Here is a 144,179-nt window from a genome sequence, read left to right as displayed (position 1 = left end):
ATGGAGAGCTCCGATGCATAGAGCACGCTCACATTTGGGGGGGTAGGTGCACTGCCAACGTGTGAAGAGGGGGAGGGGGTGCTCCTAAATAGCCAGCCAGAGAAGGGGGCGCTAGGAAGAGAGAGAGGGTGAGTGAGAGTGAGAGATCTAGTTTGCATTGGTAAGTGTGCCACTTGGCACACTTACTTAATAACTTAAAAACCTTTCAACTTTCAGATTTAAAAGTTCATTAACTATTAATGAAATGTGCAAATTGGACCAGAATTGCACACATGGATGCAACCAATGAAATGTTAGCTGCTTCCCAGCACAATGCCGTACCGACACCGCTTTGACATTACCTGTTTGCACCCTTCTGGCCATTTGGTCCAGCATAAACAATTCAAAAATATTTTAAATGACTTATCCTAAGGTCTTGAAATAATTCAAGCCTTAGGGTTTTTGTTCTAAAGACCCCATCTCATTCCTGTGCTTCATTGGTACGCGTCATTTTTTGAGCCTAAAATTTGAGGCTACTATCTACCCCTTCATTGAAGACCCGATTTCCCAATCATTAGGGCTTCAGGGTATTTTCTGCTATGGTCTCCTTGAGGTGCTCTGGCCAAACTTGGATGCACCTGAGGCCCCAAAACTATGATGTGCACACAACTAATTAGATAATTATTTTCTCATAAATAAATTAATTATTTACAAAGTTTGACATTGTTATAGTACTAGGCACTGGTATGGTCATAGTCTGGAAATTGCGAAAATGGCAGCAATTGCGGTCAGTGCCAAAGTGATCAATTTGATATGTAGTCACTTTCCTCTGACTCCTTATGTCTTGATGAGTCTCATCTATGCATGAAGCATTTGGAATCTTTTGGGTAGTTGTTGGGTCAAGTTACTGTTTCAGACTCTGAATTGTTCTTTGGGCTGTTTGGAGCTCTTCCACTTGTCGAAACTTGATGGGGAAAGTTGATCTGGACTCCTTGTGATGTCACGAACCTGCTGGTATGCTCAAATTTCCAAAATGAGGTAATGGAAATAATCACGGTTGGTGCCAAAATGACCTTTTGAAAATTTTGTTGATACATGTGGATAGCTTACACTCTGTGCAGTCTTTTGACCCTACGTATGTCCAATTTGGACAAGATTTGGGTTGCCAAATGCCAAAATGTCATCCAAAAGTGCAACCTTGTGAAAAATTTCTCTCTTGGCCAAGATTTTGGGTATTTTGACCTAGGGAAAGTGGATTTGGGGTCTCTAAGACCTGGGGTGCCTGTGGGTATGACCTGTTCTTGCAATATGTACAAGTGGTAGCAACTGCATGCGGTTGGTGCCAACTAAGGCTTTTTCAACTCTGGTCAATCCCTGTTGGTTCCTCTCTTCAAGAGATCTCCAATGATACCCTGAACTTGTAAAATGGACACTCCTAGCATACAAAACTCCAAATTTTTCTCTTTCAAGACCACTTCACAAAAAATGGTCTAACTTGCACAAATCAACTTCAAAAGTAAGCAAAATCTTTTAGATTAGATTTACTAGTACATATGCAAGTGTGCATACAAGAATTTCTCAATTCGGCATTCAAAATCTCAAAATACGCACACTTAGCGTTTTTGGTCACTTTATGTTATCAAAGAGTCGCGATATGGTATCCAAGGCAATCTTTGCACTCTTGTGTCACACCAAAATGATACCTAAAGTAATGCTACTCCTAATGCTAAGCTACTAGTGGGTGGGGGTGTGGTATGAACAAGCAATATGATGAAATGACAAAAACATAAAAAACGCTATCTACCAAAAACAACCGTTACTCGCAAGTGATCTCCTAACTCAAGGTGCAGACTCAATGCACCAAGCACTAAAACCACACTAGAGTCTCCTAACCTATAAGGTAACCAAAGAAGAACACCGGTCTGCTCGGTCCACTTGAGAGCGCGGTAAGCCTCACCCTCTCTCCTACCTAAGGATGTAAGCAAAAATAACTGTAACATGTGGGAACAGATAGAGAAGAACCTCACCATGACTCCCTCCGTGTAGTGTAAGTCCTACATCCCAACAACGCGCCAATGTTGGTGGAACGCCGCGATCGGACAACGTAGCAAATTGAGAACTTAAACCAACATAAAATGTCAATCTGAGGGCGTAGGTGACCCGCCGACTAGTGCATGGAAACATCGAATCAAATGTCCTAAACAACAATTCATTGAGGAGGAAGAGTCAGGAATGTCTAACATGCAAAAATCAATGTAGAAGCTACAAAGTCTCCTATGCGGATATCTGGCTCTCTGATTGGTCAAAACAGCATCAAATGAAGCCAAATCATCATGAAACTTAACAACTAAGGCTTTAAGAATATAGGGAATGTTATGGAATTGATATTCTACTATGTATTGCAGGTGACAAGTAGAAAAGGATTGACCAATCTAGGCCTATAATACGAACAAATATAAATTTTGTGCATTTTATTATTCAAGTGCTCTTTTATGAGCTTTGGCCATTTATGACCGATCGGCCAGTTTGTACTCAATTTGATCATTCAAGAAATCTATAAATCAAATACGCGTAAGAGGGAAATGGTCACTCTTGCATGGGGGGAGATTGTTCCCAGTGTTCGTGTATTTCATTAGGAAAAAATTGGACCCCCTTGGGGCCATGTAAGGATTCCTAATTTTAAGGGATTAAAGCTAATTTTGTAGGGGATGGAGGGAACAAAGACAATAAATAGGGCTACTTTTGTAGCTCTCTCTCTAAGTTCTCTATAGATAGGAGAGGGGGGGAAAGTAGGGAATGAGGGTGGTAAAGTAGGAGGAAGAGGGGGGATAAAGTAGTAGAGAGAGGGGGGTAAAAAGAGAGAGAGGAGTAAAAGTAGAGAGAAGAACCATTCTCTCTCTACCTATCACCAAACAAAGAGAGTAAGTAGTTATGACAAAATCCACTTTTCAGTTCATGCATCAATTCACCCCCAAAAAATGAATTTTTTATAAAATCTTCAAAATGGATCTTTTAAGCTTTCAAAAGGTCCCTATATATATATAAAACAGTCTTTTTTTTGAAGAATCTAGCTTTTATAAGCTCCAAATCTAAAATTCATTGGGTCCCTCTCTACATTAATTCCACAAAGAGAGTAAGTAGTTATGACATCTTCCACTTTTCAGCTCGTGCATCAATTCACCCCAAAAATTGATTTTTTAATCAAAATGGATCTTTTAAGCTTTCAAAAGGTCCCTATATATATATATATATAAAAAAAACAATCTTTTTTTAGAAGAATCTAGCTTTTATAAGCTCCAAATATAAAATTCATTGGGTCCCTCTCTACATTAATTCCACAAAGAGAGTAAGTAGTTATGACATCTTCCACTTTTTAGCTCGTGCATCAATTCACCCCAAAAAATGATTTTTTAATAAAATCTTCAAAATGGATCTTTTAAGCTTTAAGAAGGTCCCTATATATATATATATATATATATATATATATATATATATATATATATATTTTTAAAGAATCTAGCTTTTATAAGCTCCAAATCTAAAATTCATTGGGTCTCTCTCTACATTAATTCCAAGAATAAATAGATAATGCCACATCATCAAAACGTCCATCTAATAAAGCCTAAAAATTGAAATTTCTAAAATTTAAAAATTTCCCTCCTTTGAGCTCAAAAATTGAACCTATATATGAAAAAATATATTGTTAAGTCTTTTTATCCCAAAAATATATTGTTAAGTCTTTTTATCCCAAAAATTGTCTGTTTATCCCAAAAAGTATATCCTATCAAATTTTTTTCCCCATCATAACTTTCCACCATGTCTCTTTGCGACATAACCAATGAATCACCTGCGCCGTCATCTACTAGGTCAACTAATGTCAGTCTGCGTCTACCGATCGAATTTGCTCCCAAAAAAAAATGACGAGAAAGCATCTCAACCGGCATCCGTACGACGGTTTCGAGGAGAAACCAATATTGACTTGTGGCTTGATGGAGGGTTGTATCCAAAAGATCCGCTCGTGGGCTATCATCCGATATTCCGTACACTCCCAAGTTTAATCAAATATGTGGGAGAAGGAGAACGTGGTCTTCTTGGGTATTGTAAGAGATTGGACTCCAATCACGCAGGTGCGTCGACATATTTCCGACAACAATGTCAAGTGTTACACATTCATTCCACAAATCTCCAACAACAACTACATTCCATAGAGAAACAACTCAAAGATCTTAAAGAGGAGATGAAAGCTACAGAAACAGAGGTAACTAAGCTACAGATTTCAATGATGCACCTACGTAAGAAGCGGATCACGGCAACCAGGTATTTTTTTTAAATTCACAGTGTTCATAACTCTCAAATAATTTCCATCAATTTGTAACTCGGTTCACCTTTTGAAATAGGACATATATACAAGATGTGTGTGAAAGTTTTAGACAAGAGGACCGTTGCAATCTTCTCCTAGGATGCATCTCAAAGGAAGATACACTTTACATCATAGGTTGTGAAAAGGCCAAACACATGAAAGATGCCATCAAAAAGGAGATCCTAAAAAAGATCTCTAACCTTATGTCTGAGGATGATGTCCAGAGAGCTTGTGATGAGGTTGGGATTAGCACAAATGTATACCATGCACTTCATGGATTGATGAAAGATGAATTACGAGAGCAAGGCATCACCGAGAATTTATTTCCTATTCCACATAGGTCCGACTTGCAAAAAAAAGAAAACAATGATCTGGTTTGGGAATCCCTTGGCGAATACAAACACATTGAAGGCTCCATGATGTACACTTCCACGAGTGCCAAGTCACGTGGTAATATAAAGGGAGGCAATACTATTCCTAATGGGGCAAAGTCTTTTGGTTATCATCAATTCAACAATATTTTTGTTGACTTGAAATGACTACAACGAGCTATGGTTAAATTTTATGCTTTGTTTCCACAAGGTAATACAAATTGTAATGTCATTTTTTATTTGTATTGAATATCATTTAGTATAACAATTCAATTCCTGTGTTGTTTCAGTACTTGGAGAGAAGCTCATATTTATTCTTAAGCTAGATGAATGTCAAATTGTCAAATGACGGAGATTGGAACGTATGAGTGTGACACTCATGAATGAGGCAATGTTTTTTGCAAAAGTCGATGCTAACGGTGATCATTCTCATAAACCATCATTTAGTGTACAATCGGAAAAAGAAATATTGTGGTTAGGAGCTTTTGAAGTTTCGAAAGAGACTCATGAGGTGTTGGCATGGGTCTTCTCTATGATCCCGTGGATCATAGAGGTTATTAAGGCACAACTAGAGGGAGAAAAGCTAGAAGTAGATGGAGTAGGTACATTTGATGTTGAGTGGCACCTAGGAGGTGATCTAAAAACAATCAAATGTATACTTGGGTGTAAACAAGGTGCTTCATCACTTCTTCCTTGTCCATATTGTGTACGAGGATACAAGGAGAGTACTCGTGGCTCCATGTCTTCAAAGAAAAGTGTCAAGGGAAGTCAGGCAACAGGGTCAATGGATGATGATGCAAGGGATTGGGTGTGCTCGGTGTTGAAGTGTCCTATCATGGAGGTCCCCAATGGGTCGACAAAAGATAAAACATGGCATCCCATTATCAATTTTTCACTTACAAATGTACACTTTTGCACTTTGCATGCCTTTATGCGTATATTTGATCGCTTGTTTAAGCTTCACATAGAGTACGCTTTCACAATGAAACCACTTTCCAGATTCGTGGAAGCCATTGGAATAGTTGAAGCAATTCTAAATTCGATTGGATGTCATGGTGGCAATGTTTCTATCATCGGTGAGGTGGAAAATATGCATGAAGTGCCACAAAAAGTATCTATGAATGGTGTGAAAGCACGTAGGTTTTCAAGAAACCAGAGATGCGAAAGGAGAGGGGTGAGGAGGATGCTCCATGGGAGCTATGGAAAGCGCTTTGCAAGTGTACGACCGATCAAGATTCAAATCCCGTGCTTGTAAATCTGCGTAGGCAAGTGTGGCACCACTTGGAGTTAGTGATTCAAATCATGTGGAAACCCCAAACCACGAGCGAGCAACAAAATTTGTTCAAAGATCACATTTCGAATTTCACTAAAGCATTTGTGCAAGCGTGGGGAGAGAGCAATATCACACACTACATGGTAAGTTACTTTGTTCAGTTCAAATTTTGATGCTATACATAAACATTCATTTGATCTAAGCATTTTTTCTTGATGCAGCATATTTTGTATGCGCATGGAGAATTCTTTATGTCAAAATATGGTTCATTAGATATGTGGAGCACTCAAGAAATGGAAAAATCACATTATCGATCCAAAGGTGTTTACTTTAAAAATACACGTCACGGTGTTGGAACTACAAGATCCAACTACATGAAGGAGATGTTTGATTGGTTCTTTCGTTGTTCTTTGGGGAGATGTTATGCCATAGAGCGAGCGCAAAATTCAAGTCTTGCCAAGGAGGTTAGGAGACAATCTTGACTTATTGCTAAAGAGAAATGGAGAAACTCCACCGGACCCCTTAATCATGCTAGGTGGCGTGAAAATCACCATAGAGTGGGCAAACGTTGGTTACCCAACATGTAAAACAAATGATGCTATGCAATGTAATGTTTATGTTTGTAGATGTCTTTGTTGAGCTACATATAATACTTCTCCATTTATCCAATTTTTGTTTTTTATATTTTGATGATATTAAGAGTTTTTTTAAGTGGCCTGGTCAAGTGTGAAGAGACCTATTTTCTTTTAAATAGAGAGATTTTAGAGAAGAGGGAGTCTCATTTTCAATCTTGCCCCTTCTTACACAATGGCACGCACAAAGAAAACAGCAACAAAATATCAACTTTTTTTTGCTCACCCTCACTCATCCGTCCAAGGTGCTCAAAAACCACCTTGGATACACGAACAAGAGCTCTTAGAAGAGATGGAGAGGGAATGGTCAGGTGAAGAGCAACAAGATTGACAACCTTCACGCAAGAAGAAACGGGTAGTGACATTAGACACAGAAACCGAGATGGACAACGAAGCACAAAGCCCACCATGGAGCGGACAGGAGATCCCAAGCAATCATCGAGTCCCGGCTGGGAAGACATTGCCACGTGGCTTCGGCGCTCTGCCGTCAGATCAGCCTAGAGGTGATCATGGGTTACTAAATGAAGAGGATTTTGAGGATGTAGAAGACGAGCCAGTTGGAGCACAGGATGGAGTTGAAGAGCCAGTCGGAGCACATGGTGGCCTTGAAGATGCGCAAGCTCCTCCTCGCAAGCCCTCTCGTAGAAAGAAAAAGTTTTTCAAGGTTCGCCCTCGCAAGGCCCATGTCCCAAATCCTACCATCCCTCAACAATGGGCTCCTGCTGTGAAGCGATGCATTCCAAAGGCATTGCAAGAGATTCGTCACTATCAAAAAACTTCAGACCTTCTCATCCGCAAGGCACCATTCGCACGTTTGGTGAAAGAGATCATGCAAAGTTATCGAATGGCGTTTTGAGTTCCAGGTATCACCATAGAAGCTCTACAAGAAGCGGTAGAATATCATCTAATTTCTCTTTTTGAAGACACCAACTTGTGTGCTATTCATGCAAAACGAGTGACAATAATGCCCAAGGATATAGCTCTTGCGCATCGAATCAGAGGAGAGAGAGATTGAATTTGACTTTTATGCAATTTTGGCAATGTAAAGATATCTTATTCAAATATAACGAGTCATGGATTTTTCAAATATAACGAGTCGTGTACATTTTTGTTTTAAGTGATATGAGTAAAACTAAGTAGAGAGAGAGAGAGAGAGAGAGAGAGAGAGAGAGAGAGATGTCAATAGAAGAGCTGTCAACCAAGTGTGGTTGATTGAATAAACAAAAAAGCATAATATCATTGTATTCTTGTAAACCTAGCCTAAAGAAGGTTAAAAAAAGCTGTCTGGGGCCCTACCGCCGCAGAGACGCGCGAGAAGGAAAAAGTAAACTATTACTTTTTCCTTCTCGCGCGTCTCTGCGGCGGTAGGGCCCCAGACAGCTTTTTTTAACCTTCTTTAGGCTAGGTTTACAAGAATACAATGATATTATGATTTTTTGGTGTTATTTATATGAAAAAAACTCTTGATTTTGCTTCAGAGAATTGCACAATCATATCACAAGATAGAACCAATCACCTATTGTCTATCGTACCATAAACTCAATACAGAAGATGTAAAGTACCAGTTAAAATCAAGTCCCATTCGAAATTTGAAATAGCAAAGTACAAAGATGTGATATATCTCATTACAAATTTGAAGGAGTTAATTACAAGATATATGCAGCTATTGAGGGCTTGAGCCATCTAAGATATGGCGAGCAATGTTTTCTCGGCGCTCTTGGGCGCAGGGAAGCGGTTTGTGCAGCACATCCCAAGCAATTTGTTCCACATTGCTTAGACCTACAGCTTGGCTTAAGGCCATGTTACAAAGTACACGACCACGAATGTGTGTCGCAAATGCAGCACTGGCCAGAGATTTATTTACAAGATATATAACTTGGGAGGCTTGAGATATGGTTGACAGGCATAGGATGCGGCTCATTGCTTTCATCATTGACACCCAAAATTGACCACAAGGAGTGTACTCCTTGTGGATTATCGCAAAGCCTTCCTGGGGGAGCTTGCCAAGGTAATGCGCAAGAGATGACTTCCATCCAAAAGCTTGGCGCCTACCATCTCCTCCCCGACCTGCATGCTCATCCAGCTCCACAACATTCTACAAAGAAATCAATAGGTAAATAAGATTTCAGAATGCAACAATGAAAATTAACGTAATCACAAAACAAAAATTAATTAATACCTCTTGTTTTTCATCGTCCTCATCGTTTATGCCTTTGCTGTCAAGAGAAATAGATGAATTGGGAGCCATAGCAACACTCTCAAGTTCATCTATATGAACAGGCATAGGAGTGCGTTGGGCTTCAAGCAATGCACGTGTAGCTACAAGCTCATCCTCCGACACAGATGAGTGCGGTGCATCTGTCACCGCCACCATTGCCAACTCCATTGTATCTACCACACTCTCTCCAAGGGGTAGGAGGCTTCGATCCTGTGGATCGGAGGAGGGGTCAATGGCAGAGGACTCTACAGTGGCACAGTGAATGGACAGGCACTCATCCATGCGGATGTCAAAAGCCTTTTCAAGATCATGTAAAAAAAACAAATATTCCTCCCCATTTATGACAATTGGGGAGAGGTGTTCAAAAAAAACCTCCGGAGTCAATGTCTCCTCCGGCATATCTGCAGCGGGCTTAAAGGATGCTTCTGCACCCTCATCACTCATGGATTTGGCGGCATCCATGACACATCCTGGGTAGGTTAGGGCAAGAATATTGCCCTCTTTTCTTGCATCCTAGGGTGTTGTAATGGGCTCCTTTGTGTCCTTGACGACACCCCCAAGGCGCAAATGAGGCAAACTCACCTCAGATATTTCAGGCTCCTCCGCAAGAAGAAACTCAAAAGTCGCCAAGCGACTTAGAAACTGGGTGCCGACCTTCTTCTTTTTCAAACATGAATCTTCAATGTACTGACCTGCCTCACCCACAATTACACAAAATCGTTGAAGCTGCTGGGTGAAAGGCCGATCGCCTTTGTGTATGTAGTGAAGCAAATCGCATGGAATCCACAATTCCCCTTGTCTGGCAATTGGTACAGCATACTTTTCAATGTAGATTTCAAAAAATTCCAAGATTGGCTGTTTAGGTGAATAGTTGCATTCACATCAGGGAATTGGGTGAAGAAATTGTGGACATCATCACGATCTTGCCACTTGGTTGTTTGTAAAAACGCTTGGAAGCGTTGTAACGCCGTGGCTTTGGGAGGGGTGGAGGAGGATGCCATGATGCTAGCTCCTAAGGTAGGAATGCAAATAGTGCTAGAGCTCAAATGAGAGTGTGAACAGGCTATGTAGGTGAATTGTGAAAATGGTAGGGTTTAGGAGGCTTTATATAGCGCGCCCCCCTCCCCCCCCCCCAAAAAAATAAATAAATTTAATAACAATAATTAAAATATTAAGCAATTTTCATAAAGTAACACAAATAACAAGAAGTTATAAAAAACTTTCAAATTAAATTACAATCATTTAACTCTAAAAACACGTAACTACAACTTTAAGATAATGTGCATTGCCAAAATTTGATACAACCATCTTCTCGAACTTACAATTGTGATATTATAAGAAATTTAAGTACAAAACATAACTACTCTAATGATAAAATCAGATTCTCTTCCGTCATCCACGCCTTTTCAATTTGAATCGTGCTCTCCATGCGGCTACCAATCTAGCAAAAAAAAAAAAAAAAGCATACCCACCTTAGAGTAGGGAATAATCCAAAGAACATAAAGATAACATAATTAAGAGAGAAAAATCATTCACCTTACGTCGTCCGATGCAAGATTTTGTATCTTCTCCATGCTCTAAACCCATTATCACTAAGTGCTCCCGCACATTGGCCAATGTCCATTGCTTGTTCACTTGGACGGTCTCAACAACACCACTCGACAATTTGATTGCAATATCAAATACCTCAATTGTAGCATCGGTGGATTGCAATGGAATTTATTCACCAAGCTTGCACATCCATCTTTCATAGAAATACCGCACGTAAAGGGTGGAGCGCACCTTGATGAAACGGATAGCAATGCCGAAACTTCCAACCTGACACCGAAAGCGATCTTCGTTGTGAAGTCCTTCAAGATACCCCCACTTCTCACCATGGATGGCTTCCAATGTATCGTAATGTAGATCTTTGCAAACATACATAGTATTTGTATGATGGAAAGGCAAAGATTCAAATATGCTAGCGAAGACATGAGTAGGACAACACCATCCAAGCCCAACGGAACGCGAGGCTTTTCCAAATTTTAAGGATGCTCTCACATCAGCTACAATCTTGGATTTCAAAGAAATTACAGTGAATGCATCTGGCTTTGGCCACTCCATGCTACGCAAGGTTGTAGCCTCCAAAGGTTGTAGCTCTCCATAGCCTTGCTCATCTATAGGTACAATGTACTTGTGGGTGTAGAAGAACACTCTTTGTCGTGCAAGGTTTGATGAAGTTGTGTTGGAGAAGAGCATATCCCCAAGAATTGCATGCATGGCCGTAAATGTGCCTGAAAGGCACAAGAGCGGTTGCTCCTCCACAAGGCTAGAAGGGAAAACATCTACATAGAAACAAAACAGTCCATGAGATGTAAAAAGTCCATTTTTTTGTTACCACCAAAACCATTGAAGTGCAAGGGACATACAATTACAAGGAAAATACCTTGGGTTGGTGATCCCTCGTAGACACATGTGTCCAAACATGAAGACATGTTGAACGATTGTCACCGTACCCTTGTCTCTTACTTGCTTGAAGCCTATTAGTCTTCCCTTCCAATGGAGATCAACGTTTGTTCTTTCACGAACATGATGGGGACCGATTGCGGAAGGTTGCATGTAGACCCACGCACCTTCTTGAAAAACCTGAGGTTCCCATTGCTGCTCCTCATTCTTCGAGTTTTGGAGAACCATACTTTGAATGATGGGTTTGGGGCGTCTATTTTGACCATTGTTTGCCATGGATGCTTAAGTGGGAGCTTGAAACTGCAATGGAGAGCTTGGGGAAGGAGGAGGGAGATAGAGTTTAGAGAGAGAGTGGGAGCTTAAAGTTGCAATGGAGAGCTTGAGGAAGGAGAAGGGAGACATATTTTAGAGAGAGAGTGGGAGCTTAAAGTTGCAATGGAGAGCTTGAGGAAGGAGGAGAGAGACAGAGTTTAGAGACAGTGGGAGCTTAAAGTTGCAATGGAGAGCTTGAAGAAGGAGGAAGGTGTAAGAGTTTAGAGAGAGAGTGGGAGCTTTGTGTTATGGAAAAGGGCTATGGAGGAAGGGAGTCTTGGGAAAAAGGTTCTAGAGTGAGAAAATGACTTTTTGATCATAGAGTAGGTTTGGGGGGAGTTTTGGATGGAATATTTTATTTTTATTTTTTTGAAAATTTTAAAATTTTAGGGTTTTTTCAAAAACGTATCTGTGGACCCACCACTCCTCCCCCGCCCCCTTTTTCCCCTCCCTCTTTTACCCATCTACCTCCCTCTATGATACAAAGCAATAAATGAGTGGACAACCCTATTATTCTCTCTACTTTCTTAGGTTCTAGACTTATATACATTGCTCTCCTCCTATTGGTTGGAGCCTAATTAACCTTAATCCTATATGGCCCAAGGAGAGTCCACATTTTTCCTAATGTCTTCTCTCTTCTCCTCTCTTCTCTCGTTGTGCCAGTGTAGCACTCTATCTCAGAGGTGCATTCGAACGCGCTCTTGTGTTGTATCTCGCTCTCTATCTCTCTCTGTTCAAGTATGATTTGATTATATGCTCACAGGATTCATCAAGTATGCAGATTTGCTCGTTTATGGCTTGCAGTATGTTGTTTTTGCTAGTTTGCAGGGCCTTCTACTCCTACGTTTGTAGCAGTGGTATCAGAGCCCAGGCTACGCTCCAAAGATTAAGGATCTTGATAATCCAAAGCTAAGTAAATTAATTTTTTTTAATTGCCTCTTTATTTTACTTGAATATGCATTTAATTGATTGAACTGTGACTATACATGCTCACTATTACCTTTATTTTTGATTGATTAGAGCCAGTATCAAAATTGGATTATTAATGTTAATCAAACATATGAAGTATCCGATGTTTAAAGTAGTTCATGTTTTGATTTCTAGGAATTCAAACTCGACCAACAACTCTACGGCACCGAGGCTTTGAAGGTTCTGTTGGTATTGTTGGCTGCGCATGTAGGAAGGCCCTCTCAACCCTGGCATGAAGGAGGGTTGAACCCACCCCATGAGGGTAAGAGACCAACACTCTACCATAAAGAGATTGAGCCTTGTTTTGTAAAACAAGAAAAGATAGCATATTTGTGCTGGCATGAAGGAGGGTTGAACCCACCCCATGAGGGTAAGAGACCAACACTCTACCATAAAGAGATTGAGCCTTGTTTTGTAAAACAAGAAAAGATAGCATATTTGTGCTGACAAGAAAGCTAGAAGGAAAAGCAAAGCTTCAAACGTCAAGGAAGTAGTTTCACCCTTCCTTTTCACTTCTTGGAGGAAGACAAGTTTTCCTTTAAACCTCAAGGAAGAATCTTCACACGTGAAAAAAAGCCTTCATAAAAACGACATATTTTTGTGAAGAATCAACAAAGGTGTTCTTCCGACAAGTGACACATGAAGCGGTGCAATTTTTGCAAGGCAAGGTTTGCATGCACGCAATGCAAATTACCGAGCATAAAAAGCACAAAGACTTCAAGCTTTACAAGATACAAGTTGACGTTTTTTTCCCTCTCTTTAGTGTGTGTTTACCATGGCTAGTGAGGATATCCCACCTACACTAAATCACTTTTGATTTTGAGCACGTAGATCAAAATCAGGGCACCTTCGATGCTACTGACACTATATGACGATGATGATCTAGGAGATCATGGCCTTGTAGATATGACTGCTTTAAAGACTTTGGAAAATCACCAAAGTGTACTTGAACACAACCTTCTGCACTCAATGCAAATGTTATAAATCTTATTGAACTACTTGTGAAATTTATGAATTCATAGACGGCTCAAGGAGCCACAAGTGGCACAGTTCAAGGAAATCAAGCTCTCATGACTCAAGAAATCCAAGATACAAGTGATTTAGAAGATGTAGAAGGTAGCAATGCACTGCTTAAGAATATCACCATTCCTGAATTTCACGGGAAAGAGCGTGATTGCAACAAGGACACGGTCAATACCTTCTTACACAAATGGAGTGATATTCATAGATTGAGGTATGCCCCGGATATAAAAACGGCTGTGGAAACAAATCTATCTCTTAAAGTCAAGGCCTATAAGTGGTGCATGACATTTCCAATAGATGCTCGTCCTCCATCTTGGGTTTCGTTTCAAGCTTCTTTCTCCAACGAGCTTTTGGACTCCAATGAAGAAGATAAGAATTGGTTAGCATGGAATGCATGCCGCATGTCTGGCCTATCTCTCACAAAGTACCTTTTGAAGTATGTGAAAATCATATTAAAACTAGAAGGTCTAGATGAATTCCGAAAGATACGGGGTTTTAATAGGGTTATTGACAAAGACTATCGTCTTCATATCAAGACCCAACATCCAAAAACTTTGGAAGAGGCCATCAGTCATGCCGAAAGATATGATGATGACCAAGAGAGGAAGGGGAATGTTACCTACTCTAAGAATAATTTGGCTAAAAGCAATGTGGCTAAGATCCATTGGCGAGGTAGATCTCCCACACATTCCAAGAGGAATAAGAGACAATTTACCTCTCAACATCCACAAGAGGCTAAGAAGCCTAAGCAATCACGAGATACTCCCCGTGGGTCTCTCAACACTGCTGATTTCAAGCATGCAAAGAAATACAATTTGTTTTTTAGATGTCTTTCGTACCAACATAACAAGAAATATTGTCCTCTTTTGCAAGGCAAAGAAAAGTCCATGCACACGGTGCAATGCCTCACATTAGATTTATCTCCTAAATATTGTGTTGTAGAGGTTCTTCATATGGAAGAAAAGCACAAGTGTTGTGTTCCTGCTTCATTGTGACAGCCCACCTTTGGCCCCCATGATTTGAGTCACATGCATGGCACTATTAACAGACAACATGTTCGTACTTTAGTGGATGATGGTGCAACAGCGTGCAACTCTTAGTGACCAAACGACGTCGTTTCGGAGCGGCACCAACCAAACTTGCCGAAATTTCTCTCGCATGGCCATAAGACGTCAAGTGAGCAAAATTTTGGCAAGTTTGGTTGGCGTCGCTCTGAGACGACGTCGTTTGGATACCAAAATTTGTATGCGTGGAAGGCGTGCCACGCATGAAAATTTTGGTGGCCAAATGACGTCGTTTTGGAGCGACGCCACCCAAACTTGCCTGAATTTCTCTCGCATGGCCATAAGACGTCAAGTGACGGAAGTTCTGGCAAGTTTGGTTGGTGTAGCTCTAAAACGACATCGTTTGGGCACAAAAAAATTGCACACGTAGAAGGCATGCACTGTCCCACGCGTGAAAATTTTGGTGGCCAAACGACGTCGTTTTGGAGTGCCGCCAACCAAACGTACCGAAATTTCTCTGGTATGGCCATAAGGCGTCAAGTGAGGGAAATTTTGGCAAGTAATAGGTGGGCCAGATCTTTTGTAGCCAATCTGCACCCCAAGCATCGATCTGACCCAATCCCTCTCTCCTAAATCTTCACCGCCGTCGATAGAGCACCCCAAATTACCTTCCATAGAAAGAGCTTCATGTGTTGCGGAACCTTTGGATTCCATATGTACTCCAATACTTGCTCCCACCTTTCCTCCGGACATTGCTTTTTCCGTAGCTTGTTTAGGGGGCTAGACTAATTATTCTTATGCATCATTGTTTGATAAATGGTTTTAGGATGGGGTTTCCCTAAGAGACTGCTTCCGGGCCATTTCCAGGCATTCCAGTCAAACCCCGAATCACAGATTGGCATCACTAAATTGTCAAGCTGCTTCATCACTTTGTGGACAAGCAAGACCTCCAAGCTATTGAGTTGGTACTGGGTAACCAGAAGGTCAATGGTTTTCCAACTCTTGTTGCCACTGTCTCAGAAGTGCCCAAGTCGCTTCAGACCCTTATTATTCAGTTTCCTGGCTGTCTCAATCCAATAGGGAGTTTGTGGTAGATCTACAACTTTGGACAGCCAGGGGGACCAATGCAAAATCCTCAGCTGCCTCCCAGTCTTAAGGTAGACCACTCCAGAGCTAACAGTTTGTCCTGAACTTCCACCCCTCTCCACTTTCCACCATCCGAGCCAAGTTTAACTGTTTATATCATATCTCTGACCGTGACAACCCAAACTTGATCCTATTTAGCCAAGGAAACAACAAACTTGGTGCAACAAGCTTTTGCATGGGCCACAGGGTTGAGAATTCCAAGGCCTCCTTGATTCACTGGTCGAGCAACTGATTCCCATCGGGCCCATTGCCATGGCCTGGAGGACTTCATGTTGTTTTTCCATAAAAACCTTTTTACTCGTTTTAAGAACTCTTTCTAGTGACACTTAGCCATCTTGAGAAGCGGGCTAGTGAAGGCAATGTAAGGAATCATCAAAGCATTCATCACTTTTATCCGACTTGGGAATGGGAGAAGAGCATACTCCCACCTACTCATTTTTGTTTTTATTTTCTCAAGCACCCACTCAAGTCTTTGCTTGTGGGTCATGTCCACCCCCAAGGGGGCTCCCAGATGTCTGAATATATTCCCTTTTGTGACAATCTCCCCTGACTAGACAGAGGGGTCAAATGAGTCATTTTTCGATAGGGAGATCAACCTTGACTTCTCTATATTACATTGGGACCTTGAAGCTTTTGAGAATATTTGAACAATCTCCAGAGCTTTTCTGATGACCTTGGGGCATGCCTTCAAGAAGAGGAGAGAATCATCTGCAAAGAGTTTTCTAGGAGTTGGCTATTTCTTGGCAAAGCGAGGCCTTGCAACTCCCCTCGTTCCGCACTAGCTTCGAGCATCGTGATTAAAGGATGTGATCCTCTGGCGAAGAGAAGGGGGGCTAGAGGGCATCCCTGCTTAATAGACCTTTTGACTTCAAAATAGCCCACAATTCTATCATTGAATAGGAGCTCTGACTGGCTTCCAGCCCCCAGTACGCGTACCAACCGACATACGCGAGGCCCTAAGCCCAGAGCTTCCATGACGACTTCTATATATGTCCATGTTATTCTGTCATAAGCCTTGTACAGGTCCAGCTGGAGCAAATGCACTCCTCCTTTGTGATAGTTGCGTATTCGATGCCCACCATTGTTGCCAATATGTTATTGTAAATGGACCTTCCTTTCCATGTTCATGGGGAGGAATGATCTTGGTTAGTAAGGGGGCTAGTTTGAAGGCTACTGCTTTAGCTATAATTTTGTAGGCTACCGACATCATCGTTATAGGGTGCCAATGTTTCAGTTGAGAACAACAGATCTGTTTTGGTATGGGTTTGATAAGCCCTCTCTTTACACTTACCTCCAACGACCCTTCGACCATGGCTTTATTGGCCAATCTTGTGATTGGGGCCTTGAGATCATCCCAAAATTCTCTAAAGAATTCCACCGTCATCCCATCCCAGTCAGGGGACTTTTCCTTGCCAAGGGCTTGCAATGCTGGTGAACATTCGTCTTTGGATAATGCCCATTCCAAGCAATTAGCTTCTGAGTGGGGAATTTCTTCCACTTCTTGGGATTGGATCTTTGGCCGTCCAATGATTTGACTAAGATAGCTCAACATCAGTTGACATCATGATCTTTAAGCTTACATGCCTGCATCCATAGCTTAATAAATTTTGAGGTCGCTTTGAGCCCTCTTGCTAATATAGCCTTCACATGTCCCATTGGCCAATGAAGCAAGTTGGCAAGCATCCAACAAAAAATATTTACTTTTTTGAGCACTTTTCACAACCCGTCTCAATAAAGTTTCTTGTAGCTTGCAACATCTTGTAGATCTCATCCATATATGTAAAGCCTTGTAGATTAGAGATTGCATTGCAACACAATATTTACCTACGTAACATGCACGAATACTATAAGTCCTACCTGGACAATATATGTACCTAGGGAAGTCATGTATAGTCCACATGACTCTAAATCTCTTTGGTTCAATCTTTGTAGATGTATCAATCACATCTACTCCTCCAACTAATTCTTGGTGATCATTGATGAGAGGGGCCAAATACACGTTCATGTCTTTATCTTGATACCTTTTTTGGGATTATGAGGAAAAAAATAAAGTGTTCCTTCTTGAAACATAGAAACAATGGTAGACTATAGTTTACGAGGACAACTAGTCAGGTGAATCATTTGTTTGATCGCATAGAGAATGAATTCACACCATCCATGGAGACAAGGATCTAGTTTAAAATATGACCATCTAGAATCCATATTACTTGATCCATACTAGGGTTGATTGATCGCCAATCCATAATTTTGGCTAGGCCTGGGGTTCAAAACATGTGTTGTGTGGGGAGCCAAAGGGAAAAGATAAAGCACTTTCCAAGGGATCTTGCTATTCGCATCTTTCTACTCTACTGTGCTACATGTAGGACACTCATCCTTGTCTCCATACTCACGGAAATTGTTTGGACATGTGTATATAGCAATCTTGCTCAACATGTTCTACACATTGTCCCTTGACATCGGAAGGACATTGGTTGAGGGTAAAACCTTCTGCACGAGTGACCTACAATCAAGAAAAAACATGGTACTCTTAGTTCAAACTGTTTTCTAGTTTGCACTTGATAACAAAGCAATACTCTTTGAAGAACATTATCAATTCACTTTCTTTAGTAGTGTTGAAATGAATGTGTTACTCCATACATAACAATCCTCGAGACTTGGTCGCTTTTACGCCCATATCAACTGAGCAAAATGGTTCTCTCAAGGGCATTGGTCATGGCTCTAAGAGTGTAGATGATTCTGCCCTCTTGTAGTCCAGAGGAAACTAGTGACAAAAGCGTCTGCTCTAGGATTCTCGGTGCATAGTCTTGATCGTTCTTCCTATGCACTTTTTCGGTGTATGAGGAGAGCGGCCGGGAGTGCCCTACCCGACTCCTAAAACAAAAACAAAATTAAAAATAAGAAAATTTTTTCCTAGTTGCAACATCAAGAAAACTAAGGTGGTTATTGTCTTTCACATCGCTATGTTCATACCACTAATGAAGGTATTTTTATGGAAGGTAATTTCGGGTGCTCTACCGACGGGGGTGAAGATTCAGGAGAGAGGGATAGGGTCAGATCGATGCTTGGGGTGCAGGTTGGCTAGTGAAGATCTAGCCCACCTCTTCATGGATTGCCCAACTATCAAAGGCCTCGCAGGGAAAATATGCAAGTGGGTCCAAGGAGCATGGTAAATTGGTTTTTCCAAGACTGGTCTATTCCTTGCATGGAAGAATTCAGGTAGTCCTGCCCTCCTCAACAGCACTCAAATTGTTTGGTACTTCTTCTTACATAATGTATGGCAGACAAGGAACCGCCGTGTGTTTGAAGGAGGTTTTGAGGTGACAAGCTTCGCAAAAATTATACAAGAAAGCAAAGTGCTAATATGGACACTCAGGCACAAGCAACACTCGAAGGATTTTTCTAGGACTATTTGTGCCTTGTTGTCAGCAGATGGCATGCCTAGGACGGGGGGAAATCCTCGCCATCGGTAATTAAAAGATATCAAAAGAACATGATAATGGACTTTGTGTATCAAGGATAAGGGGGCGGGTTGGTAGGGGTGGCTGCTCTGGTAGCCGATGTAATTTTGATCCATGGATGATGCCATGGCTCAACACGAGCATGACAAGACCTTGTAATTTTTTGGGTTGATAAATATAATTTACTCACAATTGTGAGTTTTGCAAAAAATAAATAAATATGGGTATCTCAAGACCGACCTTATCGTTCATGTATGCTACTACTACTACTAGTCGGTCTAAAATTGGACAACGCATTAATTAATTAGTGAGATTCCCTTGGGATCTCCAATTCAAAGGCAAAAAGGTAAATTCCTCTCCTCTCCCTGTCTCTCGCCATTCTGTGCCGTGCACTCCATATCTTGCTCCGTTCGAAGGAAAAGCCCCATGAGCTGTCACCATCGTGCACCTATGCAGACTCCCCCCACCCGCGCTTTCACTTCCCTGATCAAAATACGTCTCTTGCTTTGTCCAACTTGAAACCTCTGTGCTAATTCGCCATATAATATTATTGCAACCCTTCACCAACAGGTCCGCAATGCCTTGCAGCTCTCTCTGTCCACCTTCAACCTTTGTTCCTAGACGAGCCATCTTCCCTTCACCATATGTTGCAAGCCTCCTGCACTACGTTCACAATGCAGCATGAACGACTTGATGGCGGTCACTCTCGAAGCAGAACGCCCTGCATGCAATTTTCTTCAGACAGACTGCACCATGTGCCCTCGTGAGGTCAGACTGTCACCCTCCTCTGCAACTCCAGCTGTAATAGCGAAGAACACATCCTCGCACCCCTCCCCCAATCGGACACAGATCCTTCTACCCCCTAGTCTGCTTCTCACCATGACATGCATTGGCCCTGCACACAAACGCTGATCATTAGCATCTCAGAGCGATTCTGCACACAAACCAAATAGAGGAGAGAGCGGCTACAACAAAACGAGAGAGAGAGAGAGAGAGAGAGAGAGAGAGCGCAATTGCGACTCGCGAGCAATCTCCCTATGTCACCACGCATTCGCCTAATGCATCGCAGAGCAAAAAAATGTGCCTCGACGCATGCCGCATGGCATATCTCTCTCTCTCTCTCTCTCTCTCTCTCTATCTGACACTTACTTTCCCTTTGTCCTCCATTCCCCTTTTTTGTCCTTAATCCAACCAAGCATCTTGGTAGAAATTGGCCGGGCCTAGTCGTTCTTATTTCTATCATCAAAACATGCACCATACTATTTTTTTAATCTTTCAAAACTAATGAAATCTCTTTTTTAAAGGAGTCTCATGCATTCAACTAACACCATGTCAAGTTACACTACATTGTTCTCAATATCAAAATTAGGATCCTAGAAGCACGTAAATTTAATCAAGCCAAATTGTTGTAGCATTTTCTACTACTACCTTGGGAGCAAACGGATTGCAAGTCTTTTAAATTATAATCGGTCCAATGATGGAGTGCTACACACTCCAACTGATTCCATGCCATGGAAACCTATTGTAGAGAGTTTGGAAAAGAGCCTAAAAATTTATGGCTCGAGCTAGCAATGGATGGAATGAATCCGTTAAGAATGTTTGAAGACATAAAGAGTGTGCTCCCAGTTTGTAAAATATAGTGTTCCTTCTTTAAACATAGAAACAATGGTAAACTACAGTTTACGAGTACAACTGGCCAATGGGGTTGATCGCATAGAGAATGGATTTAGACAGGCCATGGCCACTCCCATTTTAATGTGACATGGCTCTACTTTAAACTATGGACGGGTTGAGTTAATCTATATGAAAGTGACCGAGTCGGAGGAAATCTACATTATTTGATTTTGTACTAGTGTTACAATCTACTCGGAAGACAAAAAAGAAAATATGTTACATCAGAATATTCCCTGTTCTTTCGCTTTCCCTTTCCTCAGCCTGTTGCCTGTGTTTCCCTCCCCCAAACCCCCGCCCCGGCCCTCCCCTTGCTCCTGTCTCTGCACCCCTTCTTGTCCCGCCCCTACCTTGTGAAGACGGCGACAAAGGCGCCTATAGGGCTGAGCAGAACCTTCCGTCGTTCTGCCCCTACCTTGCACACATCTAGACAATCGGGGACTTGCCTCGTGCACACAGCAATGCCCTGAGACGAATTAAGGAGGCTGAGCCTCTGTTCTCGCGAGCTCTGCTGAAACAGCCTAATCTAAGCTACATCAGTAAGCTCAAGCCCTCACGAGAGAGGATTCTCTCCTCTCAAAGAGGCCACTGTCGGGGGATAATTGTGCGAAAGGTGAGCCGGGAAGGCATCGGGCCCCTGGCTGTGAGAGGTGCGGGAAACAAAGTGTAGCAGATGCAATTACCGACAACAATATTCAAAACAAGAAGTCCGTCTAATTTCCAGTTAATCGACAAAATCCATGAATAATCAATCCTTAATGAAAGCTTAAATGCTTTTACAAGAAAAAATCTAGCAAAATCTGGCTTAAACCAGGTGCTTAAACAAGAAATTGATAAAACTCTGTTTACTTTGCCTTCTGTTCTTCAATTCAAGTGGTTAATAAGCTTCGAGCTTTGGATTATGGATTATGATGGGGTTTAAGCTTACGAGGATTAAGCAAGTTTGAAGATTCGGAGGAGAGGCTTAAGAACTTCTCAACTTTAACTTCCCATGAGGAGGAAGAGAGAGCTTAAGTCGATCTTGGTTATCAAGGGCTTAAGGGTATGGAGCTTAAGAAAAGAACTTAAGGGGATTTCGATTATCAAGAGCTTAAGGCTATGGAGCTTTGGAGATTATTATTAAGAGTATGTATTAAGAGCTTAAGGCTATTCCTTCGGAGGAGAGAAGATCTCAAAAAAAAAAAATTCGAGAGGAGATTGAGAACCCTTAACCACACGTTCCTCTTCCCTTTTATGCATGGGCTCCTCTTGCTAAAAAATATCGAGCACCCGTTAGCGATGTCGCTAATGGGTTCGGCCACTTGCTGACATGGAACCGTTTTGGACCTGCGCGAAATGCGTCGCCACTAGTCTCAAATGGAGCGCCCTCGCGAGTCTCAGAAAATACGCTTCTTCGTCGACGTCATCCGCTACCTTTCCCGGCTTGCGCGAGTAGTTTTTGCCCTGCGCAGCTCATTGCTCGCTGCCTTTGCCATCTCCTCCTTACGTTTCACACTTTTGCCCTTTAAATTTAGGGTTGCCCTTTTCCCTTTAGCAAGTGGGCGGGCAAGGTCAAAGTGGCCGGCCTTGGTTTTGTGGGCGGCCTTCAACGGGCACACCATATGGCATGCATGGCTTCATGTCGCTGCCAAGCTTATCCATTGGGCGGTCGGCCTTCGTAAAGGTCATCACATTTGGCATACAAATAGACCAATCAATTTGGGCGGCCACTTAACCGGCAGGCGGCCACTGTATAACTCATGTGGGCGGCCATTGGCCACGGGTAGACCTTGAGTTTGGGCGGCATCCGGCCTTGTTGCCTTTTCTTTTGGACGGGCTTATGCCTTGTAAGGGCACTACATTCGACATACATATCTTTAAGCTGCAAGTATAGGTGATTTCATTGAAGCAAGGCCTTCCAATCACATCCGATAAAAAGTATCAGAGTTACTTTCTTGTCAGCTGGGTATTACCAATACGACCATTGCCCGTCAAGCACTGCATCAAATGACATCCCAGTCATGAGACTCCTCAAGCTATTTCTGCTCCCGCATCCCAAACCCTAGACAATAGACAAAACTTCCAACTGAGACACCGATCAAGCCGACTGGACTGGTACGGAACCGGCCCCCGGTGAATTTTTATCGGCCAATATCTTGGCAACCGAGACTTTGATCACTGATCTAAAAAGACCGATGCGCTCCACAAAGTGAGCACTTCAGCCCGATGCATTCATTTCATTTTTATTCCGTTAGGCTGTTGCCCAATCTGGCATGGATCTGCAATCGACTTGAACTTTAAACTGCCATAACTTCTTCATCGTAGCTTCAATCGACGAGCCGTAAAGACAAGCCAGTAGAGCACATCGAGCACTACAGTTCTAGGGCACAATACCCCATCCATGTTCAATTCTAGCATAACACTTTTTAGCATCATTAAGGCATGTTTTGGCCCTTTCAGCTGCATTTGATATACATTCAGCATTGAACCCGGTCTGCAACCAGTCCTTAATCATTGTTCATTAAACATATAAGCTTCAAACAAACTTAATGTGCATTTTCCTGGCATCTTTATTTGCATGGGAGCGGAGATGCACGACATTTACCCTCTCTCAACCTGCACAGCCTCCGATCTGTGCCAATTCACTTAATCAGCTTCATTAAAATCATCATCAGACATATCATCTGACGCATACATAACACGATCCTTTGAAGGAGGATCTGAATGGAAATCTTCAAGAACAATCTCGCCTTCTCGCTTCTTGAACAACTTGATCCTTTTTCTTGCAATAGGCACTTTAAGCTCTCGTCTATCTGCAGTTATTCTACCAACACATCCATACCTAGAGATAACATCTTCAAGCAAGAACTTGCATACTGAATTGGTAGCTTTGGTACGCATAGCTCTGCCTTCCACCTGATTAGTAAGATCTTCCCTGGCAAGAACAATATATCTCGTCTGCCACACTCCTGCCGGCATTGTAATAGGGTCCACCACCCACTTGTAGTGCATAGCCAGTGGATAGGTGGGATGCAACCCATCTCTATGTCGCACATTAGAGTACTGTTGACATATTAAGCATGATTCCACAAATTGAACCACATCTTTATACATACCTCTCCACCAATATCGGTCTTTAATTTTGACAAAGGTTGCCCAGGCTCCTCTGTGTCCAGCCCATAGACTTTCATGAAACTCTTTAATCACCTGTTGTTGGGTTGCTTTGTCGCAAATAACTCGTTGTGGTACCCCTCCTGGGTGCTTCGGTTGCTTCCATAAATGTCCGTCTTTCAAAAAATAGCCATAGGCCCTTTTCCTAATCTTCCTGAATTCTTGATCACTCCATCCTTCTTGTCTAGTGAGAGTACTTAGGTAGCGGCCAATCATAAGCCACTCTCCATCATAAAACTCTTCAGAAAAGACTTCAAAAACATGAGCAATACTACCGCAGTTGGCATGTAGATAAGAAGACGTGTAGAACTTCAAGCCAACATCATCACTCGTGGTCAGCATCTCTTCTTCATCTTCAAACCTAGCTCTTGATAACATATCTGCAATAGGGTTATCTCTACCTGCAATATGACAAAATTCAGGGTTAAGAGACTTGATATACGCTATCCATCGTAGCATGGAAATGTCCGGAGTAGAGCAATTTGCAATCATTCCTATCAGTGGCAAGCAATCTGTCTATACCACAACGGAAGCTCCAATAAATTATTCTTTATCGGTCCTTAAAGCAGTAGCAATGCCCCAAAGTTCCCTCTTAACCTGTGGATACCCTCGTTGACGAGCATTGAGCACCTTGGATCCAAATCTCACTGCATACCTGTGTCCTTCAACATCATCTGACCTATAGCCCATCCAATACCTGTCAGGCTAGTGTCAACTGTTAAAATAATTGGCCTGTTGCATTTATAATCAACTTTCCTCAAGGTCGGAGCCTCAAGAAGCATCTTCTTTAATTTCTTAATAGCTTGTATGTGAGCTTCTTCCCCAAAAAACCTCTTACCTTTTCGTAGCAATTGATACAGCACCTCTGCAACATGGGCAAAGTGCGGCAGTCAAATACAATAGAACACACACGCGCCTAAGAATCGACGAACCTCAGTAATAATTGAAGAACATATGTCCTTCATCTTTTGGATTGCTTCAACTTTTGCAGGACTTGGCCTTCTTCCTTCAAAACTGCACATGTGTCCCACAATTAAGACCTCCTTAGCTCCAAAAGTCGATTTTTGACCTGAAAGTGTTAACTTCTTCAAGCCTTGATAATATAGCATCAGAGTCAGCAATATGTTGAGCAAAAAACCGTCTGCACCCCCTCTGGTCTTTTGCTTCATCTTTTGAGCCTTCTTCACAACCCTTAATTGGTAGATCATCAATGAAAGGCATGGTAACATGTGGGATAAAGTCCCTTAATACCTTATTCATGCCGTTCATCATATGAGCTACTGAATTAGTAGCACCCTGGGCAGAGTGCACATCCTTACCAAACCAAGAGGAATACGCATTGTAGTAAGATCCTTGATCTCCAAAGCTAACTGGAATTGATCATATCTTGAATAAAGATTGCCCATGGAGTAAATAGATCTACCTGCAAAGGCCTCAGCAAATTCATCCACAATAGGGCCAATACCCACATTGCGGATTATTACCTTGTTAACTGGCTGCATATCCTGAATGAATCTTAATGTACCATTTTTCTTCGGAACGGTAAACCATCGATTAGAATACGGAGCACATGAAGGCTCCAAAATTCCATTAAGCAAATTGATAAGCTTTGGCAAGTGAGCTTTAGGAACTGGAATAGGATGCAAGCTCCATGGCATGTGTAGAACAGTGAAAATAACCATTGGTGAAACAACACTCGGATCCACACACCCAATCTCACTTGGCTCAAAAGCGAAAGCTTTACCATGTTTTTCGAGCATACCTTGAAAACATTTGATCTCCTCTTCATTGAGGAAACCGTCTTCACCAATCTTCAGCTGCTGCAGTGTCTCCTTAGTAAACTTATGCCCTATGTTCTTCGGATCTCTGAGTATAGGCTGTCGAGAAGCCTCCTTGATCATCCCATCACTTCCTTCTGGCAGCGGTGTAGCCACTGGCCTCACTTTCTTTGCAACAATCTTGTATTTGGTCTCTACCTGTGCTTCATGAATAATTTCACCTGAATCATCTTCAATATGCATAAGTGCTTCATATGAACTTAACTCATCGAATGAACCTTGACTACTTCAGTTCCACTTTGTAACCTGTTTTGCCTGATCTCTTCAAGCACTGACATAATATCTTCATAAGATACCTCTTCAAAGACTCCTGAAATCACATCAAACACATCACAACCCTGCAATTCACTTTGAATACCTGAAACATACTATTTTTTCCACTTTGGCAGATCATTAAATTTTCTGAAAGAGATTGAACCTTTAGATGTTAACCCCAAAAACCCCGAAGAGAAAGCTTCTCTTTGCGAGAACTTCTCCTCACTTGTACCACCATAGTCCTGCTTTATAATGGCACTCCGAGAAAATCCTGTGCAAACCTGTGTTCTCTAAACTCCTTGCGTATCTTCGGCATTGGATGATCTCTTAGACTGTCCTTATTCCTAGCATGGTCAACACCTACAGTCAAGAATTGCATTGCTTTCTTACCATCACGGCTCCGAACCCTGGCACAGGCCGAGCCATCATCTAGCACTTTGGTTTCCATTCACACAGCCGTAATGTATGGTTGCCCCATAATTAAAGGATAAGAGGAATGCTCCTGTATAAAGAAGTTTTGCTCATCACAGACATCCCCTACAGTTACCTTATCATTGGCACATGCACCATAGAGGTCACCTAGAAGCATATTGGAAGCTCGAATTTGCCAACCATGGTCCACATCAATAGGCCATTTCCCCTTTTTGTGCAAGCTTTTAGCCATCAAATTGATCTCCGATCCATGATCTATGAGTGCTAGGACCGGTTCTTGGATGTTGCCAAGCTTTACAACAGTTTCAATTGTTGCTCTTTCCCAATGAGTCCTTGAAAAGTGACTCCTTGGTATGCTTTCACTATCTTCATCTTCATTGAAATGAACATGCCTTACCTCAGGTACGGTTGGATTTGACACCACCACAGACCTCAACTCTTCTTCTTCTTCAAGATTCGCCAAATACTCTTCATAGTTGTCCAGAATTGCTTCAATGTGGTGTACCACCTCGCTCTTCACTGACTCCGGCTCCTGTTCACTTGGTATCTACCACTTCCTTTTGATGATATCTATTATATCCTCATGAAACACACGTTTGGCAATCCCCAATATATCGCCCAATGTGAGCTCCACCTTGTTATTCAGAATTCGCTCTTCAAAGACTTTCTTTAAATCTGTAGCTAATTCAATGTCAGACTTGAGCTTATAAGAGGGTCCCCTGGGTTTGCCTTGCTTTTTGTCCTTAGGTGCATCCTCCATCACCACTTCAGGAGCGGTCTTAGGAGCAAGACTTTCTTCTTTCTTGCTGTTGAACCTCGTTGTCCTCTTCAATGTCCCAGAAGATTCTTCATCTCTTTTCTGCTTCTCCTTCACCATAGCCTCATTAGCTTGAGACTTCGCAATGAATGCATACACTGAGAGGGAATCCACTTGATCAGTCCACCATGTGGTTTCTCGAATTGAATTCCCTACTTGCCGCAGCTTCCCATAAGTTACCTGTCTAGTTTCTACTGTCTTCAAAGCATAAGTCCATAATTGACCCTTGGTACCTGCACAATCTTCATCACCCTTCCCGCAGACTTGCAACCCATAAGTAGCTGCCTCCACTAGAGCAACATTATGCTGAATTTCATCAACTATCTTCTTCATGCCGCCCCTACCAAAGTTCAGGCGGAGCATCTCACCTATTGCCCTAAGGTGTATCTTCTTGTCCTTCCAGAACACCACATTCTTTTTATATGCTTCGTCAAATTCATCACATTCCTTAACATACTTGTGGTCCTTACTGTCACACCACATGCATCGGTCCCAGCCTTTGCGTAGTGGCTGCTGCCTAGGCTCCGATGTAGACCCCTTTGCAGCTAGACCATCAAATTTAACAGCTTTAAAATTCAAATTCAATTCTTGAATACCTTTTACCAGTTCGTCAAGAACTGGCTCCTCCACTCTGGGTATTGCCGAGGTTGTTTTCTCTTTAGGTTCCTCCTCCCCAACATCCATGATGTCAGCCACGATCATCTTGTCGACTGTCATCTGTCGTTTCACGATCATGTTGACTGCTTCGGTGACTACCTTCCAGTCAGATGTTAAGCCCAATTCTCCACATGGATCCTCTAGCAACTGCACTAAACTCTTCTGAAGTTGAGGATCAGCAGCCTGAATGAACAAGTCAACCTTCTGATCCCTCATTGAACGTTGCTTTGTTGAAGACAATTGCTCAAATTTCTTCTCAAATTCCCGCATTAACTCTCATGCAGACAGATTTTTGTTCTTCTTCTGCACCGCACCCACTTCATGAAACTTTGCCTGGTTACTCTTCGAGAGTCTTCCAGGAAGTATTCCTCCTGAAGCGCCTTCTTGAAATCCTGCCAATTCGGGCCTTGAAGCACCTGAATTTCTTTAATTCGACTTCTAAGTTCCGGCTCAGCAATCAAGTGGAACCCTTCTACTGCGTTCTGATCATCAATTCCATTCTCTTCCGTTGCCTATTCATAGATATTGCAGAATTTGCTAATATCCCGGCCTTCAAATTGATGCAATTTCTCGGTAACTGTGTGCCGAGCTTTACGGATCCTCTCATGCAAATTGTACTACTGTTGAGCAGCCTCCTGTTGTTGCATGTAAGCAGCAAATTGCTGCATCATTCGCTGCATGGCAGCCTCTTGCTGCGTCGACATCCTTCTTCACCACACTGCTCACCCCGGCTCGTTTCGCGTCAGGTTCACCAACAATGTCGGGGGAATAATTGTGCGAAAGGTGAGCCGGGAAGGCACTGGGCCTCTGGCTGTGAGACACGTGGAAAACAAGGTGTAGCAGATGCAATTACTAACAACAGTATTCAAAACAAGAAGTCTGTCTAATTTTCAGTTAATCGACAGAATCCATGAATAACCAATCCTTAATGGAAGCTTAAATGCTTTTACAAGGAAAAATCTGGCAAAATCTCGCTTAAACCAGGTGCTTAAACAAGAAATTGATAAAATTCTGCTTACTTTGCCTTCTGTTCTTCAATTCGAGTGGTTAATAAGCTTCGAGATTTGGATTATGGGTTATGAAGGGGTTTAAGCTTACGAGGATTAAGCAAGTTTGAAAATTCGGAGGAGAAGCTTAAGAACTTCTCAACTTTAACTTCCCATGAGGAGGAAGAGAGAGCTTAAGTGGATCTTGGTTATCAAGGGCTTAAGGGTATGGAGCTTAAGAAAATAACTTAAGGGGATTTCGATTATTAAGAGATTAAGGCTATGGAGCTTTGGAGATTATGCTTAAGAGTATGTATCAAGAGCTTAAGGCTATGGAGCTTTGGAGATTATGCTTTAGAGTATGTATTAAGAGCTTAAGGCTATTCCTTGGGGGGAGAGAACATCTCAAAAAAAAATTTGGGGAGGAGATTGAGAACCCTTAACCACACGTTCCTCTTCCCTTTTATGCATGGGCCTCCTCTTGCTAAAAATATCGAGGCACCCATTAGCCTAAAAATATCGAGGCACCCATTAGCGATGTCGCTAATGGGTTTGGCCTCTGGCCGACGTGGCACCGTTTTGGACCTGCACGAAATGCGTCGCCACTGGTCTCAAATGGAGTGCCCTCGCGAGGCCCCGAAAATACACTTCTTCGTCGGCGTCATCTGTTGCCTTCCCCGGCTTGCGCGAGTAGTTCTTGCCTTGCGCAGCTCAGTGCTCGTTGCCTTCGCCATCTCCTCCTTATTTCACACTTTTTCCCTTTAAATTTAGGGTTGCCCCTTTCCATTTAGCAAGTGGGCGGGCAAGGTCAAAGTGTCCAGCCTTTAAAGGGCACACCATATGGCATGCATGGCTTCATGTCGCTGCCAAGCTTATCCATTGGGCGGTCGGCCTTCGTAAAGGGCATCACATTTGGCATACAAATCGACCAATCAATTTGGGCGGCGGCCACTTAACCGGCAGGAGCCAACTTAATAACTTATGTGGGCGGCCATTGGCCACGGGTAGGCCTTGAGTATGGGCGGCATCCGGCCTTGTTGCCTTTTTTTTTGGACGGGCTTATGCCTTGTAAGCGCACTACATTCGACATACATATCTTTAAGCTGCAAGTATAGATGATTTCATTGAAGCAAGGCCTTCCCATCACATCCGATAAAAAGTATCAGAGTTACTTTCCTGTCAGCCGGGTATTACCAATACGACCACTGCCCGTCAAGCACTGCATCAAATGACATCCCAGTCATGAGACTCCTCATGCTATTTCTGGTCCCGCATCCCAAACCTTGGACAATAGACAAAACTTCCAACTGAGACACCGATCGAGCCGACTGGACTGGTACGGAATCGGCCCCCGGTGAATTTTTATCGGCCAATATCTTGGCGACCGGGACTCCCATCACTGATCTGAAAAGACCGACGCGCTCCACAAAGTGAGCACTTCAGCCCGATGCATTCATTTCATTTTTATTCCGTCAGCTACTGTTGCCCAATCTGGCACGGATCTGCAATTGACTTGAACTTTAAACTGCCATAATTTCTTCATGGTATAATCGACGAGCCGTAAAGACAGGCCGGTAGAGCACATCGAGCACTGTAGTTCTAGGGCACAATACCCCATCCATGTTCACTTCTAGCATAACACCTTTTAGCATCATTAAGGCATGTTTTGGCCCTTTCAGCCGCATTTGACATACATTCAGCATTGAACTCGGCCTGCAACCAGTCCTTAATCACTGTTCATTAAACATATAAGCTTCAAACAAACTTAATGTGCATTTTCCCGGCATCTTTATTTGCATGGGAGCGGAGCTGCATGACATTCACCCCCTCTCAACCTGCACAGCCTCCGGTCTGTGCCAATTCACTTAATCAGCTTCATTAAAATCATCATCAGACATATCATATGATGCATACATAACACGATCCTCTGGAGGCGGATCTGAATGGGAATCTTCAAGAAAAATCTTGCCTTCTCGCTTCTTGAACAGCTTGATCCTTTTTCCTGCAATAGGCACTTTAAGCATAGTACCATCTAGTTCACACAATTGATATGTCGCATTATCAAAAACATGTTGCACCACATATGGTCCAAACCACCGTTTCACCGTTTTCCACATAGTAGAGTATTGGTTCTCCAAGCTACTGTCATAGACAAGTACCCAGTCACCTTCCTTGATAGCATGCGGTCGTAGTCTATGCTTTCCATCAAATGTTGCCTTGTTCTTCAATCTTGCCTCCTGAAGCTTCTTTTTAGCCTGCTCAATATCCTCTTTACGCCTCTCAAGTTGCCGAATACGTAGAGCAAGCAAGTCTTCAGTAGACATACCTTCTTCCCATGGAATTATGGTCCAAGTTGTAGTTGCTTCCTCCGTAGGCATAATGGGTTTCTTCCCATACATCAATTCGAATGGCATAAATCCTGTAACTGAACTGTGAGTAGTGAGATCAGCTCACAAAGAAAATGGCAAGAGTTTAGGCCAATCACCAATATGTCCTTCACACACCTTTGCTAAAGCTTTAGCAATAGGCGGATGTCCTTTTTCACTCTTCCCGCTACCTTCTGGATTATATGCTGTGGTGAGGGCGAGCTTAATACTAGGTTGGTAATGGGACACTTTTTTGTCCTGGGACACTTTTATGTCCTGTTAAGTGACCATTTTCCTTGAATTATGTCAAGAGTTTCAAAATGGATTTTGAGGTGTTATCTGTCTAGAAAGTTGTCTCATGAGCTGAAAAAAACTCGACATTTTTTTGGAATATCAATTCCATCTTTAACCTTGTCCTTGCATAACATTTCACAACCTAAATTGTGTGAAAAAACGGGTCCTGTTTTTGACTTTTTGCAACTATACCACTCTAGAATTCATGTTTGTGACGTCTATAATGCCAAAGAACTATCTTTAGTAGTTCTCAACATGTCCTGATGCTTCTAGGGAGAAATAAATGTTAAAGTTGTAAGTTATGACCAAATTACAAAAATTGTCAAATCCTGTTTTTTAGCCAATTTTAGCTCTTCTATGATTTTTTTGGTGGCTTTCATGATATCCAAATGCAGTTTTGATTTTCTATGTTGCATATTGTAACATAAAGCTAATCTTCCTTGAGCTTTGGGGCACCTAATACCCTATTTTGCATAGTAGACAACGATGGTTGATTTTTTCAATTATAGAAGAAAACAAAACATTCTAGTATATCAAGTATAGCTTTTTCAATATTGTTAGTTTCTTGTGACAACTACATGCATTTTGTAGGTAGTAATCATATCTAGTCATAAGGATCAAATTTGGCTAGATATTGAATAGTTTCTATGGGATTCTACAACTCATAATGTTGAACCCAGTTTTTTCATGTTTGCTGTATTTAGCACTTCATCTTTGTCGCCAAGATTCCCCTTGGTAAGAGATGTATTATTCTTTTGATATCCTCCATGGCTCCTTATGAACCTAAAGGACAATAGGGAACCAAGAAAACATGCATATATTATTTGTATTGAGCGTGGCTATAGAAACTTTGATGATAGGTTTGCAAAATGGTGAAAATTCAACTTTTTTGTACCTATTTCTTTTGGCAAAACAAAAAATAGTGAGTGAGAAGCAATCATATGTGTTGATCACCAACCCATTGAAGTTAACTAGGGAATTTATCTCAAGTCCTACAAAAATCCCTAATCTTATTTTTATGCAACAAAACGTAAGAAATGACTGTTTTGATGAAAATGTACTCGTCCATCAACTTTGGAGGTTGCCTTGTTCTTCAATCTTGCCTCCTTAAGCTTCTTTTTAGCCTGCTCAATATCCTCTTGACGCCTCTCAAGTTGCCGAATACGTAGAGCAAGCAAGTCTTCAGTAGACATACCTTCTTCCCATGGAATTATGGTCCAAGTTGTAGTTGCTTCCTCCGTAGGCATAATGGGTTTCTACCCATACATCAATTCGAATGGCATAAATCCTGTAACTGAACTGTGAGTAGTGAGATCAGCTCACAAAGAAAATGGCAAGAGTTTAGGCCAATCACCAATATGTCCTTCACACACCTTTGCTAAAGCTTTAGCAATAGGCGGATGTCCTCTTTCACTCTTCCCGCTACCTTCTGGATTATATGCTGTGGTGAGGGCGAGCTTAATGCCCATCCGAGCAAAAAACTACCGAGCTTCATTTGTGTCCAGCTCTCCTCTATCTGCAGTAATTCTACCAACACATCCATACCTAGAGATAACATCTTGAAGCAAGAACTTGCATACTGAACTGGTAGCTTTGGGTGGCCACTTAACCGGCAGGCGGCCACTTTATAACTCATGTGGGCGGCCATTGGCCACGGGTAGACCTTGAGTATGGGCGGCATCCGGCCTTGTTGCCTTTTCTTTTGGACGGGCTTATGCCTTGTAAGGGCACCACATTCGACATACATATCTTTAAGCTACAAGTATAGGAGATTTCATTGAAGCAAGGCCTTCCCATCACATCCGATAAAAAGTATCAGAGTTACTTTCCTGTCAGCCGGGTATTACCAATACGACCACTGCCGGTCAAGCACTGCATCAAATGACATCCCAGTCATGAGACTCCTCATGCTATTTCTGGTCCTGCATCCCAAACCCTGGACAATAGACAAAACTTCCAACTGAGGCACCGATCGAGCCGGCTGGACTGGTACGGAACCGGCCCCCGGTGAATTTTTATCGGCCAATATCTTGGCAACCGGGACTCCCATCACTGATCTGAAAAGACCGACGCGCTCCACAAAGTGAGCACTTCAGCCCGATGCATTCATTTCATTTTTATTCCGTCAGCTGCTGTTGCCCAATCTGGCACGGATCTGTAATCGACTTGAACTTTAAACTGCCATAACTTCTTCATCGTAGCTCCAATCGAGGAGTCGTAAAGATAGGCCCGTAGAGCACATCAAGCACTGGAGTTCTAGGGCACAATACCTCATCCATATTCACTTCCAACATAACACTTTTTAGCATCATCAAGGCATGTTTTGGCCCTTTCAGCCTCATTTGATATACATTCAGCATTGAACTTGGCCTGCAACCAGTCCTTAATCATTGTTCATTAAACATATAAGCTTCAAAACAACTTAATGTGCGTTTTTCTGGCATCTTTCTTTGCATGAGAGCGGAGCTGCACGACACCGCGCATCTCTGTGACAGTAGGTAGAGAGAGAGAGAGAGAGAGAGAGAGAGAGAGAGAGAGAGAGAGACCCCTGCAAACATTGTGTGTGTGTGTGTGTGTGTGTGTGAGAGAGAGAGAGAGAGAGAGAGAGAGAGAGAGAGAGAGAGAGAGAGAGAGACGCCTGCAATGCCCTACATACAGATGAAAAAGGCAAGTAAGATGGCAACCTCTCCCCTTTTCCTTTGGGTTGTAAACCCTTCCTGTTTCCTTCTCAAACTAATACCATCATTTTTCGAATTTTCTCCAGTTGGTACCCCATACTTGCTCCTCAATCCATCGTTTTGAAAACTAGTACAGCCGGCCGCTTTCGGCGGCCTCTCTCTCTACCCCTCTCTCCCTCTTTATCACGTGCAAAGGGGCTTCTTTTAGTTTGGATTTTAGCCTTCAGGTCGCAAATTGCGACACGTGTGAAGGGCTCCCCCTTTCTCCATATTATGTTAGTAGATATATGTTGTGTGTGAGGTGCCAAAGGAAAAAGATGAATCACTTTGCAAGGGACCTATTTTTCGCTCTACACTCTTTTATTAGCAAGATCCTTCTAAGATTCTTTCTCGTCTGCTCCCCAATGCCTTCACTTGGAGGCTGCTCCCATAGCTCACCTTCGGGCTCATCAACCTCCCCCATAGCATCGGGTACATTGTCGCTGCAGACAACCTCTCCCTGCCCAACTTGGAGCCTCCCTATCCAGCTTGCTCGCCTCTCGTCGCGGCTACAGACTAATGCCCACTCTGTTTGCCTCCCATCGGATTTGCAAACGGTTATGCCCTTCACACGCTGCGCTGCGACCTCCCTTGCATTGCCAACTCAGTGCAACCGCTTCAGTTGCACTTTGCTCCCCACAGGGGAGATGAAGACCGGCTGTGAGAGAGAGAGAGAGAGAGAGAGAGAGACTCAGAGAGCCTGTCCTACCAAATGTCCATCTGTTGGCCCTTGCCTTCTCTGCCGTCACCTGGCCCACCCCCTTGTCGTTCCTCTGCCATTAGCGGACAGGGTTGTCCGCCTGTTCAGTATTTTCTTGGCCATTGCACTGACAGATGACAGCTTCACTCTCTCTCCTCTTCCTTCTCAGCTCGTTCTCCACGTGCCACCTTCTCTTTAAGTCCAAGAAAAATGATAAGATGTGATTTTATTTGCTTCTATTCCGAAAACATCCCTCAAATTTCAAGACTTCCCAGAGCAAGTTGCAACCCCCGATATTTTGTCATAAATTCCCAAAACGCCTTCAAATTTTGTGGAATTCCCAAAATAACCCCGGTTCCGAGATGAAAGTTCTTCTAAGATTGTATATCAATACAAGATGATGAGTTGGTTGTGTAGGCTTTGGAGACGGATTGCTTCGTTAATTCTACGCATAATTGGCATTTTTGCGAGGTAATCAAACACTCAAAAATCTCAATTGTCAAAAAGAAATAAAGATCTGAAAATCTTGAACAATGCAACCAATATAGATACAAATGTATTTTGGGACTTTTCACAAACGTATCTTCACGACCGTCAGTAGAGCACCCCACATCACTTTCCACAAAAATATCTTCATATACTGAGGCCACCTTGGCTTCTAGATGTTCTCCATGACTACCTCCCACCGTTTTTCCGTCCAATGCCTCTTCCATAACTTGTTGAGGGGGATACACCAATTAGCCTCGTGCGTTAATGCATGGTAAATGCCTTTAGAATGTGGTTTCCAAAAGAGGCTACTCCCAGGTCATCTCCAAGCGTCCCACTCAAAGTTGGTTTCACAAATTGGCATCACCACCTTATCAAGCTCTTTCATCACCCTACAGACTAGTAAGATCTCAAAGCCATTCAGTTGAAATTGGGTGGCTAAAGAGTCAGCAGTTTTCCAACACTTCCTATTGCCATCCCAGAATTGCTCAAGTCAAACGAGCCCCTTATTATTCACATTCCTGGCCATTTCTATCCAATAGGGGCTTTGCGGCAGCCCCAATATTTTACAGAGCCAAGGGGACCAGTGAAAAATGGAGTTCTTAAAGTATCTAGTTTCTTCCCCCCATTCCAAAACCTCAATTGCACTTTTGCACTTCCTCATCAGCTCCCCTGAGAGTCCACCAGGTCTAAGATAAGACCACTTCGGGGCGAGAAGTTTGTCGTGCATCTCAACCCCCTTCCACTTTCCCCCATTCGATCCCAATTTTACTGCATCAAGCATTTCCTTGGTCATGATAGCCCAAGCTTGGTCCTGTTTAGTCAATGAGACCATAAATTTGGCACAAAGGGCCTCAGCATGGGATACCGGGTTAAGAATGCCGAGCCCTCCTTGGTCTATTGGGCAAGCAAATACCTCCCATCTAGCCCACTGCCATGGCTGGGAGGTTTTCGTGTTGTTCTTCCAAAGAAATATTTTCACTGGTTTTAAGAATTCTTTCCGATTACACTTAGCCATCTTGAGCACGGGGCTGAGGAAAGCAATATACAGGATCATAAAAGCATTACTCACTCTAATCCAACTTTGGAAGGGGAGGAGAAAAAACTCTCATCTTCTCATTTTTGAACTCATTTTTTCAAGGACCCATTGAAATCTTTGCCTGTGGGTTACGTCCACCCCTATGGGGGCTCCCAGTTGTCTAAATACACTCCCTTTTGAGATAATCTCTCTTGTCTAAACTGTAGGGTCAAAAACGTCGTTCTCCGACATGGATATTAGTCTTGACTTCTCTATACTGCACTTGGATTCCGAGGCCATGGCAAATGTTTTCACAATCTCCAGAGCTCTCCTGACAACTTGAGGGCACACCTTCAAGAATAGGAGTGAATCATCTGCGAACATTTTGGCAAGTAGCTAGTTGTTGCCCGGTAATGCCTGAAAGGGCGGTGGTAATGCGTGTGCTAGTCTCCACCCAACTGTGCTATCTTATAGCCTCTCCCTAGTGTACACACTGTCCGACCGTGCCAGTGGCCTTGCCCATAGGACCCATGTCCTTACATTACCCCCCCCTTGGAGAATAAGACCATATTAGGTAAAGTGGGAAAATCCCAATTCCCAGGTTGGACAACTTTCAATATATCATGTACAAAATATAGAGATTTTGTCAAAAATTTGAGTTTTCTTAAGGTCTCATTCCACTTTATGCACATACAATACACAATGAAAACAACTAAAATACCATGGTTTCAATCAATTGGATTATTAGAAGACGAGTATATTGCATCCATTATCGTTGTCTATGTTCTACTGTCCTACCTACAACTTATCTCAACATGGAGAGCTTGGTTTCTAGGTCCACCACTTGTCCAAGTTAATGTAAAAGTGACTCAAGGTTCACAACTTGTGAAAGCAAGGATCCATTGAGGAATACAATCCACTTGGCTATTTTTCCTTAATTTATTGCATGTGACATTCAAGCAAGGTCCACTTCTAATCTATAACTTCTTAATTTGAGGCATGGGGCATACATAAAATATGTAGCATATGCTCTATTGCCTCATAGGAAGGTTGGTTTCAAGGTGCACTTATCCATGCTAGCCTATCTTGGAGAAATGATGGAGCTTGCTTCTCTCCTTGTTTCAATGGAGACTAGCTTGGACAAGTGGTGGACCTTTGCTTCTCTCTATGTTTCAATAGAGTTAGCTTGGACAAGTGGTGATCTTGGAACAAAACCCCCATGTAAAACATATCATGGGTATTCCAAGTGATTAGAAAGATTACCATTTAAGATATAACCTTATAGGTTGGACAAATGGAGCTTGGCTTGGAAAAATGGTGGACCTTTGATTCTCTCCATGTTTCAATGGAGCCTATCTTGGAGAAATGGTGGAGCTTGCTTCTGTCCATGTTTCGATGGAGCCTAGCTTGAACAGTTGGTGGACCTTTGCTTCTCTCTATGTTTCAATAGAGTTAGCTTAGACACGTGGTGGATCTTCAAACTAAGCCAACTACTATCAATGTTTCCTAGCTTGGACAAGTGGTGGAGTGTTTCTCTACTCCATGTTTCAATGGATCTTAGCTTGGACAAGTGTTGGACCTTAAAACAAAAACACCGTGTACAACATAGAATGGATTTTCTAGATTTCAATGGAGTCTAGATTTAACAAATGGTGGAGCTTGTCTTCATCTATGTTTCAATGAAACTAGCTTGGACAAGTGGTGGACCTTGTAACAAACCCCCCCATGTACAACATGTCATTGGTTTTCTAAGTGATGGGAAGGAATACCATTCAAGATATAAACTTATAGCTTGGATAAGTAGTTGACTTTAAAACCAAATTCATCATAATACAATGAAATACAGGTTATCCAATTCCTAAATCTTGAGACCAAACCTCCCATGCTATTAGAGATAATATATTGGATAAGTGGTGGACCTTCTATTATTTTCCCATGCCTAGTTTAGACTACCGGTACACTTTGTAGCTAGAAAGGTTGGACGAGTTGTGGAGCCTTGTTTCTATCCATGTTTTAATGGATCCTAGCTTGGACAAGTGGTGGACCTTGGAAAAAAGCTTCCCTGTACAACATATATGAGGTTTTCCATGTTTTAATGGAACCTATCTTGGACAAATGGTGAAGCTTGCTTCTCTCCATGTTGATTTTGGAACTACCTTAGACAAGTGGTGGAGCTTTGCTTTTCTACTCTTCATAATACAATGAAGTATAGGTTGGTTACATGGTGAATCTTAAGGCCAAACCTCCCATTTTACTAGAGATGATAGGTTGGACAAGTGGATCAACCTTCTATTATTTCTCCATGACTATATTGGACAATTAGTAGACCTAGCATCTCTCTATGTTGTCTAGAGATAAGCTTGGACAAGTGATGGACCTTGCTTCTCTCTTCCCTTGGTTTACTAGTTTGAAGACTCAGTATATATACTTTCTTAGATCTAGCTTGAACAAGTGGTGGACCTTGTATCCACAATCTTAATTCATTACAAAAAAGTATATGAAAAAATAATATAGGAATCTTGGTTTGAAGGTCAAGCAATTAGGTTCCAAATGCACATAATAATATATTTTCCACCCATAATAAAAGAAAGTTAAATATGTTATTACCAAATTGACAAAGGTAACGTCCAAGAATTCTAGCTTTGCATCTTGTCAGATCTAAATCTTCATCAAGGCGACATGCATGTATACATAACCTTTCAAGCCATTCAAGAATACATGCACTTAGATTCCATAGTTTTGTTTTCAAAGTCTTTTAGGTTCTAAAACTCTTTCACGTAAAGTATGTAATGACAAAATTCTTGAAGCAAACATTTGTGCCCAAGAAAAAGATCCCTCTCACATATTTAAAGTCCATGAATTCTCTGATCCATACTTACAAGTTTTATTTTGACATCAAACATCAATTCTCTCATAGTTACAAATAAATGCAACCTCGATATGAATTGACAAAAAATGAATTTCTTTTACTATATGACCCAACATAGGCCCCAATCAAAAAAAAAAAGAGTCTCCAAAAATTTGGGTGCACTCTAGCAATACATCAGAGTCCCCTTACAATAGGATGCACTCCAATAGTACATTGAAGTCCCCTTAGAGTAGGGTGCACTCCATTCAAGTGTTCATAAAATTGACACACCTTTGTTTTTTTATAAAAAAGACTATATCAAATTATACAAATGTTGAAAGATACACACTAGAATAAAAAAAACATCTTATGGCCATATTTATTCAATTCTTTCGTGTTGACAAGTACACACCAAGGACATAATTTGTCTCAGAATCACTATACTGATTTACGATTGTGTTGTATGTATAGACTCTCTTATCTCTTGCATACAACCATCCTACCAACCATGGAATTATGGTTCTCTGCAAGAAGTTTTGAAGTTGCTCGGAAGTTTGCCTCCACATCTTTGGAAATATAAGATATGTCCCTGGCATGTTCCACATCACCCTATATGGAGTGTCATCAAAAATTAAGGTATTGTTTGCATCCAAATCCTCAAATATCTTCCAAATATCACTCAAATTTTTGTGATAAACCCTTGTAAATCCTAACATAATATTTGGATTTTGGCAATTTTTGTTACTCATAAACACCTTGAACTTGGTATACTGCTCAGGAAAACATTTTTGTGTGATGCGTTGCACCCTTGTTAAGTTATAGCAACTCCATATCCATAGCTCAAAGTATTCAGCACAAAAATCCAAAAAACTTTGTGCGTCTGGTCGCACCACATGATAAACTTCATCTTTATCCTCCACAAGTCGCATGTGTTGAGCCCAAGATGGCATAGAATCTCCATGTTTCATTTCAATTGTCTTGAGAAGTAACCCCTCTAGATCCAAGATAAGTACTCTTTTGATGTCCTTGAAAGCAAGTGGTAGGTGATAAGGAGGTGATTCATTCCTTGGACAAGGTCTTGGAGGAGGTTGGATGGGTAATTCAATAGTTTTCTTCAATTTATGCCAGCATATAGCCAATCCATTTTTCTGTAATGGTTCTGAAATTAAAGAACAAGAACACTTAATGCAAACACAACAATAGACATGAGTTTTACATTGTCTACCCTAAGGTTTTATTAGATACCAAAATCCATCTACGATCTACTCATTAATAGAAAGAAAGTCAAATTAAAATCCTGACTCTTTTTTATGCTACACTCTCTCTTAGTCTCAATACCATGGAGGTCAACTAGATTTAAGTCAACTAATAACTACTACTTGTTGTTAAAGTTATGCTTGAAGTGCATAAGGCTTAACCAATGCTCTAGTGTAGAATGGGTATTTAGGTCTCAAGGTCTACCACTTATCCAAGCAAAGATCATTTAGATATGGAAACCCAAATTTTCTTAATATAATGATATAGAGTGGAAAAGTGGTGAATCCTGAGACCAAACCACTCATGATACTAGGGATAATAGGTTGGACAAGTGGTGGACCTTGAATGTAAACCCCCCATGTACAAAGTATCAGGGGTTTTGGGTATTTCAATCGACTCTAGCATCTTCGAGACATGGTGGAGCTTACTTCTCTCCATGTTTCAATGGAGTCTATCTTGGATAAATGGTGGAAGATCATTCTCTCCATGTTTCAATGGAGCCTAGCTTGGACAAGTGGTGGACGTTTGTTTCTCTCTATGTTTGAACAGATTTAGCTTGGACAAGTGGTGGACCTTGGAACAAAATCCCCATGTAAAACATATCATGGACATTACAAGTGGTGAGAAAAAATACCATTCAATATATAACCTTATAGGTTGGACAAGTGGTGGACCTTAACACCCAATTATTATTAATATAATGACATAGAGTGGACAAGTGGTGAATCTTGCGACCAAACCTACTAGGAAAAGTAGGTTGGACAAGTGGTGGACCTTGAATGCAAACCCCCCATGTACAAAATATCACTCATGCTACTAGGAATAATTTGGTATTAAGGTCCATGTTTCAATGGAGCCTAGCTTGGAAAAGTGGTGGACCTTTGTTTCTGTCTATGTTTCAATAGAATTAGCTTGGACAAGTGGTGAACCTTGGAACAAAACCGCCATGTAAAGCATGTCATGGGCATTACAAGTGGTGAGAAAAAATACCATTCAAGGTATAACCTTATAGGCTGGACAAGTGGTGGACCTTAGCACCCAATTCCTCTTATTATAATGACAGAGTGGAAAAGTGGTGAATTGTGAGACCAAACCTACTAGGGATAATAGGGTGGACAAATGGTTGACCTTGAATGTAAATCACCCATGTACAAAATATCATGGGTTTTGCGTATTTCAATGGAGCCTAGCATCTAGGAGACATGGTGGAACTTACTTATGTCCATGTTTTAATGGAGCCTATCTAGGAGAAATGGTGGAGGTTCCTTCTCTCCATGTTTCAATGGAGCCTAGCTTGGACAAGCCGTGGACCTTTCTTTCTCTCTATGTTTAAATATGGTTAGCTTGGACAAGTGGTGGATCTTGGAATGAAACTCCCATGTAAAACATATCATGGGCATTTCAAGTGGCGAGAAAGGATACCATTTAAGATATAACCTTATAGGTTGGACAAGTGGTGGACCTTAACACAATATAATGACATAGAGTGTACAAGTGGTGAATCTTGAAACCAAACCACTCATGCTACTAGGGATAATAGGTTAAACAAGTGGTGGGCCTTGAAATAAAACCCCCTAGAGTGTTTCAATGGAGCCTAGATTGGAAACATGGTAAAGCTTGCTTCTCTCCATGTTTCAATGCAGCCTATCTTGGATAAATGGTGGAGCATCATTCTCTCCATGTTTCAATGGAGCCTAGCTTGGACAAGTGGTGGACCTTTATTTCTCTCTATGTTTGAATAGAGTTATCTTGGAAAAGTGGTGGACTTTGGAACAAAACCCAATGTAAAACATATCCTGGGCATTACAAGTGGTGAGAAAAAATACCATTTAATATATAACTTTATAGGTTGGACAAGTGGTGGACCTTAACACCCAATTATTCTTAATATAATGACATAGAGTGGATAAGTGGTGAACTTGGGACCAAACCTACTAGGGAAATACGTTCGACAAGTGGTGGACCTTGAATGTAAACCCCCCATGTACAAAATATCACTCATGCTACTAGAAATAATTTGGTATTAAGGTCCATGTTTCAATGCATCCTAGCTTGGAAAAGTGGTGGACCTTTGTTTCTCTCTATGTTTCAATAGATTTAGCTTGGACAAGTGGTGGACCTTGGAACAAAACCCCCACGTAAATCATGTCATGGGAATTACAAGTGGTGAGAAAAAATACCATTCAAGCTATAACATTATAGGTTGGACAAGTGGTGGACTTTAATACCCAATTCCTCTTAATATAATGACATAGAGTGGACAAGTGGTGAATCATGAGACCAAACCTACTAGGGATAATAGGTTGGACAAGTGGTGAACCTTGAATGTAAACCCCCCATGTACAAAATATTATGGGTATTGGGTATTTCAATGGAGCCTAGCAACTTGGAGGCATGGTGGAGCTTATTTCTCTCCATGTTTCAATGGAGCCTATCTAGGAGAAACAGTGGAGGTTCCTTCTCTCCATGTTTCAATGAGCCTAGCTTGGACAAGTGGTTGACCTTTCTTTCTCTATATGTTTTAATAGAGTTAGCTTGGACAAGTGGTGGACCTTGGAATGAAACCCCCATGTAAAACATATCATGGGCATTTTAACTGGTGAGAAAGGATACCATTTAAAATATAACCTTATAGGTTGGACAAGTGGTGGACCTTAACACATAGTTCTTCTTAATATAATGACATAGAGTGTAAAGTGGTAAATCTTGAGACCAAACCACTCATGCTACTAGGGATAATAGGTTGGACAAGTGGTGGACCTTGAATGTAAACCCCTCATGTACAAAATTATGGGTTTAGGATATTTCAATGGAGCCTAGCTTGGAGACATGGTGGAGATTGCTTCTGTCAATGTTTCAATGAAACCTATCTTGGAGAAATGGTGGATCATCCTTCTCTCCATGTTTCAATGGAGCCTACCTTGGACAAGTGGTGGACCTTTGCTTCTCTCTATGTTTCAATAGAGTTAGCTTGGACAAGTGGTGGGTGTTGGAACAAAACCCCTTTGTAAAACATAGCATGGAAATTACAAGTGATAAGGAAAAATATCATTCAAGATATAACCTTACAGGTTGGAAAAGTGGTGATGGACCTTGACAAGTGGTGAAGGATACCATTTAAGATATACCCTTATAGGTTGGACAAGTGGTGGACCTTAACACCCAGTTATTCTTAATATAATGACAGAGAGAGGATAAGTGGTGAATCTTAAGACCAAACCACTCATGCTACTAGGTATAATACGTTAGAGAAGTGGTAGACCTTGAATGTAAACACCCTATGTACAAAATATCATGGTTTTAGGGTGTTTCAATGGAGCCTAGAATCTTGGAGACATGGTAGATCTTGATTCTTTCCATGTTTGAATGGCACCTATCTTGGAAAAATGATGGAGGTTACTTCTCTCCATGCTTCAATGGAGCTTAGCTTTGACAAGTGGTGAACCTTTGCTTCTCTCTATGTTTGAATAGAGTGAGCTTGGACAAGTGGTGGACCTTTGCTTCTCTCTATGTTTGAATAGAGTTAGCTTGGACAAGTGGTGGACCTTGGAATGAAACCCCCATGTAAAACATATCATGGGCATTTCAAGTGGTGAGAAAGGATACCATTTAAGATATAACCTTATAGGTTGGACAAGTGGTGGACCTTAATACATAGTTCTTCCTAATATAATGACATAGAGTGTACAAGTGGTGTATCTTGAGACCAAACCACTCGTGCTACTAGGGATAATAGGTTAGACAAGTGGTGGGCCTTGAAATAAAACCCCCCATGTACAAAATAAAATGGGTTTAGGGCATTTAAATGGATCCTAGCTTGGAGACATGGTGGAGCTTTCTTCTCTCCATGTTTCAATGAAGCCTATCTTGGAGAAATGGTGGAGCATCCTTCTCTCCATGTTTCAATATAGCTTAACTTGGACAAGTGGTGGATCTTTGGTTCTCTCTATGTTTCAATAGAGTTAGCTTGGACAAGTGGTGGACATTGAAACAATACTCCCATGTAAAACATATAATGGGTAGTTCAAGTTGTGAGAAAAAAAACCATTTAAAATATAACCTTATAGGTTGGAAAAGTGGTGGACCTTAACACCCAATCCTTTTTAATACAATGACATAGAGTGGACAAGTGGTGAATCTTGAGACCAAAGCTATCAAGCTACTAGAGATACTAGGTTGGACAAGTGGTGGATCTTGAATGTACATCCCCTATGTACAAAATATCATGGGTTTAGGGTGTTTCAATGGAGTCTAGCATATTGGAGACATGGTGGAGTTTGCTTCGCTCCATGTTTCAAGTGGTGGACCTTCAATTATTTTCCCATGTCTAGTTTAGACAACCCATACACTTTGCAACTCTAAAGGTTGGACGAGTGGTGGAGCTTTGTTTATTTCCATGTTTTAATGGATCCTAGCTTGGACAAGTGGTGGACCTTGGAAAAAAGTCCCCCCTGTACAACATAGCTGAGTTTTTTCATGTTTTAATGGAAGAGAGATTTGACAAATGGTGGAGCTTGCTTATCTCCATGTGGATTTTAGAACTAGCTTGGACAAGTGGTGGAGCTTTGCTTTTCTACTCTTCATAATACAATGATGTATAGGTTGGTTACATGGTGAATCTTAAGGCCAAACCTCCCATCTTACTAGAGATGATAGGTTGGACAAGTGTTCAACCTTCTATCATTTCTCCATGCCTATAATTAGACAATTAGTAGAACTAGCATCTTTCTATGTTGTCTAGAGTTGAGCTTGGACAAGTAGTGGACCTTGCTACTCTCTTCCCTTGGTTTATTAGTTTGAAGACTCATTATATATACTTGCTTAGATCTATATAATTACTCATTAGTTAGGTTACAAGTAGGTATGTAATTTGTTAGCCTCAAGGGACTTTTGAATATTGAATAGTAAGAAAGTCAAGTGCTGGTTTGAAGATCTTTTGCTTATCTAAACTAAACTCTAACTCAATAATAAGTCTCTTAAGTTCCACAAATTGTCCTATCTAGGCTCCAAAAGAGTCTTAATTGGTTTGTGCTAGATTCTAACTTCCTTGATGGGGTAGAATCCTAGAAAAATGAGGCACTATAAGTTTTACCTTAGCTCAAATGGATTTTCACTTAAACTAGACTGCAATTTGGCACTCTAGTATCTTTTTCTTAATGGAGTTTAACACTAGATACATAGTAGTGATATTTAAGCTTCATGTCTCTTCACTTGATCGAGATATGAGACCATACTTTCAAGGTCACCACTTGTCTTACATAAAGACCAATGTGAGACATGGGAGCAAGAAAGCCATCCGATATTGTTTTAAGGACTATTACATAGACAATCAATAAATTAAGTAAAGCAAAAAGACTTGGATCTTTCAAAATTAATAACTTAAGTAAAGCCAAAAAGACTTGGATCTTTGACAGTTTTTTTCAAACTAAAAAAGCACAATCTCATGCTAACAAAACTATAAATCACAATTGAAACTTTTGAACGAGAAAAAGATCAGCAATCTTATAAGAAGGATACTTTTCATTTCATTTGATGATTACAAACTAAAAGAAAGTCTCTCAAGAAATTGATAAACAAAAAATGTAGGTGACTGCTTCATTATTTTGAGCAAACATATCAAAATCTCTATTGATTGAGCTCCATCTAGTAGTATCCTTTGTAAGATCCTGCAGGAAGGAATAAAAAGAAAGATTTGTTAGATACCATGCACATGAGTGTTCAAGTATGTGTATCAAGAATATATGACATGTCACTAGTACCTTAGGGTTGCTTTCTATCCAGCCTTAGAAGATTGTTCTCAGCTTTCACCTTATTTATATAAGCCTTTGCTGTGGTTGCCTTCAAAACTCCTTTTGTGTTACAACCCAATTGCCTAGCGAAAGTGGTCAATTGTGATGCCTTCATGCTTTCAATGGGTGTACGCTCCTTTGCTAAGATCTCTTGTATTTGGGCTCTTCTCATTTCATTGCGGTGGCTTGTGTCACTTGCATTTTCAATGATAGTTTCATCCCTGTCACCTTTTGCAGGTGGTATTCTTCTTGTAAAGAACACCTTAGCTGACCAAACATTATTTTTCTGCTTCCAATACTCCATGATTTGTTTGTATTCACTATCATTTGTCACTATAGGTTGTCCATAACGATTAGAAGCAATTAAATCACGCACATCCCTTCTCTCATCAAGCTGAATCAAGTATGGCAGTAGCTCCTCCAAGAGCATATTGTCAACCATCTTCTCAGCATCAAATTGTGGTGGAAAAATGCAATTGTTTTTTGGTGAAATACATCCCTTGTAAGGAGAGTCATCAATAAGCACTGTTCTTTGTGGATCACATTCAAACCCCATGGCAATTTTGGCTAGAGGCTTGAACATTGCCTCAACGTTTGGATTGTCGGGTCTAAACAATTTTTGAGTTTGAGCGGTGTAGCAAACATCTTGCGACCAAATTGCAAAGAAAGGCAATGTATCCTCAGCTAAGTTGTTTAGTGTTGCAAGGATTTGATACACATTATTCCTAGTAGCTGTCAGCCAAATTGCAACATTAAACCTCTGTAAAATAGTCTTCAAGATTTGGATGCAACCTGGCCTGAGTATAATATATCTTTTTGAATCCATTTGCACTGAGTTGTGGTGTGAGGATGGTTGAGGGGAACGTTTCAACAATAGACCATTTAAATCCAATATAACTGTAAGCATGGATTTCTCAACATCTACGCTACATGACGTAGTACCAATTGGCAATAGCTCGTGAGTGGACTTTTCAGTCTCTTTTGATGTATGTTGCATTTTTGAAGCATCGATTTCTTGGTTCTCATTATTGGAAGCTTGCTCAAGTTGCACAACACTAGACTCTAGTATAGAAATATCATCCATCTTGGGCACTTTAGAAACCATAGAATCTATGGATTCTATAGTTGTTGACTGAACCATAGGAGCATTATCCATCCCTGTTTGTGAATCTAAGAAAACACACACACAACATTCACTTCCGCTGCACCTTATATTGGTATCACAGCTTTGACAGTGTTCTATATCACTCAAGGAAAGAACCACAAGAAACATAGATTTTTTTTTTGCTTGTTACGATGGCACGTAACCGAAGTCCTCTTGGACGTGTGGATTCCTATTCGTGTTTTTGAAGAGTGAGAGGAAACCCAAGAAAGAAAGACTTGACACCTCCCCTTGTGCCTCTTTTTACTCATTGAGAGCGGACCATGCACTTAGCGGCTGGCCAATCGACGTGAGGTGGAAAAAAGCAACCTTGGTGTGAGCAGAAGGCCGCCAAGGGGTTAGCCCGCGGAAAAGATCAGAACTCGCGTAAAGAGAAGATCCTTCTCTAACACAGATTGCAAGCCAAAGAAGAACCTCAAGAACTCAAGAACTCAAGAACCTCAAGACACTCACGAACCCAAGAACCAAGAACCACAACAACCCAAGTTCCTCCTAAACTTCAGAATCCAAGACTTCAGTGGATGGTCGTCGGCCGAAGCGGAATGGATACTTTGCATGAAGGTGATGAGCATGGAGTTGGCAAAGACGAAGTTTTCCCACTAAGAGGCTTTTCCGACGCTCCCCTTCCCCATCTACGTCAAGCATTGCACTAACTCCTATGGAGGAGTTGGAACAGATGTTTATGGACAGCAAGTTAGAACGCGAAGCAAGAAAAGCAAAAATTGATTGTAAGTACGAAGAAAGAATGGCAGCCAGAGCATGTGAGCGTGAGCAAGCATGCTTGGAAGCCAAGTAAGAAAGGTCAAATTAGAACATGAGCACGAAGAAAGACAAGCAGATAACAAAGAAAGACAAGCCAAATTTGATCGCGAGAAGAAAGAAAGACAAGCAGAATTTGATCGCGAGAACAAGGCAAGCCAAGAGATGAGCGAGAGATGAGCGACCAACACATGAAAGAGTTGTGGCGACTATTTCCTATTGTGCACGTGCAGTTTGAACAGAATCAGGAGGAGACTCTTTCAGTCTCGTCTTCTCCAAAGAAAGAAACACATGAGTTGCATGATAATGACAAGCATGATGAATTGCATGATAATGGTAAGCATGATGATTTGCATGATCAAGATCTGATGTCTCACAAGAATGATGATTTTGCAGGAAGATGATGTGATTGTTCACAAGGATGATGTGTTAGTTGATACTTTCTCTGGTGAAGCTAACCTCATTGCACAGACGATCAATCGTGAAGCATCGATCTTGTCTCTTGAGTCGAGGTCCAAAGAACCCCCTTAGGAAGAAGGGATCTTGGCTCTCGAGCCTAGGTCCAAAGAACCCCCTCAAGAAGAACCGATCTTGGCTCTCGAGCCTAGGTCCACAGAAACCCCGCTGGAAGTATTATGTCTTCGAGTGATTAGTCAAAACACATTGTTCGAGTGTTTTATTCGTGATCCCTTCCTGTATTTTAGTCACCATCTTTATGTGATCCCTTTCCATAGGCATGACATATTATACGATGAGTACGATTCACTCATGAATGAGCACAGATGTATGTGGATTTCTCATGAAAAGATGAAATGTTTGCATTCAAGGAATTCATGTCCTATGTTTCTTCCTTGGTGCATAACACCGTCATAGAAAGAGCACAAGAATAATGGAGCATCAAGCATCGGCATGTCCATTGTGATTTGCCACAGTTGATAGATTTAGATCAGAAAGTCAAGATTAGACTCCATTGTTTGCGTGTGTTTGGTGAACGGTTTGGCACTCAGTCTCTATGTTCATCCACAATGCATGCACAGTCTTTAGAGAAGACAAGAGCTTTTCGAGTCACTTTACATGGAATGGGTATGTTCATGTTTTGTGTTAGAATTGGTTTCAGAAATTTTCATCCTCGGAGATTCTTGAAGAAGGTAGACGTATGACTCTAGACGAAGTTGAAGCATGGAAAGAGCCTCATAAGACTTTGTGTCGGTTTCGGCGCGGCACAAAGAAGCGAGCATTGGAGACCTTTATGAAGTTCAAGTATCACATGACCTACGCATTAGAGTGGGCCGGTGACGAGGCCTTACCAGGATTCTAGACGCTGTTCGCAATCTCCCTCGACGCCATACAGTTCGGTACCAGTACCTCACTTTGAAAATGAGGCGGTGTCACGTGCACATCTAGCCCTATGTGTACGTGGACAAGCTACTTCATGACTAGAGTTGAGTCCAATGTAGTTGGCTTAGCCTAGGAATTGTTGTGGCACTTTTTTGAGTCTTTTCGCAAACCGTGCATGTCCAGACACTTAAAGTAAATGCATATTCTCTTGTTGCACACAACATGATCATCAGATTTCAACCAGAACCCATTACGAGCATTTTTACAATGCATTTACCTATTTTCCCTATTTTAGCCATTTTTCACTTATTATTTTTAAGTGACTTTTGTTGGGAAATGGGTAGGAAAATCTGACAAGCAAGTATATAAGAAACCCTAGCGTTAGCACTTTCTAGCAAAAGAGGCAGGAGGAGCTTCGATGCAACTGGCACCTTTTCAGCAGGACCCCCAGCAAGGCCTAGCGTTTTTGGAACACAACAGAGACACTGGCATTTTTGCATCAACATACCAGCCCTGGCATTTTTGCATGGCAGATCAGTCTTAACGACCGCCAGACACAGTAGATCATCTCTAGCGTTAGCAGATTCCCACAACAGATAGCAGGTTTCTCCACAAGATCATTTTCAGTGCCTAGCGTTTTTGCATCTGCAAGACACCTCAACGTTTTTATATATCTTCGCGATGGAATCAAGCCTAGACTTAGCGTTTTCAGTTTTCAGCAGAAGTCAGATTCTGCTGTAGAACCCCTGAACCTCGCAGATCTCACCTTCCCAGAGCAGTTCCTCCCCCCACTCAGAGATCCATCAAGGTTTGCAGATTCAGCCTGAAAAACGCATATTCAGCATTAGCGTTTTCAACGCTCGTCGTCGCATCGTCGTCAACGACATCCTGATTGACATACAGCCAGAATTCAGCACAGGTAAAGATTTGCAGAGTTCATCCATTAGCGTTTTGAAATTTCAGCCTGTCTTGTCCTCTTCCTCATCGTCGTCGACATCGTTGGCAAGTCCAAAGCATTGTAAAGATTTGTGCAATCAATAGTAGACCGCTCTCACCATAGAGATTGCAGACTCCGGAGGAGAGTTTGACAACATTCTGGTGTCGTACTCCCTTCTCTCTCTATCTCTCAGTCTCACTACCTTCATTCAATGTGTTTATCCACTTTTTTTCTGATCACTTGCACTCTCTCACTAAAAGAACGGAAGACTCTCCCTTCCGTAAGTAAAAGGAACCTTGAGCAAAGTTCGGAGCACTCATCTCGAGCAAAGTTTTACATTCACTTTTGCTGCATCTTACATTGGTATCAGAGCTTTGACAGTGTTCTGTATCACTCAAGGAAAGAACCACAAGAACTACACATTTTTTTTTGCTTGTTACGATCGCACGTAACCGAAGTCCTCTTGGGCGTCTGGATTCCTAATCATGTTTTTGAAGAGTGACAGGAAATCCAAGAAAGAAAGACTTTTCCAGCCTCCCCTTGTGCCTCTTTTCACTCATTGAGAGTGAACCGTGCACTTAGCGGCCGGCCAATCGACGTAAGGTGGAAACAAGCAACCTCGGTGTCAGTAGAGGGCCGCCAAGGGGTGCTCCCGCGGAAAAGAGCAGAACTCGCGTGAAGAGAAGATCCTTCTCTAACGCAGATTGCAAGCAAAAGAAGAACCTCAAGACACTCACGAACCCAAGAACCAAGAACCACAACAACCCAAGTTCCTTATAAACTTTAGAACCCAAGACTTCAGTGGATGGTCTTCGGCCAAAGCGGAAGGAATACTTTGCATGAAGGTGATGAGCATTGAGTTGGCAAAGAATTTTTTTTTCCACCAGGAGGTTTTTCCGACCGTCCCCTTCCCCATCTACGTCAAGGATTGCACTAACTCGTATGGAGGAGTTGGAGCAGATGTTATGGACAGCAAGTTAGAACGAGAAGCAAGGAAGTTAGAATGCGAAGCAAAAAAAGAAAAAATTGATTGTAAGTACGAAGAAAGAATGGCAGCCATAGCAAGTGAGTGCGAGCAAGCACGCTTGGAAGCCAAATTGGAACATGAGCACGAAGAAAGACAAGTGTATCAAAAAGAAAGACAAGCCAAATTTGATCGCGAGAACAAAGAAACACAAGCAGAATTTGATCGCCAGAACAAGGCAAGACAAGAGATGAGCAACCAGCACATGAAAGAGTTGTGGCGACTTTTTTCTATTGTGCAGGTGCAGTTTGAACAGAATCAGGAGGAGACTCTTTCAGTCTTGTCTTCTCCAAAGAAAGACACACATGAGTTGCATGATAATGACAAGCATGATGAATTGCATGATGATGATAAGCATGATGATTTGCATGTCAAGATGTGATGTCTAACAAGCATGATGATTTGCAGGAAGATGATGTGATTGCTCACAAGGATGATGTGTTAGTTGATACTTTCTCTGGTGAAGCTACCCTCATTGCAGAGATGATCAATCATGAAGCATCGATCTTGTCTCTAGAGTCGAGGTCCAAAGAATCCCATTAGGAAGGAGGGATCTTGGCTCTCGAGCCTAGGTCCAAAGAACCCGCTCAGGAAGAACCGATCTTGGCTCTCGAGCCTAGGTCCACAAAAACCCCCCTAGAAATATTATTTCTTCGAGTGATTAGTCAGCACGCAATGTTCGAGTGTTTCATTCGTGATGCCTTCTTATATTTTAGTCACCATCTTTATGTGATCCCTTTCCATCAGCATGACATATTGTATGACCAGCACGATTCACTCATGAATGAGCAGAGATGTATGCGGATTTCTCATGAAAAGATGAAATGTTTGCATTCAAGGAATTCACATTCTATGTTTCTTCCTTGGTACGAACAGTCGTAGAAAGAGTACAAGAAGAATCGAGCATCAAGCATTGGAATTTCCATTGTGATTTGCCACGGTTGATAGATTTAGATCAGAAAGTCAAGATTAGACTCCATTGTTTGCGTGTGTTTGATGAACGGTTTGTCACTCAGTCTCTATGTTCATCTACATTGCATGCAGAGTCTTTAGAGAAGACAAGAGCTTTTCCAATCACTTTACATGGAATGGGTATGTTCATGTTTTTGTGTTGGAATTGGTTTCAGGAATTTTCATCCTTGGAGATTCTTGAAGAAGGTAGACACATGACTCTAGACGAAGTTGAAGCATTGAAAAAGTCTCAGAACACTTTGTGTCGCTTTCGGCATGGCCCAAAGAAGCAAGCATTGGAGACCTTCATGAAGTTTAAGTATCGTATGACCCACCCATTAGAGTGGGCCGGCGAAGAGTCCTACCCAGGATTCCAGACGCTGTTGGCAATCTCCCTTGATGCCATAAAGTTCGGTACGAGTACCTCACTTTGAGAAGGAGAGGGTGTCACGTGCACATCTAACCCGATGTGTACGTGTACATGCTACTTCATGACTAGGGTTCAGTTCAATGCAGTTAGCTTAGCTTAGGAAGTGTTCTGGCACTTTTGTGAGTCTATTCGCAGATCGTGCCTGTCCAGACACTTAACGTAGATGCATATTCTCTGGTTTCACAGAGCATGATCATGAATTTCAGTCAGAACCCATCAAGAGAATTTTTACAATGCATAGACCTATTTTCTCTATTTTACCAATTTTCAATTATTATTTTTAAGTGACTTTTGTTGGGAACTGGATAGGGAAATTTGACAAGCAAGTATATAAGAAACCCTAGTTCTAGCACTTTCTGGTAGAAGAGGCAGAAGGAGCTTCGGTTCAACAGGCACCTTCTTAGTAGGACCCCCGAGCAAGGCCTAGCGTTTTTGCAACACAACTGAGACACTAACGTTGTGAGCGGGATGGAAACACAAACAACGCCTCTATAACGACCCGACACACACTCTTGGGAAGATACACACACACACACACACGATGGGGAACCACTCGGCTTACACAACACACCTGGCCGCGACAGGGAACACACCTCTGGAGTGAGAGAAGACAGACTATCCACTTGCCCACTCCACACAAACACACACACACACTCACACACCCAAAAAACTCAGCTCAAAAGAGGATAATATCTGATGTTTAGATACAATTGAGGTTGGGCCAACACCAATGGCGCAAATAGCTCACACAATATGGGTAAAAGATACAAGATACAATCACAAACTGGAGCAGAAAGTTCGCTCATAGGAGAAACTTACACAGCCAAAAAAGCAGACAAAATGGGAGAAATTTGGAAAAATGGACAGCGCCATCGTGTACGGAATGGCCCAAAACCCCAGTCTACGATGTCAAAGTGCTCAAATCCGACCTCGGCTGAGCAATTTACGGCCAAAACAGTCTCCAAAAACCCCAAAAACACACCTGCGGCTGTTCCTCCTCTCTTCTCCACGTTTTTTCTGGTCTTCTCTTCGTGTTTTCAGTTCCCACACTTATCCTTATTAGTTGGGCACCCATGGCCTTTTAGATGAAAGAAAGACAAGCAGAATTTGATCGCCAAAACAAGGCAAGCCAAGAGATGAGCGAGAGATGAGCGACCAACACATGAAAGAGTTGTGGCGACTTTTTTCTATTGTGCAGGTGCAGTTTGAACAGAATCAGGAGGAGACTCTTTCAGTCTCGTCTTCTCCAAAGCAAGACACACATGAGTTGCATGATAATGACAAGCATGATAAATTGCATGATGATTTGCATGATCAAGATCTGATGTCTCACAAGAATGATGATTTTGCAGGAAGATGATGTGATTGGTCACAAGGATGATGTGTTAGTTGATACTTTCTCTGGTGAAGCTAACCTCATTGCAGACACGATCAATCGTGAAGCATCGGTCTTGTCTCTTGAGTCGAGGTCCAAAGAACCCCTTTACGAAGAACGGATCTTGGCTCTCGAGCCTAGGTCCAAAGAACCCCCTCAGGAAGAACCGATCTTGGCTCTCGAGCCTAGGTCCACAGAAACCCCCCTGGAAGTATTATGTCTTCGAGTGATTAGTCAACACACATTGTTTGAGTGTTTTATTCGTGATCCCTTCTTGTATTTTAGTCACCATCTTTATGTGATACCTTTCCATAGGCATGACATATTATATGATGAGCACGATTCACTCATGAATGAGCACAGATGTATGTGGATTTCTCATGAAAAGATGAAATGTTTGCATTCAAGGAATTCATGTCCTATGTTTCTTCCTTGGTGCATAACACTGTCGTAGAAAGAGCACAAGAAGAATGGAGCATCAAGCATCGGCATGTCCATTGTGATTTGCCACATTTGATAGATTTAGATCAGAAAGTCAAGATTAGACTCCATTGTTTGCGTGTGTTTGGTGAACGGTTTGGCACTTCGTCTCTATGTTCATCTACATTGCATGCACAGTCTTTAGAGAAGACAAGAGCTTTTTGAGTCACTTTACATGGAATGGGTATGTTCATGTTTTGTGTTGGAATTGGTTTCAGAAATTTTCATCCTCGGAGATTCTTGAAGAAGGTAGACGTATGACTCTAGACGAAGTTGAAGCATTGAAAGAGCCTCAGAAGACTTTGTGTCGGTTTCGGCGCGGCACAAAGAAGCAAGAATTGGAGCATTATTTACTGTGTTCTCCCCATACATCAGCACTTACAAACACCTACATTAGAAGCCCTATTCATGCGCCCCTACTGTGCACTTGTTTTCTTCAATTTCACACCTAGCCCCGACACTGTTCACAGATCGTTTGTTTTACCCTTCCCCATCGACCTGCAGATTCGGACGCCCTACCCTACAATCTTTGGGTTACCCTGTCTTTATTGTAATGGACAGCAAAACTTTAGCTCCACCTCAAGCCAACCTCACCTCGGATCTCTCCCCCTCGGTGGCTATTGGCCCTTCACTTCCCGGATTCATCTCGGCTACTGCGTATGCAAGAGCGGAGACGTCTGCTTCTCACCCGACCACCCCGACTCCAAGCTCAATAAACAAGGAGGACGCTACAACCAACCCCTATGAGAACATCACGGAAGAATTTGAGCAACTCCCAGAGGAATCCTTTGATTTCTCTTCGGTGCTCACAAAAGGAAGTCATGAATTAAACCATAATGAAAGCACCCCTTCTTTGCCTACGACAAATCTACCCCAAGCAGGCAATCTTTCAACCCTTCAATATGGTGGCCTACCCTCGACCGGCCCCCATCCCATTGAAGAAGTGCTTCCACATCTCAAGCAACGTCAAGAATTCGAGGTTATTATCTCCAACTCCCTACTGGAATATAAGAAGCTTCATGGTAAACTAAGTAAAGCTAAAAGCTTCCTTAACCACCTCAAAGATCTTCGTAATAATCAAAGAGCACCCAATAGCTTATGTATGAATCCACCCAAACTATCCATGGAGGATACACAAGCTCAAGCCCTTCTCAATGCTAAGTTTACCTCACTCACCATTAGATATCAACTAGATTGCACAAAAGCACTTGTACAAGCACAAACCATCCTCATCACTAATCTACAAACCTACCTCGACGGCTATTATGCTTTAGTAGAAAAACGGTTCAACGATCTCATTCTTAAGCTCCTCCAAGTCCCCATCCCCTTAGTCTCCAAGCACGCTTGGGGCCTCAAGCTACAACAATGGAAAACCACATCCTTCCATGGCTTCCTCTTGGATATTCAAACCCATGTTGTAAATGCACACCTAGCCACCACAAAAGAGGATGTAGCTAAACTTGCACGCAAGAAGGCCATTAACAACATTGAAGAAGAATTGCTCTCACTTCCCAAGGAGAAAACCATCAAAGAACTTGTAGAACAAATTGTTCAAAGAAACATTCCATTCATTACCTCCCACATCTCAGGCCTCCCCTTCCACCTCCCCACCTAAGCCGACATTGTCGCCACCCACCAAAAAATCCACCCACCCATATTCTAAAAGACCTTTTTTTCCTCCAAGAACATTCCCCCCCCACCACGACTCCCCCCGTCCCCAACCCTCATATGTAACCCCCATTAAACGGCCTTTGCAACCATCCTCCAAACCCGCCCTTGAAAAAACTTTTCCTTTATCAAAAAAACCTAAATTTTCTCCTGCCCCTAACACCCCCCCCCCCCCCCCTGCCTATCCTTTGTACCCTCTTAAAACCCTCAATCCTATACCCATTTCCCATGGTTCCCCCTCTTCTTTTCCACCACAAAAAACCATCAACCACCCTTACCCACACCCACACAATAAGGAACACCCCCGTAATTACACCACCCACCACAAAGCAAACCACTCGGGAAGAGACAAAGGGAGGAGGGATTAGGGTTTAGCCACCCATACACTTCGGTACACCTGTGCTTCTCCAAACCCCCCCTCCTCCCATGTATATGGATTTCAAAAGCCACTCCCGAGTCCCTACTACACGAAGGAAGAACAAGAAAAAAGATGTGGCTTCCACTCACTAATCCACAAGGCTACAAACTCTTGCTCTTCGGCAAACACCAAGTCTCAACTTTGGAGCACGATATCTCTAACTTTAAAATCCACAATTTGGCACCTCGAGCTCTCTCTCTCTCTCCGAAAGGCGATTCTTGGCCTTAGGCTTAAAATACTGATAGACGTTTTTCGGCTTTCCATAATTGCCATAGTAAGCTACCTCACCCTATCAAATCACTCAAACATTTTGGTTATCCCTACCATTTCACTGTACATAGGCATGTGTGAGTTAGGGGACTTTCTCCATATTTTCTTAGAAACCCTCAATTAGCTAGTCACTGGGCTAGTTGAGCCAAAAAACTAAATAAAATAAAAAAAATAAAAAATATTATGGCCCATTTGTGTGTAAATATTTCATTGTATATAGGGCCTAAATAAAAGGATTTTTCATAATTATTTTGGTATTTATTTAAATATTTCTACCTATGGTGTGGTATTTATGCTATGTACATTGACTCACCATTACCATATTTTTTCTTACCATTTTGCATACTCTTTATTCCATATAAAAATAATTTCATGCAAGCTTCTCTTATTTTTGGTGTAACTCCATCCCAATAAAAATCCAAAAAAACTAGTTTAATTTATGTGTATATTTTTTCACTATTGTGATTTTTTCCTTCCTACATCTATTCTCTATTACTCTCATAAATTAGACCACCAAAAATATTCATCTTTTTACGGTAGACTTATAATGAGAGATATTTATTTTGACCCCTTTATATTTTTTCCACCTATATTATTTATATTTGACATGTACATATTTTTTTTAGACCCCTTAGTATTTGATTTTCTTAGTTGTACTATTCACTTATATCATGATCTCAACAATATCTTCAATTATAGACCTACCAAATAAGGTCAAGGGTATATGGAATGCATGCATGCACCATGGGGAGCTCACTCTTGGAGTTATTCAAAAGAATCATCCAAAGAAGGACCTCACAAGGACCTTGTGCAGTGGAAAAAACAGTCGGTTTTGCTGAATTTGTAAAGATCACATGCTCCCCGAATTTGAAAAGGTGATACAAACAAAAGTTGTAGCTCGTGAGCTGAAATTTCACCTCAAATGTTTTCATATTTTTTTGAGCTACAAGCTGTGAGCTATGATTTTATTGGTGGACCCCAGTTTGCCCATGCTATGCAGCCACACTCCCTCTTCCACTTTATCATTTTCCTCTTTCACACACACTCCTCCCTCTCCTTCCCACTCCCAAACCTGCAACTCCCATGTCCTAATTCACCCTCTTCACCATTGCCACATCTCTCACACCTCCATAGCCTTCATCCTCCATTTCTACACCCTATGTGTCTCCCTTTCTCTCTACATATATGTCCATATTACCATACTCTCTTCAGCTTTGTAAAGAACTTCAAAAAATCAACAAAAATCCAAGGATAACCTCTGCAAATGAAGGCTTTTATCATGAATTTTCCAAGGTTTGAAGATAACATAGCTTCATCGACACGCGTTACTTCGCCATGCTGATCGCTTTTTCTACCGGTGCTGTAAAGAGGTGAATGTCAACTTCTCCAAGCTTCAACCTTGCTTTACAAGCGTATCCCTTCTCTAACTTTTCTCATCATATATCTCACCATTTGGTGAATGATTTTTTAAATATTTTTTAGTGATAATTACTAACTACTAACCACTAACCTTATTGTAAAATGCACCCTCTACTAGAGTAGGCACTCCCTAATTATTCACTCAATCCTCTCTCCTATCATCCTCAATAATTCTCTTCCCTTGAGCCCACATCCATGTGACTCAAAGGACAAGAGAGACCCACCCTCATTAACAAAATAAATAAAAAATATATGCATAATTTTTTATTCCTTCAAATAAACTTGATTAGGCCTAATCCTAATCGGGGCTTCTAAAACCTATAAATAGATCCCTTCTCTCCCTTGTAAATCATCACATGATCACACTACACCACACCATTCTCAACACATAACACACCACTCTTCAAGCCTAGTTGTGTAGAGTGTGTGCATCGTGAGTGCTCTATTCCATCATTACACATAGGTGCATGGAGAAGCTTGAAGTTAGTTATGCCATCTAGAGGAGTGGAGTGTATGTCATACTCTTCACCACACTTGTAGCCTACTCTTGTGCATAAATAAGATTTATAGTTTTGGGTGCAATTGTATGCTACAACTACGACTCTTCTCTCCAAATTGACTTGATAAGTTGGCTAATCAGGTGGTTGAAGGTATATTGTCCTTGAAGTTTGTTGTGCCATTTCATGCTTGGTGGTTTGAGGGCTTGTTGAATTGTTTGCCTAAAAGGTCAATTGTAAGAGGGTGCTCGGTGAGAGGGCTCCCGTGACCCTAAGACAATTTGTGTATTGGCATCAAGGTCAAGTTTTGTGTTGTCTCTCTATTTCTCATCAAGCTTTGTGTGCATCTAGTCTTTAAGGCTAAGACTGAGTTGCTCAAGTTGATTTGTGCTCTTTACCTCTCTTTGGCATGGTGAATGTTCGTGTTTGGTGTGTGTGGCTATCTTGCATTCCCCTCTCTTTGTGCGTTTGAGTACAAGGAGATATCATGTGCGTCCTAGTTCGCATCTACAACTAGGTGGTGCCCCTTTTCTTGTTTGGTTTCTGGCTGTGGGTTGTTGTTGTCTCTGATTGTGCTTGCCACAGCCCCATTTGAGCAGCACGGAGCCTCAAAGGGTGTTTAGAGGCCGCTCTTCTTGTTGCCCGCCCCGGACCGCCTCAATACATCCCTCCCCCTCCAAACCCTTCCCCCCTCTTGCTCCTCAATTCACACTACAATTTATCAAGAAATCTCAACCTCAAGTTCTTTTTTAAAGACCTTAAACCTTCCACCCCTTCTCCTTTTAAGCAAACCAACCCACTTTGGAAACCACCTCTTTGTAATCACAACCTTAACCATATTTTGTCCTCTAACCGACAGAACTTTAGCCACATTTTGAATGATTGCAATTCCCCCTTTTCAAAACGACCCCGTTTTGTCATTGAAGCTTTATCTAGCCTCTCCCTAGACCCTTCAATAATCATAAAACCTGCGGACAAAAACCTTGGTGTTGTTATCCTACCATTAGATTGGTATGAGAAAGATGCCCTCTTACATCTCAATGACCGTTCCACCTATGAGCCTTGCCTTAACATTCCTTTTGCCTTCCTAGCTTCCCTTCTTTCCTCTATCACACTCCGCTACTCCTCCCTCCCCTCTATTGAACGCAACTTTATCCTCTCTCCCATTAACAAACCCCCTAAACCTTGTCCCATCTATTTCATCCCTAAACTTCATAAACCATCCATCGTCTCTCGACCTATTTGTTCCTATAAAGGTTACCTTTTTGAGAAAGCCTCTATTTGGCTCCATTTTGAGCTCTATCCAATCCTACTTTGCCAAAAGCAACACCTACAAAGCTCCCTAATCCTAATCCAAGACTTAAACAACCTTCCCCTACCGCCTAACACCCTCCTTTTAACATTTGATGTAGAATCCCTATACCCTAGCATTCCCATCTTGCAAGGCCTCACTGCACTCAAATCTATCATCTCTCACTTTTTTGACTCTCACAAATCCCATTTTGTCCTCTCCCTTGCCTCCCTTATTCTATCCCATCATTACATCACGATTAAAGGAAAATTTTGGAAACAAACCAAAGGCACCGCCATGGGCTCAAACTTTGCCGTTTTATATGCTTGTCTCTTCTTTTGTCACTTGGAAACCTCTTGTTCCCTCCTACTCAACCCTAACCTCCTCTATTTCAAGCGTTATGTTGATGATGCCTTTGGATTCTGGATGGGATCCCACAATTCCCTTACCTATCTCCTAAACTCTTACGATGAACCTCTTCAAGAGCACATTAAAATCTCCAGTACCATCTCCCATACCCATGCCATTATCCTTGACATTGAGTTCTTTAAAGGTACCCGCTTCACCTCGTCTGGCCTCTTGGACTCCCATTGTTTTCAAAAACCTTTGAATGCCTACAACTACATCCTATGGATCTCATGACACCCTACCCATCAAAAGGTCGCCTTCATCATCTCAGAACTCAAAAGATATATTATTCGGGAATCATCCATGAAGGGATACCTCTACCTCCGTAACCTTTTTTACCTACGCCTTTGGGCTAAGGGCTACCCGGACAACTTTCTTCTAAAAGTTTTTTACAAAAGTTCTTACCTCAATCGCACCTCACTCCTCCTACCTTCACACAAAAAAACAAAAAATCCACCCACTGTGTTTAAAATTCCCTTCACACCCACCACTAGAAAAATGCTACCCTCCCAAAGTATTAGCAATCCCATTTCTAAAGCCTGCCAACTCAATACCAATCTTTCCCACCTCCCTAGACCTACCATTTGTTGGACCTCCGGACCCAAAATTCATAGCCTTTTGGTACATAGCCTACACCCCCCTTGATACTAATCCTTTTTCCCACAAGTTTTCTCTTGATGCCTTCCACACCACCCCTACCCCTCCGGCCTACTCTATTCGGTTCCTATACAATTTTCAGTTCTCAGTTTCCCTTCCACTTCTTTTGTTTATCTTATAAAACTCAAAAAATTCCGGAGACACGGGAACCCCCCTCCCCTAGTCTTACCTTTGGACTCGTCTTTTTTGCCACCTTCATGAAGTTCTAACCACTTTAATTTTTGGCATCATCTAAAGTAGCCCCTCATTCTCACTACTACCCCACTTTAATTTTTGGCATCACCTGCAGTAGCCCCTCATTCTCACTACTACCCACTCTCTTATTCCCAAAAAAATCCAGTCTCAATTTGGTACCCTAGTACCTTGGATTTTGACCTACACTTTAATTTTTGGCATCACCTATCCAAGAAATTCCACTCTCAAATTGGTACCCTAGTACCTGGGATTTTGACCTACACCTTAACTCCTCTTAACTCCTCTCCCTGTACCTCGGTACTCAGTTTTAAATTCCACTCCCCTCCATGTACCCAGGTACTCGGTATTAAACTCCACCCCCCTCCATGTATCCTAGTACTCAGTCTTGAATTCCACTCCTCTCAAAAAATCTTAACCAAGCACCCTTTATAAACCCCTACCCTCTCCCCCTTGCCTTACAAACACATTCTACCAACAACACCACCACTGATGAGCTCTTAAGAACGAAACGCGTTTGGTGGTACTCACCCCTCTACTCCCCGCTCTATTATTACCAAGCTAATTTCGACATCCATCAATTTTTCTTCAATCCTATGGATTCATCTCGCACGCTTGAGTTGTTTGTTATCTTTTGAAAAATGTTTAGATACAATTGAGCTTGGGCCAACACCAATGGCGCAAATAGCTCACACAATATGGGTAAAAGATACCGGATACAACCACAAACTGGAGCAGAAACTTCGCTCATAGGAGAAACTTTCACAGCCAAAACAACATAAAAAAAGGGAGGAATTTGGCAAAATTCACAGCGCCATCGCGTTCGGAACAGCCCAAAACCTCAGTCTACAATGTCAAAGTGCTCAAATCCGACCTCGGATGAGCAGTTTAAGGCCAAAACAGGCTCCAAAAACCCCAAAAACACACCTGCGGCTGTTCCTCCTCTCTTCTCCACATTTTTTCTGGTCTTCTCTCCGTTTTTTCAGTTTCCACACTTAGCTTTCTTAGATGGGCACCTGTGGCCTTTTAGATGAAAGAAAGACAAGCAGAATTTGATCGCCAAAACAAGGCAAGCCAAGAGATGAGCGACCAACACATGAAAGAGTTGTGGCGACTTTTTTCTATTGTGCAGGTGCAGTTTGAACAGAATCAGGAGGACACTCTTTTAGTATCTTCTTCTCCAAAGCAAGACACACATGAGTTGCATGATAATGACAAGCATGATGAATTACATGATGATGGTAAGCATGATGATTTGCATGATCAAGATCTGATGTCTCACAAGAATGATGATTTTGCAGGAAGATGATGTGATTGTTCACAAGGATGATGTGTTAGTTGATACTTTCTCTGGTGAAGCTAACCTCATTGCAGACACGATCAATCGTGAAGCATTGATCTTGCCTCTTGAGTCGAGGTCCAAAGAACCCCCTTATGAAGAACGGATCTTGGCTCTCGAGCCTAGGTCCAAAGAACCCCCTCAGGAAGAACCGATCTTGGCTCTCGAGCCTAGGTCCACAAAAACCCCCCTGGAAGTATTATGTCTTCGAGTGATTAGTCAACACACATTGTTCGAGTGTTTTATTCGTGATCCCTTCTTGTATTTTAGTCACCATCTTTATGTGATCCCTTTCCATAGGCATGACATATTATACGATGAGCACGATTCACTCATGAATGAGCACAGATGTATGTGGATTTCTCATGAAAATATGAAATGTTTGCATTCAAGGAATTCATGTCCTATGTTTCTTCCTTGGCGCATAACACCGTCGTAGAAAGAGCACAAGAAGAATGGAGCATCAAGCATCGGCATGTCCATTGTGATTTGCCACAGTCGATAGATTTAGATCAGAAAGTCAAGATTAGACTCCATTGTTTGCGTGTGTTTGGTGAACGGTTTGGCACTCAGTCTCTATGTTCATCTACATTGCATGCACAGTATTTAGAGAAGACAAGAGATTTTCGAGTCACTTTACATGGAATGGGTATGTTCATGTTTTGTGTTGGAATTGGTTTCAAAAAGTTTCATCCTCGGAGATTCTTGAAGAAGGTAGACGTATGACTCTAGACGAAGTTGAAGCATTGAAAGAGCCTCAGAAGACTTTGTGTTGGTTTCGGCACGGCACAAAGAAGCAAGCATTGGAGACCTTTATGAAGTTCAAGTATCGCATGACCCACGCATTAGAGTGGGCTGGTGAAGAGTCCTTACGAGGACTGTAGATGTTGCTCGCGATCTCCCTCGACGCCATACAGTTCGGTTTCATTTTGAGAGTCTTTAACAAAAATCATGTACACGAAAATAGAGCTCTTTATTGACTTGTTGAAAGCTGGTGTATGTACAATGGGGATGGTGTTACCCATTTCCTTAGCATCTATATACATGTCTTTTTCCCTGAACTTAAAGGAGATTCTCCTTTCAGGAAATTTAACATTGGCAGCCAGGCGGTCAAACCATGGTGCCCCTAGGATTACATCCTCATGCTTGAGAGGAGAGATAAAGAAGTCCTCTTTGTCCACATAGCCTTGGACATGAAGCCTCAATTTCCCAATTAAGGGAGTGACTGAAGCTTCTTGCCCCTTGAAGGCACTGTCTGCGGGTAGGATATCTCCCATCTCGTAGGATTGTATGCCTAGCGTGGTGGCTAACTCCATAGATATGAAATTGTGAGTAGAACCAGGGTCAAAGAGAATAAAAGCATCATGTTCTCTTACCTTTCCCCAAGCATGGCATAGAGGAGATCCTTTGTGGTGAGTTTGGTGAGTCTCCTCCTCTTGGATTTCAACCAAGGAAGCTCTAGGAGGATCTTGGCGGTTGTTCTTTTGGGGACAAGCGCGGTACGCATGCCCTTGTTCGCCGCACTTGAAACACTGGTTATCCTTACGATAACACTCAAGCTCTTCAGGAGAGAGTTTATTCTTACCTTTGTAAACTCCCTTCTCTTTAGCTTTGTTGGAGTTGCCCTTAGGAGACTTTTGGACATTGTCCTTCCCCTTAGGCTCATTGGAACCCTTATTTTCCGGGGGCTTATTATTTCTTTTTGCCCCCGTTTGGAATTTGATTCGAGAGGCAACCATAGTGTAGTGTATTACCGCTGATATGGTACGTGGTCTTTGGGAGTTGACATACTCCCCCATTTCTTCGGTTAAGCCCGCACAAAATTGTTGCTTTTGCTCTCCAAAATCCAACCTTTTGAAGACAGTGGCTTTGAGTTGTAGGTCCCAAAACTTGTCTACATATATGTGGATGGATTCATTGGGAGAGAGCTTTAAGCTTCGCCATTCGGTGAGTAATTTTTCTTTGGCATCGGTGGCCAAAACTGCTTCATAATGGAAGCTCTTAAAGCTTTCCATGTTCGTGGAGCTTCACCGTTGGCTCGTAGGCTAGACCACCATTGTCTGGCGGACTTTTGAAAGTGCATAGCTACATGGCGTAGCTTAGAGGACTCTATGTAGCCCTCATCTTCAAACGCCGCATCGAATTACTGGATAAAGGCCAAGACTTTTTCTGTGGCACCAAAGGTACCATCATAGGTAAGGAAAGAGATGCTCTTCCCTCCCTCTTTGAATTTCTTCAACTTGGACGACTTCTTCCATGCAGCATAGGATTTCCTATGGCCTCTTCTTTTTAATGGTTCAAAGGTTGCACCATCACTTTATTCAGAGGGTGAAGAATTTGAAGAAGGTGGAGAAGAGGGTGTCCTCTTTCTCGCCTTTTTCTTGTCTTGATCTTTGTGGTCTTCACCATAGCTTTCATAAGAGGAAGAGGATGAAGAAGATGGAGAAGAGGGTGTCCTCTTTCTCGCCTTTTTCTTCTCTTGATTTTTATCATCCCTCTTTGAATTATGGCGTGGAGAAGAGTGTGATGGTCTTCTCCGCTTTGATGGTGATGGAGAGCGTTTAGCCCGCCGTCTTCGTGGAGCCATCTCCGCCGAGGTGGCGGGAGATTCGCTTCTTTCTCGTTCCTTCAGTGGAGGATTTTGAGTTCTCCTTTGGGAAGGAGATACATCATCAAGAAGTAAATTCTTGAGCCCTTCATAAGGATTCTCTTCTTCTTCCCAAATCGGAGAGAGACCTCTTTTGGTAGTCTCACAAGGAGGCTTCCTAGGTGTTCTCTCGTCATGGTGATTAGCTTGGAGAATCCCGTGAGCACGGAGCTGCCGTTGCACTTCACTTTGGAGAGATGGATTGCCCATGGCTTGTTGAAGCCTAGAAACAAGATAGTTAACAAGCATTGAAGCATCATTAGTAGCCTGTTCATGAGAAAAATCAAAGTTATCAACATTAATTTCACTCTCTTTACTATTGTCAGCCATTCTAACAACTTTTAGGTGTAAACTTTTTAGGTGTACTTTGGCACTTCAAGCCCTAGTTGCTACTCCTCTTTACCCCTTTAGAAAAAGCACTCAAGCTACTATACCCGCGGCTCGAATACCATTAATTGCAAGGAATAGAAGAGAGGGTCTTTCGACACCAAAACAGCACCGGCTCCTGTCAAGCTTCTAATAGCTCAATAATGGTTAAGCCGTAGGAAAGCCCCGTAGGACTCCACTATTAAGACCATAGCTCTCGACGGTGATGCCCCGTTAACTGCACAAAGGTAGGCGCACTGCAAGGCTGAAAAATCCCTACTACTTACTCACAGGCAATTAATAATACCAACCATTTGTAGCTAGCTTGAGGACCTCCCTTCTTGAGCAAGAAAAGAGAAACCTTGAGCTCTGATACCAATGTAACATTTAATGGCCTAATAACTTATGTGTAGCGGAAATTAGCATGAACATAGTGGGCATTTCATTAGAATAGATTCCTAATGAGAATTACAAGAGTGCTTGGGTGGAGGGAGCAACAAAAAGCATAACACCTAGTTAGATAGCATCGACAATACTTTCAAAAGAGAGAGCAATTAAGCTATTGACAACAGTTGAGGACCGGATTTTCATGGAGCCAGTCCCCCCTCCAAAAGGCTTTGTATTATGGTTTCTCCCATCAAGAGAGACATTGTACAATACAATTCTTTGTGTTCCTTCAAGACTAGCTAGTGCAATGAAGATGGAAACTTCATTCACTAAGCAAAACACTTAACAAACACAACTTGAATTATCCCCGTTCTCAGACCCAAGACCTCACACACCTTCGAAGATGGTGAGAGCTAGCAGGGTATGAGAGTAGATTGAGAGGAAGAAGGAGTATCTTACGAGAAAGATGTACATCTCCTCACATAATCACTCATATTAGCATAGCTTAGCTTAGTAATTAGCTTGGTAGAGGAGATGAGCATGCATTGAAGCTTGGCTCTTGGTTGGATTTGCATCCACATGCCAAGAGAGTGTTGATGTAGGCTTCTATCTCACAAGCTTGGAGTAGGTGATGAGCTCTCCATTAAAGCTTGGGAGGAGATAGAGTATTCTTCCTTCACACATGGTCAATTGTGAGTGTGTGTGTGTCAATGCCCAACAAAAATCAGCCCCCTCTCTCTCTTGGGCGAGCCCTTGTTGCTAATTTGGTCTGGCTTTTGCTTCATTGGACCTCCCCAAGTCAAGCCAATGGGTATTAAGCAGCATAAGTGATAGCCTTCTGACATGTGTCCCCCTTTCCCCTTTTGTGAGAGCTTTAGGTAATTAAATAATTAAAATAAACTCTCATTGGACCCCTTTGCCTCCTGGCCAATAGAAATCAGGCAAGCCATGGGGCTTCTGAATGCTCATTGGACCCTTTGGGAGACTGCCCAATAGTCTTCTAGGAGACTTAATTCTCATTGGTTTCTTTTATTAAATGTTTTTAAATTAATTAAACTACATCTACTCTAGCTTAATTCTCATTGGTCCACTTCAAGGGTCTTCCAATAGGAATTGGGCACACCTTGTGGGCATCTGGCCTAGGGAGCTGACATGTGTCCCTCATTCCCTTTGTGTAAAGGGAGCATGTGTGTGTGTGCGTGGCTTTCTCTCTCATCCCCTACCTTTAGGGCTCGCGCCCCTCCCATGTAGGGATATGCAAAGACTTTTAGGGCACACACAAAGCATCCAATTTTCCCTAGGATTGACCTTTGGACACAACCTTTGAATTTTGGAACCTTAGCATTTTGGAAGTCTTAATGGGCTGAACCTTAGGGTCTTTTTAGCCCATTGTTGCACATGGCTCTTTTGCAGATGGCCCCCCCTTTGGATCCCTATTTTCCCTCCTTTGGATCCCTACTGTGGCCAGTCTGCTAGCTTAACCAATATTCTAGCTTTTTCTCCCCTGGACTTCCCCACATTAAATCATCAGTTTAATATGAGAAAATCATTTAGGAGAATTATATATTGATTATTATGACAGAAGATACTTCTCTAACGCAGATTGCAAGCAAAAGAAGAACCTTAAGACACTAACGAACCCAAGAACCAAGAACCACAACAACCCAACTTCCTTATAAACTTCAGAACCCAAGATTTCAGTGGATGGTCTTCGGCCAAAGCGGAATGGATACTTTGCATGAAGGTGATGAGCATGGAGTTGGAAAAGAAATTTTTTTTCCACCAGGAGGTTTTTCCGACCCTTCCCTTCCCCATCTACATCAAGGATTGCACTAACTCCTATGGAGGAGTTGGAGTAGATTTTATGGACAACAAGTTAGAACGAGAAGCAAGGAAGTTAGAACGGGAAGCAAGAAAAGCAAAAATTGATTGTAAGTACAAAGAAAGAATGGCAGCCATAGCAAGTGAGTGCGAGCAAGCACGCTTGGAAGCCAAGTAAGAAAAGCCAAATTGGAACATGAGCACGAAGAAAGACAAGCCAAATTTGATCGCGAGAACAAAGAAACACAAGCAGAATTTGATCGCCAGAACAAGGCAAGACAAGAGATGAGCGACCAACACATGAAGGAGTTGTGGCGACTTTTTTCTATTGTGCAGGTGCAGTTTGAAGAGAATCAGGAGGAGACTCTTTCAGTCTTGTCTTCTCCAAAGCAAGACACACATGAGTTGCATGATAATGACAAGCATGATGATGATAAGCATGATGATTTGCATGTCAAGATGTGATGTCTCACAGGCATGATGATTTGTAGGAAGATGATGTGATTGCTCACAAGGATGATGTGTTAGTTGATACTTTCTCTAGTGAAGCTAACCTCATTGCAGAGATGATCAATCATGAAGCATCGATCTTATCTTTAGAGTCGAGGTCCAAAGAATCCCCTTAGGAAGGAGGGATCTTGGCTCTCGAGCCTAGGTCCAAAGAACCCCCTCAGGAAGAACCGATCTTGGCTCTCGAGCCTAGGTCCACAAAAACCCCCCTGGAAGTATTATGTCTTCGAGTGATTAGTCAGCACGCAATGTTTGAGTGTTTCATTCGTGATGCCTTCTTATATTTTAGTCACCATCTTTATGTCATCCCTTTCCATCAGCATGACATATTGTATGACCAGCACGATTCACTCATGAATGAGCAGATATGTATGCGAATTTCTCATGAAAAGATGAAATGTTTGCATTCAAGGAATTCACATTCTATGTTTCTTCCTTGGTATGAACTGTCGTAGAAAGAGTACAAGAAGAATCGAGCATCAAGCATTGGAATGTCCATTGTGATTTGCCACGGTTGATAGATTTAGATCAGAAATTCAAGATTAGACTCCTTTGTTTGCGTGTGTTTGATGAACGGTTTGTTACTCAGTCTCTATGTTCATCTATATTGCATCCACAGTCTTTAGAGAAGACAAGAGATTTTCCAATCACTTTACATGGAATGGGTATGTTCATGTTTTTGTGTTGGAATCGGTTTCAGGAATTTTCATCCTCGGAGATTCTTGAAGAAGGTAGACAAATGACTCTAGACGAAGTTGAAGCATTGAAGGAGTCTCAGAAGACTTTGTGTCGCTTTCGGCGTGGCTAGGGTTCAGTTCAATGCAGTTAGCTTAGCTTAGGAAGTGTTCTGGCACTTTTGTGAGTCTATTCGCAGATCGTGCCTGTCCAGACACTTAACGTAGATGCATATTCTCTTGTTGCACAGAGCATGATCATGAATTTCAGTCAGAACCCATTAAGAGAATTTTTACAATGCATAGACCTATTTTCCCTATTTTAGCCAATTTTCACTTATTATTTTTAAGTGACTTTTGTTGGGAACTGGGTAGGGAATTTGACAAGCAAGTATATAAGAAACCCTAGTGCTAGAACTTTCTGGTAGAAGAGGCAGCAGGAGCTTCGGTTCAACAGGCACCTTCTCAGTAGGACCCCCGAGCAAGGCCTAGCGTTTTTGGAACACAACTGAGACACTAACGTTGTGACCAGATGGAAACACAAAGAACGCCTCTATAAAGACCCGACACACATTCTTGGGAAGATACAGACACACACACACTATGGGGCACCACTCGGCTTACACAACACTCTTGGCCGCGACAGGGAACACACCTCTGGAGTGAGAGGAGAGAGACTATCCACTTGCCCACTCCACACAAACACACACACACACACACACTCACACACCCAAAAAACTCATCTCAAAAGAGGATAATATCTGATTTTTAGATACAATTGAGCTTGGGCCAACACCAATGGCGCAAATAGCTCACACAATATGGGTAAAAGGTACCAGATACAATCACAAACTGGAGCAGAAACTTCGCTCATAGGAGAAACTTACACAGCCAAAACAGCAGAAAAAAAGGGAGGAATTTGGCAAAATGGACAGCGCCATCGCATCCGGAACGGCCAAAAACCCCAGTCTACAATGTCAAAGTGCTCAAATCCGACCTCGGATGAGCAGTTTACGGCCAAAACAGGCTCCAAAAACCCCAAAAACACACCTGCGGCTATTCCTGCTCTCTTCTCCACATTTTTTCTGGTCTTCTCTCTGTTTTTTCAGTTAGCACACTTAGCTTTATTAGTTGGGCACCGGTGGCCTTTTAGATGACCTCAAACGGACCCCGAACAGGCCAAAAATTGACCTCGCAGTGCATAGTTGTCACCTTTTTGCATCATCCGCACACCTGGCACTCATTTCTTTTCAATAATGCGTCTCGCAACCACGTGAAGTGGCCCCAAAAGGTGGTCCTAATGATGAACTTTTTGCATAACTCTCACAAGAAAAAGCCCACGTTGTGTCCGTACTTCTCCACGTGCAAGTAGACCCCGTTCGACCTCCTGACGCCACTAGATGCCATCTGACGCACCTGCTTACCTCATGTCGTCGGCCCGCAGATAGATTCCGCGAGAATTTTTACGCGCTAACAACTCCTCTTTATTATAGAAAAAACACACTAGTACTGGTAATAGTGAAAATTGATTCACTATGTACATGGTGTCCTACCTGTACACATGTGGGCCCCACGTAACCATCTGGCTATAGAAAATGGGCAATTCTTTATTTGATGCACCATGCATGTGTATGTACATATGCGGATTCCCTTGCTCCAAAAAACTCCTGACATAATTTTCCCATCCCCTAGCCTGCTAGAGCATTCATGCTCAGCAGCACAACACTAGTAGATGGTCATTCCACCTGGATCCCACACAAAAACACTTTGCATTCCCTACATCAAAAGCTTAATCAAACTTCCACCTGGTTCCCAAGGAAAACCTGTAGAGATGCCATAAAAGAATGTGAGCGGGAAGGAAACACACATAACCCCTCTATAACGACCCGACACACACTCTTGGGAAGATACATAACACACTATGGGGCACCACTCGGCTTACACAATACACCTGGCCGAGACAGGGAACACACCTCTGGAGTGAGAGGAGAGAGACTATCCACTTACCCACTCCACACAAACACACACACACACTCACACACCCAAAAAAATCAGCTCAAAAGAGGAGAATATCTGATGTTTAGATACAATTGAGCTTGGGCCAACACCAATGGCGCAAATAGCTCACGCAATATGGGTAAAAGATACAAGATACAATCACAAACTGGAGCAGAAACTTCGCTCATAGGGGAAACTTACACAGCAAAAAAATAAAAAAAAAGGGAGGAACTTGGCAAAATGGACAGTGCCATCACGTCCAAAACGGCCCAAAACCCCAGTCTACAATGTCAAAGTGCTCAAATCCGACCTCAGATGAGCAGTTTACGGCCAAAACAGGCTCCAAAAACCCCAAAAACACACCTGCGGCTGTTCCTCCTCTCTTCTCCACGTTTTTTCTGGTCTTCTCTCCGTTTTTTCAATTCCCACGCTTAGCTTTATTAGTTGGGCACCCGTGGCCTTTTAGATGACCTCAAACGGACCCCGAACAGGCCAAAAACTGACCTCGCAGTGCATAGTTGTCACCTTTTTGCATCATCCGCACACCTGGCACTCATTTCTTTTCAATAATGCGTCTCGAAACCACGTGAAGTGGCCCCAGAAAGTGGTCCTAATGATGACCTTTCTGCATAACTCTCACAAGAAAAAACCCACGTTGTGTCCGTACTTCTCCACGTGCAAGTATTGACCCCGTTCGACCTCCTGACGCCACTAGATGCCATCTGACGCACCTGCTTACCTCATGTCTTCGGCCCGCAGATAGCTTCCTCGAGAAGTTTTATGCGCTAACAACTCCTCTGTATTATAGAAAAAACACACTGGTACTAGTAATAGTGAAAATCGATGCACTATGTACATGGTGTCCTACGTGTACACATGTGGGCCCCACGTAACCACCTAGCTATGAAAAATGGGCAATTCTTTATTTGATGCACCATGCATGTGTATGTACATATGCGCAATCCCTTGCTCCAAAAAACTCCTGACAACGTTTTTGCATCAACAAACCAGCCGTGGCGTTTTTGCATGGCAGATCAGCCTCGGTGACTGCTAGACACAGCAGATCATCTCTAGCGTTAGCAGATTTCCACAGCAGATAGTAGATTTCCTCGCAAGATCATTTTCAGCCCCTAGGATTTTTGCATCAACAAACCAGCCGTGGCGTTTTTGCATGGCAGATCAACCTCGGTGACTGCTAGACACAGCAGATCATCTCTAGCGTTAGCAGATTTCCACAGCAGATAGTAGATTTCCTCGCAAGATCATTTTCAGCCCCTAGGGTTTTTGCATCTGCAAGACACCTCAATGTTTTTGCAAAGCTTCGCAATGGAATCAGTAGAACCCTTGAACCTCGCAAATACCACCTTCACACAACACTTCCTCGCCACAAGGTGAGATCTGTCAAGGTTTGCAGTTTCAACCCGAAAAATGCAGATTTCAGCATCCACGTTTTCAACACCTTGTTGTCGCATCGTCGTCAACAACGTCGTCATTCACATAGAGTCATAATTTAGCAGATAAAGATTTGCAGAAGTCTGTCATTAGCGTTTTCAGATTTCAGCCCGTCTCGTCGTTGTCGACATCGTAGAAAAGTCCAAAGGATTGTAGAGATTTTTGCAATCAATAGTAGACCACTCTTGCCATAGAGATTGGGGCCTTTGGAGGAGGGTTTGACAACATTCTGGTGTTGTATTCTCTTCTCTCTCTATCTCTAAGTCTTAGTACCTTCATTCACAGTATTTATCCACTTTGTCTGTGATCACTTGCACTCTCTCACTAAAAGAACGGAAGGCTCTCCCTTTTGTAAGTAAAAGGAACCTTGAGCACAGTTCAGAGCACTCATCTTGAGCAAAGTTCAACATTCACTTCCGCTGCACCTTACATTGGTACAGGAGCTTTGGCAGTGTTATGTATCACTCAAGGAAAGACCACAAGAACCATAGATTTTTTTTGCTTGTTACGGTCCCGTGTAACCCAAGTTATATTGGGCGGGTGGATTCCTGATTGTGTTTTTAAAGAGTGACAGGAAATCCCAGAAAGAAGGGCTTGTCCAGCCTCCCCTTATGCCTCTTTTCACTCATTGAGAGAGTGGACCGTGCACTTAGCGGCTGGCCAATCGACGTAAGGTGGGAAAAAGCAACCTTGGTGTGAGAAGAAGTCCGCCAAGGGGTGCGGCCGGAGCAGAACTCGGGTGAAGAGAAGATCCTTCTCTAACAAAGATTGCAAGCGAAAGAAGAACCTCAAGACACTCACGAACCCAAGAACCAAGAACCACTACAACCCAAGTTCCTCCCTAAATCTAGAACCCAAGACTTCAATGAATGGTCGTCACCCGAAGAAGAATGGATACTTTGCATGAAGGTGATGAGCATGGAGTTGGCGAAGAAGAATTTTCCCCACTAGGAAGTTTTTTTGAACTTCCCCTTCCCCATCTACGCCATGGATTGCACTAACTCCTATGGAGGAGTTGGAGCAGATATTTATGGACAACAAGTTAGAATGCGAAGCAAGGAAGTTAGAACGCGAAGCAAGGAAAGGAAGAAATTATCATAATTACGAAGAAAGAATGGTAGCCATAGTGCATGAGTGCGAGCAAGTACGCTTGTAGGACAAAGTAAGAAAAGCCAAATTGGAACATGAGCGCAAAAAAGACAAGCAGAGAACAAAGAAAGAGAAGCCAAATTTGATCGCGAGAACAAAGAAAGAGAAGCAAAATTTGATCGCAAGAACAAGGCAAGATAAGAGATCAGAGAGACCAACACATGAAAGAGTTGTGGCAACTTTTTTTGATTGTGCAGGTGCAGTTTGAACACAATCAGGAGAAGGAGACTCTTTCAGTCTCGTCTTCTCCAATGCAAGACACACATGAGTTGCATGATAACGACAAGCATGATGAATTGCATGATGATGATAGGCGTGATGATTTTCATGCTCAATATGTGATTTCTCACAAGCATGATGATTTGCAGGAAGATGATGTGATTGTTCACAAGGATGATGTGTTAGTTGATACTTTCTCTGGTGAAGCTAACCTCATTGCAGAGACGATCAATCATGAAGCACCGATCTTGTCTCTTGAGTCCAGGTCCAAAGAACCCCCTCAGGAAGAACTGATCTTGGCTCTCGAGCCTAGGTCCAAAGAACCCCCTCAGGAAGAACCGATCTTGGCTCTCGAGCCTAGGTCCACAGAAACCCCGCTGGAAGTATTATGTCTTCGAGTGATTAGTCAGCATGCATTGTTCAAGTGTTTTATTCGTGATCCCTTCCTGTATTTTAGTCACCATCTTTATGTGATCCCTTTCCATAGGCATGACATATTATAGGATGAGCACAATTCACTCATGAATGAGCACAAATGTATGCGGATTTCTCATGAAAAGATGAAATGTTTGCATTCAAGGAATTCATGTCCTATGTTTATTCCTTGTCGCATAACACCGTCGTAGAAAGAGCACAAGAAGAATGGAGCATCAAGTATCGGCATGTCCATTGTGATTTGCCACAGTTGATAGATTTAGATCAGAAAGTCAAGATTAGACTCCATTGTTTGCATGTGTTTGATGAACAGTTTGGTACTCAATCTCTATGTTCATCTACATTTCCACACAACATGATCATCAGATTTCAGTCAGAACCCATTAAGAGCATTTTTACAATGCATAGATTTATTTTCCCTATTTTAGCCATTGTTCACTTATTTATTTTAAGTGGATTTTGTTGGGAACTGGGTAGGGCAATTTGACAAGCAACAATATAAGAAACCCTAGTGCTAGCACTTTCTGGCAGAAGAGGCAGAAGGAGCTTCGGTTCGACAGGCAACTTCTCAGCAGGACCCCCCAGCAAGGCCTAGCGTTTTTGCAACACAACAGAGACACTATCACGGGTCTAGAGCGATGTACATGGCGATTGCTAGCACTTTGCTTACCACTCAGAGTGAGCCACAAATAGAGACCCAGAGCCTTCGAGACACGTACTTTAGAGAGTCTCAACCTCGACACCTTGCACCATCTTGAGACCCATGCCAACCTTTGATGACACAGATTAGAGAGAATACGAGAGAGTCTATGATGACCACATCACCCCAGTTGAGAGCACCAGAGGTAGGGCACAATAGATCACCTATTGTATATATGAGTGCCCCTAGACCACTAACCCCCACCCTTCAGACACTATCCGAGACCAGAGAGACTAGGGATAGCATCTGAGATATAGACGGTCAGATCTTGCATATAGTAGGTTGATCTCCACGAGGGGTTGCATATTATGTTGTCACTTATGATCACCCCTTTGTGAGGCTAGCCACCCCGCAACGCATGATGTCTACACCTAGGCAGATTGTGAGAGCCTACCCACAGGCCGATAGAGCAATTTTTATTGATGAGCTTGTAGGGCAGTATCTCTTGATTAAGACCTTGGATTTTGATGACATTGAGCGAGCACACCTAGATGAGAGCCTAGACACACAGACACATTCTAGGCTAGTGGAGCTTCAGAGAGTTGAGCATACCGTGACCTATCTAGATGAGCTTGGTCATAGGTACAGACGCCTGACTAGTGGTGGATCCAGAGATCCTTCAGCTCGCCTTCTTGCATATTTGATACGAGATCCACGAGAGCGAGTTTATAGGGATGTCGATCATGCAGTATATGTTTTGACTATAGGTCTACCCTACTACCCTCGACTTAGACATGATGATTTATGCTTACCCACGATGACCACGCTAGCTCCACAGCTACCGAGTCCTCGAGAGACACCACTAGAGAGATCACCTCCTAGGCTTCTTTTGTCACGTCGTATTCTACCACCTTGGGAGATGCCACATGAGGATGACGAGAGATAGCTCTAGCACCTAGCCTGCCACCACCACAGGTAGAGCCCCTGAGACTAGAGCCCAGTAAAATTTATTGAAACAATGGTGGGTTACATTCCATTAGTAATGCATGCAGTTGTGGAAGCAGGCGTGGCGGGGGATTAAACCATGAGAGCGGGGGATTAAACCAAGAGATCAAAATGCCCATGTCAATGCGCGTCGCCGTGCGATTGTGGAGACAGGTGCAGCTAGGGGATAAACCAAGAGAACAAAACATTCATGTAGCACTGCACGCCGCCGTGCGGTTGTGGAGATGGGATTAAACCAAGAGAACAAAACATTTCGGTAGCACTGCACGTCGACGTGCGCGGGTTGTGCAAGCAGGTGCGGCGGGGGATTACTTCATTCTCAAATGCGCATGGGATTGCGAGAACTCGAGTTATGCCCCCCAGCCTGCGGCGTTTCCATGTCTGCACAAGCAAGAGGGGAGAGAGAGAGAGAGAGAGAGATGCCTCCACAGCTTCTTCTTTTGTCATATTTTTTGCTCGTCGACAGGTTGTTGTCGCTGTTTCCTTAGTCATATTTTTGCTCGTTCATAGCGTCCACATAGACGGAAGAGAGAGCCGTTGAGAGAGGGAGGCATCTCATCCCCTCCTCTGCAGCTTTCCTCACCTATGTGTGCACTTTGGGACGGAGGGAGAAGAAATAGTTGGGTAGCCTGGCGCGTACCTGAGAGAGAGAGAGAGAGAGAGAGAGAGAGAGAGAAATTTTGGGTTTGCATTTAATGTACAGCGTGTCTGCAATGGGTGTCTGGAAGAAAGTTGTGGAGGGCGCTGCATTGCTGAGCAAACTCAACCCACTTTCTTGTCTGTTCTTGACACATCCGAAGGATGTGGTGCAAGCATCATGGTTGAGATTGCAGCTTCTGCCGCATTCAAGGGCGAGAGAGTCTTGGAATGCCACCGTCTTGTAAATTCCACCCTTGCTGAAGAGATGAAGGAGAGTCATGCCCTTTCGGTCACAAAGGCACTCACTCCACAGCAATGGCGCATGAGCAGGAGAAGGTCTTGAAGCCCTTGAGGTGTTTTTGTTTAGAGTTACGCTGCTGGTACACACCACATGACCTTAACCATGCTGAAAATTAATTTTATGTAGCAGTGCTTGAGGTGTGCTGCTACATAAGTAAGCATTTTGTTCTTTCACCAAGAGGGCTAGCATCACCAAATGTCTGTGTAAAGTGTTATAAATTTTTGCAAGGGGACCCCTCTGAAGAATTATGGAATTTCTTGCTCATAACATTGCCATTAAATATAGATTTTTTTCAATGTTATGATCAGGATTTACGTTGAGAGAGAGAGAGAGAGAGAGAGAGAGATGCATGGACACACAATAGTCATGCACCAATAGGCTCATGGGCCTAGTGTCGCTCTACCGAGACTTATGTTTGAGGGTCAGAGGCTCGCGGGCACGCAAGCCATCGCAAGCAAGCACCAAGCCTCACATACCAATAGTGTAAGCACAATGCTTTAAGAGTAGATTGCTAGCTTTCTGCCCAGGTGGTGGTATGCTCATCTTTGTGAGCGGCAACATGCATCTTCATAGCAAGGAGCACGCTCTTAAGTTTAATGAGATGTTTCATTTCTACCTAATGGAGCAGCAAGCTTATATGTTCACAATAATACCGTCCAATTGAACTATTCCTAGAACAGGGTTTTACATTGAGCCTTACTTTTGGACCCGGATGGCTTGTAATGGTGGTTTTGATGGCTTCCATTTAGATCTTTGCTCGGGTTTTAATTTGCTTGAAAAATCTTGCTCGGGCTATGGTAAGACTCGAGACCGAGCCACCGCCTACATCCATTGGCACAGCTAGCTCCATTTGGGACCTTTTTCCTGTCGCTAACATCTGTGAAAATTTGACAATGTCCTCACTTGCGGCCAGAACGTCAAGTTCCATTAGCAAGTGTCGCAGATTTACACCACTTGGTTAAGTTGAGGATCTTGAAGGCCAAAGGCTCTATCAACCAAGTAGTGACCTCCTCTTTTTTTTAACAGAAAAAGTTAATAATCGTTTAGGAATGCTAAGGCATAAGCTCCAAAAAGGCTTTATTTCCAAGGCTAAGGTCTCTAGAGGGTAGCGAGAAAAACAACGATTATTTACTAGGGCTAGCACTAATAATCGCGATTATCACCAAGCAAAAGTTGTTGCTGCCCCACGGTGCTGTTACCAACAAGTGGACGACGATAGCGTACAGCTGCCAACGAGCTCTTGAGAGCGAGGCCGAAGAGGCGTCGACAGGTCTTTCTCTCTCTGTGGTCCCGCTTAATGTATTTATAAACGGCGCGTTGAAGATGAGATGAGATGCTCGATAGAACTTCAACGCTACCACAGGCAAAAGGTGAGCGCGTGGAGGAGATTACTCAGGGCTGCTGCACAACCGTATGGCTGCACTTAGTCCACCAAACCTCAGCTACTAGCCCACTCAGACCCTCAGCTCGCCATAGTTTGTGACCTTCTTCTTCTTCTATGCAATCTTATCTTGAGAGCATCCTAATCAACAAGCTTTTTAACCAATGGTCCACAATTGCACCCAAATTGTAACCCTTTTACAATGGCCTTATGGAGTCCTAAAAAACAATGTGAAAGTTCATTATGGTCTACATCAGGCTTCTTAGAGAAAACAAATAAAATTTAAATAACAATTAAGGTAAGTCTCAATCAGGCCATTTTTTTATGTTCTTCTAGTCGGTACTCGCTACTCCCAAATGGCTTATATATTATGAAAGAGCCCCAATAATAAGGTAAATGGTGCACATTGCACATCAATATTTTGAAACATAATAAAACAAAAAGGAAGTAAAATAAAAAGATAATTAAAAATCATAACAAAATAATATTTTAATGCTTTCAAATAAGCATAGAAAATAATTAAACAATTTAGTGAAGTGATTTTTTTTAAAAATCCTTAAATGAGAGAATTGTTTATCAATACCTCAGTGTTTGAGAAAGATGTATCTGAGCTTAAGCTTAAGCCGATCGAAAATCGAGATTAGCCGGTTGCAAAGGATGGCAAAGGAGAAAAAACCCGATAAAATATATTAAAAAAAGGTTCGAATATTTTACAAATTTAAAAATTTCTATTAGTATTTCCATTTTGTATTTGTATAAAGAGAAAACTTGCCGCTTAGACAAAAAGGACTTTCTCGAAGACTACATCATAAGATCAAACTCCTATGAATATTTTGCTTAATGTTTTGATCTCTAAAGTCATTTTCAAGCATGTAGAGAAAGTAAATGCTGCCTTGGAGAATACCTTCCTATTCCAAACTTTTAGCTTTCTATTAAGAAGACTTTAATCTCTTAGGGACACTTGTTATTGAAAGAAGGTGATGTAAGGAAACAAAAAGGACAACAAAGTTATTTTACAAAGACCCTTGCCATGTGGTGCTCATCCAGCCAAAGAATCCAATGGCCTGAGTTTTGCAACAACCTTGCACAATGAACCCTATGGTCTTCCTAAGTCCAAAAACCATGTATGTGTGTGTGTGAGTAAAATGTATTAAAATTATGTAAGGTGAAACTTCACTTTAGCATTCTAAAACAATAGAATGCAAGAAAAGTAAAGACAGGATGTGAAATGAAAGGTAAGTATCCATCATGCACTCAAAACTATGAAAGTCCCTCTAACCCATCCCAACACGAAAGTCCCCCTTCGGGCATCCCACACGAGACGTGGCTGTAAATTAGGGAGGATGAGCGGACAGTGGACACGCGGTTCAAACAGCAGCGTGAGGCCGCTCAGATACGACAGATGACCAGGGGGACATCTCATCTTGGCAGCGGAGGCTTCGACACCTTTCGCTATGAGTTTGTGAGTTTCTAATCCAATCTTAACTATGGCGTTTTTTAAAACGCGATGAATCATGTATTCTTATTACTTTGATTTTTGTATAAACGCAGAATCTTGCGATGCATCGAGCCCCGACACGCTAGGAGGAGTCAGATGGATATTGCAGAGGTATCTATGAAGTATTGAATGATCTTGATGCTTCAGAAAAGCCTGTAGATTGGGAGGCCTTACAGTCTCGTTGATCACTTGAGGTGAAACGTTAATATGTGTGAGTTAATTTAATTAAGTAAGTATATGTGAAGTAATATCAATACTAGTTTTGTGATTTGTCCTATGTGCAGGTTGTGACGCCTAGTCATCAGTGGACCGGATTTCATATATATGCTTTGTGAGACACAGACACGCTTCTGTGTCTCTTTTTTGTATAGACATATATGGTTATGGTTATTGTTCAGACAGTTATTGTTTTCCTTATGGTTATGGTTATTGTCATTGTCATTGTATAGACATGGTTATTTCTCCTATTCTTGTATAGACATAGTTATGGTTCAGGTTTTTGTTTATGGTTATGTTTAACTTATGATTATTGTTAATTTTGTTTATGGTTATGGTTATCTCCATTATGGTTTTGATCAAAGTGGTTATGGCCGGTTATGGTTTTAAGTTATGGTTATGCTTTTAAGTTGGTACGGTTATGGTTTTGCACAAAGTTCATTTCATTTCTTTCATTGGCCTTAAATCTCATGTGAGATCCTACATGGATAGCATGTAGGAGGCGTATACATGATATGTTTTTTTTTGAAAAATTTATGTAAAAATGAAGGGAACTCTGCCGAAATTTCTGCGGGAGCATGGTTGATTTTGGTGCTGCTCGCTTTCTTGGGCAGAGGGCAGGAAGTCCGGCTATGGTGGCTGTGTCCATCTTTTCACTGGGCACTGGCCAGGCTACATGTCCTCTATCCAATAAATTTTCTTTCTGTTATGGTCGTCGATATATGCGTCTATACTTCCGTTGGAATCTACGTCGCTATCTGTGTCTATATTTGCGTCGCTATCTGCGTCGCAAATAAAGCCTTTCCACACGTATATCAACGCAAATTTCGACAATTTTACAAGGACGCAGATAGCGACGTTAAGCGTTGCTATATACGTCGATAACAACTTTTTTTGTTGCATCTAGAAAGCCAAAAATTATGATGTTAAGACTTATGTAGTCTAACTTTACATGGTATCACCCGAATGTTTCTTGAATGCATGAGACTCCTTTGACAAAGTGATCCCAATATTTTTGAAAGATTAAAAGAACTGTATGACGTGTATGTCGATGATAAAAAGGAGGACGATGATGTCAATTTGGAGATGCCCACATTTATTGACGAATGATATGAACATAGATGTGAAACACGAGGACCGCCAGAATTTTGTTGACTTTGAGATGCTTGTTTGCTTATTTTGAATCTTTAGCATCGTTATACATGGAGTAAAAGATTCTTCCAACACTAGAGGTGCTTCCATTGTCAAGAGTCAAAGTCCAAAACATGATGAGAAAGATTGTAGTACACACATGGCCTAATATAAATATTGTTGTACATACAACACACCACTATATAAAGATGCAAATAGCAAGGTTGGTTAGCGATGGCTACGAGTCAGCAGTAAGCGACGAAGCAAGACAGGGTAGGCAGTGAGTCCATAAGCTTAGTGGGAGTCCTGGGTTTTGCTACAAGCTACTTAAGGCTCCTTTGGTTCGCTCGATTTCATGCTTTGAGGCCTCTATTGTGCTGCAAGCTGGTGGTGCTCCTAGTAAATTTGGAGTTAGAAGAACCACTTAGGCTTGGCACTCTTGTTGGCCTGAACTTTCAGGTCTTCCTTTCGCCCCGTATCCTTCGCTCACCCCCTATCAGGATTGCCGCTTGTAGTGCTCTGAAGCGCTCAGAGCCGGTCTGAAGTGTTTCTAGGGGAGGCAATTTTGCTCCTTGAGCCAACAAGGGCCTTGCGAGCTGCTCTTGGTTCTCTTGCTTGAGGATCCATGAGCTAAGCAACACGCACAGTGCATTAAGCAGTAAGACCTTTTGCACGCGCGATGCATCACCTCCCCCCCCTCCCCAACAGCAGCACGCCTGAGTATAGTCTTGCGATTATTAGCTTTTGGGATTATTATCTATTGCGCCCTTGCGATTATTATCTAAAAGAGTCTTGCAATTACTAGCTTTTGTGATTATTATCTATTGGGTCCTTGCGATTATTATCTTTTTGTTGGGGTGATTATTATCCCCTTGAAACCCTATTGTGACTTGGTGTCGGTGAGGCCTTTCACCGCGCCATGGAGAGCTCTTCTAAGCCATCCTACGTCGAAGCAGTGGTAGGCAAAGAGCAGCCCAACGCTCTAAAGTCTATCGAGCCGACAGGCGACTTTGCTTAATCGGGTGCCGATGATAGCGGTCAAAGCTCCCTTATCAATCTGAGTAAGGAGGAACTGAAACAAAGAAAGACGCGGGTGAAAAAAGACCTAGTGACAATCCTTTGTGCACTATCATTGAACAAAAGGTTGTGCGAAGATTTGGCGACACAAGAGGATGCTGCTGAAGTGGAAAAAGGGGATAGAGCTTTCCAAGCACTCAAGAAGGCGCTCCCGCAGCGTGTTGAGGTGGAAGATGCCGTTATGATGGTTGTTCCCCCTGCCATTGTGAAAAGACAACTTGTGAAGGTTGAAAATTCCAATATGGTCTTGGGGTTTATGGGGAGAGTTCTCAATAGAATTGAGCTCAATAATTGGCTATGCAGTCCACTGGTTTTGAATCAGCACGACTCGATAATGTTCACCCAATATATAGCAAAAGGATTTGTGCCAGTTCAGTTTAAGGACAGTACAATGATTGAGAGGGCCTTGGCAAAAATCCCACTGTTTTTCAATCACGCGTCGATGTGCGTGCTCCCTTGGGACCCTCTGTTTGAATCTAATGAGGCATTCAAGGATCTCTGCCTAGTATGGGTGGAGTTTGTCAACCTCCCCATATGGCTTAGGAAGAACTTGAAGGACCTCGTAGCTTCGCTTCGTGATCCACTTTTTGTCCCATCTGCCAGAGCCTCAGGTGTAGCAGCAAACAAGGTCTGTATCTGGTGGGATCTGCGAAAGACACAGCCAAAGAACTTGGTGGTGAATGTTCGGGCAAGACTAAAAATCATTCCTCTTAACTTTAACACCTTCTTCAGGGCCTGCTTCAAATGCAACAAATTTGGGCATTATGCGAGGGCGTGTCTTGCTGAGGTGTTAAAGCCTACAGATGAGAGAAGAGAATGACAGGCTACCCCACTGGGTGGCACAAATACAGTAGATCCAACAAAGAAGACTACTAAAAATCTTGGCAAGGCAGAGGGTGGGAAAAATAAAGTCAACTTGGATAAAGATGTGGAGAAACAAGATCAGGGCAACCGGGGTAAGGGCAAGACCATCCAAAGCTACCGCTTTTCATCCACCGTTCAGCAAAGGACACCACCCCAATAATGCATAAGATCGTGATTTCTCCAACTCTTAGGTCAAAAGATGAGGGCTGGCAACAAGTATGTCATATTCATGTAAATGGTTCAAAGCGAAGGCTAGGGACTTGGGACAAATCAAAGGTCTCCCGCCGGATTTCCCAAAGTCTCCTTTCCTATATGACAACATATTCAAAGTTTTGGGGAAGACGAATCAAGAGGACCTTTTCACTTCCAAGCTGGATACCATGCAAGTTCCAACAAAAAAAGGATCCAATGGAAGAGGACAACCTGAATGGGAACTCTGTTGAAGAGTCCTTGGAGGCAGAAGAATTTGTCCCCCTTTCCTAATGATAGATACTCTCTCTATTCAATCTTGGAACGTGAAGGGATTAAAAAACCGGAAGATGGGAACTCTCTTCTGGGTAGAAGTGAAGAAAGAGAAGGTAGTCAATTGCTAGGCCATCCAAGAGCACCGTTTTGATACTTGTAGCATGAGAAAATAGGCTGTACGAAAAAATTTATCTTTTATGGGGAAGGAAGCGGCGGTTTCAGTGGTGTCTTGTTCATTGCTGATAGAGATTTGGAGCCAAAGATGGTTCTAAACCACCCCTCCAGAAGAGTCCTTGGTGTTAGAATCAGATGGGACAATCAACCTATCACCATAGTAAATGTTTACGGCCCTTGCAACGCAAAGGATAGAGCTAAATTGTGGATGCATCTCAGGGATACTCCGATCGAAGGGAAGTGGCTGATGGTTGGATATTTCAATATGGTCGAGAAAAGCAAGGACAGAATAGGCTCCGCCAGTCTACTGGTTGGCTCAAAAAAGTCTAGATGGCTGAGCTTATGTGAGAAGTGGGCTATGATTGACTTGTGGGAAGTGAGCCCATGGAATAGCATGCCTGGATTCACCTATGCAAGCCTTCAGTACACCCACACTGCCTCCTGGCTGGACAGATGCTACTGATCTCATCAAGCTGACTGGATCTCATCAATGCTAGAGATGAAGGTAATCTCAACAAAAAGCCTCTCCGATCACATACCATTACACTTACAACTCAAGAAAGATAAGGGGGGGGAGGGGGGGTTGGCAATCCTCGAGAGGGGAGAAAGCCTTCTTGTTACATGGACACACCTGCTCAAAGACCCTCTCTTCAGAAGCATCACCAAGAAAGCATTGGGAATCTCAACAAAAAGCCTCTCAGATCACATACCATTACTTTTACAACTCAAGAAAGATAAAGGGGAGGGGGGGGGTTTGGCAATCCTCGAGAGAGGAGAAAGCCTTCTTGTTATAGGGATACACCTGTTCAAAGACCCTCTCTTCAGAAGAATCACCAAGAAAGCATTGGGAAAGCTCAAGAAAGATGTGGGGATGAATAAACCTAGTGCTTGGAATATATTTGTTCGGAGTGTACAAAAAGCTATCAAAACTTCGGGTCCTGGGGTTAAAAAATCCAACGAGGCACATATCAAACATCTCACAGAGGAGATAAAGCAATCAGCCTCTAGGAAGTCTACCGGACTGGCTACCGAGGATGAGCACAAGCGATGGATTGAAGCTAAATCTCACCTGGCCAACGAACAGTTAGAGGAAATAAAGAAGGCGAGATTTCTCTCTAGGGAGACTTTCCTTCAATCACAGCCTTCTAACCAAGCACATTTGTTTAGGGCTCTAAAAGTGAGGAAGAGTCGAGGACGCGTGCAAGTGCTCAATGATGAGAAAGGGAATACAATTCAAAACCAGGATGAGATGGCTGGACTTATGTTCAAGAATCTTAGACAGATTATCGGCCAACCAGAGACCCAATCTCACGAAGTGGAAGATGCCTGAGCGTCTTTACTTGGGAGTGTTGAAAAGAAGGTTCCCCAGGAGGAAGCCAATCGCATGGAAAAGGCCTTCTCTGAGGAGGAATGCTCAACAGCACTAAAAGCTCTTGGCAATGAAAAGTCCCCCGGTTGGGATGGACTAACGACTGGATTCTTCAGGGAATTTTGGGATGATCTCAAGGGTCCAATCATACGGATGGCCAATCAAGCTGTTTCCGAAGAGTTGTTGGATGCAAGTGTTAAGAGAGGTCTTATCAAGCCCATCCCCAAACAGATCTGCTACTCTCACCTTAAACATTGGCATCCTATTACGATGATGTCAGTAGCATACAAAATTATTGCCAAGGCGATAGCTCTCGAACTTGCCCCCCTCCTAAGTCGGATCATCTCTCCCCATCAACACGGGTTCATTAAAGGGAGATCTATATATGACAATATCTTGGCAGCAATGGTAGGAATAGAGTATGCATCCTTGTCCAAGAAAGAGTGCATCTTGCTGCAGCTGGGACCTCGACAAAGCCTATGATAGAATAGAATGGTCCTATATAGAAGAAGTCATGAGAGCTCTAGGCTTTGGGCCTCGCCTTTGTTGCCTCATACGCACACTAAGCATTGGCAGCAAATCAGAGCTCCTGTTTAATGACAAAATTGTGGGCTCTTTTGAGGTTAAAAGGTCTATTAAGCAAGGATGTCCTTTGGCCCCCTTGCTTTTCACCATGGCATCCTCTCATTATGATGCTCGAAGTCAGTGTTGCACGGGGAGCAAGGTCTGGCGTTGTAAGGACATGGGTCCTACGGGCAAGGCCACCGGCACGGTCGGACAATGTGTACGCTAGGGGGAGGCTATAAGATAGCATGGTTGGGTGGAGACTAGCACACGCATTACCATCGCCCTTTCACTGGTATCCAAGATATTTTTTGGAGGAGGCTAAAAGCGGCTTGCATGTGCTAGCGACGCTCTGCTTCTCTCCCACTTTCCACAGATAGGGACATCTCCGTTGTGCAGCAAAAGAAGATAGGCATGCTCACGACTAAGGTGGGCGACCATGTTAAGTATGGAGCATGATTTACCCCTTGTAATTTTTTGTGTTAAAAAATGCACATTTGTAAGGCCCCCATTTAGAGGAGAAGCCATCGTGCGTGAAGAAAAATGACTCGCTGGAAACCAAAATTTTAACGCCCAGTCTTGAGCCGCAATATTCCTTTTTGCCGGAATATTATGGCCGGACGGCGACCGGAAAGTGGTCGGGAAACGACCTGTCAGTTGGCCGGTTGGCCGCTGGCCGATAGTCAATGGCCGGTGGCCGAATTCAAAAGCGGACTTGTCTTCTGAAGGGACGCCACACATGGGCGGATTGGAGGTTCCCATTTGGACTTATCTACACAAGGGCGACTACACATGGCTGCCTCTCATGAGAGAGCGCAACCCTTTTGGCCTATAAAAGGAGGCCATTTCTACACACGTTTCATAGTGTGAAGTTGATGCAACAAGGTGGATGTGAGGTGGTGAGAGTGAAGCAAGGCGGGAGCTCCAAAAGGGTATAATCCCTTTACAACCTGCTTCTTGTATTGAAGTACTAAATCCATTGAGTGGCTGCTTTCCCGTGGACGTAGCCCACATTGGGTGAACCACGTATATTGTGTGTACTCTCTCTTTCTCTCTCTACTCTATAATCTCTTGTGTGTGAAAATTATCTCTCTCCATTAAGTAATCTACTCAACTATCTACTTAGCTACGTCATATTTTCTAACAACTGGTATCAGAACAAGGTTTGCTCGTAGCTAAAGTATCTCAAGGAAAGGATTCCTTGAATTGAGTGGGAGTTATGGAGGAAGGGAAGCTCAAGATTGAGAAGTTCAACAATAAAAAGATAACAACATTGGAAGATGCAAATTGAAGACTATCTCTACCTGAAGAACCTCTATTTGCCACTAGGCGGTCTTACGAAGAAGCCCGCAACAATGGCAGATGAAGCATGGATTGTCCTTGATCGAAAGGCATTGGGAAAAATACGGTTAAGCTTGGTGTCAACGGTGGCCTTCTATATTTCGGAGATGAAGACCATGAAGGACTTGATGAAGTCACTTGACGACTTCTACAAGAAACCATCGGCATCCAATAAGGTATTTCTTATGAAGCGCTTGTTCACTCTAAAGACGGTAGAGAATGGTTCAGTTGTAGAACATCTAAATGACTTTAACACAAACATAAGTCAACTTCGATCGGTGAAAATGAATTTTGATGACGAAGTGAGAGCTCTCCTTATACTATCATCTCTACCGGATAGTTGGGAAAGCCTTTGATGGCTGTAAGTAATTTTATTTCTGGCACAAATACTCTTAAGTTTGATGATGTTGTGGGTGTTTTCCTAAGCGAGGAAATACAAAGGAGAAGCACAAGAGAATCATCAAGTGTTGCACTGTCAGTGGAAACAAGAGGAAGGCCTAACGAGAGGTTCAAAAACCAAAAGGGTTGTGATCACTCAAGACGGAGCAAGTCACGCACAAAGTCAGTTCTTGAATGTTGGAACTACGGCGAGAAGAAGGGCCACGTCAAGAAGGATTGCTGGTCTAAGAAGAAGAAGGAGATTGAGTCTCAAGACAACAAGCCAACATCGGAGGCCAATGTGGCAAGTAAAGTAGAGCAAGATGCTCTAATGCTCTCATTAGACAATGTGTCTAATTCCTGGATAGTAGATTCCAGGGCTTCATTCCATGTGACACCACACAAGCAACATTTCCAAGATTACACCAAAGGTAATTTTGGGTATGTATACTTGGGAGATGATGAAGCTTGTGAGATTGTCGGCAAAGATACAGTTTCTGTCACAACTGCTAACAAAAATCAATAGAAGCTTAAAGATGTTAGGCATGTTCCTTCTCTTCGGAAAAATTTGATCTCTACAGGACAATTGGACGATGAAGGTCACAACATTGCATTCGGAAACAAACGGTGGAAGATCTCAAAGGGATCTTTGGTGGTTGCCAAGGGAGAGAAGTTCGGTACTTTTTACTTGTGTACTATCAGCATGCAACCTTCAGCTTGTGCAACAACTACAAAAGTTCACAGTGCGGTGTGGCACTACCGGGTTGGGCATATGAGTGCCAAAGGAATGCAAATCCTTCAAACAAAGAAGGTTCTGCCAGGTTTGAAAGAAGTGTACTTAGAATTCTGTGAAGATTGTGTTTATGCTAAACAAAAGAGGTTAAAATTTCCAAAATCAAGAAATGAAAGACAAAATAAAAAACTTGAGTTGGTTCATAGTGATGTTTGGGGTCTAGCAAATACACCATCACTCGGTGGCTCATTGTACTATGTAACATTCATAGACAATGCGTCTAGAAAAACATGGGTTTGTGTCATGAAGAAATTCCGATGTATTTTCCATATTTTAAAGATGGAAAGCCTTTGTGGAGAATGAAACAGGTACCAAGGTTAAATGCCTCATATCCGACAATGGATGCGAATATTGCAGCCAAGCTTTTGAAAGTTTCTATGCTAGATATGGCATTCGGAGGCAAAGGACAACACCAAGCACACCTCAACAAAATGGGATTTTGGAAAGGATGAATAGGACAATCATGGAGCATGCGGCTACATGCAGGCCTACCACTTGAGCTTTGTCTCGAAGCTGTAAGTACGTCTGTGTACTTAATCAATAGGTCACCCTTAACGGCATTGGATGGGGGAGTTCCAGAAGGGTCATGGACAGGTAAACCAGTGAATTATGCATTTCTCAAAGTGTTTGGGTGTGAGGCTTTCATGCACATAGATAGAAGCCTAAGATCAAAGCTAGATTCAAAGTCCAAAAAGTGTTTTTTCATTGGCTATGGAGAAGGTGACTTTGGATATCGCCTATGGAATCCTGAAGATAGTAAAATATTAAGGAGTAGGGATGTGATTTTTAACGACCAAAATATGTACAAAGATTACTTGGAAAGAAAACAAACAAAAGAAACAGGTGATGAGTACATGGAGCTTGAGGATGGTGAAGACTCAAGGACTACAAATGGTGACAATGTGCAACAATGTCAACCAAATGAGGAGCCTCAACCTATTCCCCAAAGATCTACAAGAGCAAGTAGACCTCCAGAAGGGTTTGTTCCTTCCTTCGACCATCTCTTGATCTCAGGTTCTGGAGAGTCGGAATCATACGTACGAAGAAGCTATGCAACATGAATCCAAAGAAGAATGGACGAAGAGCATGCAAGTGGAGATAGACTCACTACATCGCAACCAAACATGGGATTTGGTTGAGTTGCCTAAAGGTAAGCAGACACTTCAAAACAAATGGGTGTACAAGCTGAAGGAAGAAGAAGGTGGGAAGAAAAGGTACAAGTCTAGGCTTGTGGTAAAAGGGTTTTCTTAGAAGAAAGGTATTGACTTCAATGAAATATTTTCTCATGTTGTAAAAATGAACTCAATTAAGCTTGTCTTAAGCCTTGTGGTTGTTCATGATCTAAAGCTTGAGCAAATGGATGTAAATACGGCATTCCCTTATGGTGACTTAGAGAAGGAAATTTACATGCTTCAACTAAAGGGGTATGAAGTAAAAGGTAAGGAGAAAATGGTTTGCAGATTAAAGAAAAGCTTGTATGGTTTAAAGAAAGCATCAAGACAATGGTACTTGAAGTTCGACGATGGATGTTAGATCATGGATTCAGAAGATGCAACTCAAATCATTGCGTCTACATGAAGAATTTGGGAGATGGGAAGTTCATCATCGTAATGTTGTATGTTGATGACATGCTGGTTGAAAGTGCTATCATGCAGGACATCAAAGACCTAAAAGAGGAGCTGTCTAAATCTTTTTCAGTGAAAGATTTAGGTGATGCAAAGAGGATACTTGGTATGAAGATATCAAGGGAAAGGACGAAGAAGACAATAAAACTATCTCAAGAGGATTACGTCAAGAAGGTACTAGAAAGGTTTGCAATGCAAAATTCAAAAATGGTTTCTACTTTTGGCTAGTCACTTTAAACTAACCAAGGATATGTGTCGAAAGACACAAAAGGAGATAGCCTATATGCCTAAAGTTCCATATGCTACAGCAGTAGGTTCTGTTATGTATGTTATGGTCTGGACAAGGCCAGACATTGCATATGCAGTGGGAGTTGTAAGTAGGTTCATGGAAAACCTAGGTAAAGAGCACTAGAAAGCTGTGAAGTGGATACTTAGGTATCTAAAAGGGACAACAACAAATGCTTTGTATTTTGGAGGAGCTGATATTTTTCTAGAAGGGTATGCTGATGCAGATATGGCAGGTGACAAAGATACTCGAAGGAGCACTATTGGCTATGTCTTCACGATTGGAGGCACAATAGTAAGCTGGGCTTCAAAGCTACAGAAAGTGGTCTCACTTTCTACCACGGAAGCAGAGTATGTAGCAATAACGGAGGCAAGCAAAGAAATTTTGTGGCTTCACAGATTCCTAGAAGAGCTTGGATTCAAATAAGACAATTGTGTCTTGTACAGTGATAGCCAAAGTGCTATCCATCTTGCAAAGAACTCAGCCTTTCATTCAAGGACAAAGCACATTGAGGTAATATATCACTTCATACGTACTCTTTTGGAAGAGGGACAGCTAAAGCTAGGAAAGGTGCATACAAGTGAAAATCCTGCAGACATGTTTACAAAGGTGGTCAACAAGGAGAAGTTGAGCTTTTTCTCACCTTCAATCGGCATTCAAGGATAAGAAGCCAGGATGGAAAGCAGTCACAGGTTTGGTTTGGAGATCAGTTTCCAAGTGGGAGATTGTTAAGTATGGAGCCTGGTTTATCCCTTGTAATTTTCTGTGTTAAAAATGCACATTTATAAGGCCCCCATTATGAGGAGAAGCCATCGCACGTGAAAAAAAATCACTCACCGGAAACAAAAATTTTAACGCCGAGTCTCGAACCCAAACATTCCTTTTTGCCGAAATATTCCTTTTCTCCGGAATATTATGGCCGGACCACGATCGAAAAGTGGTCGAAAAACGACCAGTCGGTTGGCCGGTTGGTCGGTGGCTGATAGTCAATGGCCGGTGCCCGATGGTCGAAAGTCAATGACTCGTGGCTGGTGGCCAAATTCAAAAGCGTTCTCAAGGACGGCCACACATGGGCGGATTGGAGGATCCGATTTGGACTTATCTACACAAGGGTGGCTACACATGGCTGCCTCTCATGAGAGAGGGCAGCCCTTTTGGCCTATAAAAGGAGGCCATTTCTACACACATTTCATAGTGTGAAGTTGATGCAACAAAGTGAGTGTGAGGTGGTGAGAGTGAAACAAGGCGGGAGCTCCAAAAGGGTATAATCCCTTTGTAACCTACTTTTTGTTTTGAAGTACTAAAGCCATTGAGTGGTTGCTTTCCTGTGGACATAGCCAACAATGGGTGAACCACGTATATCATGTGTACTCTCTCTCTCTCTCTCTCTCTCTCTCTCTCTCTCTCTCTCTCTCTCTCTCTCTCTCTCTCTACTCTATAATCTCTTGTGTGTGAAAATTATCTCTCACATTGCCTTGGAACGCAAGCGCGATGAACAAAAAGAAAGAAAAGCAGAGAGTAAGGCGACTATTGAACGTGAGCGTGAGCGTGAGCAAACATGCTTGGAAGCCGAAGCAACACGAGCGGCCTTGGAGGCCAATTGTGAGGTTCATAGGGACCTCCGTACTCAACAACTGGTTCGACAGGTTCTTACCTCGAAGTTCGAACCAATCAAAGATGTTGGTAGTTCCTCAAGTGGTGCAAGCCGAGATTCAGACTCCAACAACCCAATCAGAGAGAAGTTGACTTTTAGTAAGTATGATGGTAAGATGGATGCTATGGTTATTCAGTCTTGGTTGCATTAATTTAATGCTTATTTTGCAACAACTAAGAAAACAGAAAATAGCTAGGTTTTGACGGCAGCTATGTACCTTGTTGGTGATGTCATCAATGGGTACCACGCATGGCAAGAGGCGCAGTTAGCCATGCACCTAGAGGAAGCCGAGGAATTCACGGCCCTTTCCTTCAATTGGGCTGATTTCCAAGAGAAGCTCAAGGCGCGGTTTATGCCACCTCCGTACTGTTGGGGTTAAGGCCTATGTGCCTTGACCGATCGCCCAGGTCATGGGCACCCGCCCACTGTTACCCTATACTTATAGTGAGTATACTGTATAGGGGGAGCTCCCACTTCACAGTCTCCCCACCCACATCGTGTGTGTGTCTCCTTCTCTCTCTCTCTCACTCTCCGTCTGTGGTGCTCCCCGATCCCCTTCAATTGGTATCAGAGCGTAGGTGCGGAGGGAGCGCGTGTGTGCACAGTCACGACGACAGCGGAGAGCCAGTTTCATTTCCAAAATCGCATCCACGCGCGCGCACTTTCAAGAGTGCAAACAGGGTTTCGACTTCGGCATCGGCAAATTCAACTTTTCGAGAGCGTTTCCACCAAACGTCCTAGCGTTTTACCCCCCTTTCGAAGCCATTTGAGCCATCAGAAACCTCATTCGAGCTACGGTTGAGGTGCTGCATTTTTCAGCCCTCTTTTGGCAGTTTATGCTGCGTTTTTGGGTCGAAACGGAGGTTTTTGGCATAGCTTTCACACCCGGACTCAGATACATGTGATCCAGGAGTTTACCTTGGGGTTTTGGCATGCTCCGGACGCGCTCGTCATATCAGAATTTTAAAATTCTGAACGCTGAATTTTTTGCAGCAGCAGTTGTTTATTATGTGTCGAGGATTCCATACATGGTTTGCTCTCAGATATGAGACTGATATTTGCTGCAAGTTTCCTCACAGGTGGGAGGATACGATGTATGCCTTATGTGGTTTGATGCTCAGGGAGACTAATGGGATTGCATTTTGAGCTCGGCAATGTATGCCTCGAGCATGTTTTTTGGCAGTCACAGGTAGAGAAGATATTTGTGTACTAGATTTGCAGGTGTTTGCAATGATGTATGCAAAGTGTGGAGATTGGTGCATGCATTTGGAGTGCGGTTTGATGCGCTTTGGTTGTTCATGGTTTTGAGCGTGCAGTCAGTTTGGTTACTGGTTTTGTGGCCGTTTTACTGACGAAACTCTGGTGAAATTTTCCCAAGAGTTTTATGCGCATCATTTATGCGATCTAGGTAGAGATTGCGGGTTGCACTCAGCATTTGCGTGCGGTGTTCTCTGCAGGTGGGAGATTTGTGTGTGTGTGTATGCATCGATACCGCACAATGTGAGCTTGGTGATTAGCTCACAGATGTATGCTTTATGACGACGTGTGTGCAGGTGATCTTCAGACCGAACAAGTCATAACTTCTTGGAGAAGTTTTGGGATGATTCTTTATGCGCTACGGTTGGTAGTGTGGGGCTGAATTACGGACTGTTTTTGGCCATGCAAGAGGGCTGAGAATTTTGTAATTTTGGGCTGAATTTCAGGGCTGATTCGGTGAAGATTATGCACAAGGTTATGGTCGTCATGAATGCGTCTTGTAAGTAGTGCGTTTGATTGCAGTGTGATACTAGAGCAGGCGAGGCTTGTATTGACATTGCGGGAGCTCTATTTTGGAGTGTGTCTCACAGGTTTTACATTGTGTTTCTAGCCATATTTGTAGACAGTTTTCAGGTGTTTTTGGTGAGGTGATTTTGCTTTCTAGTTTGCTACATTGTGCTCATGGCAGAGACAGGTGATCGCTCAGATTATGATCTCTCCGAAATGCGCATGTTTGATGGGTCAGACTTTGCAGCATGGAGAGAGTGTATGCTTGACGCATTGACAAAGCGAGGGTTGCATGGACCATTGAGTGGTGATGCAAGTAGACCTTCATGCTTGTCTGACGATCAATGGCAGGAGCTAGAGGAGATGACACTATCTACACTCTCTTTGCACCTTGCGGAATCTGTATATGCTCTTGTTATGTATGAGACTACTTCGAGAGCACTTTGGCGCAGATTACATGATATATATGATAGATCTGAGTCATCAAGGACTCGTGTGAGACATGTACATTCACGAGCACGCGGACAGGTAACATGTTGGTATTGTGGTCATTCTGGACACATTAGACGGCGCTGTTTTTGTCGTATGCGACATTGTAGGAGACATGGCAGTCTCAGAGATGTATGTAGTGATGCCATGGACTCAGTTGCTTTGACAGTTGAGGCAGATGTAGTGTCGGAGTATACTAGTGACGGGGATGCCACTTTTACCTCGAGCTATGCACGAGATGCTATACATGTGGATAGTGCACTCCCTTCGCAGTGGTTGCTAGACGCAGATGCTATGTTTCATGTCACGCCGCATCGTGAATGGTTTTGTAGCTATTCTAGCGGGATGCTTGGCAGTGTACGTTTGACCGATGGATCGGTGCATGCGATAGCAGGTGCAGGAGATGTGAGACTGTCATTACCGAGTGGTGCATCTTACTTGTTACGACATGTGCGCTATGTACCAGATTTGACAGTGAGTTTGATCTCGATTGGTCAGCTTAGAGTGTGGATGTCAGATTTCTCTACGAGAGCGAGATTTTGTGATGCATTTGGGTTCGCTAGTGATTGCGAGAGGTGCCAGGAGTGGTACAGGTTACTCATTGCATGTGGATCACGGGAGAGACGGTGTTGTCTCTGTGATCATGTAGCCAGGTAGACAGCGAGAGAGCAGGCGAGTCTCTTTTGCTTGTGGGTTGCAGGATGCTTTGCATGGAGTGCACAGCAGTGACCTTGTTGTGCAGGTTGCATCTACCGATGCATAGGTAGAGCGAGACAGCTCTAGTGAGTCACAGCAGGATGAGTCATCAGAGGTGATGACAGAGATGACTCACATGGATGCTGAGATGTCGGCTATGCGCATGTTTGATGCTGAGATGTAGGCTATGCTTGTGGGTTGCAGGATGCTTTGCATGGAGTGCACAGCAGTGACCTTGTTGTGCAGGTTGCATCTACCGATGCATAGGTAGAGCAAGACAGCTCTAGTGAGTCACAGCAGGATGAGTCATCAGAGGTGATGACAGAGATGACTCACATGGATGCTGAGATGTCGGCTATTGTGGAGTCATTTCTTGATATTCTTATGCCAGAGCTTGATGCAGATTCATGAAAAATGGATACTCTTGGTACACATGTGATATGTGGTGGGCACAAGGAGTCACTCGAGAGCTCGGAGTCAGAGTGCCATGGTCTCTATGATAGGGGACAGGATTGCCATGAGTTGAGTTCTGAGTTCGAGGTGGCAGAGGTTTCCAGGGTTGCATCAATGTTCGGTGTCCTCATGTACGAGATGCTGATCTCGAGGCTCGACATAGCAGCTGCAGTGGGAGCATTTGCAGCAGGGTTGATTAGTTGTTCGATGACTGATCTCGGCATAGAGCATAGGGGAGGTTTGCAGGTATTGGACGGATACTTGCAGGAGTGCATGAGCTCTTGTAGACTCTTTGCAGAGCTTGGAGCTAGCTCTGTGTGGCTTCCGCAGCGGGATTTTTGTCGATCAGTAGAGCCGGATGCACTAGCTCATCGAGAGTCAGTGGGCATAGGTTGAGAGAATATCTCACCTTCAATTAGTTTTACACTAGTAGATCTTGCTTAAAGGCACATTGGCCTTTAAGTGGGAGGTTGTTGGGGTTAAGGCCTATGTGCCTTGACCGGTCACCCAGGTCATGGGCGCCCGCCCACTGTTACCCTATACTTATAGTGAGTATACTGTATAGGGGGAGCTGCCACTTCACAGTCTCCCCACCCACATCGTGTATGTGTCTCCTTCTCTCTCTCTCTCTCACTCTCCGTCTGTGGTGCTCCCCGATCCCCTTCAAGTACCTCGCACGATTGAAGGACGATTGGCACACTCTCTGTAAGGTCCCCAACCCGCCTATACCGAGATCGGGATGGGATCCTTGACAGGTCTCTAGGCCTTATAAAAATCGGAATCTCTAAACAAGAAAAATCCAAGGAATAGACCTTTACCATTGACAATGGCTTGGCTCTATAGCCTTAGAAGCAGACCTAATCCTATCTCGCAGCGGAAACGGGACAATGTATTCAAACGACCTACAAAAAAATTTCTTATTTAGGCCCTATAACTTCATTCAGATTATGGTTTCCTTAGCCAACGCTTTTTTCCCCCTAACATATGTGAGGGCACAGCCGTTGGTGGATTCCTCTTCCAAGTGAGAAGTTTCTAAAACGTTTTAGTGCGCGGGAATGGATAGTTACCTAACTAATCAGATCCACCCGTCCATGATTGACAACCTTAGTCAATCCCCACTTACCACCCCGCACTCACACATGATTCATTTATCTTACTATCACATTGTTTTGAACAATTAAAATAATAGTTTCTTTTAACGTTCCATCACAGTAATTCCTTGAAGACAGCATTGAAAGCATTCTTTTAGAAAACAAACATCTTTAAACTTAAGACAGGGTACTGTCAATCAAAACATTATCCATAATAACCATGACCAGTACTCTTCTTGTCTCAAGACCACCTAAGGGTGAAAAACGGCACCCATTCCTTGTTCAAATCCGGAGTGGAATAAACCCCCACCCAAGGTTTCGGGTGCCCATACACCAAACCAGTTGCCCATACAACCGGGTGGCTCCCCTAGGATAAAAACGGTATCCTAACTTATATAGAAACATCAAGACATGACATGGAGTAGAAACTCATCGTTCATGGGGGTAACCGACTTAACCGTGGCTAGAAAGCCAATCATTATCATCAATTTATATCAAGGAGTCGGAGGTGTTTTGAGACAAGCTGTCTTAAGGATGATCAAACATATCTTTCCTAATTCAACCAGTTTTAACCCAAACAATTCTTTCCTACCTTATAAACAAATGCACGTTGGAAGTTACCTTCCGTTTTGATTCAGTTTATCCTTCTTACGTATGCAATGCTAATTTATAAAATAACTTAAACTAATTAAAGACTTAATTGAATAATGGGACACCCACCTGGGATTGATTGGCCATCTGCTGCTGCACTGGCGCCTGAAGACTCTCCTCCGTAGGCCTACTACTAGGCCCGGCTTCGTCATCATGCGACGCTCTAGTTTGTTTTGGAGCTACTTCCTCATCATCAGATGTAGGATTTTCTCGGGTTCTTTTTGGTGCCATAACTTCTTATCTGTTTAAAAAGGACGTCTAATCATTAGGTAAATAATTCAAAATCTAAACTTAACCTTTATATTCAACCGTAACCCATCCAAGGTTAAATTTATAGTCTTATTTGATAAATTCTTGACCTAGTAATTTCTTATTTGTCTATATAAGCATGATAACTTCTTCCACCGCTTCCCTAAGGGTTTTCTAAGCTCTCCAAACTTTCTTATAATTTTCTATATCTTTTTCCTAATTTTCCTATCAACTTTTAAGCTAATAATTTACTTACTTTGGGCTTAATATTTATTGTATTTAATTTCTCTTGAAGATTTCATTTCCTTAACTTGATATCATAGGTTTACACTTACTATAATTTTCCTAAAAACTTTTGACCACAAAGTCTATTTATTTTAATCAATCATTCGCTAAAAATAGGACTTTTGGTCAATTATAATTTTTTTAACCTCACCAATTAACTATGGTATAATTACCACAGGTAGATAATGATATTTTTTACCTTTGGTAATTATATTATTATTTTCCAACTTAGTTATATAATTTCCATCTTCAATTTTCAGATAAATTTAGGATAATTTGACTTAAATAAATACTTATACTACTTTTTTAACCTTGAAATATTTATCACAGCCTCTTTATTATGTAAACTAGCTTTGATAAATAGATTGTAATCATATAGCATGATTTACTAATTTCCCCTTTGAAATTTCCACCAAAATTAGTATATTTTGACTTAGATAAATATATATACTACTTTTCTAACCTTGGCATAATTACCACGGCATCTTTACCCTATAATACATCTCTGATAAATATCATGTAATTATAGCACATGATTTACTAATTTTCCTCTTTAGTTTTTAGCTAAAAATAGTGTAATTTGACTTAGATAAATATATATACTAGATTTCTTACCTTAGCATAATTATCACGGCCTCTTTACCCTATAATATAGCTCTGATAAATAGCATGTAATCATATAGCATGATTTACTAGTTTCCCTCTTTACGTTTTAGCTAAAAATGGTGTAATTTATCTTTACTACTTTTCTAACCTTGGCATAATTATCACAACCTCTTTACCCTATAATATAGCTCTGATAAATAGCATGTAATCATATAGCATGATTTACTAATTTCCCTCTTCAGTTTTTAGCTAAAAATAGAGTAATTTGACTTAGATAAATATCTACACTACTTTTCTAACCTTGGCATAATTATCACGGACTCTTTACCCTATAATACAGCTCTAATGAATAGCATGTAATTATAGTGTATGATTTACTAATTTCCCTTTTTAATTTACCCCTAAAAACAGCATAATTTCACTAAGATAATTAGTTAAACTAATTATCTGAGCTTCTCCTAATTATCACAAGTTCCTTAACACCAAATTAACTATTAATAAATATATCACAACAATTAAAATCAATTTACTAATTTCCCCTATTTAAATTTCTCAAAAAACAAAGTAATTCTACCTAATTAATTATCTTGATTAATTACCTGAGCTTCTCCTAATTATCACAGATTTTGTAACATCTAATTAACCACTGATAAATATATTATAGCAATTGAAATCAATTTACTAATTTCCCTTATTTAAATTACTCAAAACACAGGGTATTTTAGCTGAAGTAACTAGCTAGATTACTTTTCTGAGCTTCTCCTAATTATCACGGGTTTTTGAACATCTAAATAACCACTAATAAATATATCACAACATTTAAATTATATTTACTAATTTTCCCTATTTAAATTACTCAAAAAACAGGATATTTTAGCTAAAGTAATTAGCTAGATTAATTTTCTGAGATTCTCCTAATTATCACGGGTTTTTGAACACCTAATTAACCACTGAAAGATATATCACAACATTTAAATTCTATTTATTAATTTCCCCTATTTAAATTACTCAAAACACAGGGTATTTTAGATAAAGTAATTAGCTTGATTAATTACCTGAGCTTCTCCTAATTATCACAGATTTCGTAACATCTAATTAACCATTGATAAATATATTATAGCAATTGAAATCAATTTACTAATTTCCCTTATTTAAATTACTCAAAAAACAGGGTATTTTAGCTAAAGTAACTAGCTAGATTACTTTTCTGAGCTTCTCCTAATTATCACAGATTTCTGAACACCTAAATAACCACTAATAAATATATCACAACATTTAAATTATATTTATTAATTTCCCCTATTTAAATTACTCAAAACACACGGTATTTTAGCTAAAGTAATTAGCAAGATTATATTTCTGATCTTCTTCTAATTATCACGGGTTCTTGAACATCTAATTAACCACTGATAAATATATCACAACATTTTATTTCTATTTACTAATTTCCACTATTTAAATTACTCAAAAAATAGGGTATTTTAGCTAAAGTAATTAGCTAGATTAATTTTCTGAGCTTATCCTAATTATCACGGGTTTTTGAACACCTAATTTACCATTGATAAATATATCACAACATTTGAATTCTATTTACTAATTTTCCCTATTTAAAATACTCAAAAAATAAAGTATTTCTGCTAAATTAATTAGCTAGATTAATTTTCTGAGCTTCTCCTAATTATCACGGGTTTTTGAACACCTAATTAACCACTGATAAATATATCACATCATTTTAAATTCATTTACTAATTTTCTCTATTAAAATTGCTCAAAAAATAGAGTAATTATGCCTAATTAATTAGGAAAACTTCTTAGAAAATTATAGGATAATTGTTTTAGATTAATAACTGTCTAATGCATCTCTGATAATTACTTCAACTTAATCTAATCTTAATTAATATATTTACCATTAATTCATGGTTAATTTGGCTAATTTTAGCCCTATTATAATAGGATAAATAATTAGCTTAGTATTACTAAGCTTAATTCTAATAATCAGCAAAGATTAATTAATTAAGAGAGGTTTGAGGAGCATACTTAAGCCTAATCTTTGATTTATTAACAAATATCTTAATCTAACCTTGCTAATTAAGAAGGATTAGGCTAATTACCGTTAGGGTTAATTAATTAGAGATTAATCTCTAATTATTTTTGCGTAGTGTTCTCTCTTAGATGAGAGAGAGAGTAGCAAGGCTCCAAGTCTGTCTAAAATGTGAAGCTAGGGTCCTATTTAAAGTTTTCTGGCACTCATAAGCTCTCACAGGCTGAAAAAGGCAATTGCTTGAAGTTCAAGCAGCCCCCAGCAAGTCAAAAAACGACCCCTGCTGCTAAATGAGTCCCTGGCAGGTCAATGATGACCCTCCCATTACCTGCCAGCTTTTAAAACATCAATTATGCTATATTTTGATCTATTTTTACTTAATTGGTAAATATCTTGTAAATATCTAGGAGGCCTTTAATAAAGCCTATGCTTAAATGATTACTGCAACCCTTCAATTTTACCTATTTTACTCAATTCACAGTGTAAACTTCCAGGGGTCATAACTATGCCAGTTTTTATCGGAATTCAATTCTGAAAATTTCTAGCCTGGGGTTTGATGTGCTTAAGATTCCAAAAATACCAATATTTGCCATGGTCAGACAATTCTACATTGCTTTTTCAATAATCATATCAGTTTGATTAAGCTTTATACAACCTTTAAGGTTTCAGAAAACTGGAAACCTTACACTCTCAAGAAAAATGGTATGCCAGTTATGTCTTTCTCTAATCGTGTTTTGCAGCTCGATACTCAATTACGCAAATTGGATACAGAGCGCAAGGAGGCATTCCTTTATGGATTGGACGAGTATATCAACTTTGATGTGGAGGTGCTTGATCCAATCGACTTCAACAAAGCGGTAGCGATTGCTCTCGCACAAGAGATGAAGCACAATAAGGGAAAGCCTAAGGACAACAAGACTTCTCAAAGAACCCTCCAGAATTCTCAGAACACGCAGAATGGTAAGAACGGTAAGAACGGTAAGAATGGTAAGAATGGTAACTCTTCTAGCCCATCGTCCTCTAATTCTTTGGAAAAGAACTCTAACAATGAATCTAATGGTAAAACTAAAGCACCTGCGAACCTAAGCTAACCCCGGATGAAAAAGCTGCACAAGGAATTATAGGAGGATACATCACGACTAAAGAACAAGTGATTTATGCTAAGGAAGGTAGATGTTACCAATGTCACGTCAAGGGTCACATTAAGAAGGCTTGTTCTAAGACAGCCCCACCTAAAGAACCAAAGTCACCCACAACAACCACATGCACTTTAATGAATCAAGCTGAATCTTCTCATGTCTCTGACACACACATTGATGAATCTCTCATGAAGTGTTATGGTCATTTAAAGGGTCAGCGTTTTATCATATTGTTTGATCTAGGCAGTATGCATGATGTGATAAGTGTCTCTCTTGTTGAGAGAGCCCACCTAGAGGTTAGTCAGAAGTCTCCTCTCCAGGTTTCAAGATTCACTCCCGGTATGGACTCTCTCATCACGAAAGAGTGCCTTGATGTGTTGTTTACAGTTCAACAAGCTGCTTTTTGTAGGAAATTTCTCGTGTCTCCTCTTTCAGGGTGTGATATGCTTTTGGGCATTCGATGGTTTCGTGAGCATAACCCTCTCATTGATTGGGAGGCTAACACTCTCACATTAAATGCCAAGACTAATTCCCCTATCATCATTCGTGTTGAGGAGGGTCTGCATTCTTCGCCTCTCATTTCCCATGTGCGGGTAAAGAGTGAATTACGACGAGGAGCACAAGAGGCATTCATCTATGCTGCTCCAGTTTCCCGGAGAATTTAGGCTCCAGCTAAGTATTCTGATTTGTTTACCAAGTTTAAGCATCTCTTTTTGCAGGATGATCTTCAACCCTGTCTACCACCCGAGCGGCCGGAGGACCATCGCATCGAGCTTATGGAGGAGGCACAGCCTGTCAGTAAGGCTCTCTACCATTTGAACAAGACACACGAGGAAGAGTTAGAGCAACAACTCACGGAGTTGGTGGCTAGAGGATTCATACGTCCTAGTGTAAGTCATTTTGCTGCTCCTATTTTGTTTGTTCTCAAGAAGGATGGTTCGTCTCGTTTGTGTGTTGATTACAGGGCTTTGAACAAGATGACTGTCAAGAACAATTTTCTGATGCCTCGTATTGAGTATATCCTGGATAGGCTCAATGGGGCAAAGTTTTTCAACAAGGTCGATCTCAAGAGTGGATACCATCACGTACGGGTATTCAAAGGCAACATCTTCAAGACCACTTTTCGCACCGAGCGAGGGCAATGGGAGTATGTTATTATGCCTTTTGGATTGACAGGTACCGTGGGTACATTTAATCGTCTCATGGTTGGCCGTTTTGGCGATATGGTCGATGTATGTGTGTTCATCTTTCTTGATGATATTCTCATTTTTTCTGCATCGTGGGAACAACATGAAATGATTTCAAAAAGGTACTAACCCGTTTGGATGAGTGTGTGTAACAAAGTGCTGACATGTCAAAGCCTAAAGAATGGAGTCAACTTACAAAAGCCGGCCGAGGGGCCTAAATCCTAAGAAGGACAAGTAACAGAAGAAGAAGTCCTACCAACTTATGGAGACCCCGTTTGATGGGGCCCCAAGTGACATAAAGGATTAAAATAAAGCAGGATCCGGACACACACCAAAACTGATGACATGGTAGATTTACGAAAATTGTGCTGGCATGATGACGTGGTAAGTTGGACGAATTTTTGTGAAGTGGTTGATGACGTGGCAGGCTGTACGGATTTTAGTAAATTACGCTGGCAGCTTTGGCATTGCTTTTTGGACCAGAAGCTTTTGAGTTTTAAAGGCTTTTTACTGTAAACTGCTTTTCGGGCCTAGGGCCTTTAAATATGAGGTTAGGGCTCATTCTCTAGCATGCTTCCTGGAGAAGGTGCAGATTCTGGAGTACCGGCTTGTACTATGTCGATGCAATATAAAGAAATGCCGAAAGGGGTGCCAAGGTTTGGGGCCGATACTCTCTGGGGTGGAATTCCGCACTCCTTGTCGCGTGTTTTCTCTCTCTTTCAGTTAAGTTGTTATTGAAGTGCTAAAAGTCTGTTCAGTCTGTTCTTTTCTATTGGCACATGGTGCCCGTCTTGTGACAGTGGTAGCAAAGCATCATGTGTGTGCTTTTTAGAAAGCATACCCATCCTACAAAAGAGTAGACAGAGCTATCGAAAATTTATTTGAGGTATCTTCGCCCTCGAGCCCGGACCTATTAGCCACTCCCACCCTTACTTCATCGTGCATCGGGCGCACTCCCGTCTTCACCGCTCATGTCTTACAGGGCATAAGACATTAAGATCACTTGCAAAAGAAGGATCCAAGATTTGTTTCGAGTCATTGTTTTTCTCAGAGGCAGTGCCATGCAGATGTTGATAGCTACCAAGCAGCATACTCCAAGTACTTGGCAAGCTTTGAAGAAAATTTTTGCCCGAAGTTATATGGTTTCTGACATCTTCCTTTGGAGTGCAACTTCTGTTAGAGTGGGGTATCCTGAAATGTTTGCCATGGAAACCCTATCAGATTATAACTTGAAGTTTCTTCACATCTCCTAGTTGATGTCTCTTCACGATCAGATAACCTTGGAGGTCCATTGCGATTGCTATCTTGGGACTACCATCCCCGCCAAAGAAACACTGTTTGTCCAAGAGTTGATGGACCATGATGTGCCCGGCTACGACCTTATGGAAGAAACCTAACCCTAATTTCTGGTGCAGGTTTCAGAATGGAAAGTCAGTTGACTTTTTGAGCTCGACTGATGTCAAGATTGCTTTTTAAGTTTGGATTTGTCTGAGAATTTGTTTGAGAACTTGTTTGGTGATCCTGTTTGGAATTTATTTGAAATGGATGGTATCTTTTTTGAACCTGTTTTGGTGCCGATTTGAATTGTTTGACTCTGGTTTGATATTGGTTTCAATGATTGGTGATTTTACTCCCGGGTGGAGAAGTGGGAAATACTGTTTTGGTATTGTTTGAACCTCAGAACGAAGCAGACTGATGCCTTGGGGAGCGTTTTGTTGTATGTTTGAAAACCTTGGAATGACGCAGGCCGATGCCTGAGGAGCGTTCCGTTGTATGCTAGAAAACCTCCAAACGACGTAGGTTGATGCCTGGGGAGTGTTTGGTTGTATGCTTGAACCTCCAAGCGACGCAGACTGTAGTATGGGGAGCGTTTGGTTGTACAGTCCTCTGAACTCATGGCCCAAACCTTTTTAGGTTATTTGTGGAGGGAGTGACAAGGTAGTCGTTGACTAGCTTCATACCGTAGATTGTTTGTCTTGGGGGAGTGCTCAGTGGCGCTGTTTGTTGTGTCTTGTAACTTGCATATGTAAGCATTGTGTTGCATTGTGATGTGCCAATTAATGAATATTCCTAATTGGATGAGATTGCCTGGGTATGTAATTTTTTAGTGCATCAAGACACCTCTGGAAGATCAGTACGGTCTGGGTGTGATGACTAATTTTACTACGCCGGAATATCAAGAGTTTCAATCTGGAAGAAAGGAGAAACTAACTCCTTGATCAAAACAGCCGAAAGGAGAAGCTAACTCCTTGATCAAAAGAGCAGAAAGGAGAAGATAACTCCTTGATCAAAACAACCAAAAGGAGATGCTATCTCCTTGATCAAAAGATCCAAAAGGAGAAGCTAACTCCTTAATAAAAAGAGCAAACATATTGTCCCTCGGAATGATCCTCGAAAATTTTTAAGCTAACTTGAGTTGTTTTGCAGATATTGCTGTAATAGCAGACGATTAATCTCTTTCAAGAAGGGGAGATTGGAATTGGAGCTGATCTCTTGAGACAGCTAATTCCAGTGTTAGAAGATTTCAGCTACTAGTGTAGGAAGATTTCAGACAGTTGACTGGACAGGAATCAGAAACTAGACTGGAATTTGGATACTGGAATAAGAATCAGACTTATGTACTGGAAATAAGGTTCAGATTCAAATTCAGAAGACTGGATGAGAAGTAAGTATAACTGGAATATATGCCAAGATTGGAATTATAGATCAAGATTACAGCATATATGATTTACAGAGAGAAAGTACAGCCGACAATACTGCCAATGATTCTCAAGTATAAGTACAGCCAAGGCGCTAACCCAAATGATAACAATTGCCCCCCGATTACAATGTAATGGGCCCTATTTATACACTTCGGGTTTACTGTAGTAATTACTATAGTAACTACTAAGTAATTCACTGCCCATCTCTTAAGAAGACGTTCCCACATAGTGAACTATCCAATCCTCTACATCCTTCCCATCTTTCTTGAATTTTGGCAAGATTCCAAAATTTCTGAAAAATTCCCCTGTCTGATTCTGATGTGAGACTGAAAAATCCACCATCTGGTTCTGATGTTGTGAATCCGGCTTGACCACTGACAGAGTGGCCATACAAAGATTCCGAGTAGGCAGCTGAAAAGGCCAAGGACTGTGAGAGGCAGCTGAAAAGGCCAAGGTGGAGCTGTCACTAGGCCAAGGTAGAGCTCTCATCTCCACTTGCCTGCTGAGGAGAAAAGTCGCCACTGAATTCTGAGATGGAACTACCCAGTATCCTTCCATTGGACCGTCTTTCGTTTGCCCTTTGACCTGGAGGGTACCTGAGAAGTCCCAGTACCAGCATTCTCCCTCTGAATCAATCGGTAAATGGCCTCCTGCTCAAGCTGATCCTACCAATCGGTGGTCATCTCTACTTCATAAGGCGTGAGGGAATGATAGGTTTTGGTGTCAGGATCATAGAGTGTACGCCTGTCCTTGCTAATTTTGGTTATGGCCAGCTTATGACAATGCGAAGCAGTATGGATCCATCCTTCTGGAAGAGGCTGATTAGTTTTGACTCGAGATTCAAAAAACAATCTCAACCATCTCCCTGTACTCTGGTGCCAGACCCGGCTTTGCTGCAATGTCTTTTTCAGACAATTTAGAAGATTCGACCGTAAGTTGTAACAACTGATTAGTAATCCTGGTCAATCCTCTGATTTGAATCTTCCACTAGCCCATACACAGCTGGATCCTATGCATCTCCTCTTTTAGTGCCTGAATATCATTGATTTGGAGAGCATCATTGAGCAGCGTTTGCCAAGTCTTCTGTTCCATAGTCGATCGCTCATACCAATCGTGAAGCTCATCAGTGATTTTGAAGTATGTAAGGTGATCAATTGGTTCTGGATGTTGAGGATACAGTGCTGCAAAGAATCTTGGCAGCTCTGTTTCTCTTGTTGGAACATCATACAAGAGAACTCGAGAATCAAGCACGAATTCTAAAAAATTGTGAACATCCTAGTTCTCTTGCTGCATCATCTTTCTGGTGATTCTCACTAGCTGGAACAATGTTCGGAGAGCAGTTGCCTGTGCTCCGACTGAAATTCTAGTCTGAGGTCCTTTGCTAGTGGCTGTCTAGTCCTCAAGAATGGATTTGACTCTTTGATCCAAAACACCTTTGGCAGTTTGCATTTGCACCAAAACTTCCTTGAGTTGTACCCTAACATCCTTCATACATCGGTAAGTTGGTTTGTTACCCAGCAGAAGTTCTACTTCTAGGGCAAGGGAGCGACAATCTGCAGTAGAATGCCTTTGCAAGTGCGGGTTTTCCACTCTCTCGTCAGCATCGAGTATCCATTCAGGAACTCGTTCCAGCACAGCTGGACTGTATTGGGATGCGCAGGTAGACAGCAAACTTCTTTATCATGGAAAGCTGTTGATTTCCAATGTTCACCATTTCCTTGGCTCCAACATATAGCCTTTGAAATATTTCCAAGTCAAACAAGAGATCATCATCCTCCAGATACTGTCTGGTTATGGAGGCCTGTTGATGTTTCAATTGCCTATTCAGGGTAATGAGCTGCAGTGAATGTTGATGATCAACAACTGGTCCCTCATCCCGCACTTTCATTTTCCCTTTAGCATCCCTGCTGAGCTGGGACTGATCAGTTGGCTGATTCCCAGTGTGACTGGGCTGCTGCTCTTAAGTCTGTTGGTTACCCGACTGATGGCCTTCATTCTGTCCTTCCTGCTGGCTCTCATTCTGGCCTGGCTGGTCTGGCTGTGAGACTAGCCTCCTCCAGTGGCTGATTCCCAGTGTGACTCGGCTGCTGCTCTTCAGTCTGCTGGTTACCCGACTGATGGCCTTCATTCTGTCCTTCCTGTTGGCCTTCATTCTGGCCTGGCTGGTCTGGTTGTGACTGGCCTCCTTTAGTTGGCCCTGTCCCACCAGTACCATGTCCTGGAGGTGGAGATGGTGGTGGGGCATCATCATCATCATTTGTATGCCCTGCTTCTTGATCATCCTCCTCCTGATCAGCTTCATCTTCCTTGTCTTCTTCTTCCTCATCCGGAGAAGTCTACTGCTCAATATAATCTAATATAGCTTGATTCATCAGAGCAGTATTATATTCAGTCACCTTGTCCTGCAAATCACTTTGCATACTTTCCATCAAGGACTTCAAATTTTCTAAATTGAAAACAGCATTGCTTGATGGATTTAGAATTTCAGCCAAGCTGCTATAGATGTATCTTTCAGTCAGAGAGGCCTTCAGAGCTGTATGGTGAATTAACAGGTTTTTGAATTCTGCCCGCTTCATCCTGAGCATTGTTTTGTTTCAGCCCGTTCTACAGCTCTCAGTGCTTCATTTCGTTGATTCTTGATGATCATTATTTTAGATTCAGCCTTAGCTAGCTTCTTGTTTAACAACTCATTAGTTCTTTCTGAATGAGCTTCCAGTACCCTGTGTTGTATATTCTGCTCTTCCCGAGCTTTCTGGAGCTTTTCAATCTAACCTTGTGCCTCCGTCAAGTCAGCTTTAAGCTTTTTCACTTTATCTTCTGATCCAGCAGCCTCCATTAGTTGTCCCATACAACTGACAATGGTATTCCAAGAAGACTGTATGAGGACTGAACATCTGTCTTTAACTGTGGTTGGTGGATCAGAATCAGTAGGCTCATATATTGTCATTGGAGCCATGTAGGGTACAGTTGCATAATCAGCTTTGCGTAGCAGAAGATGCCCTTTTAGTCTACATTTGCTGCAACTTGTCCTCTTTTACCAGTTGCAGAATGTGTTCAATATTTGGAGTAGGAACTCCACCTGGTAGAGTCGAGGAAGCTAGACCTTTCCCCTTGTCCATTTGGCTCTTCCCTTTGTCCCCTGACTGGTCTACTATCTTCTCAAAAGTGGCTAGCTTGGCCTGATCTTTTCCAGAACCAGTAGCAACTGCACTTTGTGCTACTGACTGGCTAGGCATTGTCTTCTGAGCAGATTGTTGCTCTGTCGAGCTCACTATAGCTTTCTCAGTATTCATTGTCTTGACCTGGATTTCTATCTGCTTCAAAAACTCACTGCTCTTTGTCAGTGTAGTCTTTGGCTTCTGGCTTCTTTGAACTGCCAGCCTGTTCTACAATTGCTTTTCTTTTCAGGTCTATTGAAATATTCTTACTGTCCATTGCTTTGTCGTCTGAGGACAGCTCAATTTTCTTAGGCTCAGAAATTGGTTTCTCACTCCAAGCCTTCTTTACATGCTCATTAACATCTGCAGCAGTAGCCCAATACAGGAATTGCCAAACATACCAAGCTTTGAAAACATTTTGAGATTTTAGCTTGGCAGTTTGCTGGAGTACATTGTGCGAGAGAATTTGATAAAGGTTAATAGGAACCTGTGGATCCAATATCTTGGCCAACAGCATAGCAAAAAGTTTTTCGGATACATACGTTGGGTTGTTTTTAAGGCTTACTGCTTCGGCTACAAACCTGTAAGCAGTGGAAGCTTCTAGTCCTGCTACTGGAACTCCTTGACCACTTGCTTGCGCTTACGTTTAGCCGCTTCATCCTCCTTCAGAGCCATACTTATCTATTGTGCAGTTGCCACACATGGTTTGGGCTCGTTGGGCATTCTGAATACAAAATCTATGGTTTCTGATGTCACTGACACCTTCCTACCATTTACCATGGCACTGTCATCTTCAGCGTCAAAAGAGTCAAGAACTTGCTTGATGATGTCTGCATCAAAAGCAATTCTTGTAGCTTGCAACACAACTTGGAGATCCCATAGTTGTAGTAGATTCATTGCTTGGTCAGTGAATACATAATGCTGGATTTTATTGTACGGTATGATGGGAAGGCTTGCCTTTGCAGCAGCAACTATGGCCTGGGTTTCCTCAAGAGACTCCTGCATCTTCTCTGAGCGTTTCCTTCTACCCATACACTGTGAAGACGATGATGATGAAACATGCGAAGGAGAAGAAGACTTACTTGTCGTGTCAAAGCCGTTTCCTGGTGTCGCTGGCAAGGCTAGCTAACAGTCAACTGTCTCTTCAGAGGTCGAGGTTTGCGGCTATAGCGAAGAAATCTCGGAGCTTGGCGATGGCGAATGGTTAATAGGAGGAAAGCGTCGCGCAGGAGATTTATGAGGAAAAATGCTAACTCTCCTGACTGTTATACATGTTCACACCATAAAAGCTCCACCACTCGCCATTCCTAGACTTGTGTGTGTCGCTCTGTTGTCGTGGCAGACATGCATTGGACAAGACTGCGATCCATCCTTGAAATAATTACTACTGGCCTGCCATCTGACCGTTGGGCGCTTAAAATTGGAAAGTGTGCCTCCACTTATAATGGACTGATTTCCAGTTTGGCTCGACCATACTGGTACTGATTCTAAGGTCATCCTGATCTGGTTCTTCTGGTACAGGTTCTGAAATTGGAACTGGTTGCACATGAAAAAGTCCAAAAATGTCTGATTCTGGTATCTCTTTATCAGCAAGTTCCAACTCCTTAGTACCTTGTTCTGGCCCAGTTTCTCTGGCCTCTGAATAATAAAGCTTGATCTTTGCCCCATTATATACTCCTAGCAACAATAATCCAGATAAATCTTTCAGTCTTACTATGCCATTGGAGAAGACCCAGTCTACCTCAAATGGTCCTGCCCAGGCAATCTTCAGGTTTGGCTTCTTTGGACCCAGTCTAGACTGATATAGAAGCACCAAATCTCCTTTCTGAAATTCCCAAACTTTAATTTGGCGATCATGCCAGTGCTTCCTTTGTTGTTGAACAATTTCTTGTTCCAACATAGCCCGTTGCCTGAGTTCATCTAATTGCATCAGTTCATCTAGCCGTTTTTTTAGATTATGGGTGAAGTCTAAGCCATACTTCACAGCCATTCTCAGACTTGGGATTACAAACTCCATAGGAACCACCGCTTCAATGCCATACACCATTCTGAATGGTGTCATTCCAGTAGTTATCTTATAAGTTGTCCTATAAGCCCATAGAGTAGTCTGAAGTTTCAAATCCCACTGGTCTGGTTTCTTTTGCACCACCTTAGTGAGAATAGCCTTTATTGTCTTATTGCTACTTTCAGCCTGTCCATTGCATCTGGGATAGTAAGGAGTAGATTTCTGATGCTTGACTGAAAGCATATCCAATAGGATTTCCATAGTGTCATTGATAAAATGTGTTCCTTGATCGGTCACAATCTCTACTGGACATCCATATCGGCAGACAATATTCTCAAATAGAAACCTTGCAGTTGACTTGGTTGTGCTGTCAGGAAGAGCCTTAGCTTCAACCCACTTGGTTACATAACAAGTAGCCATTACTATGTACTTGTTCTATTTAGGAGTAACCTTCTTCAAAGGTCCCATAAAATCTAGTCCCCATTTCATGAATACTCCCAGTGGTTGTACTGGCATCAAGGGAGTCATATCTACAGCTGTTGGTCGACCCATTCTTTGGAATATGTCACAAGTTTTACAAAAACTTCTGACATTAGCAATCAGTGTTTGCCACCACAGACCAGCTTGCAGAATCTTCTTATAGGTTACTTCGTTGGAAAAGTGTCCACCAGATTCACCATTATGCGCTTCTGAAATTACTTGCATTCTTCCTTCCATAGGGACACATCGTCGAAGTATACCATCAACACCCAGTCGATAAAGTAATCCTCCTATGATAGTAAATTTCAGGCTTTTTATGATCAGAGCTTTCTTCTGATTCTGCTTCCAATCCTATGGAAAGACACCTTGGGAAAGAAATTGATAAATATCATACCATTCAGGATCCACTGATTCTTCTGCCTCTAACTGAAATAAATCAGCATCCACTGGTTCATCTCACAAGGGTGATTCTGAATATCCGTCCGTACTTCTTGAGAGAAAATCAGCGCCACAATGGTTTCGGCCAGGCTTATGGAAAATTCTGAATTCAAACTCCATTAGGAACATCATTCATCTTATCAGCCTGCCTTGAATAATGACTTTATTAATCAGAAATAGAAGAGCTTGATGGTCCACATAAAAATGAAATAACTTTTCCAATAGCTAATGCCTGAACTTTGTAGCGCTAAAAACCATTCCGATGGCTTCTCTCTCAGTAGTTGTATAGCCTTGTTCAGCCTGACTAAATCGACTAGCAAAATAAACCAGATAATCAATTCTTCCGTCTAGATGAGCTAATATTGCCTCCATTGCCAATCCCGAAGCATCGACATGTACGTGGAAAATAATATCCCAGTTTGGCTGCCTAAGGACTGGTTTGCTGGTAATGGTTGTTTTTAGATTCTGGAAGCTCTCCTCACATTCAGCAGTCCAGTTGAACTTACTGGTCTTCTTTGTAAGCTCATATAGTGGTACTGCTTGAGAAGCAAACTTATGTACAAATCTTCTATAGAAATTCACATAACCCAGAAAGAACTCAACTCTGAAGCAGTTCTGGGTGCTTTAGCTTGCTGAACACACTGAATTTTGTCATTGGCCATCTCTATTCCATTGTGGGAAACCACATGTCCGAGTAGCTGTCCCTTCTAGACTAGAAAAAAAATTTTGAATGGATTCAAACAAATCCGCTTCTCCTGACAGCGTTTGAAAACCATTTCTAGGAATAGGAGGTGTTGTTCCTCATCTGAATAAACAGTGAAGTCATCCGTGAAAATGGCGAGGAACCGATGAAGGAATTCATTAAGCATCTCCATCATACACTTTTGAAAGGTAGCTGGTGCATTGCACAGGCCAAAAGGCATCACCAGATACATGAAAGCTCCCCACTCAGTGATGAAAGTGGTCTTGGCTCTATCTTCAAGAGCGATCTATAACTGGTTATAGCTGCTATAACCATCCATGAAGCTATACATTTCATATCCTGCTATCTCATCAAGCAACATATCAGTAAAAGGCAAGGGAAATGGATCCTTAATAGTTTGGGCGTTTAGTTTCCTATAGTCGACACAAACTCTCAATTTTCCATTCTTCTTGGGAACTACGACCATGGGAAATAGCCAATCACTGCTTGCCACTTCTGTGATGAACCCAACGTTGAGAAGATTATCAATCTCCTCCTTGACCTTCTTTGCATAGTTGGGGTTCATCCGGTATCTTTGCAGTCGTACTGGTCTAGCATCTGGTTTCAGCGGTATTTGGTGTTGATATACTTCAGGATCTACTCCCTTCAGATCTGTATGTTCCCAGGAAAACACGTCTTTATAGCTCTGGAACATTTTCTGTGCCTTTTTCTTCATTGCCGGATTGATGTGCTTGTTGACCTTGATCATTCTAGGATTATCCTCTGATCCTAGGTTCCACTCTTCCACTTCCTTGTCGTCTGGAAGCAACCAATTTGGACCACCTCCTTTTCGTTTGGTCTGTTAGGAAATAAGGCGTAGCTAAATAGATAATTGAGTAGATTAATTAATGGAGAGAGACAGATTTACATACACGAGATTATAGAGTAGAGAGAGAGAGAGAGAGAGAGTACACACGATATACGTGGTTCACCCAATGTGGGCTACATCCACGGGAAATCAGCCACTCAATGGCTTTAGTACTTCAAAACAAGAAGTAATTTACAAAGGGATTATACCCTTAATGGAGCTCCCGCCTTGCTTCACTCTCACCACCTCACACTCACCTTGTTGCATCAACTTCACACTATGAAATGTGTGTAGAAATGGCGTCCTTTTATAGGCCAAAAGGGCTGCTCTCTCTTATGAGAGACAGCCATGTGTAGCCGCCCTTGTGGGAATAAGTCCAAATCGGACCCTCCAATCCGCCCATGTGTGGCTGCCCTTGAGAAGACAAGTCCGCTTTTGAATTCGGCCACCGGCCATTGAATTCGGCCACCGGCCACCGGCCATTGACTTCCGACCACCGGCCAACTGACCGGTTGTTTTCCGACCACTTTCCGACCGTCGTCCGGCCATAATATTCCGGCGAAAAGGAATATTCCGGCGAAAAAAAAAGTCTCGGGGACCTCCGCCCCCGAGGCCTTTAAAGTTGCCCCTGATTCTTGTCCGTGAAAATTTTGGTTTCCGGTGAGTGATTTTCCTTCACGCACGATGGCTTCTCCTCATAATGGGGGCCTTACAAATGTGCGCTTTTACCACAGAAAATTACAAGGGTAAATCAGGCTCCATACTTAACAATCTCCCACTTGGAGACTGATCTCCAAACCAAACCTGTGACTGCTTTCCATTCTGGCTTCCTATCCTTGAATGCCGATTGAAGATGAGAAAAAGCTCAACTTCTCCTTGTTGACCACCTTTGTAAACATGTCTGCAGGATTTTCACTTGTATGCACCTTTCCTAGCTTTAGTTGTCCCTCTTCCAAAAGAGTGCGTATGAAGTGATATCTCACCTCAATGTGCTTTGTCCTTGAATGAAAGGCTGAGTTCTTCGCAAGATGGATAGCGCTTTGGCTATCACTGTACAAGACACAATTGTCTTGTTTGAATCCAAGCTCTTCTAAGAATCTGTGAAGCCACAGAATTTCTTTGCTTGCCTCCGTCATTGCTACATACTCTGCTTCCGTGGTAGAAAGTGAAACCACTTCCTGCAGCTTTGAAGCCCAGTTTACTGCTGTGCCTCCAACCGTGAACACATAGCCAGTAGTGCTCCTTCGAGTATCTTTGTCACCTGCCATATCTGCATCAGCATACCCTTCTAGAAAAATATCAGTTCCTCCAAAATACAAAGCATTTGTTGTTGTCCCTTTTAGATACCTAAGTATCCACTTCACAGCTTGCCAATGCTCTTTACCTCGGTTGTCCATGAACCTACTCACAACTCCCACTGCATGTGCAATGTCTGGCCTTGTCCAGACCATAGCATACATTAGAGAACCTACTGCTGCAGCATATGGAACTTTAGACATATAGGCTATCTCCTCTTGTGTCTTTGGACACATATCCTTCGTTAGTTTAAAATGACCAGCCAAAGGTGTAGAAACTGGTTTTGCATTTTGCATTGCAAACCTTTCTAGTACCTTCTTGATGTAATCTTCTTGAGATAGCTTTATTGTTTTCTTCGTCCTGTCCCTTGATATTTTCATACCAAGTATCCTCTTTGCAGCACCTAAATCTTTCATTGAAAAAGATTTGGACAGCTCCTCTTTTAGGTTTTTGATGTCCTGCATGTTAGCACTTGCAATCAACATGTCATCAACATACAACATTAGGATGATGAATTTCCCATCTCCCAAATTCTTCGTGTAGATGCAGTGATCCGAGTTGCATCTTGTGAATCCATGATCCAACATCCATCGATCAAACTTCAAGTAACATTGTCTTGATGCTTGCTTTAAACCATACAAGCTCTTCTTTAATCTGCAAACCATTTTCTCCTTACCTTTTACTTCATACCCCTTTGGTTGAAGCATGTAGATTTCCTCCTCTAAGTCACCGTGAGGGAATGCCGTATTTACATCCATTTGCTCGAGATTTAGATCATGAGCAGCCACAAGGCTTAAGACAAGCCTAATTGAGTTCATTTTTACAACAGGAGAAAATATTTCATTGAAGTCAATACCTTTCTTTTGAGAAAAACCTTTTACCACAAGCCTAGACTTGTACCTTTTCTTCCCACCTTCTTCTTCCTTTATCTTGTACACCCATTTGTTTTGAAGTGCCCGCTTACCTTTAGGCAACTCAACCAACTCCCATGTTTGGTTGTGATGTAGTGAGTCCATCTCCACTTGCATGCTCTTCGTCCATTCTTCTTTGGATTCATGTTGCATAGCTTCTTCATATGATTCCGGCTCTCCAGAATCTGAGATCAAGAGATGGTTGAAGGAAGGAACAAACCTTTCTAGAGGTCTACTTGCTCTTGTAGACCTTCGGGGAATAGGTTGAGGCTCCTCATTTGGTTGACGTTGTTGCACATTGTCACCGTTTGCAGTCCTTGAGTCTTCACCGTCCTCAAGCTCCATGTACTCATCACCTGTTTCTTTTGTTTGTTTTCTTTCCAAGTAATCTTTGTACATATTTTGTTCGTAAAAAATTACATCCCTACTCCTTAAGATTTTACCATCTTCAGGATTCCATAGGCGATACCCAAAGTCTCCTTCTCCATAGCCAATGAAGAAACACTTTTTGGACTTTGCATCTAACTTTGATCTTAGGCTTCTATCTATGTGCATGAAAGCCTCACACCCAAACACTTTGAGAAATGCATAATTCACCGGTTTACCTGTCCATGCCTCTTCTGGAACTCCCCTATCCAATGCCGTTGAGGGTGACCGATTGATTAAGTACACAGACGTACTTACAGCTTCTGCCCAAAGTTCAAGCGGTAGGCCTGCATGTAGCCACATGCTTCGTGCTCGTTCCATGATTGTCCTGTTCATCCTTTCCGAAATCCCATTTTGTTGAGGTGTCCTTGGGGTTGTCCTTTGCCTCCGAATGCCATTGCTAGCACAAAATCTTTCAAAAGCTTGGCTGCAATATTCACCTCCATTGTCGGATCTGAGGCATTTAACCTTGGTACCTGTTTCATTCTCCACAAAGGCTTTCCACCTTTGAAATATGAAAAATACATCGGATTTATTCTTCATGACATAAACCCATGTTTTTCTAGTCGCATCGTCTATGAATGTTACATAGTACAATGAGCCACCAAGTGATGGTGTACTTGCAGGACCCCAAACATCAGAATGAACCAACTCAAGTTTTTTATTCTTTCTTTCATTTCCTGATTTTTGAAATTTTACCCTCTTTTGTTTACCATAAACACAGTCTTCACAGAACTCTAAGTCCACTTCTTTCAAACCTGGTAGAAGCTTCTTTGTTTGAAGGATTTGCATTCCTTTGGCACTCATATGCCCAAGTCGGTAGTGCCACACCGCACTATCAACTTCTGTAGTTGCTGCACAAGCTGAAGGTTGCGTGCTAACAGTACACAAGTAAAGTGTACCGACTTTTTCACCCTTGGCAACCACCAAAGATCCCTTTGAGATCTTCCACCGTTTGTTTCCGAATGCAATGTTGTGACCTTCATCGTCCAATTGTCCTGTAGAGATCAAATTTTTGCGAAGAGAAGGAACATGCCTAACATCTTTAAGCTTCCATTCATTTCCGTTAGCAGTTTTGACAGAAACTGTACCCTTGCCGACAATCTCACAAGCTTCATCATCTCCCAAGTATACATACCCAAAATTACCTTTAGTGTAGTCTTGGAAATGTTGCTTGTGTGGTGTCGCATGGAATGAAGCCCCGGAATCTACTATCCAGGAATTAGACACATTGTCTAATGAGAGAATTAGAGCATCTTGCTCTACTTTACCTGCCACATTGGCCTCCGATGTTGGCTTGTTGTCTTGAAACTCTGTCTCCTTCTTCTTCTTGGACCAGCAATCCTTCTTGACGTGGCCCTTCTTGCCGCAGTTCCAACATTCAAGAACTGACTTTGTGCGTGACTTGCTCCGCCTTGAGCGATCACGACCCTTTTGGTTTTTGAACCTCTCCTTAGGCCTTCCTCTTGTTTCCACTGATAGTGCAGCACTTGATGATTCTCCTGTGCTTCTCCTTCGCATTTCCTCGCTTAGGAGAACACCCACAACATCATCAAACTTAAGAGTATTTGTTCCAGAGATAGAATTACTTACAGCCATCACAAGGCTGTCCCAACTATCCGGTAGAGATGATAGTATAAGGAGAGCTCGCACTTCGTCATCGAAATTGATTTTCACTGATCGAAGTTGACTTATGTTTGTGTTAAAGTCATTTAGGTGTTCTGCAACTGAACCATTCTCTGCCATCTTTAGATTGAACAAGCGCTTCATAAGAAATACCTTATTGGATGCTGATGGTTTCTCGTAGAAGTCGTCAAGTGACTTCATCAAGTCCTCCGTGGTCTTCATCTCCGAAACATTGAAGGCCACCGTTGATGCCAAGCTTAACCGGATTGTTCCCAGTGCCTTTCGATCAAGGACAATCCATGCTTCATCTGCCATTGTTGCGGGCTTCTTCGCAAGACCGCCTAGTGGCAAATAGAGGTCCTTCTGGTAGAGATAGTCTTCAATCTGCATCTTCCAATGTTGGTAGTTTTTGCCGTTGAACTTCTCAATCTTGAGCTTCCCTTCCTCCGCCATAACTCCCACTCAATTCAAGGAATCCTTTCCTTGAGATAATTTAGCTACGAGCAAACCTTGCTCTGATACCAGTTGTTAGGAAATAAGGCGTAGCTAAATAGATAATTGAGTAGATTAATTAATGGAGAGAGACAGATTTACATACACGAGATTATAGAGTAGAGAGAGAGAGAGAGAGTACACACGATATACGTGGTTCATCCAATGTGGGCTACGTCCACGGGAAAGCAGCCACTCAATGGCTTTAGTACTTCAAAACAAGAAGTAATTTACAAAGGGATTATACCCTTAATGGAGCTCCCGCCTTGCTTCACTCTCACCACCTCACACTCACCTTGTTGCATCAACTTCACACTATGAAATGTGTGTAGAAATGGCGTCCTTTTATAGGCCAAAAGGGCTGCTCTCTCTTATGAGAGACAGCCATGTGTAGCCGCCCTTGTGGGAATAAGTCCAAATCGGACCCTCCAATCCGCCCATGTGTGGCCGCCCTTGAGAAGACAAGTCCGCTTTTGAATTTGGCCACCGGCCATTGACTTCCGACCACCGGCCAACTGACCGGTTGTTTTCCGACCACTTTCCGATCGCCGTCCGGCCATAATATTCCGGCGAAAAGGAATATTCCGGCGAAAAAAAAAGTCTCGGGGACCTCCGCCCCCGAGGCCTTTAAAGTTGCCCCTGATTCTTGTCCGTGAAAATTTTGGTTTCCGGTGAGTGATTTTCCTTCACGCACGATGGCTTCTCCTCATAATGGGGGCCTTACAAATGTGCGCTTTTACCACAGAAAATTACAAGGGTAAATCAGGCTCCATACTTAACATGGTCAACTCTTCAGTGTAATCCCAGGATGGTCCATTTATTTCTAATTCAGTATTCTGATCCACTCGGTACTCTTCCGAACATACTGGTTCCTCTACGATACCAGTATCCGCTGGTTCCACCATCCTTCCAGTTAGCTGCACTGTTCTTTCCCTTGTATTGAATTTAGTAAACTGATTAGGAAATTGTCTCTTCTACTTGTTAGCCTGCTCTTTGTTAAGCAAGACTGCATTCAAGTCAATTTCTGCCAAAGGAAATATGTTCATGGCCGCCAGCATTCGCTCGATCTTCTTGGCTCTGTACTTCTGACATAACTCTTTCGGCCTCAGTTCCTTTTTCTAGCTTCTGGTATTGTTGGTCTGGATTTTGATTCTGCCACTGGCCCCTTCTATGGTCAATGTTTGGTTTGCATAGTCATGAACAACATGTGTTGTTCTCAACCATGGGCGCCCTAGTAGCATCCCATATGCTCCTTGCACATCTAGGACTCGGAAACTGGTTTTGAATTTCTCCCTCCCAACTCTTATCTGCATGTTTTCAATCATATCCGTCGCCTGCATGACTCTATGATCTACCATTCATACTTTAAATGGTGCTGGTTTCATTTTAGTGATACCCATTCTTTGCTGCAGATGGGCTCCCATTATGTTGACTCCTTCCCCTCCATCTAGGATAACACTTGAGAGAGGTTCCCACTGCTTCCTAACCTTGTAGTCCACCTGAATAAGTGGAACTTCATCATCTCGGATGGCCGTCGGGTCCACTGTTCTGGCCTCTGCCTCAGCTTTCCTGGGTTGTCTGATAAAGTTGGCCACCTCAAGCAAGGTTTTTCTTATATCCTCCAGCTCTACAGTCAGCTTCTGAATTCTATCACAAATTTTCACATGAATTTCTTCTCTCTCTTGGTCAGACTGATGGTCAAAGCTTGAAGAACTAGTATCTTCACACTGCCATTCTTCTTTTGCAGTGCTTCCACTCTTTCCATCCACTCCCATTTCATCAGCTAGTCCATGTACCACAGCCAGCATGGTCTCAGTTATCACCGGTACTGACTGATCTTTATCAGTCGATTGGGCTGGTATCCTCTGAATGACTCTAGCTTCGGAACTTTCTTGCTGCTCTGGCAGCTTCTTGGCTAACTCCTTCGTGATTTTAGCCGCTAGTTTCCTCTGCTCTTGCCACTCATCTACCACCTTTTCTTTACCTTTGGCGTTCCAAACTTCTCTTTGTTGAGCCCACTTTCTGCTGTTAGGATTGATTGGTGCTTCTGAAGTGTCTGGGATTTCTTTAATGACTACCCCCTTGCTCCTAGTAACTACCCTGACTGGGACTGGCTCTGGTGCCTTAGCCTCAGTAGTAGTCGTTGCAAGTGCATCTGGGCATTGGGCTGCAAAATGACCATACTTCCCACAAGTATAGCAATTCATGCTCCTATTTTGGAAGTTGCCTCTTCCTCTGCCTCTGCCCATTCCTGGTTGGATTCGGCCACGTCCCTGACCAGTACCATTGGTACCTAGTCTCTCCTCTTGAGCTACTTTGACTAGTTCTACCTTCACTGGTTCAGTGTAGGCAACCACAGACAGATCTCTGCCTTTCTTAAAGTAGTGAATTCTGATGCCACAATTATTCCATAGGTGACCAAAAGCCTTGCAATAGGTACATTGTGGACATTCAGTGGAGATATGGTCCTTGGATTTGCATCTTGAACATCAAGTCTCCGTCTTTTGAATTGGCTATCTTGTGTGGCTAATTTCGGCAATCTGTCTAGCCATTTCTTCAATTTTCTTGGTCCAAGATCCCTTCTTTGATTTCTCCTTTGCTCGTTCATTAGAGCTGCTCTCGGAGCTACTGGACATCTCACTGGAATCAGAACTTTCAGTAGCAGAGCTACTGCTACTGGTCCTTCGCTTCTTGTGGCTCTTTTCCTTCTTAGCCTGTTGTTCCAGCTTTAACGCCCTTTGGACCAGATCATTGAATTTCTTGGTAGGGACTGGTACCTCTTGTTTCCTAAGCTTTTTGCTTCTGAACCCATTCAGGAACCATGCCCTCAACCTCTTCTCAGATGGCGGTTCCTGTAACTGCCTGGTTAGCTCCTTGATCTTTTCCACATAACTGCGGACTGACAAATTTCTCTGTTTGATCTTATTTAATTCATAGAGAATATCTTCGTCCCCTCTATTGTCGGAATATTCCAACCTGAAGGCTTTGAGAAATTTGTTATATGATCTGAGCTGGCAGGCAGGGTAATGGTAATACCATTTCCTCGCTGCCTCCTTCAAGGTTTATGGAAAATATTCCCTCCAATCATCTTCATCAATATTTTTCAGTTCAGCATACTGCTCGAAAGCTTGTATGTGAACGTCTGGATCATCCTTCTTCCCTCCCTTGAATATTGGAAAAGAAATCTTCAGGAAGCTATGTAATCATTCCAATTACTACTGATCCTGCCACTTCTCTTCTTGGATTCAGAGTGACGCTTGGGAGTCTTCTTGCAATTGTCAGTGTTAGCATCCCAATCAATCTCTGTCTCTGTCTCAGTGTCAGTGTCTTCTTTGGTTTGTCTGCTAGAAGTACGGTGACTTCCTTTACCTCCCTTGGTATCCTCATCTCGCTGCCGGGACCAAGAACTCTTGGAACTCTTTGCCTTCCGTGCTTCTCGTTCTGCTCGTCGGCATCGAGAATGACTGGAGTGCTGTGAGTCTTGTGCCATCATCCTGACTATCCTCCTCCTAAGCCTCAGTGTCAGTCATCTTCTCATGCTTGGGGTCAGAGTCTCTTCCTGACTCCTCAGGAATGGGGTCAACACGAATGGTGGATTTCCTCCCACGACTGAATTTTGGTGCCATTGCTGAAAACTTCGAACTGGGAGAAGAGTCTTTCAGTCAACGAGCTTCAGCTCGAGCCACCGTGATCGCCAAAATGGAATTGGAGCTGATCTCTTGAGACAGCTAATTCCAATGTTAGTAGATTTCAGCTACTAGTGTAGGAAGATTTCACACAATTGACTGGATAGGAATCAGAAACTAGACTGGAATTTGGATACTGGAATAAGAATCAGACTTATGTACTGGAAATAAGGTTCAGATTCAGATTCAGAAGACTGGACGAGAAGTAAGTATAACTGGAATATATGCCATGATTGAAATTATGGATCAAGATTACAGCGAATATGATTTACAGAGAGAAAGTACAGCCGACAATACTGCCAATGATTCTCAAGTACAAGTACATCCAAGGCGCTAACCCAAATGATAACAATTGCCCCCCGATTACAGTGTAATGGGCCCTATTTATACACTTCGGTTTTACTGTAGTAATTACCATAGTAACTACTAAGTAATTCGCTGCTCATCTCTTAAGAAGACGTTCCCACATAGTGAACTATCCGGCCGTCTACAGAGATGTAACGAACTGCTGACGTGTCAAAGCCTAGAGAATGAAGTCAATTTAGAGAAGCCAACCTAAGGGCCTAAACCCTAAGAAGAACAAGTAACAGAAGAAGAAGTCCTACCAACTTATGGGGACCCTGTTCAATGGGGCCCCAAGTGACATAAAGGATTAAAATAAAGCAGGATCCGGACACACATCAAAACTGATGACATGGTAGATTTTCAAAAATTGCACTGGCTTGATGACGTCGTAGGCTGTACAGATTTTTGTGTTTTGGCTGATGATGTGGCAGGCTGTACCGATTTTCGTAAACTATACTGGCAGCTTTTGGCATTGCTTTTTGTACCAGAAGCTTGTGAGTTTTAAAGGCTTTTTACTGTAAACTGCTTTTTGGACCTAGAGCCTTCAAATATGAGGTTAGGGCTCATTCTCTGGCATGCTTCCTGGAGAAGGTGGAAAGTCTGGAGTACCGGCTTGTATTGTGTTGATGTAATACAAAGAAATACTGAAAGGGGCGCCAAGGTTTGGGGCCAATACTCTCTGGGGTGGAATTCCGTTACTCCGTGTCGCTTGTCGTCTCTCTCTTTCAGTTAAGTTGTTATTGAAGTGCTAAAAGTATGTTCAGTCTGTTCTTTTCTATTGGCACATGGTGCCCATCTTGTGACAATGTCAGTTGTACATTGCAGAAGTCTAAATTTTTTCTTACTGAAGTCACTTATCTAGGTTATATCATTGCTGGCGTTAAGCTAGATCCCACGAAGGTGAAACAGGTTCTAATTGGGATTTTCCCGAAACTGCATATGATGTACGTTCTTTTCTTGGTTTATGTCAAGCATATAGTTCACACATAGAGAATTTTGCACGCATTGTTGCACCTATGACAGATGTTTTGAAAGGGGTGAAGACTAGCCGTCATCGCGTAGATTTGCCCGAAGTAGCCATTGAGGCTTTCGCAGCTCTCAAGGTTGCTGTGACAGAAGCACCGTGTCTTATCCTTGCCTCTTGGGATGATCCCTTTGAGGTATGGACGGATGCTAGCAATTTTGCCATCGACGCTGTGCTTCAGTAGCATGGTCGTCCTGTAGCTTTCCTTAGCCGGAAGCTCAATAGTGCGGAAAAGGATTATTCAGTTTATGATAAAGAAATTTTGTTTGTCCTTTACTCTCTTAAGTATTGGAAGCATTTTCTTTATGGTAGAGAGTTTACAGTTCACACAGATCATCAAGCCCTCAAGTGGCTCCAGTCTATGCCTAGTGTACATTAGAGTGATCGCCAGGCATGGGGGTGGTAATAATTTTTTCAGCAATTTGGAGCTTTGATTGAGTATGTGCCTAGAAAAGCTAACCCTGTTACAGATGCGTTGAGTCACAAAGGACAGATTTTGGCTCTTGAGTTAAGGGCCACATTTTCTATTCAGGGTGTGTCTTTCGACAGCATGAAGAATCAGTATGCGGATTCCGAGTCTGGTAAGCATTGGTTGCAGGCTCTTGCTTCCCAAGGGCCAAGCAACTATCTCATTCGTGATGGTTTTTTGTATTTTCGTCAACATTTATGTGTGTTGCTCTCTCTCAGGCCAACCATATTGCATGATGCACATGATTCTATCACCGGGTGGGCACAGGGGAATGAAAACCACTTTGGAAAAAATAGAAAGATTCTTTTATTGGCCTAAAATGCGAAAGGATGTGTTTCGTCATGTCACACAGTGCACTATATGTCAAAAGATAAAAGCTCCTTGGGGTAAGCAACAAGGCCTCTTGCTTCCGCTGCCTATTCCCAATGGACCTTTTCAAGATATTCCCATGGATTTTGTGACCAACCTTCCACCAAGTTTGCATTCAAGGAACACTCAATGTTTGACAATTGTCGATCGTTTGAGCAAGTTTTGCATGTTGATTCCTTGCAAATCCATAGTCACTGCACAAGTTGTAGCACGTTTGTTCATTAAGCATTGGTACCCTCTCTGTGGTTTGCCAAAATCAATTGTTTCAGGTAGGGATGTTAAGTTCACGTCCAATTTTTGGTGCGCACTCTTTGAAAATTTTGGCACTAAGTTTAATTTTTCATCGGTTTTTCATCCACAGTCAAATGGTCAGACAGAGATTTACAATCAATTGGCTTTTGATGTTTTAAAGTCATATGTGTTGGGGTATAAAGCCCAATGTGGTCGCCCAGGTAAGTGGGCGGACCGCCAGGTATGTACACATATTCTTTTCTAAAAACCTAATAAGAACTCACTATGCTCTACACACTACAATAGAGCGAGTTCACCATATCGTCGTGCTCTTCTTCTCGCACTCTCTCTCGCGTCGCACTTCCACTCGTACTCCTTCAACTGGTATCAGAGCTCAGATCGAGGCTCGAGGTAGCACTGCAGGAGGCTAGAGTCACCAGCTCAGATTGGAGTGAAATTCGACAGGCGAAGACACGGCTCCAAATCCTGTGGCCGGTTTGAGCATAGCAGGTGTAGAAGGAAGTCTGAAGAAACCAATAGAAAGACAATGGACAAAGGCAAAGGAACAGCCTTAGTTGTCAGGGGAAGGACCAAAGAAAAGTACAAAGGTGGAAAGAGAAATCAGTCTCGTAGCAAGTCCCGCAGTGCTAAAGGCAAGAGTGACATAGAATGCTACCATTGTGGAAAGAAGGGTCACATGAAAAGAGACTGCAGAGAATGGAAAGCAGAAAAAGGCAAAGAGAAAGCTGAAGACCATGGTGAGAAGAACAAGTCCTCAGTGAAGATTCAAGAAATAAATGTGACAAACACTGTTGTAGAGGATGACAGTCTAGTGTCAGGAGACATCTACTTCTTGAAGAATACAATGGACTCAGCTCTTCTTACAGCATCTGATGGAAGCACTGAGTGACCGGATTATAGACTCAGGGGCATCACTTCATGTGTCTCCAAACAAGGAGTGGTTTACCTCTTATGTGACCACTAAAGATCATGTTCGGCTAGGCAATGGGAAGACATGTGAGATCTTAGGTGTTGGAGATGTTCAATTGAAGTTTCAGAATGGCTCTTCTTTCAAGCTGAAGAATGTGAGACATGTTCCCGCAATTACAAAGAGCTTGATCAGCACAGGTTTACTTGATGATGCTGGCTACGTCACCACTTTTGGACAGAACATGTGGAAGATTTCCAAGGGTTCTATGACAGTAGCACATGGAGTAAAGTCTAGAGGACTTTACATGATTTATGTATCAAATGTCTCTAAAAATGTAATCAATGTAACCGACCAGCCAAACGTTTCTTTGTGGCATAGCCGGTTAGGACATATGTCCAAGAAGGGAATGGAAATCTTGTCTCGTTCTGGTTATTTGCCTGGCTTTTCATTTAATGATTTTGAATTCTGTGAACATGGTCTGTATGGTAAGCAAACACAGCAGCCACATAAGCATAGAAGCAGTAGAAGAGATACACAGTTGGCACTTGTTCATAAAGATTTGTGTGGACCTATGCCTAACCTATCTCTAGGGGGAGCTTCTTACTTTATGACGTTTATAGATGATTACTCGAGGAAAGTATGGGTTTACTTTCTCAAGCACAAGGATGAAGCGTTTAGTGTTTTCAAAACGTTTGTGACACTTGTGGAGAATCAGAGTGGCAAGAAGCTTAAATGCTTACGCCCTGACAATGGTGGAGAGTATGTTTCAAAGGCCTTTCAGAACTTTTGTGATTCAAAAGGTATAAAACGTGAACTTACTGCTCCTTACAATCCTCCTCAAAATGGTGTTGATGAGAGGATGAATAGGACCATACAAGAGAAGGTCAGAAGTATGTTGTCTAATGCACAGCTGCCAAATGGGTTTTGGGCTGAAGCTGTATCAACAGCTGTTCATCTTGTAAATAGATCTCCTAGAAAGGTTTTGCAGAAGGATTCAGTGCCAGAGATGGTATGGTCAGGCAAAATGCCCTCATACAAGCATCTCAGAGTCTTTGGCTGTGAGGCATATACTCACGTTCCAAAAGAATTTAGGAACAAACTTGAGCCAAAGAGTAGAAAGTGCATCTTTCTAGGCTATGGTAATTTTGGTGAGATGGGGTACAGACTTTGGGATCCCGAATCCAGAAAGGTTGTCCGCAGCAATGATGTTCACTTTAATGAATCCAAATATCATTCTAAACCAGAGAGGGTTGAGGAGATTAGAAGAGTTGTCTTCCAAGAAGATGGACCTGCACGTGCAAGACAAAATGTCAGCGCTCAAGAGGAGCAAGGACAGGATAGAGTGGAACCACAGGTTGTGGCTGAGCCTGAGCCACCTATTGTGCGTAGATCTGGACGTATCACGCGACCTCTTGATAGGTTTGTTCCATCTATGAACTATGTCATGTTAACTGATTGCAATGAGCCTTCATGTTACAAGGAAGCAGTGCAAATGAAGGACTCCAGGAATTGGCAATTGGCCATGCAGTCAGAGATGACAGCTCTGCATAAAAACAAGACATGGAAGCTAGTTAAATTACCACAGAGCAAAAAGGTTCTACCTTGTAAATGGGTTTACAGGTATAAGATCACCGCTCATGATAGTCAGCCAAAGTACAAGGCAAGGCTTGTTGCCAAGGGCTTTAAGCAAGAACAAGGCATTGACTTTGATGAATTCTTCTCTCCGGTGGTCAAGATGACTACATTGAGATGCTTTCTTGCATTGGTTGCCATATTAGATTTGGTGTTGCACCAAATGGATGTCAAGACAGCATTCTTGCATGGTGATTTAGATGTGGAAATTTACATGCAGCAGCCAGAAGGGTTTGTTGAGAAAGGCAAGGAAGATTGGGTATGCCAGTTGTTAAAGAGTCTTTATGGCTTAAAACAATCACCGAGGGCATGGTACCATAAATTCCACAAGTTTATGCTTTCTCAAGGCTACAAACGTAGTGAGTTCGATCACTGTCTATATACAAAGAAGGCTAAGGATGGTAGTTGGTTGATCCTTATTTTGTATGTGGATGACATGTTGATTGCTGGCAAGCACTTGGAAGAAATTTCAGCTTTGAAGTCAAAGATGGCAAAATTGTTTGACATGAAAGACATGGGTGAGGCAAGTCATATACTTGGTATGCGCATTGAGAGAGACAGATCAAAGAAGTTGATTTGGTTATCTCAAACAGAGTATATTGACAAGGTTTTGCAACGTTTCAATATGGAGAAGGGAAAGGCATTGAGTGTTCCATTGCTACCATATGTGAAACTTAGCAAACAAGATTTTCCTGTGTCTGAGGAAGAACAGGCTGAAATGGATAAGATCCCATATGCGTCTGTAGTGGGTAGTTTGATGTATGCAATGATTGCTACTCGCCCAGACATTGCATTTGCAGTGGGAGTAGTGAGTCGATACATGTCAAACCCAGGCAAGAAACATTGGGAGGCAGTGAAAGGAATATTGAGATACCTGAAAGCTACAAAGAGTATGCGTATATGCTATGGGAGTCAGGAGCTAAGTGTAAAGGGTTTTACAGACTCAGATTATGCAGGTGACTTAGACAACCGAAGGTCTACGTCAGGGTATGTCTTTACATTGGCTGGTGGAGCAGTATCATGGCGTTCTAGATTACAAGATTGTGTTACTCAGTCTACTACAGAGGCTGAATATGTTGCAGCATCAGAGGCATGCAAAGAATCAATTTGGCTTAATCGACTAGTAACAGATTTGGGAATCAAAGAAGAGATGCCTGTGTTATATTGTGATAGTCAAAGTGCTATACAATTGGCTCGCAATCCAGTTTATCAATCAAAGACAAAGCATGTGGATGTGAAGTATCATTTCATCAAGAAGTGCTCGAGGATAAGCAACTTCATCTTGTCAAAGTTCACACCACAGAAAATCGTGTTGATCTACTTACAAAAGGACTTCCTTTAGAGAGCTTTGTGCATTTTCGCAAGCAGTTAGGTGTAGGGTAGTACATCACTTCTCTACATCTCTTGTATATTAGCTTGTATAGTAGCTTCTCTCACACTTAAAGTACCACATTGGACTTTAAGTGGGAGGTTGTTGGGGTATAAAGCCCAATGTGGTCGCCCAGGTAAGTGGGCGGGCCGCTAGGTATGTACACATATTCTTTTGTAAAAACCTAATAAGAACTCACTATGCTCTACACATTACAGTAGAGCGATTTCACCATATCGTCGTGCTCTTCTTCTCGCACTCTCTCTCGCATCGCACTTCCGCTCGTACTCCTTCAATATGTGCATGATCACCAGTCTCAGTGGGAGCTCTATCTCCCATTATTTCAGGCTATTTTGAATGACTCTTTTTCCTCTACCATTGGTCGAACTCCGTATGAGGCAGCTTTTGGCCATCCGTTCCAGTCACTTTTGACTTGCTCGATCAGTCAAATGCCTGATGCCAGTGCCAAAAGTCGGTCATTGGATGAGATTTTTGAGAATGTGAAGCTTCGGCTTAGCAAGGCTCAAGAATCTTTTTCACGGCAGGCTAATAAGCATCGTCAAGACGTTTTATCAAGGAAGGGGATTGGGTCTATTTAAGAATCATGAAGCAACGTCTTAAGCAAGTTGGAAAGAAGTGTCCCAAGTTGTCTTTCGGATGTATGGTCCATTTCGAGTATTAAAACGATAAATGAGGTTTCAATGAAATTGCAGTTGCCTAACTCATGGTCAATGCACAATGTTTTCCATGTTTCTTGGTTGAAAGTGTTTCAGGGAACGCCTCCAACGAACATTTTCGAAAGAACAAGAACCAGAGATCATAGATGAAGCTGAAGTCATGGAGCCGGAGCAAGTGTTGTTGCATCAGTTTCGATACATATCCTCTGGTTGCACATAACATGATTATCAGCATTACCATCAGAATCCAACAGAATCCATCAAGAGCATTTTTCATTGTATTTTTTCTATTTTTGACATTTTTCACTTATTATTTTAAGTGACTTTTGTTGGAAACTGAGTAGGGCAAAATGGGTAAGATAATAGATAAGGAAACCAGGGCTAGCACCATTTGGAAGAAGAGCAAGGAGAACATAGGTCAAAGCGCAACAGGTTTCCCCTCTCTCTCTCTCAGCAAGACTTCCCCCCCTTTTGCTGGCGTTTTTTCAACCAATCTTCCTCAGCAAAGTCAGCCTTGCCTTTGCGATTCCCGTCAGTGTTTTCAGCCAGAAACTGCAGCAACAAAAGGCTCCTTCAGTTAGCGCTTGGGTCCCCCCTACTGTCTAGCATTTTTCAGCCAGCTTTCTCAACGTTTTTACAGCAGCCATTCAACGTTTTTCAGCAATGCAATTTCAGCGAACAAGTACACCGTGTAGCAGTATTTTCAAGCAGACTCAACAGCGCCTACAAACAGCCCAATCGAGCGTTTTGTTTCATCTCTTTCAACGTTTTTAGGCAGCAGCCAGCAGTATTTTCAGCGGACTATTTAGTAAGCAAAACAGTACCCTCCTTCGAAGGCCCCACTCTCTATGGCGAGAGCGGTCTACTATTGATTGCAAAAATCTCTACAATGCTTTGGACTTGTCGACGATGTCAACAATGATAAGGACGACGACGAGACGGGCTGAAATCTGAAAACGCTAATGGCTGAATTCTGCAAATCTTTATCTGCTGAATTCTAACTCTATGTCAATGACAATGTCGATAACGACGATGCAACAATGATGCGTTGAAAACGCAGATGCTGAAATCAGTGTTTTTTGGACTGAATTTGCAAACCTTGATGGATCTCATCGTGCGGCGAGCAATTGCTGCGGGAGGTGAGATCTGCAAGGTTCGGGGGTTCTACTGCGAGATCTGACTGCTAAAAACTGAAAACGCCGAGTCTAGGGTTGAGTCCGTCATGAACGTCTACAAAAAGGCTGAGGTATCTGCAGATGCAAAAACACTAGGGATTGAAAATGATCTTGCGGGGCTGGTCTGGTCTGTTGATGCAAAAATGCCAGTGTCTCTGCTGTGTTGCAAAAACGCTAGGCCTTACGGGGGGGGGGGGGGTCCTACTGAGAATGTGCTTGTTGAACCGAAGCTCCTGCTTCCTCTTCTGCCAGAAAGTGCTAACGCTAGGGTTTCTCATATACTTGCTTGTCGAATTGCCCTACCCAGTTCCCAACAACAGTCACTTAAAAATAATAAGTAAAAATGGCTAAAATAGAGAAAATAGGTCTATGCATTGTAAAAATGCTCCTGATGGGTTGTGAATAAAATCTGATGATCATGTTGTGTGCAACCAGAGGATATGCATCTACTCTAAGTGTTTGGACATGCATGGTCTACGAACAGACTCACAAAAGTGTCAAAACACTTCCTAAGCTAAGCTAACTGCACTGAACTAAACCCTAGTCATGAAGTAGCTTGTCCACGTACACATAGGGTTAGTTGTGCAAGTGACAGTGGCAGCCCCTATGCAAAGTCAATTTGAATCACAAAATCCATTGAAAATAGGTGAAAACAGGAGGAGAGTCCAAAAGGACAAAAATTGCTCCCACAGGTGCAGGAAATGTCCAAATTTTGTGTACATAGGCTCCAGAGATAGCCCTTACCATGAGGAATCCACAAGTATGCTCAAACCTCAAAAAAGCCCTAGGTGGCAGCAGTAACCGCGGTTGCTTCCATATACCTCAAAATGCAGAAAACAGCATCCCAGCAGCTTGTGCAGCTCAAGAGGAGCCCAAGAATGCCTCCCATGTCAAGAATGGATTGCCAGAGCTCATCTTAACACAGGTTTACAGGTACAGGCTCCGAAATAGGAAACTGGCTTCAAAATGATCAAAAATTGCGCGAAAGCCGCGAATTTTTGGACCATAAGCTCAACAAAGCCATTAGGAACCTAAAAGTCAATCCACATAGGGCAAAAAATACCTAGAAATTCAATTTTCCATAGGATTAGCGTTTTCAGAGTGTTTTTCTTGAAAACAAGCCTAACGGCTAGGCCATAGGTGCAAGTTCACAACTAAGCCCTCCCATAGCTCAAGAATGGTCATAGGAAGCCACAGGGAAGATTTCAACCCAAGCCCAAAACCATAACTAGGACTTCCTTTAGAAATGCAAGTCTCGGCAACAGAAAAAATCAAGTATAGGGAAAACTACAAGGTAAAAGGAGGCATGCATAGCATGGCTAGACTCTACAGGTCATGAGGAACGAGGGGATACCAAGTTTGCTCAAAAAGGACCAGTTTGGGACCAACCGCGGTTGTTGCCACTTAGCCAAAATTGGGCCTCAGGTGCAAAAACTAATGTGGACTATAGCTTGTTGCCAATCCAGAGGTTCCATTTGGAGAGTACAACCCAATGGTGGAGTCCAAGTCACGGGCCATAAGTTAAAATTTCAAGTTGACTGCGTCATGCCAAGTCACAGAAGTGTCCAGATCCTTGCTGGGCCAAATTTGAAGTTTTAGGTGTACATGCAAGCCATGGTTGGGACCAGCAAGAGGTGTATATACAAGATATGTGAACAAACTCCCAGTTTGACACATATGGCACCAACCACGGTTGTTGCCATTTTCACAGTTTGTAAGACTGGAGCATACCCTCATAAAGTACACATCAAAGGGATCCCAATGACACCCTGTTGCCCAAAAGTGACACTTCTACACCAAGTTATTGACAAAACTAACTTAGAGCATTGAAGATGACATCTGACTCACATAACTGCAAAAATTTGTGCTCCCAAGAAGATGAGGAAGTTCCGAAGCGGTCCAAATACAAGCTGGACGAAATAGATAGTTTCCAGCCCGACATGGAGAATTTGGCTGGAACCAAAGCTGTTTCATCGACGAGGAGATGGGAAAGAGATGGGAAGCGCCTCAGATGCCAGCAGGTATCAACTCTATAGCCTATCTGCCAGAAAATGAAGATAAAGCCATCAGAAGGCTGGGACTGGATGACTTCCTCACGCAGCCCATCGTCAAAGCGGAGAACAAGAGAGCTTATGAGCTGCTCACCTCTCTACACAAGGAAGTGAAGACCGAGCCACAGTCCACCTTACAAACTCCCAGAGTGAGAACCTGAAAGTAATCCTGACGCAGAAACACTAGCAGAGATAACAAAGCTGCCGAGGGGAGAAACAATCAAGACGCAAGGTCTAGCGGACGATGAGAAGCCAGCACAAACTCCCGACTTTCGAAAGAATTAAAGAGCAAAGGAAAAGCAACCTGATAAAGGTGCTTTACCAGCACTTTCGTTTTGAAAGGCAGCCAAGATACACACGCCGAGAGAAGAACCTACTTTGCATCAAATTGTACCGCAGCACAAAACACATAGTATAGATGTGGCCAAGTGGGCATTTGACAGGCTACTGGCTGCCACTGAGAAGAAACAATGGGAGATGATGGGCGGAGAGGAAGTGTTAACTAAGCTAGCAGCACACCTGGTTCATGAGGGAGAGATGTTGCAAGGGGCCCCAACGTCTGATGCATGGGCTGAGCTTGTCAGTGCGCCGGCAACCAGAGGCCGCGCAAAACCTTCCTCTTCAGCAACACTAAAAGGAAAGAAGCCAAAGAAAACCACTCAGCTGGAGTACATGCGCGATGAAGGAGCTACCAGCTGAGTGTGATGAGGAAAATATTGAGCTGGCACCGGAAGTGGATGGGCAGCAAAAATGCAAGCCAAAGACGGTGTTACAGCAGCGTATGGAACAAACGAAAGCGAGTGTCAAAGCCAGGGCTAGAAAAAAACATTATTCCTAACCGATCAAAATAAGGGGAATTCTCCCGGTTTTCAGGCCAAAATTTGAAGCTTTTGCCGGTAATTACACTAAAACTTGTGTAAATTTGCCGGTTTTCTTAAAGGCAAGCTTAAAATCTAATCGGGATTTTATAATTTCAGCCGGTTAAAATACACTAGACCCCGGTTTTTTTTCTAACACTGGTCAACTGGTCAAAGCCACAATAGAACGCTTTCAGAAGAGGAAAGAAGCAAAAAGAAGAAGGCAAGAAAAACCTGGAAGATATGATGAGAGAGAGGATCAAGGCCAAAGCCGGCATAGCGCCAAAGCGGCCAGCAGCCGAGTTGTAAAAGGCGACAAAGAAGGTCAAAGTGGCTCTTGAAGAGACAGCTGAGAAGCCACAAGAACTAAGGACCAAGGAAAGAATGGATCCTCAGCCAGAAAAGGAGGCAGGGAAAGAAGACATATGAAGGGCAAAGAGAAGACATATGAGGAAATCCCCCCTGAGCCCATCCACCCTTTAGAAGAAGAGTTGATCAAAAAAGAAGGGGAGAGAGCAGCTAAGCTCATGACTGACATAGCCATGGAGCAGAAGCCCGGGAGTCCAACGCCCACCCTCCAACCCTTGACGGAATTAGAGACTCCAGAGCTTGTGAAGACAGATAAGATGGATAGAGAGGTTCCAGAAACGTTACATTTATTGGAACCTATATTTCCTAGACAACTTAGCGGAAGAGCAGCAGGTAGCCATAACCTTAAGAGATCTCATGGCGGCAAGGTACTCCTTGGATGGAGCTACAGAAGCAATCGGCTTTAGCCTAGATGCATTGAAGACGGATATGCCTGCCGCAGGAGAAGAAGTTGCCAAAGAATAATTGTTTACCTTTGGTCTAAAGGACATGGCAGAGACCTCCCACAGCTGGAGCAATCTGAGGGCTTGCCAAAAACGCAAGAAAACCCGATGATGATTGATCATATTCAGGTAACAACCAAAAATGAATAGGACACGGGAGCCGGTGTACCCCCCGAAGGCTTGCAAACCAAGCAAGAAAACCTTGGGACGGAGGACACACCCTCCACATCTGCAACAGAAACACCGTCTTCTACAGACACTAAGTTTAAGACCATCGAGGAGATAATGAAGAAATGGTGGACAAAGAAGCAAGCCATGCTCACAACGCTAGTGTTTGGACGAGAAACCAAAGAACCGAAAGCCGAGACATCGGAACACCCAGACAGTGTCATGACGGACGTAAGTCCGCTTACATTGGGCCCGAAAGAAGAAGTCAAGGAAAAGATAGAGGAGAAAAAACAAGCGGGAGCCACAACAGGTCAAACCACCTCCTTGCCACCCCAGTTTGTACTACCCACCACCAACATAGCAGGAGCGGCACTCATCAGACAATTAGCCGAAGAAAGGGAGAAAGAGGATCTGCAGATGGACATGGTGCTCGAGAAGCAGCAGTCCAACAACGCAGATTTAAGCTTGGTCGTCGCAAGTCTAGGAACAGACCTAAGGGACAAGGAAAGAGACCTGAAGGAGAGAACCAAGGAAGCCGAGGAGTTAAAGACAGCCAACGAAGAGCTGGAGAAGACAATCATGGCACTCCTCGAGGATTGAGCTGGAGAAGACAATCATGGCACTCCTCGAGGATTTAAAGAGAAGGGAGTCTCACATGGAAAGGATGAGCCAAGAAAGAGACAAGGTCCAGCAACTGTATGAGATTGAAAAAGCTCATAAAGACGTGCAAGCGAGCATCACACAAAGCACCAAGCTGGACTTGGAACAGACGAAGGAATTATATCTGCAAGCACATGAGTGTCACGATTATGACTTGTTACATTCTTCTTGATTCATTACAAATGCAGATGCGAAGTGTGACTAACCCAGGAGGACTCCTGTTTCTTGAATGGTCACACCCCTTCGCCCAAAAGACATACCTTTTCGTCAAAAGCCACACTCCTTCGAAAACTGGTCACACCCCTTCGCCCTACGGATGTGACTCTTCACCCAATGGTTGCAGCTCTTTGCCCAAAGGATGTGTCTTTTCGCCTAAAGTCATGTCTCTTCACAAAGAGACATGCCTCTTCATTGATGACTCTTCAGTTCCTATAAAAGGAACCCTTTCTACTCAGTTTCAATCAATCAAACACAGAGTCTTCTAAGTCTTTCTAAGTTCAATTTAGTTTCTTAAGTCTTAATCATGAGTTTAAGTACTTAATTAAGGATTAGCATTTAGAATCCTTATAGTGGTATCAGAGCAATTTTTTTCCGGGACCCAAAGGTTGTAGCCTCTCACCCTCGCCGCTACCCTCTCCCCCCTCCCTTCTCGAAGTTGTATGGAAGCAGAAGAAAGATGGACAATATCCACGTTAGCATGAGGTAATCTTTTTTTCTACACTTAAATAAATACAAGCAAAAGACGGCAGACAGAGTGGGTGTTGCGGCATACCGGTTGCACTCCTGGAGTAAGTCTCTCTAGCATGAGGTGACTCTTCGCATGGAGGACTTGCAATTTTTCCCATTAAGAGTCGCACCCTTCCCTTGCGCAACTGATGTGAGCCAGTGCTTCCAGACCACCCCTTCACCCGGCTACTCACGCCATGCAGCCCACGCTGGCATCGCACACAGCATTCGAACAACCGATAGCGTTTCATTTTGACAGCGCTGGATTATTAAATTGAGGCCACCCTTTAAATTTTTTAAGAGGTTTGGCCGGCCGCCCAAAAGAAATTTAAAGTGGGCACCCTTTGGGTACCCAACATTAAAAAAAATAATAAACAAAGGGCCACCAACGGCAGCTAGCGCAATGAGAAGCGAGCGCCAGCGTGAACAAATGTTGCCGCCCACTCTTCTGCTAATCTTCCGCAGTGCCAGTTTTGGCCATCGCCGGGTGCGCACGCAGGCTTTTTCGCAGTCATGGCCAACGATGCCTTCGATCTTCCAGTCCTCTTTCTGTCATACATAGACGAGGTTCCCGAAGCAATCTTGTCAGAAAATCCTCCTCCTGCTCCCGAAGTGATCTTTATACCAGATACCCTCGAACCGGAAGTGATTCTCATTCCGGATTTCCCATCTCCAGAACCCGTTCCAGTTCCAGAGGAAATACAGGTTCCCGAATTCATTTCGAAACCTGAACCTGCTCCTGTTCCTGCACTACAACCAGCACTTTTGCCGCAAAAATATCTGGTTTATGTCACCGGCCATCGACATGCCTCGCGTCACAGGCCTGGGTGGTGTGGCATATCATTGTTACGTGCGAGCCTCTTCATTTTCCACACTACGAGCACATACTGGGCCGGTATCCTCACTTGACCTATTCTCTGACAGAGTGTCGAGTACAGTGAACGACATCATCTCCCAGTGGCCTTTGGTTCGGGTTCACAGCGAGTTGCAGCTTCCGGATTATACGCCTTTAACACCAGACGACACACCTCCTATCGACGAGGTGGAAGATATCGAGGATTCGGATCTTGGACCAGATTTCTTAGAGGAGTGGGATGCAGCATTAGTAGCAGCTTCACCCTTTTACGGCAACCACACCTCTCCAGTCTCTCCGAGATATTCCCACTAAGCTGTCAGAATGTCAGAGACAAGCAATGCTCCACCCGATGATCCAATAGCTATTCTCAGAGAACAGATGTCCATCCTCCAGGAGGCCCTTTCCAGTGGTCTTGCATCGATGGCAACACGTTTGGATGTTGAAAGAGGGGTGATAATGCGTATGCTAGTCTCCACCCAACCGTGCTATCTTATAGCCTCCCCCTAGCGTACACACTGTCCGGTCGTGCCGGTGGCCTTGCCCATAGGACCCATGTCCTTACATTAAACCCCCCTGGAGAATCGTTTTCGTCCTCAAAAACGAACGTAGAAAAACGTTTCTTAAGTGCGGAGACATGCTCCTATGTAGAACCTTCTTCAGGTCTATCTAGCCATTTTACCAACACCTGGTGTCTGACATGATGTCTGGTGCACAGCTCATGAGAATCCAAAATCTTTTCGGGCTCATGAGGAATGCTTGGCGGTGCGATAAGATCAACCAACACACCTGTGTCAATGACATTATCATTCTGTCCTAGCTGTTTTCGTAAATGGCTAACATAAAAAACAGGATGAACTTGTGAGTGCTCCGGAAGAGCTAACTTATAGGCCACTTGACCTATACGTTTGAGAATGGTAAATGGTCCACAATAGCGTGGTGAAAGTTTAGCCACTTTTCCTGTCTTCAAACTTTCTGAATGCTCCGGAACTTTGAGAAAAACCTTGTCTTCTTCTTCGAAAGTAGCAAGACGTCGATGCTCATCTGCGTACTTCTTATATCGATCTTGAGCTTCCTTAACATTCTGTCGAGCAACTCAAAGCATGTCAAAATGGTCTTGGAGAAAATCCTTCGCTTGTTGTATCTTCTCCTTAGCCAACCCCCCCATAACGGGTGATCTAGGTTGAAATCCATACAAAAGCATAAATGGATTAAATCCTGTAGTCACATGCTTTGAACTATTATAAGTAAATTCCAATATAGGTAAGTAGTCTTTCCAATTGGTTTCTTCTTGCTAACGTATGCTCGTAGCATATCCTCTAGCACTTGATTAACTTTTTCTGTTTGACCATCCGTTTCTGGATGATCAGTCGTACTTAGATTAAGTTTAGTTTCCAACTTTTGGAACACAACTCTCCAGAAGTGATTATCGAACTTTCGATCTCTGTCACTAATGATACTAGCTGGAAGACCGTAGAGTTTATATATATGCTCTACAAATAGGTGTGCTAATTCCAAAGTCTTAACTATAGTCTTAGTGGGAATGAGTCGACCCATCTTTGTGAGACAGTTTACAATTACCCAAATGGCATCATGGCCACGATTTGTAGTAGGTAGTCCTACTACAAAATCCATAGAGATACTCTCCCACTTACCTTGTGGAATCTCTAAAGGATGTAAAAGGCCACCTACCTTGAGGCGCTCTGCCTTATTGGTACTGTTGGCAGTCTAGTACGTAATCTTGAACATCATGATGTAAGCCCGGTCAATAAAATTGTCGTCGAACTAAGGCATACGTCTTACGGATACCTAGATGACCAGCACTTGGACTATCGTGACACTCAAATAAGATTTGGCACCTAGTGTCTGAGTCCTTTGGCACATATACTCTACCTTTGTGGAGTAAGTAGCCATCATCAATGGAAAAATTATTCCATCGATTAAGCTCTTCCTGAGTAGGGGTGGAGCTCTGTGGGTTGGAGTTTCTATCTACACGTTGTCGTGCAGCTCTGCTCTACCATGATGAGAAAAAGAGCAGAGAAATGCAAGCTAATCTTCTTTGAAGCCTACACATTTAATGGTCAGTGATCAGGGCTTGTTAACAGGTCCAGTCTAATGATTAATGTATGCCAGATGCGGTTTTAAAGGGCCAATTGATGCCTTAATGATGCCAAAAGGACTATTCTTGAAGTGAGCACATATGTGAGTTTATGATCTAGAACTGCAGTGCTTGAAGTGCTCTACCTGCCTGTCTTTACGGCTCGTCGATTGGAGCTACAGTGAAGAAGTTATGGCAGTTTGAAGTTTGAGTTAATGCAGATCCGTGCCGGATTGGGCAACGTAGCTGAGGTGACAGAGATGAAATGAATGCACGGGCCTGAATGTGCTCACTTTGTGGAGCGCGTTGATTTTTTTAGATCAGCGAGATCGGATTTACGGTTGCCAAGATGTTGGCCATTAAAGATTCATAGGGGGCCGGTTCCGTACCAGTCCGGTCCGCTCGATCGGTATGCCATCTGGTAATTTTTTAGCCTCAGCACGGTCTGTAAGCATTTTATACAGTTTGAGAAGTCTAAAGGGATTTACACTTGGCAGGCAGAGTTCAGTGCCTGTTGTCGGCACTGCTGAGCTAGGTAATTTTGGTATTACTCGAGACGTCGGTATTGACAATAAAATTCACGATGATATTGTTAGTCGAGGACTGTTGAAGGAGGTTGTCGTGCTTGGCAATGCCCTTGTTAGTATGTATGCCAAATGGGGTATAACGAGGTTGTACAGCTTGGCATTCCTTGGTCGATGTGTATACTAAATGTGATGTTGTTTTACGAAAGCATTGATTGCGGGATTTACCCCAAGGTGAGAGAATCTCTGATGAGATTGATGGATGGGGCTGCTAGAGAAAGTTGTGGACCTTGGTGAAGCTTCAGTCGGAGTGTAAGCCAAATAGGGTGACCTTGAGGAGACCAGCCGCCCACTTGGTGAATTAAGGGGCCACCCTAAACTTAGGGAGAGTGTGAAGGCAAAAAGGAAGGGAAAAAAAAAGGTGTCCATGGCATACAGGCAGCGGCCAGAGACGCAGAGGAGGAGAAATGCACTCGCAACGGGCTCTAGGATGCCGGGATGAGTTCGGAGCAGAAGCAAAAACGACGAGCAGGCTGGGGCGATCATTTTCGGCGTCACTCCTGGCCTTTTTTGCACTGCTCCGCACTCCGCCTGCCACGTCATAGCGCCGGGTCATGACACGTCAGTGGCGCCGGGTCTACTGAGGAGAGCTATTAATAGTTTTGGGTTTTTTGCATGAAGAGGGGATTTGAGGCAAGAAAACAAGGGGAGGCATAGGAGAAGAGGGGCATCAATGAAAGAAGGGCAAGCGTAAGAAGATTCGGGGGAAGCCAACGAGGGCGAGGAGAAAAAAAGAAGAACGAGCAACCAAGGAAAAGGGAAGGAGCCAAGGCGAGGAGGAAAGGAGCCAAGGCGAGGTCTCTCTCTCTCCCTCTCTCCATCTCCAATCAAAGCAAGGAGTTCTCTTTCTCTCTCGACCATGGCTACCAAACCAAGGAACGAAGGCTAAAGATACCTCTCTCTCGCTCTCATGCTCGGCAAGATAAAGGATCTCTCTCTTAGCGAAGGGAATTGTAGGTAACAAGCTTGAATAAGGTGAAGCTTAAGGAAGTGAAAGCTTCTTTCTCTCTCCCTCTTGAGCTTGAACAAGAAGTAAACAAGGGGAGTGGAAGCGAAGCAAAACGGAAGGAAAGGAGGAGGAATCAAGGTCGAAGCTTGAGCAAGCAAGAGCAAGAGCAGATTCCAAGTGAGGCTAGAGCAAGCCAAAGCAAGAGAGGAGAAGGCATGCACTTAGGTAATATAACTGAAGTTTGATGATCGAGGCAGTGAATTGAATTGAAGCTTGCAGAATCCAACGGAACTTGAAGCAGATAAAGTAGTATAAGAAAATTTCCATCACTGTCATCAGCTAGAAATTGAATTAGCATTTTGTTAAGTCCGATGTCGTTAACGGCCCGGTTAATCCTGTAAACGGGAGCATAAACTCCTAGTTATCAGATGATCCGAGTGACGATGCTGCTAACAGCCCGCCTTGGCTAAGGATAAATTGTACTCAAAGTAATATTCAATTAATTGATGATTGCGGTGATTGGCAAAGCTGTCATTGTCTCTTGTTCTCTCTCTTTCACACCTCCCACAGGCAGAGGCCCGGCGCCTGCCCGGCTCACGTAGCGAACACATATCCCCCGACATCTTTGGTGAACCCAACGCGAAACGAGCCGGGGTGGGAGGTAAAGCTGGAGAATTTAGAGCAGATGATAAAGATGATTGTAGAATTAAGTGCGAACGGGTTTGATGATAAGTCAACACTTCCAGATTTTTCAAAGATGCTTCAATTGGTTCAAGGATCTCTGCTTGAAATAGAGACAGTAAAGAAGAAAAATCAAATGGATGAAGCTTTGAATGCAGCTTTAGATGCAGTATACGACGAGAGACGACTCTTTGATGGATACGATCCAGAGGGCTACTTAGAGTGCTACGAGCTGGAGACCAAGGTAAGAGGGATACCAGAAGAATTGATGATTAAATATTTTGAGCAGCTAGTGAGTTCAGATGTGAAGGATCAGATTCAAGAGGTTACCAGAGCTTGCAATGGCAACTGGGAGTATTTCAAAGAAGCTATTGTACAGGTAAGATATGAGCAGTAATGCTATCAAGAACAGAGTTCAAGTCTACCAGACTACGCAGATATTCGAGGACAAGTATGATCAAAGTTAGAAGTTGTGATTGATGAGTTGATTGTGCACGATGCTACTGATCCGAGCCTATCACAAATTTTTGTTTATCATATTTTTTTGGTTTCCCTTGCTTCTAGAGGTTTACAATAAAAGAAAGAGTGAGAACAACCTCTTGGAAAAATTAAAAAAAAATTTGATTTTTTCTTGACTAGTTCACCGGAGGTGAAAGGTAGAGGGAGAACCTAGTGGTAAAGGGAAGGGAAAATATGTAAATGTGAAAAGAAAAGATATGATGTGGTTGTGGAGCCATGCACCCATAATTCAAGGGTCATGAGTGGCTCATATCATCATGGCTTTGGAGCCATATGATGATTCAAACAAATGGGACCCAAGTGGAAGACTTGGTAAAGGAAGAAACCATACACATGATTTTGCTGAATTTTTAAAAAATACTTCCACTCCGATCCAAGAAAAGTTGTCTTCATCAAAGTTGTAGCTGATGAGCTGGAGATTCTGGCCATATTTTTTTTATAATTTTTGCATCTACGGTCTAGGAGATATGGCCAAAATGGTGGACGCCAGTTTTTTCAACTGTGGTGGAGACCACCCCCCTACCTTTACACACACACACCCTTCCTTTTCCACATTGAGACCTTCTCTAAAATCAGCCATTAGTCTTCTCACCCTCCTCTCTCTCAAGCTCAAAAACCTATCAAAGTTCCTCTTCTAATCACCTCTCAAGTCATGCTTAATCTTGTTGTAATTCATAAGTTCTCATTCAACCCCTTCCTATTATTACTAGATATGTATTGATTTTATGTAGATTCTTTACATTTTAAAATAAGGAAGCTCTTGGACTCAAGCTATGGAGGAAGGAGTGAAGACAACACAAGTGATGATGGAGCTAATTGGTCAACAAATCACTTGGAAGGAGCTTCTTCATTGGTTGAATGTCCCTAATCAAGCTTCATTTGTACAAATTACACTTGGATCTTAACCTCACTCCTAATCACTCCCTTTCCTATATAAAGAGGCCTTCCCCTTTGTAATTTCAAGCCTCCCTCAGCCCCATTGAGCCTTTGTATCACTCACCATGAGCCCATAAGCTCATTCATTCACTCTATTCTTGCACATCCTAGAGTGCAAATTGTTTCATGCTAGTAACCTCTCCTCCTCTTACTTATGTTAATTAAGAGAAATGTTTTATATGTGTGTGAGAGTGCTTGATGTGATCTTGGCTAATCCTTGAGTGATTGTTTGGTAATCTATATGCTATTTGTGTTGGGAGTGTTTGAAGTCATCCCTTCCTTGTACACACACTATGGTTAATGCTTCATTCATAGTGATCTCTCTCTCTCTCTCTCTCTCTCTCTCTCTCTCTCTCTCTCTCTCTCTTTGTGTAGCGGTCCTAGTCCACGCTTCCAAGACTAGGTGGTGCCCTCATCTCATTTCCCTTGTGGCGCAATGGAGTTTGTTTTGGTGTAGAGGCCGCCATTCCAAATTTCCTTCGTCACTACCTTCTTACAGGCTAATGATGAAGAAATAGTTGAAGCTGTGTATGCAAAGTTGGGTTTTGCTAATGTTGTGCATGAACTAAAATACTTTGAGGGTGCGGATTTACAGCTTCAGGATACGCATGGTGAAATTTTTAAAGAATTTACACATGCAGTTCGGAATACACAGAATGAATTTTGCAAAGAACCTATGCATGTGGTACCTGAAGAAAAGAAATCAGGGAATCAAAACAGTGAAGTGGCTAAAGCTCAAGAAGAAATTTTGCAGGTAAATGACTGCAACCAAATTCAAGTAGACATGCGGGAAGATTCAGTTACAGCTGATACTTTTGCTACTGAACCAGAATTAGAGCAAAATTTTTCTGGTGCAGATTCTACCATAGACGTGATTGAAGATACTGGTACAGGTTTTGTCAAAGAGTTGATTAATGATACAGATGTTATAGGTCAAAGCAGGGCTGCTGTTGAGAGCAGCAGGACCATGGTTTTTGATATACCAGATTTACCGAATTTGGATGTACCAGATTTTGAGAATTTGGCTAAGCAAGAGTATGTGCTTGATTCAGAGAGGGTGCAGACTCCTTGATTGACAAGCTTTTGTGAAGCACAGCTACCAAATTGGAAAAGTGATCTTGAATGTGATTACGATGATTCAGAGGGGGTGAAGACTCCTTTGACATGCTTCTATGACCTAGAGCGACCGATCTGGCAGATTGATCCTGATTTTAATGATGGTGATTTAGAGAGGGAGAAAACTTCTTCTCTATCGATAATCTGTGACACAGGGCTCACACTATGGAAGAATAATCATGAACTTGATGATGCTGATTCAAAGGGGGTGCATAGTGAAGTGCAATCTCTTGATGATGAATATGATTGGTTTCATTGTGCTGATGATATAGACAGGGCAGTACATGAAATTTTCAATATGCATGCTGAACTTTGTGCTACAGAAGTGCAAAGATATTTGGATGAGGGTGAAAGACTTGAAGAGCAATTTATTGTAGATGCGTTTAGTATGTATGTCATACGTGGAAATCTTAGTTTACAGCAACCTGAGATGTGCAAGATGGAGGAACCTTCTGAAGCAGTGGACCTAGACCTTATGTGCTTACTGGACGAAGCTTTGGAAGGGTTCTCAAACATAGATATTAAGGATATCAATCAATCCAGATTTATGCATGAGCCAGTTTGTTCAGATTCAGTAGATGATGAACTTATGCAGTTGTTAGATGATGCACTACTTGATTTTGAGCCTCTACGAGATAGAGAATTGTTTTCAGATGCATCTTTTGAGCCTAATGAAGAGGACTTGATGTATTCAGATATGCATGATCAAGATTTCAATACTAGTGAGAGTGAAGGCGCACTGCCAATGATTTTACCTGTGATTGATGATCGACAATTGAATGAGCCAATTGCACAGGGGATATGGCAGTATCTGATGCTACCTGATGCTATATGGAATCTGATGCTACCCTACGATGTAGGAGATTTTGAGCAAGCTTTTGACCCAGGAGGTGACATATATATACATGGTCCGGGTCAATTGACTTATAGGCCATATGATCCAGGCGGTTTGTATGAAGATTTGTGGGTTAATGTATGTTTATCCTGTAATGATTGGAAATTCCTGTATTTTCCCTATGATCCTGGAGTATTTTTAAAGGAAAGCTCATAGTGGGGCAATTGATTGGTTTCCCGTTGGATCCCGGGGGCTACTAAAGTGCCAGTTGTTGCAGATTTGAAGAGTACCAGTTATCTGTTGTAGCGGGTTTCATGGTACAAAGTTTTGTTTTCTAGATTTACGTTGAGTCAGGAGAGTTTTGATTATGCATTCGATAAGATTACATGGTTGGCTTCCAGCTGACTTCTTTGGACAATTGATGAAGTGTCTTCACATCTTTTGAGTTGGTTCTGCTAACAAAACTTGAAGTAAAGGACTTGACGGCCATTCCGTGTGCAGACAGAGTAAGGCATACTTGAGCTTGACAGGGTTCCTTAAAGAGAG

The 144,179-nt window shown here is 42.5% G+C and overlaps 1 protein-coding gene and 1 long non-coding RNA gene across 4 annotated transcripts; one reads left to right on the top strand and one right to left on the bottom strand.

Moving 5' to 3' along the window:
- Positions 1-46,182: 46,182 nt before the first annotated feature.
- LOC147448906 (uncharacterized) lies at positions 46,183-132,112 on the bottom strand. Of its 3 annotated transcripts, none has more exons than XR_015189523.1 (4): positions 131,934-132,112; positions 131,642-131,829; positions 97,359-97,530; positions 46,183-46,348 (listed from the first exon to the last, which is right to left on the bottom strand). It is a non-coding gene; the product is annotated as an uncharacterized LOC147448906 (long non-coding RNA). The 3 variants fall into 3 exon arrangements; XR_015189524.1 differs by having other exon boundaries at positions 131,637-131,825; positions 131,934-132,110; XR_015189522.1 differs by having other exon boundaries at positions 131,637-131,829; positions 131,934-132,109.
- Positions 132,113-133,898: 1,786 nt separating this feature from the next.
- Positions 133,899-134,508, top strand: LOC147448905 (uncharacterized). The gene is made up of 2 exons (XM_086521479.1): positions 133,899-134,239; positions 134,271-134,508. Exons 1-2 carry the CDS (start codon positions 133,899-133,901, stop codon positions 134,506-134,508), a joined length of 579 nt encoding a protein of 192 aa, XP_086377605.1.
- The last annotated feature ends 9,671 nt before the right edge of the window (positions 134,509-144,179 follow it).

The sequence above is a fragment of the Adiantum capillus-veneris genome, chromosome 10, assembly GCF_014529385.1.
Source record: "Adiantum capillus-veneris isolate H3 chromosome 10, ASM1452938v2, whole genome shotgun sequence".
Taxonomy (NCBI): Eukaryota; Viridiplantae; Streptophyta; class Polypodiopsida; order Polypodiales; family Pteridaceae; genus Adiantum; species Adiantum capillus-veneris.
Note: the sequence above shows the minus strand (reverse complement) of the source record. Positions and strands in the feature narration are given on the sequence as shown.

What these genes read in the sequence shown, in the direction of transcription:
- LOC147448905 (XM_086521479.1), top strand. Translation starts at nt 133,899, where the DNA reads ATGACGGACGTAAGTCCGCTTACATTGGGCCCGAAAGAAGAAGTCAAG. An exon ending in TTAAAGACAGCCAACGAAGA is followed by an intron (nt 134,240 to 134,270) that starts GCTGGAGAAGAC and finishes GCACTCCTCGAG; the next exon opens with GATTGAGCTGGAGAAGACAA.